At 37.8% G+C, this 144179-nt stretch overlaps 1 protein-coding gene across 1 annotated transcript; it reads right to left on the reverse strand.

The window, feature by feature from the left end:
* Window positions 1-9294: 9294 nt before the first annotated feature.
* ANO5 (anoctamin 5) lies at window positions 9295-109117 on the reverse strand. The gene is made up of 20 exons (XM_062198068.1): window positions 109073-109117; window positions 104846-104887; window positions 101825-101938; window positions 94250-94318; window positions 83650-83934; window positions 63710-63823; window positions 61083-61198; window positions 52284-52418; window positions 51791-51896; window positions 51628-51688; window positions 46601-46752; window positions 43747-43821; window positions 41776-41998; window positions 39208-39377; window positions 38449-38546; window positions 19860-19990; window positions 16805-17010; window positions 13959-14137; window positions 13281-13386; window positions 9295-9516 (listed from the first exon to the last, which is right to left on the reverse strand). The coding sequence occupies exons 1-20, from the start codon at window positions 109115-109117 to the stop codon at window positions 9295-9297; spliced, it is 2649 nt and encodes an 882-aa protein (XP_062054052.1).
* Window positions 109118-144179: the final 35062 nt, after the last annotated feature.

Raw genomic sequence — 144179 nt, forward strand, 5'->3', positions numbered from 1 at the left:
CTCTCTTCTTTCAGCTGACTTTCCAGTGATAACTTCTCTCCAGCCATCTCCTGGAAATGCAGTTCCACCCTTCTGGATTCATTTTGTTCATTTTCCTCCAATATAAGATTTATAAGTCTGATTTTCATCTTTTTTCTAATATATTCAATATGGCTATTATAGATTTGTCTTAAAACAATGATAGTGATTCAGCTGCATACCACAAATTTTCAGTGTTAATATACATTTTCAATGTTACCTAACATACACTTAAAATTTTTCCTTTGATCCATAAGATATTGAGAACTGTGGTGCTTGTCAAATTTTCAAATATGCTGAGAATTTTAAAATTACTTGTTATTGAGTTCCAATTCAATTCACTGTTATAAGAGTATGATTTCAGTCCTTTAGAATTATTATTATTTGTTTAAAGGCCCAAGATGTTTCATTCTGAAAAAATATTTCATAGACATTTAAATATTTCTACTCTATTCAATGTAATATTAGTTGTCAACTTGATTGCATTGTCTAAATACTCTGTATCCCTAATGCATTCTTTCCCATTTGGCTTATCAGTCATAAAGAGCATATTAAGGTTTTCACAAAAAGTTGAGGGTTTGCTATCCTTTTTAGTTCTCTCAACATTTAGTTGGTATTTTTACCCATATGTCAACAGATACATATATTTTTAGAATACTCATTCTTTTTATAAAGAGTTGGTTTTTTTTTTTCTCTCAAAAGGCAGAATAACAAAGAGGAGATCCATAGAAAGAGATCTTCCATTTTCTGGTTCATTCGCACAAACGACCACAACAGTCAGGGCTGGGCCAGGTGGAAGCCAGGACCCAGAAACTCCATTTGGGTCTCCCATATGGTATCAGAATCCAGAGTACTTGGACCATCTACTGCTGTTTCTCAAGAGCATTAGCAGGGATCTGGATCAGAACTGTGCTTGAATACGGGAGGCTAGACTTGTCAGTGGTGGCTTAACACACTGCGCCATGCTACATTGCTGGCCCCAGAATATATATATTTCACATTTTTTTATTAGAAACAGTTAGAGAGAAAGAGAAGGAGGGACAGATATAGAGAGATCTTTCACCTGCTGATTCACTCCCAAACTACACTTCCCTGAAGTGGCTGGGGCTGGGCCAGGACAAAGCCATGAGCCAGGAGCTTCATCCAGGTCTTTCAAATGTGTGACAGGGGCCTAAGTACTTGGATCATGTTCCACTGCTTTTCCCAAGCCATTAACAGGGAGCTGGACTGCAGGAGCAGCTGGGACAAGAACCAGCACCCATATGGGATGCAGGCATTGCAAGAGGTGGCTTTTCCTGCTACCAAAACACTGACCCATTTAGAATATTCTTAAATTAACATTGAGCATTATAAAATTCCTCAATCTCTAGTATTAAATCTTGACTCACAATTGAGTTTGGCATTTGTTAGATTTTTTTAAGATTTTCATAGAATGTTTTTTTTTCCATTCTGCTACTTTCAACCTTTCTGTGTTACATTAAATGTCCCAAGGGCAAGCTCTGGGGTTTTATAAAGGCTTCTTATCCTTATTGGACTCTACATGTAAATAATTCTCCCAATCCAAATTATCACCATAATAGAGGACTTACTTGATTTTTCCCTGCTCTCATAGTTATTGGTTATACAAGAACTCTGGCAATTTTCTAATATTTAATAAATGTTTTAAACATGCTACCCAATTTTTCTGGTTGTTCTCAAGGTTACAATGTATTGAACAAAACCCAGGCTACTACTGCAGAAAGTGTGATCTATTATTTGTTATAGAGAGCATGAGTTTAATACTTTCTCTTTAAGAATAATGTTTACTGTATGCTTTTCACTAATTTCTCCTTTTAAACTGGTTTTTCCTTTCTATTTATATTGCTGTCCTCTAATGTGTTTAGATGCTTAGCATTTTTATTTATTTTTCTTTACTTAATAGCATGATTAAAAGCTATTCATGATGTTTTAAAAATTTTATTTAGGGTATACAAATTTCATATATTTCCCATAATAGATTCAGGAACACAGAGATAGTTCTCACCATACATTCCCTCCCACCTTTCTTCCTCCTCCCTCTTCTGTTCCCATTCTTAATTTTTACAGAGATCTATTTTCAATTAACTTTATACTCATAAGATTAACCCTGGACTAAGAGTTCAACAAATAGTATGAAGAAAAAATAAACTGTTCCTCAACAGTCAAGACATGGGCTGTAAACAATCATTGAATCTCAAAATGTTAATGTCACTCCTATGGATCACCTTTCAGGTACTGTTAGTTACCAGAGATCAGGGAAAACATATGATATTTGTCTTTTTGGGACTGGCTTACTTCACTAAGTATAATGGTTTCCAGTTGCATCCATTTTGTTGTAAATGACAAGATTTGATTTTTTTAACCACTGAGTAATATTCCATAGTGTATACATATATACCACAACTGATTTATCCAGACTTCAGCTGATGGATATCTGAGTTGAAGCTATTGTGGATTGAGCTGCAATGAACATGGGAGTACACATCATTCTTTCATAAGATGATTTCATTTCATTTAGGTGAATTCCCAGGAGTAGGATGGCTGGTCATATAGTTGGTCTATATGTAGATTTCTGAAGTATCTCTATACTGCCTTCCACAGTGGCTGTGCCAGTTTACATTCCCACTAACTGTAGTTAGGGTACCTTTTCCCCCCACATCCTCACCAACATTTATGGTTTGCTGATTTCTATTTGAGAGCCATTCTAATTGGGGTGCAGTGAAAGCACATTTTGGTTTTGATTTGTATTTCCCTGATGGCTGGTGACCCTGAGAATTTTTTCATATGTCTGTTAACCATCTGAATTTCCTCTTTCAAAAAATACTTTTTCAAATATTTTGCTCATTTCTTAACTGGGTTGTTTGTTTTATTGTTGTTGAGTTTCTTGAGCTCTTTTTATTCTGGATGTTAATCCTTTATCCATTGCATAGTTTGCAAACATTTTCTCCGAATCTGTCAGTTGCTTCTTCACTTTTCTGAGTGCTCCTTTTGCAGTGTTTAACCTTCTCAGCTTGATGTAGTGCAATTTTTCAATTTTGGCTTTGTTTGCCAGTGCTTTTGGAGTCTTTCCCAAAAAGTCTTTGCCCATGCCAATAAGTTATAGAGCTTCCCCATTGTTCTCTAGTAACTTGATGATAATGAGTCATAGATTTAGATCCTTGATCCATTTTGAGTGGATTTTTGTGTAAGGTGTAAGGTAGGGGTCTTGTTTCATACTTCTGCACAGAGATTCAGTTCTCCCAGCATCACTTATTGCAGAGACTATCCTTCAACAAGAAGGACAAGAAGCTTGTTTGTCAAAGATAAATTAGTTGTAGATGTATGGATTGATTTCTGGAGTTTCTCTTCTGTTCCAGTTGTCTACACATCTATTTTTTTTTTTTTTGCCAGTACCAGGCTATTCTAAATACAACTGCCTTGTAGTATGTCTTTACATCTAGTATTATGATGCCTCCAGCTTTGTTTTTGTTATATAAGATTGCTTTAGCTAATCATGGTCTTTCACATTGTCATGAATTTAAAAATCATTCACAAGCTGCAGTAAGTGCAACACACAAAATTTGTGTGTGCAGTATTTTTGATACAATATAATGAAAATTATATCCTAATTCCATTTTAATTACTCTTAGGAGGAAAAACTACATTTTATTTATTTCGTGATCATGTCCAAAAATTTTTTCCAAATGTAGCATACTTATAACCATACTTCAAATAAAATTTTTTCCATTATAAAAAGTTTATACAGATTTTATCTGGTCAACTTTTTTTAACTTTGTATTTTATTTTTTAACTTTGAGATTTTTTTTGATACATAAATGACTTCAAAATTGGTTATAAAATCTTCCTAATTATCTTATTACTTTTAATAATTCCATGTTATTGTAAACAGGGAAATTATCTTGGTAATATCAGTTCTTTGAAATTAACTGGGGGTTTTTGTTTACTTGCTTTTTTATGGCCTGGTATTTGATTACATTTTGTAAATGTTTAACATGTACTTCTTCAGGTATTGAGTGCAAAGCTATTTGAAGGTAAGTTGAGCATACTTTGTGGATTGTGTTCTTCAAAAGGTCAATAGCCTTACTTTTTTTGTTTACATGGTAGTTTTTTCTTTGTCAACTTAGTGAAGCTAAGGAGCTACATTTTGCAGAATATGTTCCTTAACCAATGTCATATTAGATTTGTGAAAGAAGCACCAGAAATTTCTTCCTGAAGATTTTGAAGATAGGGGCTAGTGTTGTGGCATAGCAGGTAAAGCTGCCATCTGCAACACTGGCATCCCATATTGGCTCCAGTTCATGTCCCAGCTGCTCCACTTCCAATCCAGCTCCTTGCTAATGGTGTGGGAAAAGCAGCAGAAGATGGTTCAAGTCTAGGGCCCCTGCTACCCATGTGGGAGATCTGGATGAAGTTTCTTGATCCTGGCCTAGTCATGGTTAAGCCCAGGCCATCATGGCCATCTGAACAGCAGATGGAAGATTTCTCTCTCTCTCTCTCTCTCTCTCTCTCTCTCTCTCTCTTTCTGTGATAACTCTTTCAAAATGGAGAAATATTTTTAAAAAATGATTTCTAGGATATATACGGTAAAACACATACAAAAGGTTTCCAATGGATCCTGTTCTTTCCTTATCTGTTCTACTCCATGTCCAGCTAAACTGACTAATAGCTGGCCAAAAGCTCATGAGTGAAGCTTGCTACAGATTCAAAGAAATAGTAACTACATAGAAAGAACATTATTTCAAAGAGTTCTTCATTAGCTTTTATTTCGTCCCACTTCAGCACCAGGATATTCCTGTAACATCCAATCTGTCTAGTTACGGCAGTGTTTCAGAAGAGTTCAATAGTACCCTTTTTCTGACCTCCCAACTATTCCTTTCAGACTATTACTTCTAGTTCCTTTCCCTCTTTCAAAACACCTACTTATGTCATATAACAGACTTCCATCTACATAATTTTCACAGCTATTAAATCCTGTTAAGAATCAATTTCTTCTAATAAATATTTAGAATGTGATGTATTCACATTGTAGCATCTGGCCAGTCTGCACTTTTCTTGCACATGTTGGCAAAACAAAATATATTTACTCTCATCTTTATTCTTTTTTATATCTACAACCTAAAAAGTCTTACTTTTAGAATACAAGGATTCAAATCTACATACCATGGGATTAGCACAATCCTACATATTTGGAAATCTCCACTTTTCGTGACTTGACATACTTCCCTAGGATGGAATGATAAATAAATATTTAAGACACCACAAAAATACTTTCAGCTAGGCAATTTGGTATTTTATCACTCTTATTATTCTTATATCCCCCAAAAATAACCCTGGAAATTCACAGAAACTTCTCTCCCAGAGACTCTGTTTCTAGAGCTCTATGATAGGGCTGGAGGATATGTGCAGCCTGGAGATAATTCTGACAAAGCTGACTGCAGACTTCTCTTTGGGGAAAATTGTAGTAAACAATTGAAACCTATTTCAACATGCTGTTTGTTCTCTTGGTTCTCCTGTTCACCATTATCTTCCAAAGTAGAAGAAATAAAGAGACAAGCAAAAACTACCAACTTCTCCAATTTTCTTGACTATTCTGCCTCTTAATTAAAGGAATTTGCATCTCCAAATGTGTTGAACATAAACTTTGATGAGCTAAATATGTTATACATGTGCAACTTAATGTTTTTAAACAACAAATAATGACCTAAAACATTTCTTAAGAGCATTCAAACTCAGGAAAATTATATCATTTTATTCTAAGAAGAAATCAAGTTTATGTCAAAGAGTAATTTAAAATTAATTATTACTTTATTCACTGAGTGTTTTGAATCCCTTGAGGTTTATGTACAAGCTAATAAGACAACTTTCCCTATATACATGTATAACCCTTTTCCCTTAAAAGTTTTTTGAAGAAATACAGAAAAGAAAAAATGAGCACTTATTTTTTAAGTTAAAACCAGAACACATAATCTCATGCATAGGAGAGACATACCTAGTCAAAACATTCCAGGGAGATGCAAGCAGGAATCTCACAAAAATTAAATTGCACTACTCTTTTTAACATTCTCGTTGATTTTTACATAATGATGGAATAATTGAAATATTCAAATTGTTATACACAATGGCTGAAGAGTAAAAATTTGCATAGAAAAAGAATAACATAGACATAGGTAGTGATTCATTGTAGCAGACTTTTAAGCCTAGCCAATGGTACTTCTTGCAAATCTATGTTATCTAATAGCATTCTTCATTTACTCAATTAACTATTACCAATATAAAACAAATATAGGAAATTCTTTCCAAATTGTTTCTCTTTGTGGAGTCAATCACCAGAGTCCTTATCTACTCACAGCACCTGAGTCTACAAAATATTGTTGGAATAAAAATTTTATTTTTGACACATAATAGAGTATAACCTGAAATTTCTCTAGCTTTTTTCTCACCCTTGTTATGTAGATTGGAGAAGAAATGTGACCCTCACAATCCAGTTGCACTAAAACTCCTCATAGCAGCTCTTTCTCCCAAAGAAACACACAGAGGAATCATAAGGAATGAACTCTTTTCTCTTTCTTTCTCTTTCATTTTTCTTAATGTTCTGCATCTTCTCTTTGCCAACTTGCTTAACACTTTGGTTGAAAGAAGAGTGTTAAAACCAGGAGCAGTCATGCAATGAAGTAAAAATGAGACAGCATTTCATTTCATTAAGACACACTTCCTTCTTGTTGGAGAGTCTTCTAAAATAAATGTTTTGAAGTGAATTCTGCTTCTTAAATGCAAAGAAAATCTGATGAAAGGTGTGATTGAGAGAGAACTCTGAAAAGAGTTATGTAGTTTTTTGCTTTAGTACTTAAAACATTTTATTTCCAGTAAGATCGCAAATATTCTCTAAAACAATTATGGAAAAAATAACTATGAGTTAGACTGGAAAATAAAAATACCTGCTGTGTGGCAAATACCAACTTAAACTTGGTTGTCAAGTGCTCTTAATTCAGCCCTCCCTTAATAACCAATGAGTTTAATTAGATGAGAAAAATTTATTTGAATTGGTTTGGCTTCCAATCTTGGTTAGCGGGCTGTCAGGAAAGTGGTACTTCTATTCTTTTTAAAATCTGTGAAGTAAAGTGAAACTGCTCAGTAGGAAATTGAAAGGTGAATACAAAGCATTTGTCAACATATTAGAAGTAAAATATCCATCACTCATTAAGAATTATTTATCTTCAAAACCATTTCCTCTATTGTTCAGTTTTCTATACATTCTAGAAGGCTAACACGAGTTGGTTTGTTTGTAAAGTGCAGGGTAAAAAAAAACTTAGAGTTAAATTTGTCTTTATTTATCTTTTAATCTAGCACTGTAGATACCTGTAAGCCACAAAAATTAAGGCTTATCTCCAAGAAACCAATTTCTACACTCTTCTTTATTTTTTTAGCACCTAGGAAGTAAGCAACATGAGCTGTACATAATGTACAATATCTTAATAATGCAGAGTCAAAGACACTTTGTGGTTTATTTCATGGCAATGATGACTGGTTTTCTCAAGGAAGAAATAAATCTCCTTCACATATGAAATGATTTTTCTATTTTATGTTCACATCAAATTATTCAAAAGTATTCATAAAATCTACCCAGTGGATGACAAATCAGTACTGCCAATGCTGAGGTAACTGTCTCATAGTTTTATAAAATCCATAATCCTCAGTTCCAAATGTTTAATTCTGATCAGTGCTTAATACCACCGGCCATATATTTAATACTGTAAGGGCCATAAAACTTTATTAGTATTAGATAAATATCACTTTTAAAATAACTAAGCTTTCTATTTTGTGTGTGATTAAAAAACACTATTGTTTTAGAAATGAAGTGTAATTTGAAACCAGATTCAACCACTATAATACACACACACACATACATACATACATACATACATACAATTTTTATGTAAAATAATAAGAACTATTATACCAGCACACAGGCTGAAATTTGAGAGTAATTATTAAATAAACACATTTTTTTTTTCACTTAGCTGTATGTCCTTCACCTAATTCTTACTTAATTCATTCTAGTTTGGAGTTAAACTCTGTGGTTTTTGTTATCAACAAATGCCTTAAAGAAGCTTTCATTTGAGATGTTATATAACATCAAATCAACAGCCAATAATATGACTTCAAGTAAGTTTGGCATAAAAAGAAGGCACTAAGAAACATAAGGTGACACATCAGTAGAAAATATAATGTAAATTCATTAAAAGATCTGGGATTGCTTTAAAGCAAAGTGATCACATTTCATAAACTACTTAAACCTAAGGTATACAAATATGTATTGCTCAGAGAGACTTCATGATGCAAAACAGGCATTCCAGAAGAAAAATGATTTTAAAAAATACTTCAATTTTCTAAATTAAGGTCAACAAATTAATTCCTATACATTGCATTGCATTCTTTAACTACTAAGAAAACATATTTACTTCTCCAGACTATCTTTCATTTACCTGAAGATTTGAAGCAATTTAACACCTCACTAATGTGTTTTCCAGATTAACACAATAAACAGTCTTGAAAATACTGTTACCGAAATACCATCTTTAAGAACTGAGCATTTAGTCTTTTCCTGAAACTCACAAATTTAGTCTCCTGAAAAAATGAATTCTATATTTACCTGGAAGAACTATCTGGAATTTGGATGGAATTTTAACTCATACAGGACAATTTCAGGAACAATTTCCCTGCTATTTATCCCATATTTTTTAAGAGATGAGTTCTCTTAAGTCATCTGATTTTGGTTTTCCATTTGCATATTTTTAAAATGGCAGGATATGAATGGCTCAGTAGGTCTCTTTGCTCCTTTTCTTTTTGTCCCAACATTTTTCTTGATGGGAAACAGATATAAAGCTATCCAATAGAAGACCACAAAAATGTGCAGAGGACTGGAAAGTTGATGGAACAGCCCATGTCCAGTGCTTCATTCTAATCTGCAACACTCCATGATTTTCCAATATTGTGATTCTACATGCACTTTTCAGCAATCATTTATAGGACCTCAGACAGCAATACCCAATCAAGATGCAGACAGTGATACTCTTCAGACATCACCAAGTTGGCCTCTAAAAGTGTGTGTGTGTGTGTGTGTATATATATATATATATATATATATATATATATATATAAACCTTGAGTGAAAAAAGAGGGGCTTCTGGTCTCTAGCTCTAATCCTAGGGAAAAAGAGTGAAGTGAGACAGCCACTCAGTTGCTTGCTCATTAGGTTGATTAGATTGTTCTTTTAGCCTGTTTTGCTTTGTTTGCCTCAATCATCACATGCTTCTGAAGTTCACTAGGCTGGACTCCCAAGTCCTCTCTTAATTTGTTGAGCTCAAATTCATGGAGAATCTTGACAGTCATTAATTTTTCTCGCTTGATTCTATCCACAACGTCTTTTGGAACATCAGGTATCATCCAGGCCAATAAAAATTTAAACAAAAATACAATGTGCTAGAGAGAATGTAAAGGAAAATTAGAGACACAATTAGAATGATCAGTAGAACATCCCTCCTAATCACTTCACTTATTCAATAAACTGTGCTGTGACACAGAAGTTACAAGGGCAAGGAAGAGACTCAGTGGGGGTCCAAAACAGTCAATAACTTGTTGACTAGCAAGGAACTATCCTATGAAGTTTCATAAAAGCAGGAAAGGTGATAGAATCCTCAAAGCTTAATGATTTTTTAAAGATTTATTCATTTATTTGAAAGTCAGAGTTGAGGGAGAGAGAGAGAGAGATATCTTCCATTCACTGGTTCACTCCCCAGATGGCCACAACAGCCAGCACTGGGCTTGGCCAAATCCAGGAGACAGGAGCTTCTTCCTGTTCTCTCCTGAGGGTAGCAGGGGCCCAAACACCTGAGCCATCTTTTGCTGCTTTCCCCAAGCCAACACCAGGGAGCTGGATCAGAGGTGGAGCAGCTGGGTCTTGAACCAGTGCCCATATGGAATGCCAACACCGCGGGCAGTAGCTTTACCTGCTTGGCCACAGTGTCGGCCCCAGCTTACTGATTTTTTAAAAAATATAATAAACAAAGACTGGAGAATCAGAATAGTATAGCATTTTTACAGCAATGCTAGAAACATAAAGAAAAGGAAAAATGCCTTCAAAAATTTCAGAAACACCTAAATAAAGTTGACAGAAACATTTCCAAGAGAAATAAATTTGTCTTGAATTCTATACCAAATAATTAAAAATAAGCAAAAGAAGAAATTTTCAACATTTAAGATCTCAATATTTAGTCATAATTTTTTTTCTCAGAAAATTACTAAAAGATGTGCTTCATTAAAATAAGCTACTTAAACAAACACAGAAATAGCAGGAAATACAGAATTCAACAGAAGGCAAAATTAAGAAGAGTCCCAGGACAATTGTAGGATGGAGGTTGGTATAATTTCAAAAATTGGTATGAATAGTAAATAAATAAAAATGAAAAGAAATCCTAATACAATTTACTGGAGTGAAAGAAGGATGGAAAATGTGAGGATGCACGAAAGATAAATTCATAAATAGCTAAAATAAAGACAGAGAGAAAGGGAAAAGTTACAATAAGGGAAATGTATTTCAAGTATAAAACATGAAAGAGATGTAACTAACACTCAAAGTTAATTTATAAACTCTGAAAATTGCTGCTTACCTAAAATCTCATTCAAAACTCTGATGGACAAAAATATTTCAGAATTGAGAGTGGGTAAATATTGAAATACATAGTTTAGGACATAAATGATATATAAAAATGTCTTTGGCGGCACTATTTGTCAAACAAATACTTAATAATATCACTCTAAAAAAGAATAAAGGCTAAAAATTGCTTTAAATAATCATTCAGATATTATTGCTAAATTAGTTACCAAAGTACTTTGTTTTTTGCAGTTTTGGTTTTCAGAATAAGAAATTACAGACCTATCTAGAAAAAAAAAATAATTAAATTGAGAAGAAGGAGAAGGCTAAAATTTCTGTGTGTATTTGCGTGCCCATAGGGTATAGGGGATATGTCATAGTAGGAGGTCAATAATTAATGTCTAAAAGTAAAAAAGAAATAGCCACATGAGGATTTTTTTTTTGCCCCAAAGATTACCCACAGAAGAATGTGTTGAAATTTTTGCCTTTGCAGATTAGCATTTGAGGGGAGAAGAATTATGCTCTCATTTGCAGCCATGTAGAATTATGGTTTTTAAGGTAACATGTATAATCCAGATAAAAACAAAAACATTAAAGAGAAATCAACTGGAACTGTATGTGCTTGGGTTAGAATTGTCAGATATTGGGTTTTCTGGAGAGATGAACAGGTACCATCTTATTTTATCTCCCTTATTGGTATTCCTATCATGACTTGTGGGTATCCATTTGTAACTTAGTCAAATACCTCTCTGTATTGGTTACTTTTTCAGGCATACCTTTTCTCCATACCGTATTTATACCACATATTATACAAGAGAGGTACCAAAACACAGCCGATAAAAGCCTAACCTTGGCAGTGAGCCACATCTGGATTACAACCCAGCTTTAATATTGGCTGATGAACCTTAACTCAACTGCTGTTTTCACCTGGTCTCAAATTCATTTGTTGGGTCTGGTGCTGTGGCATAGTGGGTTAAGCTGCTGCCTGCAGTGCCAGTATCATATATGCATGCCAGTTTGAGTCGTGGCTGCTCTACTTCCACTATAGCTCCCTTGCTAATGTGTCTGGGAAAGCATTAGAATATGGCCCAGGTTCTTGGGCCCCTGTACCCACTCTCATTCACATGGGAGACCCAGATGAAGCTCCTGGCTCCTTGCTTCAGTCTGGCCCAGCCTTGACCATGCAAGCCATTTGAGGAGTGAACCAGCAAATGGAAGACCTCTCTTTGTCTCTCGCCCTCTCCCTCTGTAACTCTGCATTTCAAATAAATAATTAAATCTTTTAAAAAATGATTTATCAATGGTGAATACCAAATTCTAATTTACAAAGTTGTTGTGACTTAAAACAGCCTCTAGAACTAGCACGCAGTAAGTACTCTGAAAAATCAGTGGATTATCTTCCCTTTTCATGCCATTAAGGGAAGAGGCTGTGGTTTTCACTTCCTTTTCTGACCTGATAGTATATTTAGCAATAGAAGTGACTCATTCTATAAAGAGCAATGACTTGAACAGGTATTTTTCTTTTTTTTGTGTGTGAATTAATTTAATCATACAAATATTCATTTATACAGTAAGGAAAAACCTCCTCATCTTCATCTCATCCGAACAGGTATTTTTCAAAAGAGGAAATTTAAATGGCAAACAGACACATGAAAAAATGCTCAGAATCACTAGACATCAGGGGAATGTAAATAAAAGCCACAATGAGGTTTCACCCCACCCCTTTTACAATGGCTTTCATACAGAAATCAGCAAACAACAAATGCTTGTGAGCATGTGAGAAAAAAGATACTTTAATCCACTGTTGGTGGGAATGTAAATTGGCATAACCACTGTAGAAGACAGTATGCAGATATTCAGAAATCTACCTATCTACTTACCATATGATCCAGTTATCTCACTTCTGGGAATTTACCCAGTGGAAATGAAATCAGCATATGAAAGAGTGATCTGTACCCCCATTTTTATTGCAGCTCAATTCACAATAGCTAAGATATGAAATCAATACAAATGTCTCTCAACTGAAGAATGGATAAATAAATTATGGTATGTGTACACCAGGAACTACTACACTGTGTAAAAAAAAAAATGAAATCCTGTCAGCTGCAACAAAATGGATGGAACTGGAAAACATTACACTTAGTTAAATAGCCAGTCCCAAAAAGACAAATACTATATTTTCTCCCTGATCTGTGGTAACTAATAGAGTACCTAAAAAATAATATATAGAAGTAAGATTGACACTTTGAGATATGATGATTTTGAAGAGTCTTTGTCTCGACTGTAGAGGAATAATATTTTTTTTTCTTTATACTATTTGTTGAACTCTTTATTCTCTTTTCTCATGCATATATGATATGCATGAAGTTTATGTACCTTAAATAAAAGGTTTCTAGGTTAAAAAAAATAGAAGTGATTCATTGGCAACCCAGTGTACTCAAAACATTTATAACTTGCCTTTTATGACAAGAAATATTTCATACAAAACAACTTGTTGAGATAATGCTAACTTTCTAATGAGCAGATACCTTCAGAAATAATTGCGTAATGGAAGAAGAGAGAGTAGCCAGAAAAAATATTAAGAACACCTTACTTCCATAAGTATGATGAAGGTCATCTTGGCAGCCAGGACGTGCCAGAATTGCTTATTATGAAGATATTTATCTATGTGATCAGGGGGATGTCTGTAATCTCTATACCTGAAAAAAATGGAGGTAAAGGCAAAAATTAGCTATAGCATCAACTAGACAGACCTAGCTATACTGAATGTGAGGGTGGGAACAGACTGATGTTTTAAATTTCATTCTCCACACAGAAAAAACCTTTAAATGAGGTGGCCAGTATATTGATCACATTATTGCATTTTTTCTCTTTGTTACTTTCTTTACTGATGATATAAAGCTAAATTCAAGTAAGTTAAATGTACATTTATTATTATTTTCTTTGACCTACAGACCTCAGAACTTTAGAATAAGGGACATTTGTCAGAAAGAAATCTTCAAATGTAGAAACAGATACAATTCAAAATTAATATGATTTTTAATAACACCTTTTAATTTTGGATTGTTTTATCTTTCCCATTATGACATTCATCCTTTCCCTTTCCAAATTAGAATCTTGCACTGCACAAACTCAAGAACTCATGTATTTTATTTACCCAGAATTTTTGTAATCTCAAGTAAATCCTTTACGTTTTAAGACATGTAGGTAATGGATAAATTATAATATACCTTTAAGAGCAAACTCAAAATCTAGACAAAGAAAATTAAACCTGCAAGTGGTGAAGTATGGTTTATCCACAGGTAAAGTGTGATTTGGGAAATCAGCTGTCAGGAATACGGACAAACTGTTATTGACATATCCTTGTAAAGGATGAGTGCTATTTATTGAATAAGCATAGTGGTAGACAACACGGGGAATGATGTCCGACGTAAATGCAACAATGAAAGCCTGAAAAACAAAGCAAGAGGAAACAATGAGCCGCCAATCTAGTTAATGTCTTTTTTGTATCATTCAGTCCCATGAGCCACATGTATGCAGAATTATTATATACTCATATAAGTTATACTGATATGAGTCTTCAGCCTAAAACATGAAATAGTTCATTTATATTGTGTAATTAGTATCTCCAAATTTCATATTTGCAAAGTGACTGAGAATGGAACTAAATCTATCTGTATCCAAGAACCGTGCTTTTTCCACAATGCCTTATTATTTCTTATGGTTTCATTGCATAGTTTCACTGTTCTTAGCCAAATTCATTTATGTGTACCAAATCCATAACCCAGGAGTCTGTGTGCATGGGTGTGTAAGGTAGACAGGGAAAAAAAATGGAGACAGAAGACCATGTGCTGGTAAACTAATCACAGTTCGGTACAATTAATTTCAATATTTGATTCCACAGAAATAGTATTTCCTAAGCTCTGGAATAGTATGAACAACATGTTTCATTTAGGTTACATGAGTTCATTTAAAATCATCAGACTATGACATCTATATCTTAGTAGTAGATTTTTAAAAAAAAATGTTTAATTTCTACTATGGCTTCACATATATTAATGTTTTCTATCACTAATTGAATAAATTTAATGCTATAACTAGTACTCAAACAGTATGTTTCACTTTGTGTTGCTATGTGGGTGCAAACTGTTGAAATCTTTACTTAATATATACTAAGTTGAGCTTCTGTATATAAAGAGAATTGAAAATGAATCTTGATGTGAATGGAAGGAGGAGGGAGCGGGAGAGGGGAGGGTTGCGGGTGGGAGGGAAGTTATGGGAGGGGGAAGCCATTGTAATCCATAAGCTGTACATTGGAAATTTATATTCATTAAATAAAAGTTAAGAAAATGAATAAATTTATATTTGTTTCCAAAAAAAGACTTCAAATAAATTTTAAAATTTATTGCAACAAAAAGGCACATAGTAGTCTCATAATTTTCTCCAAAGTCCTGCTTATTTTGCTTTCTAACAAACTAACTCTTGATTTACTAATTATATGACTTTTTGTTTGTTTCTAATGATTATTTATATCTTTATTATTTTTTATTATTTTCTATTTTTTTTTACATTTTTTTCTTTAGTGTCAGATGTCTGGCCTGTATATTCCAATCTTGTTTTTTTGTTTTAATAAACTCATCGTATGGATTTTTCTATAATTGTAATTTCAGTTAATTAATATAGTCATTTTAATTAAACTACTGAATTTTAATTCTGCTTCCTCTTTTCTATATGAATTTTACTGAGAAGTTTTAATGCTATATAGTTACTTTTTTATTATTTTATTGTCAGCTTTAATATTTAAAGCAAGTTTATAGGAGATTATGCACTTTAAAGTTTGTACTTTGGGGAATTTGGCCTTATAATTTATCTTCATAAAGTTTAAGGAAAAAATAGATTGAGGCCAGTGCTGTGGTGCAGCGGGTTAAAGCCCTGGCCTGAAGTGCTGGCATCCTATCTGGGTGCTGGTTCTAGTCCTGGCTGCTCCTCTTCCAATTCAGCCTCTGCTATGGCCTGGGAAAGCAGTAGAAGATGGTCCAAGTGCTTGGGTCCCTGCACCCACGTGGGAGACCTGGAAGAAGCTTCTGGCTCCTGGCTTCAGATTGGCTCAGCTCCGGCCTTTGCGGACATCTGGGGAGTAAAACAGCGTATGGAAGACCTCTCTCTCTTTCTCTACCTCTCTCTGTAACTGTGTCTTTCAAATGAATAAAATAAACCTTTAAAAAACAGAAAAGAAAAAATAGAATTAAAAGATAAGTTTATTTTAGTGCAAAAAGAATTGAAATCCATGAGTATGTGGGGTCTTCAAAAAGTTCACAGATAATATATATTATCAAAAAACTAGGCCGGCGCCGTGGCTTAACAGGCTAATCCTCCGCCTTGCGGCGCCGGCACACCGGGTTCTAGTCCCGGTTGGGGCGCCGGATTCTATCCTGGTTGCCCCTCTTCCAGGCCAGCTCTCTGCTATGGCCCGGGAAGGCAGTGGAGGATGGCCCAAGTCCTTGGGCCCTGCACCCACATGGGAGACCAGAAGAAGCACCTGGCTCCTGGCTTCGGATCAGCAAGATGCACCGGCCGCAGCGGCCATTGGAGGGTGAACCAACGGCAAAAAGGTAGACCTTTCTCTCTGTCTCTCTCTCTCACTATCCACTCTGCCTGTCAAAAAAAAAACAAAACAAAAACAAAAACAAAAAAATAAACAAACTATGCATACATTGCAAACCCTTTTGGCGTCAAGATAAACTTACTTTTAAATTGTATTTCCACAAAGATTTTGAAATATCTTCATGTATTTTTTATTTGTTATATATAAATTCATGCATAATGAATCAGGCTATATTATTCAAATATTCAAACAGTTATTTCCTGTTTAGCTTGTCACATACTATGAAACTGTTATGAAATTTTAATAAGTGATTTTTTTGTTTCTCAGTTTTCACATGTAGTAATTTTATCTTTATTGCTTAATGCATAAAAAATTTAGGAATGTTTTATCTTCAAGTACTAACACCATGATCAAATCATCATAAATAAAGACTGAGTTAAGTATAATTCACATCTCCCAATTCCCAAGGAAACAAAATAAAATAGTCACTCAACTGAAATAGGTTCACTTACATTAGTTGCAACAGAAAGAACAGCCATTCCAAATAGAATATCTTGCCAAACACCTATGCTATGAGCTTTAGCAGCTACAGGTCTCCTGTACTGAGTAGTAAGTTTCCAGGCATCTACTCGGATTGCTATAATATTATTCATAAGAGCAAGAAGAGGAGCCAAAGTAAAAGAAGCCACAAATAGTGTGACAAATCCAAACTGGATAACTGGAGAGAGAGAAAGAGAGAAAAGCATGAAAAACTCATTATAGTGAAAAAGAAAGAAGGGTACACTCTGCTTAATTAAGGGAGGGACCACACCAGTAAAGCAATCCAAGACCCTTTCCTTTCACCTACTTCTGCCTCCCCATAGGAGGCATGGTGACTTAGCCATTTTCTTGAAATAAAAGGAGAAACTGCGCATGCATAACTCAGTTTCTTCCTTGCTAATCATTTTGAGATCTGCTTGTCTGAAAAAAGAGTCTATTATTCATATGTGCTAAGTTTAGTTTTAAGCTGCTCTGGTCTTTACAATGGTACTGGCATAAATGGAATATCCGAGTTTTCCTATCTTGCTAATTATGCTTTTTTTTTAATATCAGGGATTCATTCATATGTTCCTGGTAGCTAGCATGTTTGTGTGTGTGTAAATTATATATGGGAAAGGAAATATAAATTTTCTAGAACCAGGTACTTGTTAAGGTCCTGATTTTCTATAGTACCTTGACATCTATGTATTTTACTCCCTCTTCTCATTAAGACATAGAGGAGACTATATTTGTATAAGCTGACTTCTCCCTTCTGTTTTGTACTTTTGTTTCTAACAATGCTTGATGAAAAGAACACATGCAACTGACAGTCTAGGCTTCCCACCTGAATGAAGAAAAAAAGAGAGAGAGAGAGAGAGAGAGAGAGAGACAGACAGACATACAGGAATGATTTTTTATTAACTGAGGAAATAAAATACTGTCTACTAGTCCTCTATTTTTAAATTAATTCTGAATGTTTCTGGATTTCAGTTGTTTCTTCTAAATCAGTCTTGTCATCAAAGAACAATTATGTACTAACTATCCTTTCCTGCTCTCTTTACTGCATAAACAGAAAATCAAGAGGAACTTGATTGGAAGCAGAATGAATTTTCTACATTCAGATCTCATATTTCTACCCAAAATCTTTGTGGCCCATGGAAACTTAATTAACCCATCCAATTTTCTGTATGCTCAAAAATAAAATGTCAAATAATGATTGCTCTGAATTGTTTCAATGTTATAAATACTGTATGCAAAATTTCCAGAATTAACTTAGTTGAGTCTCAATGAACAGAATCTTATTAAACCTCAGTTTTTATCATTTTGCTAATAACTTCTGATGAATGCATTGCAAATTCACTTGAAATTTACATTATTTAAAATTTATAGTCTAAAGCAAGGAGTATCTAATTTTGCAAACTATTGTCAAATGTAAACTTCTTTTCTTTAATCCTAAATTTACTAGTTTTGATCCAAGTATCACATGAATGTATTACACTAAATAATTATTAAGCGCTTTGGTTCACCTCATTCATTTCATCACAATTTTATGGGCCTTGAGAGAGCAAGTTAAGAAAACTGTCTTCAATAATTTCACCAGAAAAGTAGAGAGAGTTGCTTAAGAGGAAACACTCTGAGCAAACACATGGTCAGCTCCCAGCATCAACTGTCCTCAAATTTTACCTCAAGGTGTCTTCTCTGTTAAATTCTTAGACTATTTTATGCATTTCTTGTGTTCAGTTTGGGTCTCCTTCAAGAAGTTCATTGGAAATAGTATTTAAATCTAATTTTCTTAAAAAAAATATTGAAATCCATGCATACAATGGGTGTTAAAAAGTACATGGGAAATGTGTATCATAAAAAAATCCTGCATGGATTTTAATTTTTGTACCAATATGTTATTTTTCAATGCCATTTTTCCAGTAACTTTTTAAAATTGGAGAGGTAGATGGGTGGTAGGAGAGAAAAGAGAAAGAGAGTAAGAAAGAGAGATAAACTCTGCTATCCACTGGTTCACTGCCTAAATTACAAGTGGGTGGGAAGAGAGAAGGCAGCAGCCAGGAACTCAGTCTAGATCACTAATGTGAATGGCAGGAACCTAACTATTTTAGCCATCACTGCTGCCCTCCCAAGTCTGTGTTATCAAGGAGCTAAAATTAGGAGCCTGAGCCAAGACTTGAACCAGGGCACTCCAATGTTGGATTTGGGTGTCTTAACCAGTTCTGAACTGTTAGGCCAAACATCTGCTACTTTGTCAACTTTTAAAAGTACCATTGTATTACCACTTTTAGCCTTCTTTTTGGTTGGAAATAAAGGATATACATTTCATGCATGATAGACCCTGAAAATGGTTTTCAGTTTATCCTTTTAGCTTTTACTGAGGCAAGTAAAAAGAAAAAATACCACTCAGATTAGAGGAAGATGTTAAAAAGAGATCTGTATTTGATTTGGTTCAACAACATACAAGTTATAGGAAAAAGCCTCTATTACTGGTACTTTGGGATAAATTTTGTTCTGTATTCTAATTTGTAGAACAGGGAAACTGTGAGCCAATCTTCATATCAACCCATTCATTTTCTAACCCATCATCTAAAGTTATTGTTGAGCTGTTACATACAAGGCAGAAAGAAATATTAAAAGCTAAAAAAATACTTGTTTTATTCAGGCTTACCCAACATTTCAGAACAGTGATTAAAAATTATCTGTTTTTGGGGATAGCACCATGGCATAGTGGATAAAGCCAATGCCTGCAGTGCTGGCATTCCATATGGCACCAGTTCAAATCCTGGATACTCTACTTCTGATCCAGCTCTCTCCCATGGCTTGGGAAAGCAGTAGAAGATGCCCAAGTTCTTGGCTCCTGCACTCTCGTAGGAGACCTGGAGAAGGCTCCTTGGCTCCTGGCTTCGGATTGAATCAGCTCCAGCCGTTGTGGCCAATTGGGGAGTGAACTAGTGGATGGGAAGACCTCTCTCTCTCTCTGCCTCTCCTTCTCTTTCTGTATAACTCTTGACTTTCAAATAAATAAATAAATCTTTAAAAAATTACCTGTTTCTAAGTATTCATAGAATAACCCAAGGTGCCCAAAACTTTCAAGGTCATGATCTTGCTCCCATCGGCTGTATAGTTTTTCTGAGTTGGTGCGAGATTTTCGGCGTCTCCACCAATTCAAAATCAAGCTGTTGGAAGTGACAAAGTAAATATATGAAACAGAGCAAAAAAGAAAGAGGTCAGTGAATCAGTGTGTTAAATTTAGAAACTGGCAGAAATAGATGGTAGATAATTTAAGATCACATAGAGTAAGGAGAAAACATGACTCCAGCTAAAATACAAATCCAAATTTAGTACTTTTTCACACCTGTGGAGGCCAAGAATTCTTTATTAGAGTGATTAAGAAGATAGCCCTGACTTTGTTTATGGAAATATATTTACTCAGAGACAAGACTGGTTCAAGTGCATCAGAAGGAATGGTTGGGGCAATTAACTAATCTTCATATGTGAAAGGAAACTCAAGGAAATGAGACAATGATTATAGTAGAAAATATACAAAGAGAGATACATAGATGCTTATCTAACAATGTGAAAATAACTGTAATAAACCCATACAAAATATTAACCAATTAAATCCCACACTATCCAAAATGATAATACATCATGATAATGTTGGATTACTTTAAGAATTAAAAACTTTAGTTGCCAAATCAATCACTATAGCAGATCATACTGACAGATTTACAGAGAAAAAAATAAAATCATTTCAACTGATGCAAAAGAAATGCATAAAATATATTTCAAGCACTTATTAAAATCTAACCTGTGACAGAAATCAGGTATAGAATGAAATTACCTCAGTCTGATAAAAAATATCTATGCCAAATTCTGGGGAAAATAACCTTCCTAATAGTGGCAAATGAAAGAGTTTTTTCCTTTAGAATAAAAAACAAAGTAAGAATATGTATGCTCACATTGAAGAATCTACTGAAGAGCTTAGCCTGTAAATGAATGCTTTAAAAAATTCATGGAAAATAGAATTAAAAGGTTAAGTTTGGTTTGTTGCAAAAAATGAAATACATAATTTTTCATAATTTGTATGCTCCATGAACTTCCTATATACCCATTAACACACAATGAGAAAACCTAATGTTAAGTTATTATTTATGGTAACAGCTAAAATTAAAGTAGGTAGAAATGAACTTGACAGGAGGAGCTCCAAGATGGCAGAATAGGGAGGGAGTGCACTGATAGTCTGGGAAAAGATATTTTAATAAAAGTGGAGATACTGTAGTCTCAGGGAAGAGTTAGGGAAAAAACCTGCAGAGGAAACTCTTTCAGAACTAGGGGGACACAATGGACCTACATGGAGGGCACAGGCGCCCACCACTCATTACCCTAGCTGCCTACGCACCAGTGCTGGAAAGGGAGTTGAAGCAAAACTGCAGTAGCCCAAGACACTGGCGGAAAAGCAACAGTAAGAGCCTAGAGGGAATGAGGCTTAAAGTCCCGTGGGGGAAAGTTCACCAGCCTAACTAGAGAGAAAAAATAAAATAAAAAGGACCGGTATGGACATAATTCTCTCTCCCCACTCACCTCAAAGGCAGGGGGGAAAAATGCAGCATGTGCCATTTTGGACATGCATAACAGCTGCATCAGCTCAGGGCTGTGCCCACCCTCAGCCAAGCAGAAAAACCTGACTCTGGTGGGGAGAAATAGCAGGAGGTTAAGGCCTAGTGAATGTGTGGAGCTTATGAGCTGGGACTGTAAAAAAAAAAAAAAAAAAAAAAAAAAAAAAAAAAAAGACTGAGGGTGTGTGGGAGAACTCACGCTGTGCCTGAGATGTGAGTACTCTCGGTAGGAGATGCCACAATCTCGGTAACCTTGGCAATCCAGTGGGAGACACTGCAGGGGAATCTGAGCTTACACTGAGGACTGCACAGATCCTTTTTTTGTGATCCTTGGGACAAAGCAGATGAATATTATACCCACTGGGACTAATACTCAGGCACTGATTGCCATCAAGGAGAAGAGCTCAGCTGAGCAGAATTACTTCACTTCTGAATAAAAAAAAGAAAGAAAGAGAGAAGATTTACCACATCAAACCTAGGTGTGTCACATTTGGCACACCCTTAACCTTGAAGAACTGAACAGAGATCTCTGCCCACACCCACCACAAGCCTCTAGAGATTCACCAAAAGCTGATAGTCTACTTAATCTAAAGTCATAGTATAATGAGGAAAGCCACCACAGAAAGGAAAAAAAAAGAAGAAACCAAAGAATAACTCCAGAATGCCAAAAAACAAACGCAGAAACCGAGGAAACAAGAACAAGGAAGACATTATGATGCTCCCTAATGAACATCACACTCCAATACAAGATTATGAATATGATAAGATAGAAGAAATGCAAGACATGGAATTCAAAAAATTTATGATAAGAACATTTAGAAGCTCTCAAAAACTCATGAACTACAGAAATCCATACTGGACAGGACAGAAAATCTCTCTCATGAAAATGAAATCTTAAGGAGGAATTAAAATGAAATGAGGAATTTAGTAAAACATGAAATTGTGATTTGAAGAGAAATCAAAATGAATTCAATAGAACAAATGACAAATGCATTTGAGAGCCTTAAAAACAGAATCAGTGAAGCAGAAGAGAGAATATCGGACTTAGAAGACAGAGCACAGGAAAGTATACAGTCAAACCAAAGAAGAGAAGAGGAATTTAGAAATCTAAAAAATATTGTTGAGAATCTATAGGATATTATGAAAAAACACAACATTCTGGTTCTAGGAGTTCCTGAAGGCATGGAGAGAGAAAAAGGACTAGAAGGCCTTTTTAGTGAGATACTAGCAGAAAACTTCCTAGGTTTGGAGAAGGAGAGAGACATCCAAGTACAGGAAGCACATAGAACCCCTAGTAAACATGACCAAAAGAGATCCTCACCATGACACGTTGTAATTAAACTCACCACAGTGAAACATAAAGAAAAGATTCTCAAATGTGCAAGAGAGAAATGTCAGATCACTCTCAGAGGATCTCCAATTAGATTCACAGCAGACTTCTCATCAGAAACACTACAGGCTAGGAAAGAATGGCGAGATATAGCCCAAGTACTAAGAGAAAAAATTGCAAAGCTCTCATTTGTGAATGAAGGTGAAACAAAGACCTTTCACAGCAAAAAGAAACTGAAAGAATTTGTCACCACTCATCCAACCATGCAAAAAATGCTTAAAGATGTGTTACACACAGAAACACAGAAACACGACCATCAATACGAAAGAAGGTAAAGGAAGAAAACCTCCCCATAAAACATCACAGTAAGTTCAAAGCATATATTAGAAAGATACTTATCAATAGTCACATTGGATGTTAATGGCCTCAACTCTCCAGTTAAAAGGCACAGACTGACTAAATGGATTAAAAACCAAAACCCATCTATTTGCTGCTTACAAGAATCACATCTTTCCAACAAAGATGCATGCAGACTGAAAGTGAAAGGTTGGAAAAAATATTACATGCCAACAGAAACCAAAAAAAAAAAAAGGCTGGTACAGTCATCTTAATATCAGAAAAAATAAACTTTAACACAAAAACTGCTAAGAGAGACAAAGAGGGGCACTATATAATGATTAAGGAATCAATTCAACAGGAAGATATAACTATTATAAATGTATATGCATTTAGGGCATATATATGCAATTAGGGCATATACATATGCCATAATTACAGGGCACCAGTTTATTTAAAAGATATGTTAAGGGACTTAAAGGGAGACTTAGACTCCAATACAATTGTATTGGGGGACTTCAATACTCCACTTTCAGCAATACACAGATAAACCAGACAGAAGATCAACAAGGAAACAGCAGGTTTAATCGACACTATAGACCAAATAGATCTAACAGATATCTACAGAACTTTATATACTACACTTAAAGAATACACATTCTTCTCAGCAGTGCATGGATCCTAATCTAGGATTGACGACATACTAGGCTATAAAGCAAATCAAAGCAAATTCAAAAGAATTAGAATCATACCATGCAGCTTCTCAGACCACAATGGAATAAAGTTGGAAATTAGCAACTCAGGAATCCTTAGAGCAGATGCAAATACATGGAGACTGAACAACATGCTCCTGAATGAACACTGGGTCATAGAAGAAATAAAAAAAAAATAAAAAATTTTCTGGAAGTAAATGAGGATAACAACACAACATATCAAAACTTATGGGATACAGCAAAAGCAGTGTTAAGAGGAAAGTTTATAGCAATAGGTACCTACATCAAGAAATGGAAAGGCACCAAATAAATGAGCTTTTAATGCATCTCAAGGATCTAGAAAAACTGCAACAAACCAGACCCAAAGTTAGTAGAAGAGAAATAATTAAAATCAGAGAAGAAATCAACAAGATTGAATCCAAAAAACATTACAAAAGATCAGTCAAACGAAGAGCTTTTTGAAAAATTAAACAAAATTGACACCCCATTGGCCCAACTAACCAAAAAAAGGAGAGAGAAGACCCAAAATCAGAGATGAAAAAGGGAATGTAACAACAGACACCACAGGAAAAAAAAAGAGTAATCAGAAATTACTACAAAGAGTTGTATGCTGGAAAACAGGGAAATCTATCTGAAATGGATAGATTCCTGGACACATGCAACCTACCTAAATTGAACCAAGAAACATAGAAAACCTAAACAGACACATAACTGAGACAGAATTGAAACAGTAATGAAGGTCCTCACACTAAAGAAAAGCCCCGGAACAGATGGATTCACTGCTGAATTCTACCAGATATTTAAAGAAGAACTAACTCTGATTCTTCTCAAACTATTCAGAACAATTGAAAAAGAGGGAATCCTCCCAAATTCTTTTATGAATCCAGCATCACCTTAATCCCTAAGACTGAAAAAGATGCAGCATTGAAAGAGAATTACAGACCAATATCCCTGATGAACATAGACACAAAATTCCTAACAAAATTCTGGCCAATACACAATGCAACAACACATCAGAAAGATCACCCACCCAGACCAAGTGGGATTTATCCCTGGTATACAGGGATGGTTCAATGTTTAAAAATCAATCAATGTGATACATCACCTTAACAAACTGCAGAAGAAAAACCATATGATTATCTCAATAGATGCAGAGAAAGCATTTGATAAAATACAACACCCTTTCATGATGAAAACTCTAAGCAAATTGGGTATAGAAGGAACATTCTAAAATACAATCAATGCAATTTTATGAAAAACCCATGACCAGGATCCTATTGAATGTGGAAAAGTTGGAAGCATTTGCACTGAGATCTGGTACCAGACAGGAATGCCTACTCTCACCACTGCTATTCAATATAGTTCTGGATGTTTAAGCCAGAGCCATTAGGCAAGAAACAGAAATTAAAGGGATACAAATTAGGAAGGAGGAGTCAAACTGTCCCTCTTTACAGACGATATGATTCTTTATTTAGGGGATCCAAAGAACTCTACTAAGAGACTGTTGGTACTCATAGAAGAGTTTGGCAAAGTAGCAGGATAAAAAATCAGTGCACAACAATCAACAGCCTTTGTATACACAGGCAATGCCATGGAAGAGAAAGAACTGCTAAGATCAATCCCATTCACAATAGCTGCAAAAACAATCAAATACTTTGGAATGAACTAACCCAACAATGTTAAAGAGTTCTACAATGAGAATTACAAAATGTTAAAGAAAGAAATAGAAGAGGATAACAAAAAAATGAAAAATCTTCCATTATCATGAATTGGAAGAATCAATATCATCAAAATGTCCATTCTCCCAAAAGCAATTTATAGATTCAATGCGATACCAATCAAAATACCAAAGACATTCTTCTCAGATCTGGAAAAAATAATGCTGAAATTCATATGGAGGCACAAGAGGCCTTGAATAACTAAAGCAATCTTGTACAACAAAAACAAAGCTGGAGGCTTCACAATACCAGATTTCAGGATATATTACAGGGCAATTATAATGAAAACAGCATGGTACTGGTACAGAAACAGATGGATAGACCAATGGAACAGAATAGAAACACCAGAAATAAATCCAAGCATCTACAGCCAACTTATATTTGATCAAGGATCTAAAACCAATTCCTGGAGCAAGGATAGTCTATTTAACAAATGGTGCTGGGAAAACTGGATTTCCACATGCAGAAGCATGAAGCGAGACCCCTACCTTACACCTTAAACAAAAATACACCCAACATGGATTAAAGGTGTAAATCTATGACCCAACACCATCAAATAATTAGAGAACACTGAGAAACCCTACAAGATATAGGCACAAGCAAAGACTTCTTGGAAAAGACCCTGGAGGCATAGGCAGTCAAAGCCAAAATTAACATTTGGGATTACATCAAATTGAGAAGTTTCTGTACTGCAAAAGAAACAGTCAGGAAAGTGAAGAGGCAACCGACAGAATGGGAAAAAATATCTGCAAACTATGCAACCAATAAAAGAGTAAGAACCAGAATCTACAAAGAGATCAAGAAACTCCACAACAACAAAACAAACAACCCACTTAAGAGATTGGCCAAGGACCTCAATAGACATTTTTCAAAAGAGGAAATCCAAATGGCTAACAGACACATGAAAAATGTTCAGGATCACTAGCAATCAGGGAAATGCAAATCAAAACCACAATGAGGTTTCACCTCACCCCGGTTAGAATGGCTTACATACAGAAATCTACCAAAAATAGATGTAGGGGAAAAAGGGACACTAACCCACTGTTGGTGGGAATGCAAACTGGTAAAGCCACTATGGAAGTCAGTTTGGAGATTCCTCAAAAACCTGAATATAACCCTACCATACAACCCAGCCATCCCACTCCTAGGAATTTACCCAAAGGAAATTAAATTTTCAAGCAAAAAAGCTGTCTTCACCTCAATGTGTATTGCAGCTCAATTCACAATAGGTAAGAGCTAGAATGAACCTAAATGCCCATCAACAGTAGATTGGATAAAGAAATTCTGGGATATGTACTCTTTTTGTTTTAAACTTTTATTTAGTAAATATTAATTTCCAAAGTATAGTTTATGGATTACTATGGCTTCCCCCCCATAACTTCCCTCCCACCCGCAACCTTCCCATCTCCCACTCCCTCTCCCATTCCATTCACATCAAGATTAATTTTTAATTCTCTTTATATACAGAAGATCGATTCAGTATATATTAAGTAAAGATTTAATCAGTTTGCACCCACACAGAAACACAAAGTGTAAAATACTATTTCAGTACTAGTTATAGCATTACTTCACATTGAACAACACCTTAAGGACAGAGATCCCACATGAGGAGTAAGTACACAGTAACTCCTGTTGTTGACTTAACTATTTGACACTCTTGTTTATGGTGTCAGTAATCTCCCTAGGCTCTAATCATGAGTTGCCAAGGCTATGGAAACCTTTTAAGTTTGCCAACTCTGATATTATTTAGACAAGGTCATAGTCAAAGTGGAAGTTCTCTCCTCCCTTCAGAGAAAGGTACCTCCTTCTTTAATGGCCCATTCTTTCTGCTGGGATCTCACTCACAGAGATCTTTCATTTAGGCCTTCTTTTTTTTTTTTTTTTTTTTTTTTTTTTTGGCCAGAGTGTCTTGGCTTTCCATGCCTAAAACACTCTCATGGGCTCTTGAGCCAGATCCAAATGCCTTAAGGGCTGATTCTGAGGCCAGAGTGCTATTTAGGACATCTGCCATTCTATGAGTCTGCTGTGTTTCCTTTTCCCATATTGGATAGTTCTCTCCCTTTTTTATTCTATCAGTTAGTATTAGCAGACACTTGTCTTGTTTGTGTGATCCCTTTGACTCTTAGTCCTATCAGTATGATCAATAGTGAACTGAAATTGATCACTTGGACTAGTGAGATGGCATTGGTACATGCAACCTTGATGGAATTGTATTGGAATCCCCTGGCACATTTCTAACTCCACCATTTGGGGCAAGTCCAATTGAGCATGTCCCAAATTGTACATCTCCTCCCTCTCTTTTTCCCACTCTTATATTTAACAGGAATCACTTTTCAGTTAAATATTAACACCTAAGAATAATTGTGTGTTAATTACAGAGTTCAACCAATAGTATTAACTAGAAGAAAAAAAATACTAAAGAGATCGAGTATTAAATTGTTATGTAATCTATAGAATGCTATACATCAGTTAAAAAAAAATGAAATCCGGGCATTTGCAACATAATGGAGGAATCTGGAAAACATCATGCTGATTGAATTAATCCAATCCGAAAGAGACAAATATCATATGTTCTCTGTTCGGTGATAACTAACTGAGAACCAAAAAGGAAACCTGTTGAAGTGAAATGGACACTATGAGAAACAATGACTTGATTAGCCCTTGTCCTGACTGTAGAGGAACAACTGTTGCAAACTGTTGAAATCTTTACTTAGTATATACCAAGTTGATCTTTTGTATATAAAGATAATTGAAAATGAATCTTGATGTGAATGGGATGGGACAGGGTGTGGGAGATGGGATGGTTGCGGGTGGGAGAGAGGTTATGGGGGGGAAAAGCCACTGTAATCTAAAAGCTGTACTTTGGAAATCTATATTTAGTAAATAAAAATTACAAAAAATAAAAAAAGATAGCACATGATCCACTTTCAAATTGAATAAACTATTTGATAAAGTTAAAAAAGAAATGAACTTGACAAAGACCCATTGATTAGTCTGAGTTACTTATGTTTTTGGATATTAACCCCTTTTTGCAGATATACAGCTTGAAAATATTTTCTCCCGTTCCCAGGATAGGTAGGAAAAGAGGGCAGGGAGTTTGAGGAAAAGTTGATTAGTGAGTACTAGGCTATGTATCTTGAGAGGGGTAAGAATAGTGGTGTTAGAAATGTGCCAGGGGATTCCAATACAATCCCATCAAAGATGGCATGTACGAATGCCATCTCACTAGTCCAAGTGATCAATTTCAGTTCACAACTGATCACACTGATAGGTCTAAGAGTCAAAGGGTTCACACAAGACTAGTGTCTGCTAATACTAACTGACAGAATCAAAAAGGGAGAGAACAATACAACGTGGGAAGCAGGATACACAGCAGACTCATAGAATGGCAGATATCCTAAATAGCACTCTGGCCTCAGAATCAGCCCTTAAGGCATTCGGATCTGCCTGAGGAGCCCATGAGAGTATTGTAGGCATGGAAAGCCAATACACTCTGGCCAAAAAAAAAAAAAGAAGGCCTAAATGAAAGATCTCTGCGAGTGAGATCCCAGCAGAAAGAATGGGGCCATCAAAGAAGGAGGTACCTTTCTCTGAAGGGATGAGAGAACTTCCACTTTGACTATGACCCTGTCGGAATAAGATCGAAGTTGGCGAACCCTAAAGGCTTCCATAGCCTTGGGAACTCATGACTAGAGCCTAGGGAGATTACTGACACCATAAACAAGAGGGCCAAATTGTTAAGTCAACAACAGGAGTCACTGTGTACTTACTTCTCATGTGGGATCTCTGTCCTTAAGGTGTTGTTCAATGTGAAGTAATGCTATAACTAGTACTGAAACAGTATTTTTGCACTTTGTGTTTCTGTGTGGGTGCAAACTGATGAAATCTTTACTTAGTATATACTGAATCGATCTTCTATATATAAAGAGAATTGAAAATGTATCTTGATGTGAATGGAAAGGAAGAGGGAATGGGAAAGGGGAGGGTTGCGGGTGGGAGGGAAGTTATGGGGGGGGAAGCCATTGTAATCCATAAGCTGTACTTTGGAAATTTATATTCATTAAATAAAAGTTAAAAAAAAAGAAGCTCTCTCTCTTAGGTTCCATTTCACAATAGTTTAACTATAGATAATACACTTTACCTCTATAGAAAAAGTGAAAAATATATATGATTTTGTATTTTTCACCTAAAATGTGAAATGTTTGAAGAGTTAGACTAATTACCTTTATTGGACATTGCAGAATGTACACATGTATCGAAACATCACATGTTCCTGATAAATGTCTATTAAATACATATACATTAAACATGTATAAAGTTCTTGTCTATTAAAAATTCAAAAATTTCTCCCGTAAAAGTTAAAAGAGATATATGCAGCTGTTTAAAATCGATCTGAATAAAGTGAAAAATAGATGTCCAGGGATAGTAAAGGAATTTCTCAATATGATAATTTATGTATGTGTATGCATAATAATATACATCATTTACATTTATGCACCTGCACACATATACAAAATTGTATTTGTACTTCACATAAAGAAACTTTTGCATATACATTAAGAATCTGAAAATGGAAAACAATAATGCTAAAGGTATTAAAAATTTTAGAAGTATGTGAGTATCTTTTTAACTATGGCTTAGGGAAGAATTTTTCAGATAAGACTTTAAAGACACTATCCTAGGCCGGCACCGTGGCTTAACAGGCTAATCCTCCACCTTGTGGTGCTGGCACAGTGGGTTCTAGTCCCGGACGGGGCGCTGGATTCTATCCCGGTTGCCCCTCTTCCAGGCCAGCTCTCTGCTATGGCCTGGGAAGGCAGTGGAGGATGGCCCAAGTCCTTGGGCCCTGCACCCGCATGGGAGACCAGGAGAAGCACCCGGATCCTGGCTTCGGATCAGCGTGATGCGCCAGCTGCAGCGGCCATTGGAGGGTGAACCAACAGCAAAATGGAAGACCTTTCTCTCTGTCTCTCTCACTATCCACTCTGCCTGTAAAAAACAAACAAACAAACAAACAAAAAAAAACAACAACAAAACACTATCCTATAAAGAAAGGATCGATAAATTCTACTACTGAGTGTCCCTTCTGCAAAATGTTCAGGCCCAGACATGTCTGGGTTTCAGATTGTTTCAGATTTGGGAAGATCTGCATATACACATGAGGTATCTTGGGAAATTGATCCATGTTTAGTTAGTAACTTTTTATTTCATGTACATCTTATACATAAAGTCTGATGGCAATTTCTATATAATTTTTAATAATTTTCATCATAAAACAGACTGTACATTTGATCATCAGAAAGCCAAAGTGTCATGTCCCAGTCACCCACAATCTGTGGTTGTCTGGCATCACCATAATTCCTGATTATGAATATTTATACCAATAGGAAAACATTTTCTTACATTTATTCAGAAATAAGTCTTAACAGGAAAAATATTACACATCATGAATGCAGTGAAAAAATGTTTTGTTCAGGGTCACTAGGCAGCACAGTAGCAGTATCAGAAGAGCTGTCAAGGACAGCAACAGCAAGGGCAGGCTCACCATTTCCACCTCTGCTACTTTGTCATGATTAAAATGTTACCGTTCACAACATTTCTTTTTTTTTTTTTTTTTTTTTTAGATGAGAAGAAACATCAGAAGCAATTGAGGGATTAGAAAGTAGGGGCTCTACAGAAGAGAAAGCTGTTCTGCTGGACAGCTTTGTAAAACATTTCCTCCAGAGTCATATGCCTCATTATTAACGTTTTGTGTTATCAAAGTCTCTTTGGTTCGATGAACTTGACATGATTTCTTGTTTTGAAATGAATGCACACTGCTATAGTCCTGTAAAAAGCCCATCACACATTCTATAGGCACTGCGTCTGCAGTGTTAACATTATCTTCATCATCATCATTGTCAAGATCACATTGATTCAGAATGATTTGGCTATTTTACCATCTGTCAATGAATGAACAACTGTAGCCACATTATCTATATTAAAAATTTCCTTGATGCCCACTTCTTCCTATTTACTGATGATTCTGAAGTTATATTTTTGCATTACATAAGGAGGTCGCTTTCATTTTTTGTTCCTCACTCGATATGTGAAATGATTCAGAATCACCACCTTGCTAATCATTATCACTGAGCACAGCCTTGTGCCAGAGGTTGTGCCAGGCACACAAAACTATGTCTTCAGTCACTGTGTCAACAGAATATATGGCATCCTTCATGCTAAACTTCTTTAAAAAAATCTTCCATACCCACATATGTCTCAGTTGACTGTCGCTAGCATGCTGTTCAAGTGTTTTTACACTCATACTTCATTTATCCAGGAGTACTTTGGTCACATGGGTAAATTAATGAAGTCACATTTTGGGAAAAACACATGGCATAAGCATTGTTCTGATGATGATTTCAACTAGAGGAACAATAGAACAGTTATCAAGAAATAACAAAATGGAGTCCCCATCTAGTCTAGCTTCCCTACAGTGTGAGCATGAGCTACTGGTACAAAATGCTTTTGGAAGCCATCAGGAAAGATGTCTGGTGATTCATACCTTTCTGTTAGTGTAATAATGAACTGGGAAGAAATTCACTCCTTTAAAATAGAAAGGATTCATACTTTCATGTACCACAACAAATTTCCTCTTCTGCATGTCTGCTTCATTGGCACATCCCCACGGTTATTCTGTACTTGGCTTCCTTAAGTCTTGGAGGGGCTGTCTCATCATCTGTAGTCAGTATCTTTTTCATGCAATAATGCCAAGTGAGGTTTCCTCAACATTATAGACTTCTTCTGGTATCAGATTTCATCAACAATGATGTTTGCGAACTTGCCAATAAACTTGTTTACTATCAGCAGATGCTTTATCATGACAAAATGTGAAAATTTAAGTGCTATGTTTTTCTTAAATTTCTGCAACTAGACTGATGAATGTTCATAGTTTGCTTCAATTTTCAAGTCACTGCGATAAACTTCTGCTTGTGTCATGATCAGAATACCATTAAGTGGTGAGTGTTCAATTACGATGCTGAAGGATCCAAAGTACACAGTCAAGGTTTTCATTTTTAGCTTATGAAGTGCTTTTCTATTTTTTGTTAACTTCTATTCCTCATATTCAGTGCAAAACCTCATCAGTTTATCCTTCTGTTTCTTTGAGTCACATATAGTTGTCATTTTAACATTATACTCTTCTATAAGATATTCCACATTTACATAGCTGTCCAGTTTCTCCAACAGTTTGACTTATTGTGCTATGGACAAATATGAATAATTCCTTTTTCTCTAATTGCTATTACCCATAATGGTAACTGTAAGCTATCTGGATATCTTCAACAATATTTTTACACCACTTAACAAAGAAAAAGGGAAAAAAAAACAGCGAGGTATACACCGAAATTTTTGCCTCATGTGGGCCATTGTGGGAAGTCTGCTATTGGTGTATCTGGCCTGCACATATGTTGTTTTATCACCCTTCTGCACGGGCTTGTGTGGGCAAATCAGTGTGTGGAGGCAAAAGGGGGCTGAGGTATCTCTCCTGATAGATGCTAAATAAACTGTACATTGTGCACTTGCATTTTGATTTTGACCTATCACATCAGGTCAGATGTGCAATTTCCCATTTGTGGCATCATATCAGCTTTCAAAAGTTCATTTTGGCATATTTCAGATTTGGGAGTTTTAGATTAGGGATGCTCAACCTGTGTTAAAATGAAATACTTTTGTCCATGTAAAGCAGAGTTCCTAGCTGGGAGTGATTTTACCCATAAGTGTACATGTACAATGTCTGGGGCCATTTTTGGTTGTCACATCTTGGAAGAGGGTGAGCTGATGCCATCTAGTGGATATTGTCAGAGAATATTCCTAACATCCTATAATGCAAAGGACAGCCCATCATGATAAACAATTATCTGTCCCAAAATGACAATCATGCTAAGCTTGAGAAGCCATGACATAAAGACACTATTTAACAATAAAAAGATAAAATTTTTGCTGGTATAAAACATTTTTAACATGTATAATCCAAAAGGGAACACACACAAATGAAAATTCAATAACCAGAAGTTTTTAACATATTGCAACTAGATAAACAACCAAGTGGGAAAATGTTTAAGCAACATGAATGAGCATTTCATTGAAAAGGGAACACACAGAATCAAAAAAATGCTCATTTACACCTTTAGTCAGAGAAATGCAAAACAAGACCAAACTGAGATATGATCAACATCCTACAAATCAGAATACATTGTTAAAAAAATAATATGAAGAACAGAACAATTATGGAACGATAGAAACATTTATATACTGCTTATCTCCAAACTGAAACAGACAAAAATATCAATGAAAAGGGATTGCAGAATGTTAGATTTTAGAAACAACAGCATATGGAATGTAACTGGGATCACAATGGAAAGGAGACTACCAACCAAGAAAGAGATTTTGCTAGGAATCCCAGAAACCCTTCTGTGTGCTCTGTTCCAGCTATAAACTCCTCAATCTCCACAAAAGTAATAATATTGTAAATTTTAATGATTACTTCTCTTGCTTTCTTAAAAAATAGTTTTATCATCTATCAGCTATTTTGAGTTAATTTTAATGAGGTATAAAGTTTACACAGTTTCATTATTTTGCATATGGATGTTCAATGGTTTGAACACCATTTGCTGAAAAGTAGATTCTTCAATGAATCAATTTTTTTTTTACCTCAGTCAAAATAGAATAGCTGCATTTGTGTATATCACAGATTTTGGTAGTCTTTAACTTCTGTTTCTGCAATCTATTTCATGATATCTACTCTGCTCTGCTAATCTACATAATTATCTCTTCACCAATTCCATACTATCTTGATTACTGAAGTTTTATAGTAAGTCTTAAAATTGAGGGAAGTAATTTCCCCAATTTTATTTGTCTCTACCACACTCATTTGGCTATTTTACCACCTTGGGCCTCCAAATAAATTTTGGAATCCACTTGTTTATACCTGTAAAATTCTCCTTATACTTTGGTTGGAGTAGAAATAAACCTGTAAATCAAATTGGGGACAACTGTGTGTTCTGATCCATGAACACAATCTCTAAAAATATTTATACAGTTTTTTCCTTTATTTTTATCAGGATTTCATAATTTTAAGCAAACAAATTCTGTATAATTTTTAGATTCATTCTAAAGTATTTCAATTTTGGGAGAGCTATTAAATTCTGCCTTCCATACTTCTACTGTGTTTAATTGTGTTCTCTTCTTGCTCCTGTGCCTTTTTTATTCAAAGATTTATTCACTGGAAAGAGTTACAAATAGAAAAGGAGAGACAGACACAGAGAAGCAGAGATCTTCCATCTACTGGTTTACTCCTCAAATGGCTGCAACAACCAGGGTTGGGCCAAGCTGAAGCTAGGAACAAGGAACTCCATCCTGCTCTCCCACGTGAGTGGCAGGGGCCCAAGTACTTGGGCAATACTCTGTTGCTTTCCCAGGCACATTAGTAGGGAGCTGAATAGGAAGTAGAGCAGCTTGAATGGGAAACAGTGTCACAGGCAGCATCTTAACTGACTGTGCCACAATGCCTTTCCCACTCAAATGCATTCTTCAGTTATTCTTCCTATAAAGGTCTATGAATGTAAACTAAGTCTTTTTATGTCTGAGAATGTCTTTATTCTAACTACACATTAAAATACAATTAACCCAGTTCTATAAATCTAAAATGAACACTATTTTCACTCAAAACCTTGAAAATACTGTCTTCATGTATCTAATGCTATTGAGAATTTTGTTACCAGCATGATGGCATTCCTTTGAAAGTAGTTCATTGTTTTCTTCTGGTCTGTGTTAAGATTGTTCATTTTTAATTATCTATAGTTCCACCATAATGAATATGGCTGTAAGTTTAATATCTTTTATCTTCCTTCATATTCAAAACTCATTTTCATTTCAGAAGCTCATATTTTTCTTTATTTTTGGAATATTTTCACAATGCAAAGATACTCTACCATTTATTTTCTCCATCTTTTACTCAGTTTTCTTTTCCTGCAACTATAAATAGATTAACATGGAAGTCTCTTAATCTATCCTACTTTTAATTTAATTTGTTTAAATCTCATCTTGCACTGTACAGTGTACTTTAGATTTGTCACCTATTATACTTTTAAAGCACCATTTTCATTTTTGTATAACTGATTTATTTTTATATTCAGTCTTTCTTGCTTCCTATATATCCATTTTATTTAATTATTTCCTGATCCTTTTTAATGACAGCATAACTTCCTCTTACTAGTAGTTAGTATTGTCAATATAATTTTATTGGCTTTAGTAAGATCTTCTAGTTAAATCATCACCTAGATTAAAATCCTTTTTATAACTAATTTTGTTAACATCCTTCTTTGCATAAAATCTCTTCATACATTTTGGGTTTTGGTTTATAGGAATGCTCTAGTTCTCACCACCCCCTCCCCTTTAACTTTGCTTAAATGATTTTAACCTCTCCCATATCTCTCCCTTTCAATGCAAATTTATCTCCCATCTTGTTTTTGGTGTAGGGGCTGGCTTCATTCCATTCTCTGGGTTCTCAATCTGGAGGAACAAGAGTACTTCAAGAAGTTCACAGAAAATGCATATTATGGAAATACTATGGATGGATTTCAAAAAATTTTGTACCAAAATGAAAGCATCTTGTAATTCTATATTCCATGAAAATTTTGAAATATCTAATATGACTTAAAATAACAGTCTAGAATTCTTTCCTTCAGGGATATGATATCTTCAACTATAAAACTAGAAAAAGGCTTGGCTCAAACCTATTACTATTTTTAAGAATAAGTCCACCAGTTTCCATTGTCAACTCTTAAAACAGAATCCTATGCAGAACCATGAAACTGGGTACCACTCTTGGGAATACCTCCAAAGGAAATGAAAGCAGCATATGAAAGAGTTACCTGACTCCCATGTTTATAGCAGCTCAATTCAGAGCAGCTAAGACAGGGAACCAACCTAGATGTCCACCAACTGATGACTGGATAAAGAAAACATGGTTTATATACACCGTGAGACATTATTCAGCCATAAAAATGAATGAAATCCTGACATTTACAACAAAATGGATGCAACTGGAGATAATTATAAGTGAAATAAGTCAGACCCAAAAAGAAAAATGTCAAGTTTTCTCTTATTTGTGTTACTTAAATATGTAGATACTGCAGTTTTAATGATCTGTGATTATTTTAAAAGTTATTGTACTTCAGGTCCCATGCTGTGGTGTAGCGGGTAAAGCTTCAGCCTGCAGTCCTGGCATCCCCTAAAGGGCGCCGGTTCGAGACCTGGCTGCTCCACTTCTGATCCAGCTCTCTGCTATGGTCTGGGAAAGCAGTAGAAGATGGCCCAAGTCCTTGGGCCTCTGCACCCATGTGGGAGACCCAGAAAAAGCTCCTGGCTCCAGGTTTCAGATCAGCACAGTTCCGGCCGTTGCGGCCAAATGGGGAGTGAACCAGCGGATGGAAGACTTCTCTCTCTCTCTCTGCCACTCCTTCTCTCTCTGTGTAACTCTTTTTAGTAAAAAACAAATAAATCTTTAAAAAAATTTATTGTAGTTGAGTGAACAGACATCTTTTCATTTATAACTCTTGTCTGTGTTCCTACTGAACTATTGTCTTTTTAGTTGTTGAACACAAAGGCTTAGTGTAGCAATAAGCTTTTGACTATAATGTAAATTAAAAATACATTACCCCCAAAATTAAGAGAGTGAGGGAGTTAGGGAGGGAGGAAAGGAGAGAAAAGAAGAGGGAGAGGGAGGAAAGGAGATATTTATTTTTATGATTGTATTCATGAGCCATACTGAATCTGTTCTCTTTGTATTAATATCACATTAACATGAGAGTTGATTTTAAGAAGAACAGCTTTGAGAATTTCATCTAAAATAAAGAAACTAGTATCTTAGGGAAATGGTGAGAAAAGGGAGGGTTTCAATTCTTGTTTCACAAATAAGACCAGGTGGAAGCACCTGGCTCCTGGCTTCGAATTGGCACAGCCCCGGCCATTGCGGCCATTTGGAGAGTGAACCAATGGAAGGAAGATCTTTCTCTCTGTCTCTCTCTCTCTCACTGTCTGTAACTCTACCTGCCAAATAAATAAAGTAAAAAAAAAAAAAAAAGAGAGAGAGAGTATACTCAATCTTTGGTTTCAAGTACAGTTAAACTGACCAGGCCTCTGTTTCAAGTGGCACAATTATAATCCATTTTGTATTGAAGGAGCTAAATTCTGGCACTGTCATTCACTAACCTGTAAGATCACAGGCTTAGGATTTCACGATTCTTTTTCTTTATATTCAGAAAAGAAAGTCTAATACTGGAGATCAAGTTTCATTTTACTTTTCTCCTTTGACAATGGATTGATTTTTGTTGCTTTTGGATCAGAGAACAATCCTTTCATGTACTGACCTGAAGGCTCTTCAGTATTTCATTCACAACCAATTTTTATGCCTAGATGACTTGGCAAAATAGTTTTTAAAAATTTAACTTTTAGTAATTTTGAGAAATCACAAGCAACATGTATTATCATCTATAGTAGATATAACATTTGGATTTCCCAGTGGAATAATCATAGGAGAGAGGAATAATTACTTGTTCCTAAATTTGACTCACTCAACAGAGACATGTATTTTAAAACTTGCATTAAAATCATCAAATTTCACTATATAAATATATATAATTATATGTCAATTAAAATATTTTTAAATTTCTTTAGTTATGGAAGTTAATTAATTAAATAAATCAAAGACAGTATTACCTCAATGCCTCCTTCACTGTGGATTAAATATCAAGTTTTTTTTATTGGCTTAACTGTTTTCCAACAAAGGCACTATGATAATCAAAAAAATTCTATCTTCTTAGAGGAAATTCCCTCATTGTTACTTAAATCAACCCAAAACTTGCAAGTTATACATACGGGAAAATTGCTTCTTTAATGTTTCCACAAATCTGTTTCCCAGTCATTATGATGGTCAACTGAGTTGTCAGTTCTATTAGACAGCCTCCAGGATCACACTATTAGAAAAGAAAAGGGAAAAGGGGAGAAAAAAGAAGATAAAGAAGAAAAAAAATGCGATTTTACAACAACCAAAAGGAATTCTAACCCAAATGACTAGAATCTGAAGATTTTGGTTAGAAGGGATGCTAAGGGGATTACAGAGATATTTACTCCAGAAGTTCCAAGAATGATCATAAACTGGTGCCAGAATAGCTACATTAGATTCATTTGTGTACTGTGGGACAAACACATATTTCTAGCTTTCTTATAAGACTCTTAGTCTTTACATCTGTGTTAGGATTAGGAGTTGGCATATTCTCCATGTGATTTGTAGGTACAGCCACATTTGGAAACCACTGATCCAGTCTGACTCTTTAGCTCACAGTGGAGCCTATTTTCCATAGAGTAATTGTTCACTCTCTACAGGAGTTCCTTTCAGAAATAAAGAAATTACTTATATCACAATATATAGCTTACCACCAAATCATAGGTACAACTTCTTTACCAAAAGTAACTGGAAACTTTACCAGATGGCTACCTTTGTCTGTGGACAGTGAGTGTTTAGACTTTTCTTGCAACTGGATAACAAATCTGAGTTTAGCGCTAACCACCCAGAAAACATTTAGTTAATATTGAGTTATTACTATCACATATCTCACCTCTTAACAGAATTCTTACCTCTTCACTTCTCCAAGTTTTAAACAAATATGTGTATTGTCCAGGATAACCCACAAATTTCCCTTTAAAGAAAGCCACGTAGAAGCAGGATGAGTAATAATTTACAAACTGAAACAGGAACATTTTCAAGGTCAGACTGCTCTCATACTCCTGGTAAGTTCGAGGAATCTCTGTTAAATCAAAAACACCAAGGTTTAATGCAATATCCTGTTTTTCTTAAACTCTAAAAAGATTTCATTTCACTTATTTTTAAAATTTCATTTGTGAGTCAGAGGGACAGAGAAGGCTCTCATCCGCTGGTTCACTCTGCAAATGCCTGCAAATGCAGAGGCTATGCTAGGCTGAACCCAGGAGCTGGGAACTCAATCCAGGACTCCCACATGGGTGGCAGGAACCCAACTATGTGAACCATCACATGTTGCCTTCTGGGGTATGTATTAACAGGAAGCTGGAATCAGGAGCAGAACTAGGACTCAATCTAAGGCACTCCAATATGAGATGTGGGCATCTCAACTAGTGTCTTAACTACTAGGCCAAACACCCATCCCTTGTGTGTTTTGTTAATTTACGCTTTTTTTTTTTTTTTAATTTCTACTTCACAGGACAAAGAAAACATCTAGGCATATTATTCTGAAAATGTGCGGAAATGCTCCTCTGGTCTCAGTAGATCGCTATTAAGTATATAAGGATTTGTGCTTTTTATTAAGACGATTGTAATAATCTAACCACTGGAAGGGCCTAGAAATCAGTCAATATCACATTCAGAGTAGGTAGTATACTTGTCAGGGAGTCACACAGTCAGATGTAGAATTCAAACCTATTTAAGACAGAATCTATTTAAGACATACACAACTTTGTATGTCACTTAAAAAATTAAGTTCATGTCAAGGGCAGCAATGATTTCTGAGTTGTGTTTCCCTCTCATGAATTAAATGTCCATTTCAATTTTCAAAGCAGTGTGATGCTAAATGGTGGCAGAATTATGTCACATTTTCCCTCTCCTCTATTCAAAATGCATGGTCATCATTCATTATTTGATGAATTCTAAAGATAAGAAAATATTGAATTCTCTTCACACCGCACTGAATCATCATAAAGCCCAAAAGAGTAAAGGAACATGTTTTTCCGAGCTTACTATCTCCCAGCAGCATGAGCTGTGCAGCCAAATCATGGCACTTTCAGAAATACCAAACTAGTGACACACATTATTCCAGAGCCACAGAGAATTACTTCATTTCAGGGAACTTCAGTGGCAAGCCTACAGTCTCTAATGTGAACTTAAGTGATTTTCCTCATTGAATAAGACTCTGACTTAGCACTCTGAGGTGCTTTCAAAAGCAGTTTATCTGCTATGACTTTCTTGCTGCTGTCAGCAGAGAAAAGATATAAAACTAATAGAAAAGGCTCCACATTTGAAAAATAGTATAGAACGGAGAGTGGAGTAGGGAACATGCCTTTTTTGCTTACTGTTGGCCATGATGCAAGTGCAGTGTTACAGAAGGAACATGGGCTCCTAGACAGGGCACTTAGAGAAGAGGCTGAGCCTTAAGCTAAAATTTCTCATGCTTTGTCTAACTTGTCTGTGGCGAGACCAGAAGCACTTGTGCTCTGTGCTGTTCTCCCTGGTTGAACCTTTCTTTTTTTTTTTTCTTCTTTTTTTTTGTCTTCTTTTTTTTTTTTTTATTTTTGACAGGCAGAGTGGACAGTGAGAGAGAGACAGAGAGAAAGGTCTTCCTTTTGCCGTTGGTTCACCCTCCAATGGCCGCCGCGGTAGCGTGCTGCGGCCGGCGCACCGCGCTGTTCGATGGCAGGAGCCAGGTGCTTATCCTGGTCTCCCATGGGGTGCAGAGCCCAAGCACTTGGGCCATCCTCCACTGCACTCCCTGGCCACAGCAGAGAGCTGGCCTGGAAGAGGGGCAACCGGGACAGGATCGGTGCCCCGACCGGGACTAGAACCCGGTGTGCCGGCGCCGCAAGGCGGAGGATTAGCCTGTTGAGCCACGGCGCCGGCCTGGTTGAACCTTTCAATTCATCTATGACCCCCTTCACCTTTCCTCATGACTTTAACAGAAATTTTAATACTTTGATGAGAAAATCGCCCAGGTGCTAAGACACAGCAACTGAAAAAATGAAATCACTATATCTTAAATTTAGTTAGGAATAATTCATTGCTCTATTTTTCTCATAATCAAGTTTGAAATTAATTACCTTTCAAGAACTATAAACATGAAGTAAAAATTACCTGCGTCTTGAGAAAACTGAAGGTTATATTCAGGATTCATACCAATTCATCAGTGGAAGATAAGACAAGAATATTCAAAAAGGTCTACAGAGTCGTAATAATTTTTTTTTTTTCTTTTTTGGTTTTTCTTCCTGCTTCCATTATAAGGGGCCCTTGTGTGGCTGTTAAAAGACTCTGAAGTACCAGTGTAGGTCTACCCATAGAGGAAAAACTGCCTTAAAATTTATCTACAGAAAATTAACTCCCTGGGAGATGATCCAAAGTGGAAATATAGCATGAATAGGAACCCTTTTTTCAGGGTCACATTAATGATTTGGCTAGCTTACCCATTTTTGTAATCCAGGCAGATATCTTTTCATAAAAGAAATTCAAGATCAAGATGACAATAAAGTTCAAGCATGATCCTGTGAGTGCTGTGGTTAACTGGGGAGTAAGAAAACTTCTGACAGGCTGTAAGGATGCTTCACTTTGAATAAAACTAGCAAATGTAGCAAAGACTGACAGGCGGTACACAATTACAGCTACCATACAGGCGACGACAAGAGTCATCTGGGGAAGGGAAACAAAGAATTGGTCACCATGGTCTCTGCATCTGTGTGATGTGTGTAATGAAATATATATGAAACACCTATTATTTTCTTCATCTCATTGTATTAACTTTATCAGCCTTCATAGGCAAAGCAAATCAAGTCATTCTCTCTTACCATAGATGGCACAAAATGAACACTGGCAAGATAAAAGGGTTAATAGAACAAGGCATATGGCAGCAGCTGTTTAAGCTTAAAACAGTAAAGTCCTCCAGGCCCAGCCTCTACAAGAGATGGGCAAAACATTGGTCAGAAGGCCAAATCCTATCATGGGCATCCCTGTCCTTATATGGATGGCTTTTAAGTTAAAAACTGTATTTTTTTTTATTTTTAAAAGTTATAAAGAAAAATTTGACAACTATGTGCCAGAAAATATTTATGGTCACAAAGACTAAAATATGCCTGACCCCCTTACAGAAAAGTTTGCTAGTCCATGCTCTAGCTTATAATTAAACAGCTAGAATGAATATTACTTACTTTTCAAAGAAAAATATATTTAAAGATTGTATTTCATTTCTCCTCAGATTGTTGCTGTTAGTCCTCTGATATGCCTGGTAGCTTAAATATTTATATAGATTCTATATTAATTCTGTATACTTCCCATATGACAAAAGCACAAAATGGCTTTATATCAATTATTGGAAGCTTTTATTCTAAAAGTTGAGGAATTGAGATGAATTGAATAAGAACTAGAAATGAAAAAGCAGAATATTCTTTCTGGTACCATATTTCAGAATGTCTTTGAAAAAGTATTCCAAACTGATTATTACTTCTCTTTTTATTCTATCACATCTGTTCAACAGTTGCTAAGTAATCTAAGAAAATACATTTCTACTACATCTACTAAGATTAAAAATTAATTAATTAATTAATTAATAAGAATTTTCAAAGATAAAAATATAGAAAAAATTGTACTGGTGAGGACAAACTACAGTCTACATAATTAATTATTTATACTTCTCCACGCTAATACCTCAGAGAGAAACAACACCCCTCTTTTCCTAAAGTTAAAAGCCAAGTGTTAGGAGTGCACAAAGTTGGAAAAGGTATGTGTGTGAGGGGCAGGTTATAGACTACAGTGAAGGAGAAATCTAATAGCTAAGTGACATAGAGAAAAACTCACTCTCTCAAAAAAGCATATACTAATTAAATTATTCAAGTAGCAAAACAAACACTTTTTGCATAGTTCATTGAGAATGCAATTCAATTTTATGAGTTGATTATTCATTTTGTGCAGACTTTTTAAGTGGAGATAAAAATAAATTAATGATTTTTCTAAGACTAACCAGAGACTGCAATCAAAGTTAGTTTGTTGTTCTGTTTTAATCATGTTATCAATTAATGAAATGTTGGGAGCAATTCTCTCTTCCTCCAGGTCTGTCCTCAAAGTTCAATTATAGAAAGTCTGTGTAAATCACAGTTTATTTTTTATAATAAATTTAATCAAGATGAAAAACCAGGGGGGGTAGGAGAGGAAATAAGAGTTATTGTATGTGTCTTTATGTTATTGCAAAAATTAAAAGAAAAGAACGAGGAAGGAGGGAGGGAAGAATCATTTTATTCTTAGAATTGTACCTATGAACTATATGAAATTTGTTCTTTTTATAGTAATAAAAAATAAAAAATGAGTGCTTGCAGGCCAAACTGTTGAGATACTTCTGTAGAATAGCTTGTTAAGGAGATTATAACAGTGTTCAAAGAAATGCTCACCCATAATGTCACTGTGGCTCCCGATAAAACATACCATGGTATACGATTCCATAGAGGCATATGAGGTTCCATCTCCTGTAAAAGTGAAACAAATCAGAAAAAAAACTTCAACATCTGCCATCAAAGTTGGGGCTCCGAGTAGCAGTCGAAATCATACAGCTCAGCAAATTAGAGCCTACAGTTATGCAATGGTTGCTACAAGTAGGAACCTTCAGGTCTCCTAGATGAGATGTCTTACACATGACAAGAGATATAATGGACAGGCTATTTCTTGAGGGTTGAATTAGAGTGATTTTCTGGGCCACAAAGATAAGAAATAAAGTCGAAACCTGAGGTTTGCTGCTTAAATGGGAATTATCTGATCATGTTACAATATTATTCTAATTGAATTCAAATGAATAGCATTGCTCTGGAATTGTTCTACGTGATGTTAAACTGGATGCTCTCTTTATAAATTTTCATAGATTTATTTATTTATTTATTTATTTGAAAGGCAGAGTGATGGAGTGAGTGGAGGGAGAGAGACAATTGGGCACACATACACACACACACACACACCAAGAAAGAGAGAGAGAGGGAGAGAAAGAGAGTGAAAAAGAGGAAGAGAATTTTCCATTTGCTTGTTCATTCTTCAAATGGCTGCAACAGCCAGGTCTGCGCCAGGCAGAACCAGGATCCTGGAACTTCACCCAAGTATTTGGGCCATCTTCTGCTGCTTTCCCAGGCACACTAGCATGGAGCTAGATCAGAAATGGAGCAGCCAGGCATCCAACTGGCACTCCAACATGCAAAGCCAGCATTGCAAGCAGTGGTTTAACTCATTGCACCACAACACTGGCCCAGCTTTCTTTATATTTATTGCATGAACTGTGTATTTCCACATAGTTTAGGAGCCCAGACTTTCCATCTTCAGGTTTTAGCATCACTAATGGAAAGTACAATTATATAAGCACAGAGTCATAGCTGTATCAAGAGGTAGGTATATTTACCCCAGGGAAGACTGACACACAGTAAATTAGTTATCAGGAAAGATTATATAATTTTATAAAATATAAGATACATCATTTTAGGGATTTTCAGGATGACTGAACACAAAGAGAGCTCTCAAAGGAAAGAACAGGTCATCCAAGGCCTCCACAGAACTTCACAATTGTGTATATGTGTGGATATATGTGATTGTCTATATGTGTTCATGTCTGTGAATTCAATGCATGTGTGTGCTCATGCCAGTGTAGGCTTACTTGTCTATGTGTGTACAGTGTGTGAGTCCATGCATATGTGTTCTCCTAATGCAGAATCAAATTTGAAAGTTCTGGCTATTCTGTTTATATTTAGACACCAAATAATCACTGCATCATTGCAAGTAAAAAGAAAAAAAAAAAAAGAAAAGAAGGCATTTCAAAACTATTTCAGCAAAATGAAGTAGATGATTAATAATGAATCTGTACCTAATAACTTTCAATTAGTTTAACATGTAATCATTCAACACATCTCTATTTTTTGCTGTTAATTTTTGGAAATTGACCTACATTTTTTAAATCTCAATATAAGAATAAAATAGTATTGTTATTCTGTCAATGTCTTTTAATATATTTAGATAATTTCAAATTGCCATCCAAACTGTTGATGTATTTTCTCAAGTTGTTTATTCTTCTTTGCTCATTAAATTTTTTTTGTGATCTTTCAATGCAATTTAATAATGCTCATTAAGTGGTGAGCTTTTGGCACAACAGTTAGAACACCACTTGGGATGCAGGCATCCCATATTGGAAAATCTGGTTCGAGTCCCAACTCTACTTTCAATTCTACCTTCCTAGTAATGTGTAACCTGGGAAGCAGTGGCTGTGATGGCTCAAGTAGCTGGATCACTTGCACCCTTATGGCAAACCTGGGTTGAGTTCTAGGCTCCTGGTTTTGGGTTGGGTCAGCCTCAGCTGCTGTGGGTACTTGGGGAGTGAACCAGTGGATGGAAGATGTTTCTCTGTCTTTCTGCCTTTCAAATAAAATGAAAATAATAAAGAAATAAATTTACAGTGAATGACTAAGTTGTGGAATTGTGAGTGTTATACTAAGATTAGTGTCCTTAACAGAGTAGGGAATTCTACTAAATAGACAGTGTTCGAGACATACTGTATTCTCCTTTTAACAACAGCAGGTAACACAATGATGACAGAATATGGAAAACTTGGAACCGCAAGAATATGTACTCAAGATGCTAGTCTTTAAAGACAAAGTACTTTCCATTTGCATATGGTAAATTGCCGTGCCAAGAGTCACATAACTCAGGCAAAAACATATGGGCAGTTTGTCAGATAAGGATTCTGAAATCCAACTCTACCTGCCACCCCCAGATGCTAATGAAATGACTTACCCATCATAATAAGTTATAAAAGACTACATGAAAAAAATTTGATGTAATAAAACAATCACTTATACACTACCTCAATACAACTATTTTTATTTTTGTATATTAACTCAATATCATTTCCATGTCTATGTATTTACATACAAAGCCCACTGCATACACACCAGTTTCCATTTTCCTTTTTTCTCCTTAGTATTAAAACTGCGTATGCTAGAGTACCTTGGCTTTGTTTCAAAATAGTGTAGTACCCAAAAGAAGGGGGGTTATAAAAGAAACAAGATTGTCCATGAACTAGAAATGATTGAAGCTGGATGACAGTCCATTCAAGGAGTTCATTATACTGTTCTATCCACAACTGAAGATATTTATATGGTTTGTATATTGGGAAATATTTTACAGGAAATTAAAGTATACTTTGTTATTTGAGAGGCAACCTGCAGTAGTGTATCCACTGAAATAAAATGTTCTTTTCCCTGTTCCCAAATGTACCTTGGTCACTGTATTCATTTTTCTGTGTTTACACATAGCTTCAAATTCAGGTCTCAGTTGAAGCTGTTGCTGTTCCTCCTCAAAGTCCACCAGGTCCCACTGGTATTCCAATGTGGCTTGTCGCTGTTTCCAAAACTCCAAAAACAGTGTGACTACAGCAGAGAAATGTATAAAGACAAGCATAATCAAAAGATGCAGAAAGGAAGTTAATAAGAACTTTTTCCACGTCTTTCTTTAACCACTTTGGCTTCGTGAGAGTTCACATTTTTCAGGTGGCTGTTTGTTACCGTTACATTTGATAATAAAGTGATCAACTATGAATATTGGCATGATACTGTACAATGAAACCGAAATAATTCATATAAAAATTCAAGTTCAAATCTCAGTGGCCCAGGGAAGTTTATTTTTTAAGGCATATTACTCTCTGTTCATTGTGATAATTTGAAATGATATTTTAACTCAACTCTTTATTAAACAATGAGATATTTTACATGTATCTCTCACTAAAATCATTCAAGTCATTGTACCACTTTCTCAATTTTATGATGTATATTTAAGGAAAATATAAGAATAATTCCCCAGCCTTTCTCATCCTCTCCTCTCCCCTGCTCTCTGTTCTCTACTTCTTCCCCTTTCTCTCTACATAAAGCTAAAGCATAATAGTATATTGAAGGCATAATAGGATATTTACATGAATTACACAATACAATAAGTATAGAAGTTCAAGAATTTTCACAAAATTAACACACTCATGTAATCAGTATCAATAGCAAAACAGGACATGGATAACACCCCATAAAGCTCCCGTATGATATTTTCTAAGACATCTCTGTCTTTAATGTGCTGTACACTGTTATTTAATGCTATAACTAGTACTCCAACGGTAGTTTTTTCACTTTGTGTTGCTATATGGGGGCAAACTGTTGAAATCTTTACCTAATATATACTAAACTGATCTTCTGTATATAAAGAGAATTGAAAATGAATCTTGATGTGAATGGAAGGGGAGAGGGAGCGGGAAAGGGGAGGGTTGCGGGCGGGAGGGAAGATATAGGAGGGGGGAAGCCATTGTAACCCATAAGCTGTACTTTGGAAATTTATATTCATTAAATAAAAGTTTAATAAATGAAAAAAAAAAACCTAGAACTCTAGCTTCTAATATCATAGGATAGACTTGTCTATCTGAACTTACAACTAATATCTTTTTGTGTCAAGCTTTTCTTTTTCTTCTTAGATTTTGTTTTCAGGTGTAGCAAAAGTTCATTTATTTTCATTGTTGTAGAGTATCCCATTGTTTGATTAAACCAAGATTTTATTTTTCTGTTCTTGGGTTGTTCTTGGGTTAGTTGTTTCCATATTTTTACTACGACAAATAGTACTGCTGTGAACACTTTTGTGCGTATCTTTGCATGAGTATATGCATGCCTTTCAATTGAGTATATTATCTAGGAATAGAACACTAATACAGTATTACCTGTAATTTTATCATCTATGAAAGGTTCACATTTGTTTATAATCTGTGCATTTGGAGTCTTATTAATGAAATAATGGCCTAGACCTGTGTCGTGAAACTTTTGCCCTTTTTGATGCTTTCAAACTTGTTCTTTTTCAAAGTTTGGCTACTTTTGCTATTTCTGCTAGAGACTGTACTGATGAGATTGTACTGATGGACATTTTAACAATATTAAATCCTTTAATCCATAAACATGGAACAGTTCATTTTAAAAATTCCTTCAAATATTTAGAAATACATGCATCCCTCCCTTTCTTTTTTTTTAAAAAATATACTTTATTTGTTATATGTTTAACGTATTTCCTTTATATCATTTTAGAATGGTTCCAATATGCATGGATTTCACTTTCCATGTTAAATAACACCAGTCCCTCAACAACGTGACTTAAATTTATTACTATGGAATTGCATAAAAGTACAAATTTGGCTGTTAGTTCTTCAGCCCACAAGTTTCTATTAAGTAACATATGCATCATGATGTGTTCAATCACATCATTTCTTTAAAGGTCTGTTTGTGATTGATCACCACAAACTCTGCTATTAACTTCATGCACAGACCAGAAAGTGTGTATTTGTGGGGTCTCCTTATCTCCCTATGATAAATCCATGTAAGATTTTATAAAAATGGATAATCAAAATATGTAACTGGACAACAAAAATGAAAATACAATAAAGAAATTAAAAACTGATAATGCTGGGGATGGACATTGTGGTGTAACTGATTGAAGTGCCACTTGGAATGCCTGTATCCGCTATCAGAGTGTTGGTTCTCTCCAAGCTCCTCCTAATGCACCTGAGAAGGCAGAAGATAATGATCCAAATACTTGGTTCCCCGTCACTCATGTGGAGACCTGGATGGAGTTCCTGGCTGCTTGCTTTAGCTTGACTGAGCCCTGGATTGCATTCTCAGCATTCTGCTTTGTCTTGCCCTAGCCTCAATCGTTGCAGGTATTTGGAGAGTCAACCAACAGATGGGAGCTCGCTCTCTTCTGTCTGCCTCTCTATTTCTGCCTCTCTAATAAACAAATGAATATATTTTTAAAATCATGAAAAATGTGTGTTATGAAAAAAGCTCTACATGAATTTAAAAAATGTTTTTACCAAAATACTTATTTATAAATTCTATTTATTCATTAATATTTTGGAATTCCCTGCAAAATACAGTGTTGGTGCACATTTTTTTCAAACTCTTGTATTTGTTGTAATCTGTGACTGTAATGTTTATTTTTCTTTTCAAGTAATATAGAAGTAGGATTTGGCAGCCTTATGATGAAGAGATGCCCATTCACCAACTTGTCACAGCTGGGGTTACTGATATAGTATTAGTAACATTTCTCCATTCTCTGGTCTATCTTTGAATCTAAGTTGTTCTTCAGATCCTAACAGCCAAGCATAAATGACAGAAACATCTCTCTAATTTGGTATATTTTTACATTGATAAAACAATCCTTGCCTAGTTTTGAAATGCACATATTTGTGTTTATTACATATGCTTTTTTCCATTTTATTTGAAAGAGAGACTGACAGAAATAAAGAGGTCTTCCTTTTGCTGATTCACTCTCTAAACACCTATAACTTCTGGAGCTGGACTAGTTTGAAGTCAGGAGCCAGGAACTGAATCTGAGTTTCTCGTGTAAGTAGCAGGGACACAAACACTTGAATCTTCACCTGCTATCTTTCAGGTTGTGCTTAACAGAAAGCTGCTTGGAAGCAAAGTCAGGGCTTGAACCAGGTATTCCAATATGCGATGGGTTGTCCTAAGTAATGTCTTAACTGCAATGCCAAACACTGACTCCTAGATATGCTTTTTGTAATTGGAAAGGGAAAAGCCTGTTTTCTCCTGAGTTCCCAAGTGTGTGTAAGACCTCTATTGATGAACTATCCTTAGAGAAACTTTTCTCCTCCCTGACAAAACTAACAACTGTATGGCACTCAATTTTCCACTGGAAATGAAAAAAATGAAGTATTGGGTTCAGCATTTCTAAAATTAAGGTGAACTCTATGCACGAGATTTAAACAAATAGAGCAGGAATTTGGATCTTGAAACAGTACTATATATGGGAAATCTAAAAAATTGTTTAGTACTCCTCAACAATTTTTGTTTTTTTTTTATATTAAAAAGATTTTTCAATTTGAAAGGCAGAGTTACAGGAGACTAGGAGGTGGGGGCAGAAGTGATGTGTGGTGGGGGGATCATCTTGCATCCACTGGGTCATCTCCCAAATGGCTGAAAAGGTCCAGGCTGGTCTGGGTCAAAGTCAGGAGCCAGGAACTCTATCTGGGTCTCCCTTGTGCATACAAGGGCGCAAATACTTGTGACATCCTCCACTGCTTACCCAGGTGCATTAGCAGGAGCCGGATCAGAGGCAGAGCAGCCGGGATTCAAACTGTTGCTCCATATCATGGACAGAGGCCTAGCTCACTGCACCACAATGCCAGCCCTAATTTTTGATCATTATTTCAGCTTATAAATCAATGACTCATTATCCTCAATTTACCACATGTTTATATTTGGTTTATCCTGATTTCAGTACTTTCAGAGACTCTTTTTACTGTGCCACTGGGAGACAGTGTGAGTGTAAAACATTTGATGTTGCAAGTGTTATACTATCTCTTACAGAAAGGAGCAGATATCTCGGATACACTTGTGGACCAAGAACCAAAGATCGGTCATGTGGACTCTATCAGTGCACTGAATAGAAAAGACCCTGACTGCTGGTAGGGCAGATACACATCTGTCCAAGTTACATGGCAGAGATGCATCACACATAATATGGAGAAAGCTGTTTTTAATAGACTATGTAGACCGGCGTCGTGGCTTAACAGGCTAATCCTCTGCCTTGCGGCGCCGGCACACCGGGTTCTAGTCCCGGTTGGGGTGCCGGATTCTATCCTGGTTGCCCCTCTTCCAGGCCAGCTTTCTGCTATGGCCCGGGAAGGCAGTGGAGGATGGCCCAAGTCCTTGGGTCCTGCACCTGCATGGGAGACCAGGAGAAGCACCTGGCTCCTGGCTTTGGATCAGCGAGATGCGCCGGCCGCAGCGGCCATTGGAGGGTGAACCAACGGCAAAAAGGAAGACCTTTCTCTCTGTCTCTCTCTCTCTCTCTCTCTCTCACTATCCACTCTGCCTGTTAAAAAAAAAAAAATAGACTATGGGCCGAAGCCACGGCTCACTAGGCTAATCCTCCGCCTTGCAGCGCCGGCACACTGGGTTCTAGTCCTGGTCGGGGCACCAATCCTATCCCGGTTGCCCCTCTTCCAGGCCAGCTCTCTGCTGTGGCCAGGGAGTGCAGTGGAGGATGGCCCAAGTGCTTGGGCCCTGCACCCCATAGGAGACCAGGAGAAGCACCTGGCTCCTGCCATCGGATCAGCGCGGTGCGCCGGCCGCAGCGTGCCTACCGCGGCAGCCAATGGAGGGTGAACCAACAGCAAAAGGAAGACCTTTCTCTCTGTCTCTCTCTCACTGTCCACTCTGCCTGTCAAAAAAAAAAAAAAAAAAAGACTATGTACTCACCCCAAATTCCCATGAATACTGCAAAGAACACTGTTGACTCGTTATCAAATAGATGGGAAAACTGCAAAAATAATAATAGTGTCACAAAGACCACTTAATATCAAATACAATACAAAGAGAAGGAAATCCTATGTTTTTCCAATATAGCCCAAGTTGTACGTACCTTTGATGCCAAGCATGTAGAATTTAGTCTCCAAAAATCACACAGTGTGTCACAGAGAGGACACATGATCAGCTTACCTCCAATCTCTGGGTCACAGATTTCAATGCTATTGTGGAAACAGTAAAGATACTTTAAAAATACCTTTGTTTGGCAGAACATCTAACCTGTTATCAAAGTTACAGTTTATACAGTCTCTGATATATGACAGAACAAGCAAGGAAGTAGCAGTTTCAGTAGAGGGCCATATTTTGAGTAGTTTTGAATATTTGAATATTTTGAATATTTTGAATCTGTAGGGCCCATAATTAAAGACATTTTCAATAAAGCACCGGGGAGGAGCAGGTGCTAAATTTGGGTCTTTTTCAGAAGTATCAATTAGTTGCTGCCCTAAGCACACGTTCTGAGACAAATGTCAAGGAAATAATAGTAGTAGTTTCATTTAAAACAAAAGACACATTTTTTTTTCTCTTTGGACAAACTCAGTGGTACTTACCTACTTAAGTTTTCTTGCATTGATATTAAGCCATAAAAGAAACAAGCTAAGCCAACTACAGCTGCAATGAATAGCATTTCTGTGTAAAATCCAAGAAAGGCAAAATAGATACCAATTTTTTCTCCAAAATAATTCCTGGAAAAGAGAATAAATAGGATCACAGGTTAGAAGAATGTTATAGTCCAGGGAGCCTTGGTTTCTTTCTTATACAGGCTAGACTTCTAAGTTTGGCTCCATTGCTTTCTAGCCATGTAATTTTGGTAAAGTTTCTAAAACCTCTTAAACTTCAGTTTCCACATCATGGAACACATGATAAACCTTATATGTTTATTCCTAGTGTAAGGATTAGGGTAAGGATTAAAAGGAATAGCACATAGAAATAAGAAGCTGCATTAAAGCAAATAAACAGAAAACAAAACCTTAATGTATATGAGTGAAATTAACATGTGACTTGTTTACAGTCCTTTACTATATATCTGCAGAAGAGTGGTCTTTCTACTTTTTACTTGAACTCTTTATTTAGTGGGGCATTAAGCCTATGAATACAAAGTTAATTGAAAGTATGTCATTCTGTATGTTAAAAAAAAAAAACTAATAAGAAATGAAGGAGGAGAAGGGAAGTTAGCAAGTATCATTATATTCTTAGAATTTTATCTATGAAATACATGAAATCTGTTTTCTTTATAGTAATAAAAATTTAAAAAGAAAAAAATAAAAACTAGAAAGGTGCTTTAAGGGAATTTAAATTTTAAATAAGACAAATGCAGTAACTTGAATTTTAAAAACAGCTTAAATGTTTTTAAGTAAACTACAGACTTTTCTGTAATGTAATCTCTAGCAATTAACAAATCAAAGTGTAATTCATATACTTTGCATGTACTTTCTTTTGTATTCTGACCATATTGTATCCACAAATTTCCATCTTCCTCCAAGTTAAGATCTGCGATGGATGTATATAGAATTGCCACAGAGGGGAGCACAACAAGGATTTAAAAGTGACTAATTCCCATAAAATATGTAGCCCCACTCCTGATATACAGAGTTGGAAGGTAGAGAAATTACTTGGCCTAAGACTCAGCAACCTGAAAATATCTGCCTCAGAAAACCAGCTTTTGCTGTTGCTGTATTTTAACCAGGCTATTCCTTCTTGTTATTTGTACAGACTTCACCTCACCAAACCTGTAAGTCTTGCTAAGATTTCTGAGGCAGACAGAATCCTGCTAGGTTCCAACAGCATGTTATATAATTCCAAGAATGTGTTTAATATTAAATGAAAATTTCCTACATGCTTAAAAATAATGCAAATCTGGTACAAGTTTAAAAATATTATAAACATTTCCCAATAAGTGGATTTTTATGTATATTTTTCATATTCAACATTAGTTTTCTTGATTCATTCTTCAGTTTTCAAGTCTTTACTAATTAAATGAGCATCTTTCTGCTTATACCATCATCTTCCATTCTTTTCAGTGACAATAAGAGCTTTTACATTGTTTTCTCTTATTTGATTTCCACATAAGTATAAACTTAAAATTAAATTATAATGCTATTATATTCCCTTGTTAATTTGCCATCAGAATTTCTTTAGGTATTCTTAGGGTAAATGAACTTGTATGCTACCTCAAAAACATTCCCCAAAAGAGAAATTGCTGAGTATTTGTTAGCCAAAATTATAAGAATGTTTATTATATGTAAAAGTGTAGAAATCATCTTACTAAGTTTAGAAATTATTTTACTTTAGACTTTGGGAATTTAATAGAAAACAGATTAACAAATAAACCACCTTTAAGAGGGCAGAAGCAAGAAATATATCTTAGATTTGTTATTGTGATAAAAATACAAAGAGTATTGAAATAACATTTAGGATACGTTTACTTAAACTATATTAGTGTTCATAATAGGATCAGAGGAATTTAATAATATGAGATGCCATACAAAGACTCAAGGAGAATCCTTTCTTTTGAGTATGTGCCATACATTTTTATATCCATGATTTTTCTTTCTTTTTTTTTTTATTTTTGACAGGCAGAGTGGACAGTGAGAGAGATTGACAGAGTGGACAGTGAGAGAGAGAGACAGAGAGAAAGGTCTTCCTTTGCCGTTGGTTCACCCCACAATGGCTGCTGCGGCAGGCGCACCGTGCTGATCCAAAGCCAGAAGCCAGGTGCTTTTCCTGGTCTCCCATGCGGGTGCAGGGCCCAAGCACTTGGGCCATCCTCCTGGGCCACAGCAGAGAGCTGGCCTGGAAGAGGGGCAACTGGGACAGAATCCAGAACCCCGACCAGGACTAGAACCTGGTGTGCCGGTGCTGCAAGGCAGAGGATTAGCCTATTGAGCTGCGGCGCTGGCTCATGGTTTTTCTTAATCTGTTAATTTTACTTACTAGATGCTAAAGTCATTTGTTGCCCTACAAATCTATCTACCACAGTGTCTGATAGATGAAAGGGATTCTGTAAAACTGCTTGTGACATGTGAAAGGAATAGCCTAAATTTTTTATTTCCAGGTTGTAGTACTTAGTCTGAGAAATAGTCAATAATCAAAAGAACAATGATTGAATTGAGTACAGTCTTAAGAAATAACAAATGCAATTGTTTCTTCTAAAAGGATTCACTTTTGTAGTGAATTTATTGGTATCTGAGAAAGTTAACTATATTATCTTGGCACCATTACATCTCCATTCGATTCACTGTAAATACACTTACTTGAAGCTTTTTAGTAGGTAGCAGCAGTATATCAATTTTATTTCTAAGCATGGAGATAAATAAAATGAGTGACATTAAATGGTGCTATTAAATTAGAACAGAAAAAAGGGATGATAAAGCATATATGAAATTGAAAACTGATATGCCAGTGATAACAACCCTGATATGCCCATTAAAAAAATTATCTAACACAGCAACATGATCAGTGAAAAAGAGTAGGAAAAATACAAGTATTTGGATATGGAACAGAAGATCAGTAAAGTGATAATATGAATTGTGTGAAATCCAGGAATTCAAATTCCTATATCTCTTCCTAAGCACCAAAAGTCATTCTCTTTTCCTTTTCTTATTCTCCATATCCAATCATCCATTAGGTCTCATATACTCTGTCCTAACCTTTTTGTAATCCATAGTTTCCTCTTCCTGTTACCAGTGCCTTGAGGGAATGTCTTCAGTAGTTTTCGTTGGGCAATGTTAATAGCATCCTTACTAACATGACTTCAGTCTTGCATCATTCCAATTTACCTTCTTTGTTTCTAATAAGAGTGAGGATTCTAAAGCAAAATTGAGTAGTGTTCTTTTCCTTCTACCTTAGCATTGTTCTTCATGATTCTTTTTCGTGGCAAATATTCTCATCTCTCTTGCTACCACTATGACATAAAGGACTAAATGCATAGCAAGCAACTTTTCTGGCCTAGTGATATTTGCTTGTTCTTTTTGCATGATATATTCTTAACTAACTTCTTTCCTAGTGTCCTGCAACTTATTTTTCAAGACAGCTCAAGAACGAGTACTATGTAGATTTCCCTGAGGTTTTCTTAAAGACAGGTGCTTTATGTATGTGTGTTGTTAATGTTTATGAGTATCACTGTGTTGTAACTATCACACATTTATGAGTGTGCCTACAAATAATTTGCTGCTAGGAAATTATGTTCTGATTTTCTCTGTAGCCTCAGCACCTTACCTGAAAACTAGCTAGGCTTAACAAATTCTCAGCTAAAGCAATGTGTGAACTGTAATTAAGCATTTATGAACAAAGTCTTTTCCTTTATAAAGATTAATTAATTAAATTAAAACTTAATTAAGCTTCCTGATAAAACCTTCCCTAAAAACCATAAAATCAACAAGAAAAATAAAATTACACAAACTTGATATAAGCCCTCATATCATGACAGAGCATACAAGGATCTTCAAATTACCTTTAATAAACAAACCCAGTTCCAACAATTGTACTACAAACCTGAGATGCTAGAGTAGTATAAAGATGATTAAGAAATTCTGGAGGAAAAATGTAAAGTATGGTGAACATAGACAAGCACAAATAAAATAACCCACAGAAGAAACTAACTGAATGCCAGAATAATGAACACATGTTGGGACTTGGTCATTCATAGCACTGGTTGTAAGGCAGGATATGAAAATAAACTTACAAACTAAATTGCTACTCTTAAAAGACACTTGCAGATGTAAGTAAGAAAACACCAGAAATATAAAAAGGAAGAAAACAGGAAACAAAGTTTAGCAGGAGAGGGGAGCCAGTGAAGTGAGCAAAGCTACAAGTTACAACAGATTTGTGAACTCAGCCGAGCACAATGATGGCTAGGTCTAGCTTCTACAAAGGAGACATGTTTAGACAATACTCTATGCAAAAATACTAGACAACCTTATAAATTGTATAACAGGTTATTTTATTTTCTGTTCTGTGGAAAGTGCAAAGCATCCCAAAAAAGGGTTCTAATGTAGTTTTTTTTCTTTTCTTTTTTGGCATACATGCCATTGATTGCTAAATGGAATAGTCTGATCATGATGTTAAATAAATGTCTTTTTAAAAAATAATTAGATAAGAAATATATCAAAAGAAGAAAAATTTGATATAGAATTAAAAAATTACAGAGAAACTGTTTGAAATGAATACAGACTAAAATGATTAAACATGGATGTTATTAAACTACAAAAAATAATTACAATACTAGAAATGAGCACATTTAAGAGTACAATCTAAGAAAAATCTTCAGACATAAAACTTAAGCATACACAAACAGAAGCTACACATTCAAAGGATAGAACAATCAATTCCAAGACATGAATCTGTTAAAACAATCAGTTTAAAAGAAAGAAACAAGTACAAAAATATACAAGAGAAATTTCTTACTTAGTGAAGACACACTGGAGACATTTCTATCAAAATAAGGAATAAGACAAGGTTACCCATTATCTCCACTGCTATGTTTTAGAGATATTAGTCAACATAGTTAACCAAGAGAAAATAATTTGATATATGAGAATTGTTAAAGAAAAAATAAAACATTTTTGTTTAAAGAGGGCATGAAAGTATACCCCAATAGCCTTAGAGAATCAATGACAAACTAATCCAATAAAGAATTCATCAGTGAACTAGAAGATACAATTGATGTTGCAAAAATGAGTAGCAGTCAAAAGTGACATCAGCAGATAGAGGAAGAAGAGGTCACCCAGTAACACTGCAGACAATAGCAATATTCTGCTCTATTCACAAACAAAAGACTCTTTGTGAGAGTCTTTGGATTCAGGTAAGAGGCAAGAAGTCTTTTTTCAGAGTGAAGTTCTGTACCTGGGCTTCAGACCTGTGAATCATGCTACCAGGATCTAAACTGGAAACAGTTCCTTCTCTGAAGTTCTTCACAATAACCTCATTAGATCTTCAGCCTGCAAAGAGATCCTGGAAGAGTCATGTACGTAACGTGCAGTAGCAGGCAGGTTCTTCTGCTGACAACATTAACACCAGCCTTGGACCCAAAAGTTACCATGTAACTCAACTCCAGCTGCACTTAGCTCTGGGTCCAGCATGGTACAACTCACAAGGATTAGAGTCACTCTTGAGCAAGAAGGGCAGATATTCTAGCCTCTGAAACAGCAGATCCTGTAGGAACCCTGTCTTGGCCCCAGCCCCTCTTTTTTATAGTCCTACAGTTATGTTGGCTGTATAAGGAATTCTTGGGAGATGCACCCAGATGGGCTTGATGACCTTTGTCCCACAGACACAGGACCTTGACTGTCAGCTCCAGGATCTCTCAGTTATAGTTTGAGAGAAGTTTGCAGTACACAAGTACCTTACCTACATAGGAAACTACAGGGAGTCTTCCTCACTAGCACTAGAAGGTTGGAAAGGCAAACACTGATTGTATTGGAGATTCTGAATTAGACCTGAAGCTCCATCTGTCCTTCCAGCTGTGGCTTCGGAGCAATTCTACACACCAAGGACCTGCTGGGAAACATTCCCATTCTTAGACTCATCTTTGTGACAAGATTGTCAATATCTGTTCCTCAAATGTCCCAGATCTTGGCCATAGTCTCTCTGATCTGCAGACTGATAGCAGTTCAGCCCGCCTAAAGAATCAAGGAGAAACACATCCAGTAGTGACTCTGCAGGCTTACTCTCTAATCTCAAACACATACTAGATCTTTAAATGGCTCTAGGAATTGGTGACAGTTTTTTTCAACCACAAACCAACATCAGGCTTGATCAACCAAGAATTCATTGGGAGACACAGCTATGTGTGACCCAGAGACAAGACTAAGGATCTTGGTCTTGGCCGTGGACTTGTTACAATGGTGAGCCTCAGTCCCAGCTCATTGCAGTCAGGGACTCAATCAGTACAAACATCTCAAATATCCATCTAATGATCCAACATGATCCCTCCCAGAGATCTGGAGGATGACACATCTGTCAGTACACAGGTAACAACCCCACTATCTGAGGACCCTGAAGCAGATCATCATCACATGCCAGCTCCTCCCAGAACAAGAGACTATATTGGCCACAATGGGTCTAGGTTTAGGGTGCCTTCTACCATTGTAATAGATAACAACAGTGGCCTCAGGCTTAGGGAACACAAAAATCATTCTTAGAATTCTTGGATAACACTACTGTAGAAGGACAATCCCAGACAAAGCCAGATTATGATGACAGAAATAAACACCTACACTGTCAATGGAAACACATCAATACATGGACTCCAGGATTAAGAACAACCAAGGATACATGACATCATCAAATGGACAAAATCAAGAGCCAGAGGATGAACCTAAAGAGATGGCGGTATATGACCTGCATGATGAAGAATTTAGCATCAACTGTTTTAAGAAGATTCAATTAACTTCAAGAAAATTAACAAATTTTATAGACAAACTTAACAGACAAATGAAAATAAAAAATTGAATAGAAATCTTAGTGCTGAAAAACACAGTGAAGGAAATTAAAAATGAAAAATGCAATAGAGGGTGTCAAGAGCAGACTAGGTAGAGGAAAAATCAGTGAGATTAAAATATTCAATCAATGTAAAATATTCTGACAACTTTGATTTTTTTGAAAATACTCTATGAAAATATATTCCGGCCGGCGCCGTGGCTTAACAGGCTAATCCTCCGCCTTGCGGCGCTGGCACACCGGGTTCTAGTCCCGGTTGGGGTGCCGGATTCTGTCCCGGTTGCCCCTCTTCCAGGCCAGCTCTCTGCTATGGCCTGGGAAGGCAGTGGAGGATGGCCCAAGTCCTTGGCCCCTGCACCCGCATGGGAGACCAGGAGGAAGCACCTGGCTCCTGGCTTCGGATCAGCATGATGCGCCAGCCACGGAGGCCATTGGAGGGTGAACCAACAGCAAAAAGGAAGACCTTTCTCTCTGTCTCTCTCTCTCACTGTCCACTCTGCCTGTCAAAAAAAAAAAAAAGAAAGAAAATATATTCCAAGAGTATGTAAAATGTCTGCAACCATTCTTGTTATCAACAGTGAAAAATTTAGTACAGCTTAATATTTTTCAATAGAAAAGTGAATAAATTATGAAAAATTCTTAATAAGGGATTTCTATATTCTCTGAAAAAATATGAGATTGATCTTTGTGAATTAGTAGAAAATAATATATCAATTAGGGAAAAATCTCAGTCCAAAAAAGGGAATAAAGAAGTGAATCTTCCAGGGAAAACCTGGAGTTGTGTATGCTTTCTTAAGCATCCACACAAAAATGTGACCAAATGGATAACACCAATCAAAAGTAGTTACTTCTGTGGAGATCAATGGAGATGAAATTTCATTTAAAACTTTGCCTATTTCTTTATTATTTGAACTTATTTTGATAAATGTGCTTTTTTTTAACTTAACAGGCTAAACTATAATTATTCAAAACAAGAAAATAGCTGTCTAAAAAAGAACATGAATGATGATTTTAAAAAAGCACCAGTTAGGTTAGATGCCTTAAACAGGTTAGGTGCCTTAAATGTATTTTTTAAAATTTCTCCTTTCATTTGCCTTAACTGTTGAGATAACATTTCAGTGATTTGATGGATTCATCAAAATCAGTTTCACAAAATGGTTGCTAGGGTTCTGTGCAAGACTAGAAGAGAAAGCATAAATCAAGTAAAAAGAACTGGCTACAGTAGCAAGGGATCTGCAATTTGATTGCAGATCTCCCAAAATCATAGCAAGAATCTCCCAACAGCCTGTGTAAACATGGTATTGTTATGTTTAAAACAAGACTGCAACCATAATCTTCTCACTTAGTTAACAACACTGTCCTAAGAATTGAGGTCATAGAACAAATGTATTTTACAGCTCTCTGAGACCAACACACTTGAACAAACCTCCATACACAACCATCCTCCTATCTTCTAAATTTCTACAGCCTAGGACAAAAATGAATCTAGTATGCATTGAGTGCTGACTGCTAGGTCCTATGCTAAAACATATAGTTATCCCGTTTAATGATCAAATAACCCCAAAAGCAGTGTTGTTATTCCCACGTTACAAATGTTCCTTATAGGGAATAAGTAACTTTACCAAGTTTATATAGCTTTTAAGAGGCAGAACTTAGATTAGAATTCAGATTATTAAATGCTTAAGCATACCCTCCATACCACCATGCTATTTATCTTTCATAGATTTGGGCAACAATATTCTGTTCCCAGGTGAATTACCAATGAACAGTGTAGGTGGGAAACCAAGAAGTTGTAAAAATGTACTAGGTGAAAAATAGCAGCTAACACACACACACACACACACATATAATGTGATGCCGTTGTGAATAAAACATCATCAAGTTGATCTAATCCTGTGTAAGAAACTTACCTTATCAAATCTAAAGGTTGTTCTTTGTAAAAAAAGGAAAAACGTGCCCAGTTCTGGTGAAGTATATACCTTTCATTGATAGGACTGGGAGGTTCTGATGGCTTCCAATATTGGCCCTAAATATTCCAGGAGAGGGTTCATAAAGGACAAAGCAAAAAACAACAATGAAGTTAATGTGAGAAATTTAGTGAACAAGACAAATTTTCGGTTTCATTTTTATATTTAGATTGTAGGTTCCATGCATGTAAAGGATTTTCTATATTATGATAAAAGATTTACTAAGTTCTCACTGAGTTATCTAAAAATACAAGTTAAAGTTTCAGACTTTGGCTTTATTGAAGTTGTTCCTTTGACCCGGAATGCCCCTTTTCTACTCAAATCTGAATATGATATTCACATCTCAGAGATTTGTATCATTATATAACTTGCTGGGTCATTACAAATAGACTAGGACTTATTTTGAGATGGAAAAATTAAATCCCATACAAAATTACAACATCAACCCAAAGTCACACTGTTATTGCAAGAGTCTCCTGTACTGTCCTCACTGGCCATCACTCATATCAATTTCCCAACAAACTTCAAATACTACAACAAACCTTAGTACTTAAGAGCTTCAGAATTGTTTTATACATGAGTTCTTTCTCCATTGTTTATTTTTATTAATGTCCCTTAAAAGTAGAACAAGCAAAGCACTATGTATACAGGAGTCTTTTAACACATTCTTTCACCACTATTCCTGTAAACAAGTGAACTGCTGAAGGTAATGTTGAATGAATATTGTTTAAAATTTAGCATATGTAAAAATCTCTAGATAGTAAGTCATAAGATTTTGTATCATCCAAGTTCTAACTTTTTTCTTCTTCGGCAGCTGATTCTGCTGAATTATGAGAAACACAACAACAACAACAAAAAGCAGTCTACTTAGGTATGTTATAAAAGTGATTTTGTAAAGCACATAAAGGAAAGTACCACACCTAAACTTGCATTTAGAAGAAGAGAATAAAGAAAAGTAAAATTAACATTCAGTTATAGCTTTCTCAAATGACAGTTCAGTAACATTAAATTTCCAGTCTAATGAAAGGTTAGGTGTAGAGATTAAAATTATTGGTGACTGAGCACATTACTTTGGCTTAGGAGAAGAGCCATAGTAAGGAGACATGCACAGTAAGAAGAGAATCATTGCACTAAAAACAAATAAACATAAAATATTCAAAATCTTCAAAGAAGAATGAGATGAGCCTTTTTGTGAAGAAAGATTGACAAAGATGTATTGTAAAGTGTTTATTAAACTACTTTAGATATCTCTGCTTTAACCCAATGGAATTATTTATAATCATAATCCCCCAAGAGTTCTTTCGATCCAGGGGAGAAAATGTGTGTATTTTTGGGGGTGGCATTAGAGGAAGGAGGAGGATATTTGATTTCACTAACACTTAAGTTACATGTACCTGAATTTACACTCCATTGAAAACAGTCACTTATTTTGAAAAATTCTACTCCACCTTTATGGGAAACATATCAAAAGTAATAAGACAATCATCCTAGAGTCAATTAAATATTATTGATTAACAGACAAAAGCTGCAATATAATTTGAGTCTTAGGAAAGACTTTGGCTTTGAAGTCTTGGAAACTATTATAACATTGCCAAAAAATTTGGCAATGATTTGGCTGTTATTTGTTTCAATGGAAATATTTTGTTTCTTCTGTATTTCTGAGGAAGACCTGTCTGAAGAGATTGCAGCATCAAAAAGCCTTGTATAGGTACTGGAACAAAAGAAAGAAAAGATCCAAATGATGATTTGGAAGTGGATCAGCCACATGATTTCTACTGCCAAGAGTTGGTGAAATTTAAATACTGATTATCCAAATGGAAAGATTTCCCTCAGACACCAGGCAGAGTCTTGGATGCCATGTAGCATTTTCAGGCTTGGTTTAATGGGTGTATGATGTGAAATGTCACTTCTTTGTTGAATTTATAAGCTCAATATTTTATAAAATGGTTTTTTTCATTCCCCCCCAAAAAATTCTTCTGAGTCATGGTGACTAGTCAGAATTGTTCTTATTGTCTGAAGTCTCTAGCTTGTATTTCAGTTGTATACATGCTTTTTTTCCAGAAAATTTGAAGTCTGTAAATTCAGATTCATAGTTGTAGTCCAACAATACCTAACAGAATGTTTTACATATAATTGAAACCAATTAGGTATCCAATGAATGACTACATGAATGGCTATAATTTAAATTCTTTACAGCTTCAAAATTTTATTAGGAAATATCTGATGAGTTCAGATAGAAATTTCCAAATATTATGTTCTAAAATGTTCTTTTGATGTGATTTCAATTTTCAAAATGGTTTCTTAAGAAAATTCATGTGCAAATGTAATGGTTTTGTATGAATTTCCATTTGAAATTTCAATGTCCAAAGGCATCCACTGAGTGTTTCAGTATAGCTGGTAAAGTTCTCAGTTCAGAACCATGGAGGCTTCAGGAATTTTCACAACATGAAAGATAATTAAGCATTTTGAAATAAAAAGGGAAGCAAAGGGATGATCCTCTTGATAAAGCAAGCAGTGAATGTGGGAAAAAGAAAATGGGTTCAGTGTTAAAAAATTGAATCCATACTTACATCATGGAGGGGGTAGGCAGCTAAGTAAGTGCTAGAATTTAGCAGTCTTTCAATCCCAAACCTTTTCTTCCCATCTTCTATGCCAAAAGGACACCGTGAAAGAATATAGTAAACCTACAAGATAAGTGCAAAGAAACTGTCATATTTCAGAACATTACATGTCCCACATTGATTCAATCACAATTTAACAATGTCCACTTTATAGATAAAGGTTCTGTATTTGGGGAGAAGCTGTGGAGTGCAGGGTAAGATGGAGTTTGTAGCTATTTTAGCTCTTGGTTCTGGGAGCTCCTCATTCCTTTGGTGAGGGCAGGGGGAGATGGATCATATTTCATTTTGCTTCTCTTTTCTCAAGTTCCTCTGAAAATTTTTGGTGTCAGAATTCCTACCATAGTCTTAGCTTCATGTCTAATATCTCTACTAACAGTATAGTTGGGAGAGTATAGAGTGGCATTGGTATTTAGGCTGTGTTGAATAATTCTAAAATTAATAAAACTGATGATTTATATAGTCCTTATTTGCTCTCTCGGGTTGAATTTATTAATTCTAGATGAACATATTGCTACAGCACTTTAGAACCTTTTCCATATCTGTTTTAGGATTTATTTATTTCATAGGCAGCTTTTCAGATAGAGAAGGAGAGACAGAAAGAGAGAGAGAGAGAGAGAGAGAGAGAGAGAGAAATTTTTCCATTCGCTAGTTCACTCCCCAAATGGCTGCAATGGCCAGGGCTGGGCCAGGTTGAAACCAGGAGCTTCATCTTTGGGTTTCCCACATTGATGGCAGGGGTCCAAGTACTTGGGCCATCTTCCACTGCTTCCCCAACCACATTAGCATGGAATTAGATTGGAAGTGGGGCAACTGGGATTTGAACTGGCACTCATATGGAATGCCAGCAATACAGTATGTGGCTTAACCTGCTGACCCACAACACCAGCAACCACTTACATCTTTATATCACTTTTCTTTTGCATATTATTTGAACTTTGGTATCCTCTACTCTTATCTTTTTGTAAGTTTAGTTTCATCTATATTTTGTCTTCCAGCAACTTTTCAGAATTTCTACATTTTTGATTACTCAATCTAGTCCTTTTTTTAAAGATTTAATTTTTTTTTGGAAGGTCAGAGTTACACAAAGAGAGAAGGTGAGGCAGAGAGAGAGATGTCTTCCATCTGCTGGTTCACTCCCCAATTGGCTGCAATGGCCAGAGCTGCATCGATCCAAAGCCAGGAGCTAGGAGCTTCTTCCAGGTCTCCCATGCGGGTGCAGGGGCCCAAGCTTCTGCTGCTTTCTCAGGCATAGCAGAGAGCTGGATCAGAAGTGGAGCATCCGGGACTCCAACCGGCACCCATATGGAAGTGCCTGCAGAGCAGGCAGTGGCTTTATCCACTATGCCATACCACCGGCTCGAATCTAGTCTTTTTAGCATTTATTTCTCTCTCTTCTTTTACATTTTATCATTTAAGGCCTGTTGAGTGGTATGGTGGTTGTCCTTGAATCATCATCTGGTCATTTGTTTTAAGGGAAACTTAATATTCTACCTTTTTAAATCAATCGCAATTTATGCATTTCAGTTTTGATAGATAATGTGATAAATACGAATTATTTTACTTACTTTGAATAATTTCCTTGGGAAAAGTTCACCAAAATAAAAACTCTGCATTGACAAACTGGAAAAATTCACTCAACCAGATATTAACATGTATTTTAAAGCCATGATAGCAAGTAAGGTATGGTATTGTTAAACGAAAACAAAACTGGACTTACCAAAGATAGAAATTATTCAAAAGGAAACTGCAACAAGGGGCAGCAGACTATTGTAATAAGAAAAATGTTCTGATCAGATGCAAACATTTGAGGGGTCAGGCGGAAACAGGCTTCCTTCCTTCCTCCCTTCTTTCCTTTTTCAAAGATTTGTTTATTAGAAAGGCACAGCAACAGAGAAAAGGACAGACAGAGATCTTCTTTCTTCAGGTTCACTTCCTAAATGGCTGTGACAGCCACTGGATTGGACCAGGACAAAGAGAAGAGCTAGCAACTCCATCCTGGTCTCCTCACAGGAGTGGCAGGGGCCTAAGTACTTGGACCAGCATCTGCTACCTTCCCAGGCACATTAACAGGAACCAGGATCAGGAGAGGAGCAGCTGGGACTCCAACTAGTACCCAGATATGAGATGCCAGGTATTTGAAGTGGTAGCTTAACTCACTATACCACAGTGCCAGATCAATAGCCCTTCTTTTATAGGAAAAAGAAAACAAGCTTCAGGGACTATCTTTCTTTGGAGTACTATTTATTTAATAGGCAAAGTAAGGAAAGCTAAGGAGCAGCTATTCTGCACGCCACTTTGGGCTGTGGCTGAAGGTTCAAAGTTCAGGTTCTAATGGGAGGAGACTTAATTAAATTAATTTAATTAAATTGATCAAGTCAGTTAATAAATACTTGCTTTTGATGGTCCAATTCAGATAAATATTTCAGCTAAACACTTCTGTAACAAAAATGGAAATTTGGAGGGAGTGTGTCTGAAATAACAAAAAGGTGAGATTGTAAGGGTAAGTGTGGGAAAGATATTTCCCCTATCTCACTTTTCCTGAAGCATTTCCATTAGAGAAATTGTAGTGACAAACTCTTTTCTATCCTTTTCAGATTCATACAAATGTGTGTACGTGTAATACATGTACCTATATAAAATCCTATTTAAAAAGTAAATAGGATTCTCGCCTGCTTTAAAAATCAAAGTTTTTCCTTAAGTTCTCTTAGAGCCATCTCATTGGAAGTTAAGCAATGAAGAAAGCATCCCAATCTCCCAGGCTCTGCAGAAGTTTTGCCTGGGTACCTGGCTCTTAGCACAGAGATATAAGAAGTCTTGTTTTTTATAAAGGTATTTAAATAACAAAGATGGACACTTCAATTAGCAGGTGCATTTAGGATGAATATGTGGCAACTTAGTGCTCTCAAGTCAAACTGGCAAGGTGAGTATTATCCAAGTCATCTGGGGAAGAATTGTTCTTTGCAATAAACTGTTTCCGAGAAAGAGAAGCATGCAGGATTCCTCTGTCCCTGTGTTTCTGGGCTATAGAGCTAAGGTAAAGTTCAATATTGTCAGAAGTGACACAAAATTAGACAAAGAAATCAAAGTATCAGGGTTGAGTCTAGAAGTAAAAATACATATATATACATAATTAAGTTGTGACAAGGGTGCCACTGTAAGAAAATATTAACAGGGGCCAGCACTGTGGGGCAGCGAGTTAAAGTCCCAGCTTGCAGTGCCGGCATCTCATATGGGCATTGTTCAAGTCTTGACTACTCCATTTCTGATCCAACTTCCTGCTAATACACCTGAGAAAGCAGTGGAAGATAGCCCAAGTCTGTGGGCCCCTGCACCCTTGTGGGAGACCTGGAGGAAGCTCCTGGCTCCTGGCTTCAGTTCGGCTCTCTGCTGTGGCTTGGGAAGGCAGTGGAGGATGGCCCAAGTGCTTGGGCCCTGCACCGGCATGGGAGACCAGGAGGAAGCACCTGGCTCCCGGCTTCAGATTGGCACAGTGCGCCAGCGGTAGCGGCCGTTTGGTGGGTGAACCAATGGAAGGAAGACCTTTCTCTCTCTCTCTCTCTCTCTCTCTCACTGTCTAACTCTGCCTGTCAATAAAAAAAAAAAAAAAAAACACTTGATCTTCCACATACTTTTCTTCTATCTGAAAAGTAAAATAGTGCAAAGTCTGGAAGATAACAGGAAATAAACTGCAGGACCTTGGTGGCAGGTAAAGATCAAGAATAATACTCATAAAACAAAGACTTATTAACATGAATTCCATTAAAATTAGAAACAGCTGTACCAAAGGAAATGATCAGGGCCAGTACTGTAGCATAGCAGGTTAAGCCACAACTGGTGGTGCCAGTATCCCAAGTGGGCTCTGGTTCAAGTCCTAGCTGCTTCACTTCCATTCCACTCCCCTGCTAACGCACCAGGGACAGTAGTGGAAGATGGCCCAAACTCCCGGGGAACCTGTTCCCCATGTGGGAGACCTGGAACGAAGCTCCTGGCTCCGGACTTCAGCCTGGTCCAATCCCAGACACTGACACCATTTGGGGAGTAAATCAGTGGATAGAAGAACTCTCTGTCTCTCCTCTCTTTGTAATTCTACATTTCAAATAAATAGATAAATCTTTTTTTAAAGAAATGATTAAAAGACATTAGAAAGGTAAAATGTAAGAAAAGATGAGTAAAATACATGATGAATAAAGGGCTCCTAAGTAAAATATGTCAACAACTTCTATAAATCAACAAGTAAAGGAAATACCTATGTGGTTAACAACAGTCTTTAGCAGGTACTTCACAAAATTCCATGTCCATATGAGGAGATCAATCTCACTAATCAGGGAATTGCAATTAAAAACATAGGGATCATATAAAAAATTTCCATATAAAATAATTAAAATGAACAAAAGTTCATTTAAAAGCCAAATTATCACCCAAATAAACATTGAAGCAAATAAGTGAGATTTATACACTGTGTGGTTTCATTATTACAAATTTTAGAAAAAGACCAATCTGATCTCTGCTGCTACAAGTTAGTCCTTGTATGCTGAGGAAGAAAGGAACAGAAATGCACAGGAGGCACCAGAGGTGCTGGCAGCTAGGAATTCTTTCTCTTTGGGTACAGATGATGGCTGCATTGTAATGTTCCCTTTGTGAAAATTATGACTTGTGGACCTGTCTATAACTTGTGCTTGTGTCATCTTAAAAACAAAAAAGGTAGATTGATAATTACTACCATTGGGAAAAGTATGTGGAAGATCAAGTTTTTTGTTTTTTTTTTCCTTTCTTTTTTTTTTTTTTATTGACAGGCAGAGTTAGACAGTGAGAGAGAGAGACAGAGAGAAAGGTCTTCCTTCCGTTGGTTCACCCCTCAAATGGTCGCTACCGCTGGCGCGCTGTGCCGATCTGAAGCCAGGAGCCAGGTGCTTCCTCCTGGTCTCTCATGCGGGTGCAGGGAACAAGCACTTGGGCCATCCTCCACTGCCTTCCCGGGGCCACAGCAGAGAGCTGGACTGGAAGAGGAGCAACCAGAACAGAATCTGGCGCCCCGACTGGGACTAGAACCCAGGGTGCCAGCGCTGCAGGCGGAGGATTAGCCTAGTGAGCCGTGGTGCTGGCGACCAAGTGATTTAATATGTTGCTATAGAACTCTAAATTAGCACATCCTTTGTAAAAGGCAATAGTGTAATACATATACAAATGTAAAATGTGCATGCTCTTAGATCCAGAAATTTTTCATGTGATATCTATTTTTTTAGATTTACTTTATTTATATGAAAGGCAGACTGAGAGAGAGAGATCTTCAATTTGCTGGCTCACTCCCCAAATGGCCACGCTGGCCAGGGCTGGGCCAGGCTGAAGCCAGGAGCCAGGAGCTTCTTTCAGGTCTTCTACATGGGTACAGGGGCCCAAGCACTTTTCCATTCTCCACCTCTTTCCCAGGTGCATTAGCAGGGGGCTGGATTGGAAGTGAACCAGCTGGGCCTTGAACCAGCAACCATATGGGATGCCAGTGTTGCAGGCAGTGACTTTACCCGCTATACCACAATGGTAGCCCCATGACATCTTTTACAGAAAACCTTAATTTGTGCTGGAATACACAAATTCCATCTTGTAAACTGTAGAACTGCTTGTGATATCAGAAGTTCGAAGCAACATTGATAGCTATCAAAAGTAGAAATGTTTAATAAAATCCTGCTACATCTATACCATGAACTATTAAAATGAGTAGTTAGATTAATATGTACTATTACAGAAGCAAGTAGAAGAAGATACAGTAAACAACTAAGGTGTTTCCCACTGATAAAATAGGTAAAACAGGTATTAATATGAGGTATTTTTTCACTTTAAGTTAAATGTATTTAAGACTTGGTATGTTTATAATGAAGATGAAATTTAGGGAGGGAATTTGATAATCTTCTTAGAATTGTACCACGAAATACATGAAATCTGTTTTCTTTACATTAATAAAATTTGCAAAAGAAATTGTGTCAACTTGTAAAATTTTTAAAAATTAAACAAGGAATATTGTGAGCAGGATTCTAAGGTGGCAGAACATGGAGGAAGCTTACTGGTCTAGTCTAGGGGAAGATAGTTAAAAAAAATGGAGGGAGTGTAATCTCAGGGAAGATTAGGGAGAAACTGCAGTGGAAATTTCACACAAGTTAGTGACATTGTGGACCTATGTGGAGGGTGTGAATGCACAGCACAAACACAGATACAACATAGGACCCCAGCAGCCAAGGGCCTCAGCACAAGATCTGGAGTCTGGAGAGTGAGGTAAGACAAGACTGCAGCAGCCTAAGCCACTGGTGAGAAAGCTGCAGGGAGAGCTTTGTGTGAGTCTGGCTTAGTGTCCTGTAGGGGACAGTGACCCTGCCAACCTAGAGGAAAAAAAGGGGGCACATCTCTCTACCCCACCACTCAACATTGGTGTCCTGTAACGAGCCCAGAGAGGGCAGGTGTCATTTTGGACATACAAAACAGCTGCACCAGCTTGTGTCTGCATGCCCAGCAGCCAGGTGAGAGGAAATGTCTGAGTCTGGCTGGGAGAACTGATGGCAGGTGGTGTTCCACGTAGAACAAAGCTGAAAGCATCACAATACCAGATTTCAGGAGATACTACAGGGCAGTTGTTATCAAAACAGAATGGTACTGGTATATAAACAGGTGGATAGACCAATGGAACAGAATAGAAACACCAGAAATCAATCCAAACATCTACAGCCAACTTATATTTGATCAAGGATCTAAAACCAATCCCTGGAGTAAGGACAGTCTATTCAATAAATGGTGTTGGGAAAATTGGATTTCCACGTGTAGAACCATGAAGCAAGACCCCTACCTTTCACCTTACACAAAAATTCACTCAACAAGGATTAAAGACTTAAATCTATGACCGAACACCATCAAATTATTAGAGGGCATTGGAGAAACCCTGCAAGATATAGGTACTGACAAAGACTTCTTGGAAAAGACCCCAGAAGCGCAGGCAGTCAAAACAAAAATTAACATTTGGGATTGCATCAAATTGAGAAGTTTCTGTTTTTCAAAAGAAACAGTCAGGAAAGTGAAGAGACAACCAACAGAATGGGAAAAAATATTTGCAAACTATGCAACCAATAAAGGAGTAAGAACCAGAATCTACAAAGAAATCAAGAAACTCCACAACATCAAAACAAACAAACCACTTAAGAGATTGGCCAAGGACCTCAATAGACATTTTTCAAAAGAGGAAATCCAAATGGCCAACAGACACGTGAAAAAATGTTCAAGATCACTAGCCATCAGGGAAATGCAAATCAAAACCACAATGATGTTTCACCTCACCCCAGTTAGAATGGCTCACATTCACAAATCTACCAACAATAGATGCTGGAGAGGATGTGGGGAAAAAGGGACACTAACCCACTGTTGGTGGGAATGCAAACTGGTAAAGCCACCATGGAAGTCAGTCTGGAGATTCCTCAGAAACCTGAATATAACCCTACCATACAACCCAGCCATACCACTTCTTGGAAATTACCCAAAGGAAATTAATTTGGCAAACAAAAAAGCTGTCTGCACAATAATGTTTATTGCAGCTCAATTCACAATAGCTAAGACCTGGAACCAACCCAAATGCCCATCAACAGTAGACTGGATAAAGAAATTATGGGACATGTACTCTATAGAATACTATACAGCAGTCAAAAACAATGAAACCCGGTCATATGCAACAAGATGGAGGAATCTGGAAAACATTATGCTGAGTGCAATAAGCCAGTCCCAAAGGGACACATATCATATGTTCTCTCTGATCAGCGACAACTAACTGAGCACCAAAGGGGAAACCTGTTGAAGTGAATTGGACACTATGAGAAACAATGACTTGATCAGCCCTTGTCCTGACTGTTGATGTACAATGTAATACTTTATCCATTATAGTATTTTTTTTTTTGTTCTAGTACTGGTGGTTGAACTCTGTAATTAACACACAATTATTCTTAGGTGTTTAAATTTAACTGAAAAGTGATCCCTGTTAAATATAAGAGTGGGAAAAAGAGAGGGAGGAGATGTATAATTTGGGACATGCTCAATTGGACTTGCCCCAAATGGCGCAGGTAGAAATGTGCCAGGGGATTCCAATACAATCCCATCAAGGTGGCATGTACCAATGCCATCTCACTAGTCCATGTGATCAATTTCAGTTCACAATTGATCACACTGATAGGACTAAGAGTCAAAGGGATCACACAAACAAGACTAGTGTCTGCTAATATTAACTGACAGAATCAAAAAAAAAAAAAAAAGGGAGAGAATGATCCAACATGGGAAGCGGGAGACACAGCAGACTCATAGAATGGCAGATGTCCTAAATAGCACTCTGGCCTCAGAATCAGCCCTTAAAGCATTCGGATCTGGCTGAAGAGCCCATGAGAGTATTGTAGGCATGGAAAGCCAAGACACTCTGGCCAAAAAAAAAAAAAAAAAGAAGACCTAAATGAAAGATCTCTGCAAGTGAGATCCCAGTGGAAAGAACGGGGCCATCAAAGAAGGAGGTACCTTTCTCTGAAGGGAGGAGAGAACTTCCACTTTGACTATAACCCTGTCGGACTAAGATCGAAGTTGGCGAACCTTAAAGGCTTCCATAGCCTTGGCAACTCATGACTAGAACCCAGGGAGATTACTGACGCCATAAACAAGAGTGTCAAATTGTGAAGTCAACAACAGGAGTCACTGTGTGCTTACGTCTCATGTGGGATCTATCCTTAATGTGTTGTCCAATGTGAAGTAATACTATAACTAGTACTGAAACAGTATTTCTACACTTTGTGTTTCTGTGTGGGTGCAAACTGATGAAATCTTTACTTAGTATATACTGAATTGGTCTTCGGTATATAAAGATAATCGAAGATGAAAAAAAAAACTTGGTTTTAAATTGGACATTGCATAGAATGTTAATTAATTTTTAAAAAATATCATGTAGGATCTCTGTCCTTAATGTGCTGTACATTGTGATTTAATGCTATAACTAGTATTCCAACAGTATTTTTCACTGTGTGTTGCTATGTGTGTGTAAACTGTTGAAATCTTTACTTAATATATACTAAACTGACCTTCTGTATATAAAGAGAATTGAAAATGAATCTTGATGTGAATGGAAGGGGAGAGGGAGTGGGAAAGGGGAGGGCTGCGGGTGGGAGGGAAGTTATGGGGGGAAAGCCATTGTAATCCATAAGCTGTACTTTGGAAATTTATATTCATTAAATAAAAGTTTGAAAAAGAAAGAAAGAAAGAAAGAAAGAAAGAAAGAAAGAAAGAAAGAAAGAAAGAAAGAAAGAAAGAAAGAAGGAAGGAAGGAAGGAAGGAAGGAAGGAAGGAAGGAAGGAAGGAAGGAAGGAAGGAAAGAAAGAATTTGTTGGGGTTGGCACCGTGGCATAGTGGACAAAACCGCCACCCACAGTGTCGGCATTGAACATGGGTGCCAGTACAGGACGCTCTACTTCCTATCCAGCTCTCTTTTATGGCCCGGATAAGCAATACAAAATGGCTCAAGTTTTTGGGCCCCTGCACCCACGTGGGAGACCAGGAAGAAAATCCTGGCTCCTCGCTTCGGATTATTGCAGCTCCGGTTGTTGCGGCCAATTGGGAAGAGAACCAGCGGTTTGGAAGACCTCTGTCTCTGTCACTCCTTCTCTCTCTGTGTTCCTCTGACTTTCAAATAAGTAAATAAATCTTAAAAAAAAAAAGAATTTGTCACCATTCTTCCAGCCTTACAAAAGATGCTTAAGGATGTGCTATATGCAAACACAGAAATATGATCATCAATATTAAAGAATATGAAGGCAGAAAATCTCCAAGTAAAGGTACAAAGGAAATCCAAAGTAAACAATAGGAATATTAATGCACAAATGGCAGGGACAAATTGTTAATTATCAATAGTCACCTTGATCGGGTCTGGAGCTGTGGCGTAGCAGGTAAAGCTGCCACCTGCAGTGCCAGCATCCCATATGAGCGCCGGTTTAAATCCCGGCAGCTCAACTTTCAATCCAGCTCTCTGCTGTGGCCTGGGAAAGCAGTAGAAGATGGCAAAGTCCTTGGGCCCCTGTACCTGCATGGGAGACCTGGAAGAAGCTCCTAGCTCCTGGCTTTAGATCATTGCAGCTCTGGCCAAGGCGGCCAACTGGGGAGTGAAACAGTGGATGGAAGACTCTCTCTCTCTACCTCTCCTTCTCTCTCTGTGTAACTCTGCCTTTCAAATAAATAAATAAATCTTTAAAAAAATAGTCATCTTTAATGTAAATGGCCTCAGCTTTCCAGTAAATGATACAGACTGGCTGAAAGGATGAATAAACAAGATCTATTTATTTGCTGCCTACAAGAAACACATCTCACCAACAAAGATACACACAGACTGAAAGTTGAAGGATGGAAATAGATATTCCATGCTAACAGAAACTAAAAAAGACTTGGTTTAGCCATCCTAATATAATGCAAAATAGACTTTAACACAAAAACTGTTCAAAGAGACTAAGAAGGGTACTATGTAATGATTAATTGCCAATTTAATAGGAAAATGTGACTATAATAAATTTTATGCACCTAATTACAGTGCACCTGGCTATAAAAAAGAAATGTTAAGGTATTTAAAGGGATATATAGACTCCAATATAACAGTATTGGGGGATTTGAATATCCCACTTTCAGCAGTGACAAATCAATCAGACAAATTTTCAGCAAGGAAACAACAGAGTTAATTGATACTATAGTCCAAATGGACCTAATAGATACCTACAGAACTTTGCACCCTACAGCTGCAGAATACACATTCTTTTCACCAGTGCATGAAAGTTTCTCTACCATTTATCACATTCTAGGCCATAAAGCAAGTCTCAGCAAATTCAAAAAATTCAAAATCATATCATGCATCTTCTCTGACCATAATGGAATGAAGATGGAGATCAACAACCCAAGAATCTGTGGAACATGGATACTGAACAACATACTCCTGAATGAACAGTGGGTCATAGAGGAAATAAAAAGAGAATTAAAAAAATTTTGGAAACATATCAAAACTTATGGGATACAGCAAAAGTAGTCTTAAGAGGAAAGTTTATTCCAGTTGGTACCTACATCAAGAAATTGGAAAGGCATCAAATAAATGAGCTATCAATGCATCTCAAGTATCTAGAAAAACAACAGAAAATCAAACCCAACATTAGTAGGAGATAAGAAATGATTAAAATTAGAGAAAAAAATAAAAAAAAAACAAAAAATACAAAAGATCAGCAAAACAAAGACCTGTTTTTTTTTTTTAATATAAACAAGATGGATAAACCATTTGCCCAAATAACCAAAAAAAGAGGGAGAAGATCCAAATCAATAAAAGCAGAGATAAGAAAGGAAATGTAACAACAGGTACCACAGAAATAAAAAGAATCATCAGGAATTACTACATAGAGCTGAATGCCAACAAATTAGGAAAATTAGGAGAAAAACAATGGGCAGATAAATGCTACCAAAATTGAGTCATGAGAAACATAAGACATAAAGAGCCCAATAACCAAGATGGAAAATGAATCAGTGATAAAGGCACTCCCAACAAAGAGAAGTTAAGAACTGGATGGATTCACTGCTGAATTCTAACAGATATTTAAAAAAAGAACTAATTTCAATTCTTCTCAAGTCATTCAAAACATCTGAAGGGGGGACCTCTCAAACTCCTTCTATGAAGCCAGCATCACCTTAATTTCTAAACCTGAAAAAGATACAACAGAAAAAGAGAACTATAGACGAATTTCCCTAATGAACATAGATGCAAAAATCCTCAACAAAATATTAGCCAATAGAATCCAACAGCACATCAGAAATGTCACTCACTGGATCAAGTGAGATTTATCTCTGGTACTCAGGGATGGTTCAATATTCACAAATCAATCAATGTGATATATCACCTTAACAAACTGAAGAACAAAAACCATACGATTATCTCAACAGATGCAGAGAAACATCTGAAAAATACAACATCCTTTCATGATGAAAACCATAAGCAAATTGGGGATAGAATGATCATTCCTCAACGCAATCATGGCAATTTATGGCAAACCTATGGCCAGCATCTAACTGAGTGGGAAAATGTTGGAAGCATATCAACTAAGATCTGGAACCAGACAAGGATGCCCACTCTCACCACTGCTATTCGATATAGTCCTGGAAGTTTTAGCCAGAGCCGTTAGACAAGAAAAAGAAAGCAAAGGGAAATAAATTGGGAATGAAGAAGTCAAACGATCGTTATTTACAGATGACATGATTCCATATATATGGGATCCAAAAGAGACAACTAAGAGACTATTGGAACTCATAAGAGTTTGGTAAAGTGGCAGGATATAAAATTAACACACAAAAATCAATAGATTTTCTATACACAGACAATGCCATAGCTGAGAAAGGACTTCTAAAATAATCTCAGTCACAATAGCTACAAAAAATTAAAAACCTTAGAATAAATTTAACCAAGGGCATCAAAGCTCTCTATGATGAAAATTATAATGCATTAAAGAAAGAAATAAAAGACACTAAAAAATGGAAAAATCTTCCATGTTCAAGGGCTGGAAGAATCAATATCATTAAAATATACATACTACTGGGGTTGTCTGAGGAGAGAACTGGTGGATGGAGGACCCCTCTCCCCCTCCCCCCTCTGCCTCTGTCTCTCTGTAACTCTGCCTTTCAAATAAAAGGAAAAAAAATTTTTTTTCAAAAGAATTCCATACTACTGAAAGCAATTTACAGATTCAATGTGATCTCAATCAAAATACCAAGGACATTCTTTTCAGATCTAGAAAAAACAATACTGAAATTCATATGGAAACATAGGAGACCTTGAATAACTAAAGCAATCTTATACAACAAAAACAAAGCTGAGGCATCACAATACCAGATTTCAAGACATACTAACAGGGCAGTTATAATAAAAATAGTCTGTTACTGGCAAAAAAATAGACATGTAGACCAGTGGAACAGAATAGAAACTCCAGAAATCAATCCATGCATCTACTACCAACTTACCTTTGAGAAAGAGCTAAAATCAATCCCTGGAACAAGGACAGTCTCTAACAAATGATGCTGGGAAAAGTGGATCTCCAAATCCAGAAGTATGAAACAAGACCCCTACGTTACACCTTATACAAAAATCCACTCAAAACGGCTCAAAGGCCTAAATTTATGACCCAATACCATCAAATTATTAGAGAGCATTGGGGAAACTATACAAGACACTGGCATAGGCAAAGACTTCTTGGAAAAGGCCCCAGGAGCACAGGCATCAACGCCAAAATTGACAAATGGGATTACATCAAGTTGAAAATTTTCTGGACTGTAAAACACACACTCAGCAAAGCAAAGAGGCAACCAACAGAATGGAAGAAAATATTTGAAAACTAGGCTACTGATATCTAATTAATGCACAGAATTTATATAAAGAGCCCAAGAAACTCAAGAACAACAAAACAAATAATCCAATTTAAAAATGGGCAGACAATTTTATCAGGCATTTTTCAGAAGAGGCAATTCAAATGGCCAACTAGCACTTGAAAAAATTCTCAGGATCACTAACCATCAGGGAAATGCAAATCAAAAGCACAATGAGGTTTCACCTCACCCCAGTTAGAATGGATTTCATACAGAAATCAACAAACAATGAACAATGGTGAAGATGTGGGGGAAAAGATACTCTAATCCACTGTCAGTGGGAATGTAAGCTGGTACATCCACTGTGGAAGACAGTATGGAGATACCTCAGAAATCTGAATGTATTGGGGCTGGCACTGTGGCAAGGTAGGTTAATCCTCTGTCTGCAGTGCCAACATCCCACATGGGCACCGGTTCTAGTCCCAGCTGCTCCTCTTCCCATCCAGCTCTCTGCTATGGCCTGGGAAAGCAGCAGAAGATGGCTCAAGGGCTTGGGTCCCTGCAACCACATGGGAGATGTGGAAGAAGCTCCTGACTTCTGATGGGCCTAGCTCCAGGTGTTGCGGCCTTTGGGGAGTGAATCAGCAGATGGAAGACCTTTCTCTCTGTCTCTCCCTCTCACTGTCTATAACTCTATCTCTCAAATAAATGAATAATCTTTTAAAAAAATCTGAATATAGACCTACCATGACACAGCCATCCCATTCCTGGGAATTTACCATAAGGAAATAAAATCAGCATATGCATACAAATTATATACATATGTATATTGTAATTTCTCTGAAGGAAATCATGTAGTTCTCAGACACATTAAAAACACTGATCTGTGGCCGGCGCCATGGCTCAACAGGCTAATCCTCCGCCTTGTGGCGCCGGCACACCGGGTTCTATTCCCAGTTGGGGCACCGGATTCTGTCCCGATTGCCCCTCTTCCAGGCCAGCTCTCTGCTATGGCCCGGGAGTGCAGTGGAGGTTGGCTCAAGTGCTTGGGCCCTGCACCCGCGTGGGAGACCAGGAGAAGCACCTGACGCCTGCCTTTGGGTCAGCGCGGTGTGCTGGCCGCGGTGTGCTGGCCGCAGCGCGCCGGCCACGGCGGCCATTGGAGGGTGAACCAACGGCAAAAAGGAATACCTTTCTCTCTGTCTCTCTCTCTCACTGTCCACTCTGCCTGTCAAAAAATAAAAATAAAAAACAAAAACAAAACAAACAAACAAAAAAAACCCACTGATCTGTACTGTAAAAGAAGTATTGATGCTGGGGCCAGTGTTGTAGCACAGCAAGTTAGGCCACTGGTTAACAATGTCAGCTTCTCCTAAGAGCATGGGTTTGACTCCTGGCTTATTCCACTTCCAGTCCAGCTCCTTGCCAATGGGAAAGCAGTGGAATATGGTCCAACTTCTTGGGTCCTTGTACCCAGGTAGGAAACATGGATGGAGTTCCTTTTCTCCTGAATTTAACATGGCCCAATCCCAGGTATTGTAGCATCTGAGGAGTAAACCAGTGGACAGAAGATCTCTCTTCTTTTCTCTCTTCACTTTCTTTGAAAATATACCTTTCAAATAGATAAATCTTACAAAAGAAATAAAGAAGAAGATTTCCTCTTTCGAAAAATTTTTTTCGAAAAATCTTTTTCGAAAGAGGAAATCCAAATGGCCAACAGACACATGAAAAAATGTTCAAGATCACTAGCAATCAGAGAAATGCAAATCAAAACCACAATGAGGTTCCATCTCACCCCGGTGAGAATGGCTCACATGCAGAAATCTACCAACAACAGATGCTGGAGAGGATGTGGGGAAAAAGGGACACTAACCCACTGTTGGTGGGAATGCAAACTGGTTAAGCCACTATGGAAGTCTGTCTGGAGATTCCTCAGAAACCTGAACATAACCCTACCATACAACCCAGCCATCCCACTCCTTGGAATTTACCCAAAGGAAATTAATTTGGCAAACAAAAAAGCTGTCTGCACAATAATGTTTATTGCAGCTCAATTCACAATAGCTAAGACCTGGAACCAACCCAAATGCCCATCAACAGTAGACTGGATAAAGAAATTATGGGACATGTACTCCATAGAATACTATACAGCAGTAAGAAACAACGAAACCCAGTCATTTGCAACAAGATGGAGCAATCTGGAAAACATCATGCTGAGTGAATTAAGCCAGTCCCAAAGAGAAAAATATCATTTGTTTTCCCTGATCGGTGACAACTGAGCGCCAAAGGGGAAACCTGTTAAGTGAAATGGACACTATAAGCAACAATGAACTGATCAGCTCCTGTCCTGACTTTAGATGTACAATGTAATACTTTATCCTTTTTAGTATTTGTTGTTGTTGTTGTTGTTCTAGTACTATTGGTTGAACTCAGTAATTAACACACAATTATTCTTAGGTGTTTAAATTTTAACTGAAAAGTGATCCCTGTTAAATCTAAGAGTGGAAAAAGAGAGGGAGGAGATGAACAATTTGGAACATGCTCAATCGGACTGGCCGCAAATGGTGGAGTTAGAAATGTGCCAGGGGATTCCAACACAATTCCATCAAGATGGCATGTACCAATGCCATCGCACTAGTCCAAGTGATCAATTTCAGCTCACAATTGATAGCTCTGATAGGTCTAAGAGTCAAAGAGATCACACAAACAAGACAAGTATCTGCTAATACTAACTGATAGAATCAAAAAGGGAGAGAAAGATCCAACATGGGAAGTGGGATACACAGCAGACTCATAGGATGGCAGATGTCCTAAACAACACTCTGGCCTCAGAATCAGCCCTCAAGGCATTCAGATCTGGCTGAAGAGCCCATGAGAGTATAGCAGGCATGGAAAGCCAAGATATCATGGAAAAAAAAAAAAAAAAGACCTAAATGAATGATCTCTGTGAGTGAGATCCCAGTGGAAAGAATGGGGCCATCAAAGAAGGAGGTACCCTTCTCCGAAGGGAGGAGAGAACCTCCACTTTGACTATGACCCTATCGGAATAAGATCAAAGTCAGCAAACTCTAAAGGCTTCCATAGCCCTGGCAACTCATGACTAGAGCCTAGGGAGATTACTGACGCCATGAACAGGAGTGTCAAATTGTTAAGTCAGCAACAGGAGTCACTGTGTACTTACACCCCATGTGGGATCAGTCCCTAATGTGTCATCTAAAGCCAAGTGATGCTATGACTGGTACTGAAACAGTATTTTTATACTTTGCGTTTCTGTGTGGGCACAGACTGATGAGGTCTTTTCTAATTATATACTGAAGTGATCTTCTGTATATAAAGAGAATTGGAAATGAAAAAATAAAAAAAACAACCTGGTGTTAAAATGGAAATGGCATAGAAAATTAATTAATTTGAAAAAAAAAATTATGTAGGATCTCTGTCTTTAATGTGCTGTACATTGCTATTTAATGCTATAATTAGTAATCCAATGGTAGTTTTTTCACTTGATGTTGCTATATGGGCAAAATGTTGAAATCTTTACCTAATATATACTAAACTGATCTTCTGTATACAAAGAGAATTGAAAATGAATCTTTACATGAATGGAAGGGGAGAGGGAGCGGGAGGAGGGAGGGTTGCGGGCGGGAGGGAAGCTATGGGAGGGGGGAAGCCATTGTAACCCATGAGCTATACTTTGGAAATTTATATTCATTAAATAAAAGTTTAATAAAAAAAAGAAATAAAATTATGCAAAAATACTAAAAAAAAAGAAATAAAGAAGAAGAGAGAGAAAGAGAGATGGAAGGAAAGAAGGGAGGGAGGGAAGAAGGAAGGGAGAGAGAAAAAGGAAGGAAAAAGGAAAGAAAAGAAAAAAAGGAAAGGAAAAAGCAAAGCAAAGAAGAGGTTTGAAGATTTTGCATATGTCATTCGCATATATTAGAGGTAGTAAAAAATAGGTATGGCGACTAATCAAAAAAACATTGTGGTAGATCTCTAATGATGGCTATAAGTTTTTGGAAAATTTGCTAATAGTGGAGATGGAACTGAAAGAATACAGATTCAAGAGATATTTAGGATTTAGATATTTACATTGATAGAAGTTACTGATGGATTGAACATGGCTGAGACAAATCGGTAGTATAAAGAAATTTTAGATTTCTTTCTGATGCTTGAATGAAGAGAGACAGAGACAGAGATAAAGACAGAGACACATATACAGATCCAGACACAGGCACAGACGCAGATTGAAAGAGGGTGGGAGAGAGGGAAAAAGAGAGAGATGGCTTTGTCTATTTTTTGATGGTGAAAGTCAAGAGAGAAGAGCTAAAAAGTTTGGCTTTAGGCAGTGCAAATACAGTGCTTGTCATAAGAACATATAAGATGATTTGTAGATATTGGGATGTACGAAATTAGAAGCATCTGAATATGTTAAAAGCCCCAAATTGAAAATAATTTAAAAAAAAAACTATCAAAAAGCATCTATATTGGAAGGAGTGCACTCATAAAATGTGAAACCCAACTGTGAAATACTATTTAGACTGAAAAGATAATGACATGAATACATGTAAGGCATTATTAGTGCAATGGAAAATAGTTCATTATAGGTGGACTGAAACTTCAGCTTCAGTGTGAACTAAGAACCAGTTCTCTGTCCAGAGTCTTGTTATTCAAGTGATCAGATGTGTTTTACTGTTCCTCTTTTATATACAAATTTCTTGGCCATATGTTAAATTTTAGTCTCCTACTGAAAGCATGAGCTTTCTCCCTCTTTACAGCTGGATAAATCTATAGCTTGGTTCATATTTGAAAGTCTGGCCTTTGTGCACAACAAAAGATATGACACAAAAATATCTTTCATATATGCATCTATATGTTCGATATACAGACATACATGCTCACATATGTATAAGTAAAATATATAGTATATACTGTGAGCTTCCAGTGTCATGATGGCTCTGAAGATGCTCTGAAAAGTATGAAATTCTATCCTGATATGAGATGTTCTTGTAATACTATTTGATTTGTATATACATAGACTACAGTGTTTGGGAGGAGGGTAGGAAAGAAGGGGCTTTTAATATGTAAATCTCTAAAATAACTTCCTCAACAGAGCAAGATTTTTATCACTCCATCATGAAGGAGGAGAAATTATTGTGCTTTGCTGCTAATTACCCTAAGGTATTTGACTGTTTACAAAGAGTAAGTAAAAGTAAACAAATACTGACATTTCTAATACTGAGCAAATTCCTAATTTCTTGCTACCAGGTTCTTGCTACCAGCAAATTCCTAATTTCTTGCCTTGTATTAGCAACTTTTTAATGTACCAAGTATCTCCAAAATACCTTAAAATTTGCAGAGTGCTTCACATACATGCTTTCATTTGCATTTCATAGTAATACCCACATTATTTTCTTTATTTCAAGAGAAATTATCTTATTTAGAAAGTAGCAGGATTATGAATCAAAACAACTTCTCTGGTTCCCTGTCATGTGCTCTTTATTTCCTAAAGGTTTCCTTGTAGGTTTTTTTCTTTTGCTTTTTAATCCTAGAAAGCAATGGGACAGTATTTTTCATTTGTGCATTTATATTTTAATAAAATCCTATGTTCTAGGAATTATATTTTTAGTACTCCTGCCAGTGAAACATTTATTTTAGATGTGGGAAAAAATATAATTTTGCCTCTTAACTTGCTCAGGAAGAGAGAGGGGTCTATGACCGCTGACCCATAGTGGCTATATTAATAAGCAGCAGATAGAAAGTGAAAAGCAATACAGAATCTAAAGTTTTCATCTAAAGTCAGAGCAATTAGAATGATAATATCTCACACTTACTGAACACTTATTATATGCCTGGCACAATTTAACTCCTTCAATTTTTTGACTTATTTAATTATCAGGGTAATCAATGAAATAGATATTATTCCTGTCTAAACACAAAACACAAAGAAATGGCCACACAGAAACCATGATTCTTTAGGAGGCAAGTTTTTAATGGGAAAGTTAAACATTCTAGAACTACAAATGTAGAGGAAATAATGGTTCAAAGACTGAAAATGGTTTTAAAAGAGGGGAAAAGACTTCTCAGGTTTCACAAACTCTATCCACATATAAAAATTTAGTTATTCCCCTTTTATTGGGAATGATTGAAACTGTCCTTACTGTATACTGAATTTCACAAGTAACCTCTATGATTATAGAACTATTTCATTAAAAATGTACAAAATAAATGTCTTCTGCTTCTCAAAATTAGGTGCTTTTCTGAGTATTGCATGAACCCTGTATCTTTACTATATCCACACTGTCAACCACTCATTTTTAAAAAACAGTTTGAGAGGTAGGGATGATAATGGGTTTTAGGGTCCAAACAAACTTTCAAACTCACCCAACACCATGAAGTGCTCATAATCTACAAAGGAACACCTTGCAGACATTGTATCATACACACACATGTACACAAGGACACAAAGACACACACACAATATTTGAAGGAATGTGCCCGAAGGTTTCTCTACCTACAATTCTGTTTCTTGCCGAGGATGGAAAGAAAGTTGATGGATCATCAATGAGGAAGAGCTCTTGACGATGTCTGCTGAACTGGGCAGTGAAATATTCTGGATGAGGATACTTCACACTTGCTGGAAGTTTCACAGCCGAAAGCATATAGGTCAATGGAGTGTCCTCATTTCGGGGAACATCACTCTCCTTAATAGGCATTTTGATTCCCAATACTTCAGCATAAGTAACTAATACCTCCCAAGGAGCATGGATCTTGACAAAGTAAGTCCTTCCATCTTCAGAGTCCTGCATTGTAAAAAGAGGAAAAAAGAACACAAAGCTTGCTGAAATATTTGTTATTGAGATGATTAAGGAAAAGAAATAAAATTTTACAAAATCTCAAACATGTGCAAGTATTTTCAGTTAATTGAAATTTTTTCAGCAAAACTTTTAGGAAACCAAATTCTTAAAACTTATGCTTACATAAACAAGGGCATAGGTACATATAATATATATGTATATGCGTGCATGTGTGTGTGTATGTATATGAAGGAGAAACAGAAAGAGACAGAGATAGAAAGAGAAATTTATGAGACTCCAAGATGGCAGAAGGGAACAATGTGCTGTGCTAGGATAGGGATAAACAGCAAAACAAACAAACAAAAAATAGCGTAGGAAGTGCGCTGTAATGGGAGAATCAGAGAAAACAAAAATGGAGTTTCTACAGAGGGAAGAGGAATGCCATGGGCCTATGTGGAAGGTCCAGCCACACAGCATGAAATCAGACACAACAAACTAAGCAGCCAAGAGTCAGAGTGGGGCAGCAGCTTGGAGATGGAGGTGAGACCAAACTGCGATAGCCTGTATTGATATAGCCAGAAAAGCATGGTGTGAGTCTGGCCTGGACACCTAAGGTACTTGCAGACCCAGCAGAAGTAAAAGGGGCACATTTATCTTACCCCATCCTCTCTACAAAAGTGGCCAGCACCCAACTGGAAAAGGGAGGTGACATTTTGGGCTCCAGCAGAAGCCATGGAAGCCTTTGTGTGTATGTATACCAACTGGCTGTGATAGGATACCACTCAAAATTTACCAAAGAACTAAATCTACAACTCAATACAATCAATTCATTAATGAACATTGGAGAAACTCTTCAAGACATCGGGATATGCAAGGCTTCTTGGAAAAGACCTCACAGCACAGCCAATCAAAGCCAAAACTGACAAATGGGATTCCATCAAGAAGCTTATACAATGCAAAAGAAACACTCAGCAAAGTGAAGAGGCAACCAACAGAATGGGAGAAAATATTTGCAAACTACACAACTAATAAAGGGTTAATACTCAGAATGTATAAAGAGCTCAAGAAATTTAAAACAAAATAAAACATACAACCCATTTAAGAAATGGGCCAAAGACTTCAATAGGCATTTTTCAATAGAGAAAATTCACATGGCCAATAGACACTTGAGAAAATGCTCAGGATCACTAGCAATTGAGGAAATGCAAATCAAAACAATAAGGTTTAGCCTCACTCCAGTTAGAATGGCCATGAAACAGAAATTAACAAATGGTAGAAGCTGGTGAGGATTTGGGGAAAGAGACACCTTGGTCCACCATTGGTGGGAATGTAAACTGGTGTAACCACTGTGAAAGACAGCATGGAGATACCTCAGAAATCTGGAGACTAAGACCTAGTGAATGAGTGGAGCTCATGAACTGGGACTATGAAAAAAGGAAAAAAAATACTGCGAGTGTGTGAGAGAACTCACAGTGTGGCTGAGATATGAGTACTCTCAGTGGGAGATGCCACAAACTCGAGCGGCCTTGGCTACTCAGTGAGAGACATTGCAGGAGGATCTGAGCTTACACTGAGGACTGCAGAGATCCTTTGTGTAGGCCTTGGTACAGAGCAGACAAATATTATTCCCACTGGGGCTAGTGCTCGGGCACTGATTGCCATCGAGAAGAAGAGCTCAGCTGAGTGGAATTACTTCCGTTCTGATTAAAAAGAGAGAGAGAGAGAGAGAGACTTACCACACCCAACCTGGGTGTGTCACCTTAAGCACACCCTTAACCCTGAAGAACTGAACAGAGCTCTCTGGCCAAACCCACCACAAGTCTCTAGAGAGTCACTGAAAGCGGACAGTCCCCTTATGTTAAGAGTCATAATACAACAAAAAAAGAAGCCACAGTGGGAAAAAAAAAGAAAATAACGAGTATCTCCACAAATGCCAAACAACAAATGCAACAACTGAGGGAACAAGAACAAGGAAGACAACATGACACTCCCAAAATAACATGACAATTCAATACAAGATTATGAAGACAACAAGATAGAAGAAATGAAAGAAATAGAACTCAAAAAATTTATGATAATAATACATAGAAGTAATCAAAAACAAATGCATGAGGGCCTGCACTGTGGCTCACTTGGTTAATACTCTGCCTGTGGTGCCAGCATCACATAAGGGCGCTGGCTTCTAGTCTCTGTAACTCCCCTTCCACTCCAACTCTCTGCTGTGGCCCAGGAAGGCAGTGGAGGATGGCACAAGTGCTTGGGTGCCTGCACCTGTGTCAGAGACCAGGAAGAAGTACCTGGCTCCTGGCTTCAGATCCGCATAGCTCTGGTAATGGCAGCCATTTGGGGGGTGAACCAATGGAAAGAAGACCTTTCTCTCTGTATCTCTCTCTCACTGTCTCACTCTATCTGTCAAATAAATAAATAAATAAAAAGAATCATTAAAAAAAACCCAAATGCATGAAATACTAAAATCCATGCAGGACATGAAAGAAAATCTCTCTCATGAAAATGAAATCTTAAGGAGGAATCAAAATGAAATGAGGAATTCAATAGAACAAATAAAAAACACAGTTGAAAACCTTAAAAATATAATCAGTGAGGCAGAAGAGAGAATATTGGACTTAGAAAACAGAGCACAGGAAAGCATACAGTCAAACCAAAGAAAAGAAGAGGAAATTAGAAATCTAAAAAATATGGTTGGGAATCTACAGGATACTATTAAAAAACCAAACATTCAGGTTCTAGACGTTCCTGAAGGCATTGAGAGAGAAAAAGGATTAGAAGGCCTTTCTAGAGAGATACAAGCAGAAAAATTCCCATCTTTGGAGAAACAAAAAGACATCCAAGTACAGGAAGCACACAGAACTCCCATTAAACATGACCAGAAGAGATCCTCACCACAATGAAACATAAAGAAAAGATTCTAAAATGTACAAGAGAGAAATTACTCTCAGAGGATCTCCAATGAGACTCACAGCATACTTCTCATCAAACCCTACAGGATAGGAGGGAATGGCGAGATACAGCCCAAGTGCTAAGAGAAAAAAACTGCCATCCCAGAATATTATATCCTGCAAAGCTTTCATTTGTGAATGAAGGTGAAATAAAGACCTTTCATAGCAAACAGAAATTGAAAGAATTTGTCACCACTCATCCAGCCCTGCAAAAGATGCTTAAAGATGTGTTACACACAGAAACATGGTCATCATATGAAAGAAGGTAAAGGAAGAAAATCTCGCAGTAAAAGATCACAGGAAGTTCAAAGCATATATTATAAATATCTTTGGAAAAATGTCAGGGAAAAGTCACTACTTATCAATAGTCATGTTGGATATAAATGGCCTCAACTCTCCAGTTAAAAGACACAGACTGGATGAATGGATTAAGGAACAAAACCCATCTATTTGCTGCCTACAAGAAACACATCTTCCCTACAAAGGTGCATGCAGACTGAAAGTGAAAGGTTGGAAAAAAGATATTCCACGCTAACAGAAACCAAAAAAGAGCTGGCATGGCCATCTTAATATCAGAAAAAATAAACTATAACACTAAAACTGTTGAGACAAGGAAGGGCACTATGTAATGATTAAAGGATCAATTCAACAGGAAGATGTAACTATAATAAACCTGTATGGACATAATAATAGGGCACTGGGTTATTTAAAAGATATGCTAAAGACCTTAAAGGGAGACTTAGACTCCAATACAATATCATTGGTGGACTTCAATACTCCACTTTCAGCAAAGGACAGATCAACTAGACAGAAAATCAGCAACGAAACAGCAGATTTAATTGACACTATAGACCAAATGGATCTGACAAATATCTACACTTGAAGAATACACGTTCTTCTCAGCAGTGCATGGATCCTACTCTAGGACTGACTAGGCCATAAAGCAAGTCTCAGCTAAGTCCAAAGAATCGAAATCATACCATGCAGTTTCTAAGATGACAATGGAATGAAGCTGGAAATTAGCAACTCAGGAATCCCTAGAGCACGTGCAAACACATGGAGATGGAACAACATGCTCCTGAATGAACACTGGGTCACAGAAGAAACCAAAAGAGAAATCAAAAACTTTCTGGAAGCAAAGGAAGATAACAACACAACATATCAAAACATATGGAATACAGCAAAAGCAGTGTTAAAGGGAAAGTTTATAGCAATAGGTGCCTACATCAAGAAACTGGAAAGGCACCAAATAAATGAGCTACCAATGCATCTCAAGGATCTAGAAAAGCTGCAGCAAACCAGATGCAAAACTAGTAGGAGGAGAGAAATAATTATAATTAGAGAAGAAATCAACAGAATTGAATATGAAAAAAAAAACATTACAAAAGATCAGCCAAACAAAGAGCGAGTTTTTTGAAAAAATAAACAAAGTTGACACTCCATGGGCACAACTAACTAAAAAAAGGAGAGGGAAGTACTAAATGAATAAAATGAGAGATGAAAAAGGGAATGTAACAACAAATACCACAGAAATAAAGAGTCATCAGAAATTACTACAAAGAGTTGTATGCCAGCAAACAGGGAAATCTATCAGATATGTATAGATTACTGGACAAATACAATATACCTAAAGTTAACTATGAAGACAAAGACCTAAACAGACCCATAATTGAGACATAAATTGAATCAGTAATAAAGGCCATCCTGGCCAGCGCAGTGGCTCATTTGGCTAGTCCTCCACCTGCAGCGCCTGCACCCCAGGTTATAGTCCAGGTTCGGGCGCCGGATTCTGTCCCAGCTGCTTCTCTTCCAGTACAGCTCTCTATTGACCCTGGAAGGCAGTGGATCACGGCTCAAGTGCATGGGCCCTGCACCCATATGGGAGATGAAGAGGAAGCACCTGGCTCCTGTCTTCCATCGGTGCAGTGAGCCGGCCGCAGCGCGCCAGCTGTAGTGGCCATTTGGGAGGGTGAACCAATGGAAGGAAGACCTTTCTCTCTCTCTCTCTCTCTCTCTCTCTCTCTCTCTCTCACTGTGTAACTCTGCATGCAAAAAAAATAAATAAATAATGTTAAAGGCCCTCTCAACAAAGAAAAGCCCAGGATCAGGGGCTTCAATGCTGAATTCTGCCAGACATTTAAAGGAGAACTAATTCCAATTCTTCTCTAACTATTCAGAACAATTTAAAGAGAGGGAATCCTCCAAAATGCTTTCTATGAAGCATCACCTTAACCTAAACTTGAAAAGGATGCAGCAGAGAAAGATAATTACAGACAAATTTCCCTGATGAACATAGACACAAAATCCTCAATAAAATTCTGGCCAATAGAATGCAACAACACATCAGAAAGATCATCCACCCAGACCAAGTGGGATTTATCCCTGGTATGCAGGGATGATTCAATGTTTGCAAATCAATCAATGTGATACACCACATTAACAGACTGCAGAAGAAAAACCATATGATTATCTCAATAGATGCAGAGAAAGAATTTGATAAAACACAACACCCTTTCATGATGAAAACTCTAAGCAAATTGAGTATAGAAGGAACATTCTACAACACAATCAATGCAATTTATGAAAAACCCATGGCCAGCATCCTATTGAATGTGGAAAAGTTGGAAGCATTTCCACTGAGATCTGGTACCAGACAGGGATGCCCACTCTCACCACTGCTAATCAATATAGTTCTGGATTTTTAAGCCAGAGCCATTAGCAAGAAAAAAAGATATTAAAGGGATACAAATTGGAAAGGAAGAAGTCAAACTATCCCTCTTTACAGATGATATGATCCTTTAGGGGATCTAAAGTACACTATAAGAGACTATTGGAACTCATAGAAGAGTTTGGAAAAGTAGTAGGGTATAAAATCAATACATAAAAATCAACAGCCTTTGTATACACAGACAATCCCTCAGCTGAGAAAGAACTAAGATCAATCCCATTCACATAGCTACAAAAACAATCAAATACTTTGGAATAAACTTACCCAACGATGTTAAAGAGTTCTACAGTGAGAATTACAAAACATTAAAGAAAGAAATAGAAGAGGATACCAAAAAATGGAAAAATCTTCCATTATCATGGATTGGAAGAATCAATATCATCAAAATGTCCATTCTCCCAAAAGCAATTTATAGATTGAATGTGATAACAATCAAAATACCAAAGACATTCTTCTCAGATCTGGAAAAAATAATGCGGAAATTCATATGGAGGCACAGGAGACCTTGAATACCTAAAGCAATTTTGTACAACAAACACAAAGCTGGAGGCATCACAATACCAGATTTCAGGACATACTACAGGACAGTTGCAATCAAAACAGCATGGTACTGGTACAGAAACAGATGGATAGAACAGTGGAACAGAACAGAAACACCAGAAATCAATCCAAACATCTACAGCCGACTTATATTTCATCAAGGATCTAAAACCAATTCCTGGAGCAAGGAGAGTCTATTCAACAAATGGTGCTAGAAAAACTAGATTCCCATGTGCAGAAGCATGAAGCAAGACCCCTATCTTACACCTTACACAAAAATACACTCAACATGGATTAAAGATCTAAATCTATGACCCGATACCATCAAATTATTAGAGAACATTGGAAAACCCTTCAAGATAAAGGCACAGGCAAAGACTTCTTGGAAAAGACCCCAGAGGCACAGGCTGTCAAAGCCAGAATTAACAACTGGGATTATATCAAATTGAGAAGTTTCTTCACTGCAAAAGAAATAATCAGCAATGTGAAGAGGCAATGGACAGAGTGGGGAAAAATATGTGCAAATTATGCAACAGATAAAGGATTAATAACAGAATCTAAAAAGAGATCAAGAAACTCCACAACAACAAAACAAACAATCCACTTAAGAGATGGGCCATGGACCTAAATAGACATTTCTTTTTTTAAAAAAAGATTTATTTATTTTTTACTTGAGAGTCAGAGTTACACAGAGAGAGGAGAGGCAGAGAGAGAGAGAGGACTTCCTTAAGGCATTCGGATCTGGCTGAAGAGCCCATGAGAGTATTTTAGGCATGGAAAGACAAGACACTCTGGAAAAAAAAAAAAAGACCTATATGAAAGATCTGCGATTGAGATCCCAGTGGAAAGAATGAGGCCATTAAAGAAGGAGGTACCTTTCTCTGAAGGGAGGAGAGAACTTCCACTTTGACTATGACCCTGTCGGAATAAGATCGAAGTTGGCGAACCCTAAAGGCTTCCATAACCTTGGCAACTCATGACTAGAGCCTAGGGAGATTACTGATGCCATGAATAGGAGTGTCAAATTGTTATGTCAACAACAGGAGTCACTGTGTACTTACATCCCATGTGGGATCTATCCTTAATCTGTTATCCAATGTGAAGTAATGCTATAACTAGTACTGAAACAGTATTTCTACACTTTGTGTTTCTGTGTGGGTACAAACTGATGAAATCTTTACTTAGTATATACTGAATCGATCTTCGGTATATAAAGATAATCGAAAATGAAAAAAAAAACACTTGGTTTTAAATTGGAAATTGCATAGAAAATTAATCAATTTTTAAAAAATATCATGTAGGATCTCTGTCCTTAATGTGCTGTACATTGTGATTTAATGCTATAACTAGTACTCCAACAGTATTTTTCACTTTGTGTTGCTATGTGAGGGCAAACTGTTGAAATCTTTACTTAATATATACTAAACTGACCTTCTGTATATAAAGAGAATTGAAAATGAATCTTAATGTGAATGGAAGGGGAGAGGGAGTGGGAAAGGGGAGGGTTGTGGGTGGGAGGGAAGTTATGGGGCGGAAGCCATTGTAATCCATAAGCTGTACTTTGGAAATTTATATTCATTAAATAAAAGTTAAAAAAAAAGAGAGAGAAAGGACTTCCTCCCGATGGTTTACTCCCCAGTTGGCTGGAACTGGCAACAGCTGGAACTGCCCTAGACATTTTTCAAAAGAGGAAATCCATATGGCCAACAGACACATGAAAAAATGTTCAAGATCCCTAGCAATCAGGGAAATGAAAATCAAAACCACAAGTTTCACCTCACCGGGTTAGAATGGCTTATATATAGAAATCAACAAACAGCAGGTGCTAGTGAGGATGTGGGGAAAAGGTGACACTAATACACTGTTGGTGGGAATACAAACTGGTAAAGCCACCATGGAAGAAATTTTTAGATTCCTCAGAAACCTGAATATAGTCCTTCCACATGACCCAGCCATCCCACTCCTTGGAATTTACCCAAAGGAAATTAAATTGGCAAATAAAAGAGCTCTCTTCACCTCAATGTTTATTGCAGCTCAATTCACAATAGCTAAGACATGGAATCAACTCAAATGCCCATCAACAGAAGACTGGATAAAGAAATTATGGGATATGTGCTCTATAGAATACTATACAGCACTAAAAAAAAGAAATCCGGTCATTTGCAACAAGGTGGAAGAATTTGGAAAACATCATGCTGAGTGAATTAAGCCAGTCCCAAAGGGACAAATATCATAGGTTCTCTCTGATCTGTGACAACTAACTGAGCACCTAAAAGGAAACCTGTAGAAGGGAAATGGACACTATGAGAAACAATGACTTGATCTGCCCTTGTCCTAACTGTCAAGGAACAACTTAAAACTCTATCCCTTTTAGAATTTTTTCCTACTTAATATTATTGGTTGAACTCTTTAATTAACACATAATTATTCTTAGGTGTTTAAATTTAACTGAAAAATGGACCCTATTAAATATAAGAGTGGGACTAAGAGAGGGACGACCAGTACAGATCGGCACTTGCTCACTCAGACTTACTCCTAATGGTAGAGCTAGAAACATGCCAGGGGATTCCAAATCAATCCCATCAAGCTGGCATGTACCAATGCCATCTCACTAGTCAAAGTAATCAGTTTAAGTTCATAATTGATCATAATGATAGGATTAAGTGTCAAAGGATCACATAAACAAGACCAGTGTCTGCTAATACTAACTGATAGAATTAAAAAAGAGAGAATGATCCAACATGGGAAGCAGGATACACAGTAGACTCATAGAATGGAAGATGTCCTAAACAGCATTCTGGCCTCAGAATCAGCCCTTAAGGCATTTGGATCTGGCTGAGAAACCCATGAGAGTTTCTCAGGCATGGAAAGCCAAGACACTCTGGTAAAAAAAAAAAAAAAAAAAGACCTAAATGAAAGATCTCTGTAAGTGAGGTCCCAATGGAAAGAACAGGCCATCAAAATAGGAGGTAACTTTCTCTGAAGGAAGGAGTGAACTTCCACTTTGACTATGGCCTTGTTTTAATATGATTGGAGTTTGTGAACTCAAGAGGCTTCCATAGCCTTGGTAGCTCAACACAAGAACCTCGGGTGATTACTGACACCATAAAGAAGAGTGTCAATTGTTAAATCAACAGGAATCACTGTGCACTTACTCCCCATGTAGGATCTCTATCCTTAATATGTTGTAGTATGTGAATTAATGGTAAAACTAGTACTCAAACAGTATTTTATACTTTGTGTGGCTGCAAACTGTTGAAATCTTTACTTAGTATATACTAAGTTGATCTTCTGTATATAAAGATAATTGAAAATGAATAATGATGTGAATGGGATGGGAGATGGAATGGTTGTGGGTGGAAGGGAGCTTATGGGGGAAAAAGCTGCTATAATCCAAAAGTTGTACTTTTGAAAATTATAGTTATTAAATAAAAGTTTTTTTTTTAAAAAAAAAGAGAATTGGTGATTGCTTATTGCATTGGTGTTACAGCCTTGACTCCTCTGTTGAGGAATGGTGTTTTTTTTTTTTTCTCTCTCTCTATTCGTACTATTTGTTGAACTCTTTTACTTAGGGTAGGGCTAATTATACAATCATGAAGTATATTGAAAATTGTTCATTGTAAAAATTAAGAGTGGGAATTTTGGGCAGGGGAGGGTTGGGTGGGAGGGAGGATGGGGGGGGTGAGTGCCACTGTTCCTAAATCTATATATATGAGATAGTTGAAACTTGTATAACAAATAAAATTTTAAAAAAATATGATTCTTCCAAATGTAAATTTGGCACAGTAATTAAGAGGTCTCTTGGGATGTATCCATTCCACATTGGAGTATTGGATCTATTCTGACTTTCTGCTAATGTGCACATGAAAAGGCAGCAGAGAATGGCTCAAGTTCTTGGGTCCTTGCCACTTATGTGGAAGACTTGGACTGTGTTGATATAGCCAGAGGAAGAGCAGGGTGTGAGTCTGGCCTGGATTGTGGCCTAGATTATCTGGCTTCATTGTGGATAAGAGTGCTCTATCTATCTCAAACAATATTTAAATAAATAAAAATTTTACAAAATAAGATTCAGGTATAAATATATATTGAAACTTACCCTTTTGTCTTCAATTTCCAATTCAAGACCCGATTTTCGGAGATTTTGCTCAAATTCTTTTCTTCTTTCCTTTAGCAAAACAAACAGAATTATGCAGAATACTTTTATTCTATTTGCTCAATGATAGACTTGGTATATGATGGCCAAACTTCTAAGTGTTCTGTGCCCCACCCGTTATTTTAAAAAGGCCTCTGTGTATTATGTCAAACTTAATGTCATGTACTGTTTTCCATCTGTACAATAATTCCCAATAATCATAAAAATCCAGTGTATCCTATAATCTCTGGGAAATATGCAGCAGAGCCTTTAATGGAAGACATATAAAAACTTTACTGAATAAAATACTGTTTTTTAAATAAAAGTTTTACAATAAGACAAATATATCATGCTGTTATTTGGGATGACTCAGTATTACAAAGTTCAATACTCTGCAAATAAATTATATATTTAATTCAACTTTAAGCCAAAATGTCAATACGACTTTTTAATCTTGAAGGACAGAATGGCTTCACACAGAGAAAAATCAAATTAAATTAAACTATAGGTCATTAGTTCACATAATCAAATTATGTAGACTTAAAAACAATTCACTGATCATCAATATTTTTGCTTTAACTGTGAGTAAAGTATAACAAAATACACACTAAAATTTTAAAATACTTAATTACAGTATCTTCAAACACTAATCTTCAAATAGGCATGTCTTTAGTATGTATAATATATTTTTTAAAAAGCTAGAAGAGAGGATTCTGAATGTTTTCACCAAAATGAGGGTAGTAGATATTGAACACTGTACAATATAGGCCTGTATCAGGGCCGGTGCTGTGGCACAGAGGGTTAAAGCCCTGGCCTGAAGCAATGGCATCCCATATGGGTGCCGGTTCTAGTCCCAGGTGCTCCTCTTCTTATCCAGCTCTCTGCTATGGCCTGGGAAAGAAATAGAAGCTGCCCAAGTCCAAATAACATAAAGAGAAGATTCTAAAATGTGCATGAGAGAAATGCCAGATTACTTTCAGAGGATCTCCAATTTGACTCACAGCGGACTTCTCATCAGAAACTCTACAGGCTAGGAGAGAATGGTAAGATACAGTCCAAGATTAACAGAAAAAAAAAAAAAAAACCTGTCATCCCAGAATATTATACCCTGCAAAGCTCTCATTTATGAATGAATATGAAATAAAGACTTTCCATAACAAATAGAAATTGAGGGGCCAGCACTGTGGTGTAGCAGTTTAAGCTGCTGCCTGCAGTGCTGGCATCCCGGACATTGGTTCGAGATCCAGTTGCTCCACTTCTGATCCAGCTCACTGCTATGCCTGGGAAAGCAATAGAAGATGGTTTAAGTCCTTGGGCCCCTGCCACCGCATGGGAGACCTGGAAGAAGCTCCTGGCTCCTGGCTTCGGATCAGCACAGTTCCAGCTGTTGTGGCCAATTGGGAATGAACAAGCTGATGCTAGACTTCTCTCTCTCTCTGTCTCTCCTGTCTCTGTGTTACTCTGATTTTCAAATAAATCAATAAATATTTTAAAACAAAAAACGAAATTAAAGAATTTGTCATCACCCATCTATCCCTACAAAAGATGCTTATGGATGTGCTGCACACAGAAACATGGTCATCACTACAAAAGAAGGTAAAGGAATAAAATCTCTCAGTAAAAGATCAAAGGAAATCCAAAGTAAAAATTAGGAATATTTTTGGAAAAATAGCAGGGAAAGTCATTACTTATCAATACTCACCTTGATTGTAAACGGCCTCAACTCCATAGTCAAAAGACCAGACTTGCCAGCACCACAGCTCACTAGGCTAATCCTCCAACTGCGGTGCTGGCATGCCAGGTTCTAGTCCCAGTCAGGATGCCAGATTTGTCCTGGTTGCTCCTCTTCCAGTCCACCTCTCTGCTGTGGCCTGGGAGTGGAGGATGGCCCAAGTTCTTGGGCCCCTGCACCCACATGGGAGACCGGGAGGAAGCACCTGGCTTCTGGCTTCGAATCGGCACAACTTGCAGCCGTAGTGGCCATTTGGGGGGTGAACCAACGGAAAAGGAAGACCTTTCTCTCTGTCACTCTCTCTCACTGTCTAACTCTGCCTGTCAAAATAATAATAATAATAATAATAATAAAATTTAAAAAAAATAAAAAAGTCCAGACTGGCTGACTGGATTAAAAAATAAAACCCATGTATTTTCTGCCTATAAGAAACATATCTCACCCACAAAGATATATGCAGACTGAAGTGAAAGGATGAAAGAAGATATTCCATGCCAAAAGAAACCAAAAAAGAGCTGGTATAGCCATCTTAATATCAGAAAAATATTAACTTTAACACAAAAACTGCTAAAAGAGTCAAAGAAGGGTACTATATAATGTTTAAGGGATCAAATCAACAGGAAGATGTAACTATTATAAATGTATAGGCACCTAATTAAAGGGAACCTGGCCAATTAAAAGAAATATTAAGAGATTTAAAAGGAGACTTATACTCAAATACAATAGTATTGGGGGACTGCAAAGCTCCAGTTTCAGCAATGGACAGATCAAACAGATGGAAAATAAACAAGAATACAGCAGAATTAATCTAACTATAGACCAAATGGACCTAACAGATAAGTACAGAACTTTTCACCCTACAATTCCAGAATACACATTCTTCTCAGCAGTGCTTGAAACTTTCTCTAGGATTGACCACATCCTTAGGCCATAAGCAAGTTTCAGCAAATTAAAAAAAACTGAATCATACCATGAATCTTATTGGACCACAATGCAATGAGGTTGGAAATCAGCAACTCGGGAATTTCTAGAGCATATGCAAATGCATGGAGACTGAACAACATGCTCCTGAATGAGAAGTAGGTCATAGAAGAAATAAAAAATAAATAAATAAAAAAAATTTTGGAAACAAATGCAGATGACAACAAAACATATCAAAACTTTTATGATACAGCAAAAGCAGTGAAAAGAAGAATGTTTTTAGCAATAGGTGTCAACAGCAAGAAATTGGAGGTCAGTGCTGTTGCTCAGTGGGTTAAAGTCCTGGCCTGAAGCGCCGAAATGCCATATGGATGCCAGTTCGAGACCCGGCTGCTCATCTTCTGATCCAACTCTCTGCTATGGCCTGGAAAAGTAATGGAGGATGGCCCAAATACTTGGGCCCCTGTACCCAAGTGGGAGACCCGGAAGAAGCTCCTGGCTCCTGGTTTTGGATCAGTGCAGCTCTGGCAGTTGCTGCCATCTGGGAATTGAACCAGTGGATAGAAGACATCTCTCTGTCTCTACCTCTCTCTGAAACTCTGTCTTTCAATTAAATAAAATAAACCTTTAAAAAAAATTGGAAAAGCACCAAATAAATGAGCTATCGATGCATCTCAAGGATCTAGAAAAACAAGAGTAAACCAAGCCCAAAATTAGTAGGAGAAAAGAAATAATTAAAATTAGAGAAGAAATCAACAAAATTGAATAAAAAAAATAACAAAAGATCAGCAAAAAGAAGAGCTGGTTTTTTGAAAAATAAACAAAAGTGACACACCAGTGGCTCAATTAACCAAAAAGATGACAGAGAAGACCAAAATCAATAAAATTAGAGATTAAAAAGGAAATGTGACAATAGACATCAAAGAAATAAAAAGAATCATCAAAAATTATTACCAAGAGCTATATGCCAACAAACTGGGAAATCTAGAAGAAATAGATTCCTGGACACATACAATCTAACTAAATTGAGCCATAAAGACATAGAAAACCTAAACAGACCCATAACACAGGCAAACAAAGAAAAGCCCAGGACTGGATGGCTTCAATGGTGAATTCTACCAGACATTTAAGAAGAACAAATTCCAATTCCTCTCAAGTTATTCAAAACAACTGAAAGAGAGGGAATCCTTCCAAATTCTTTCTACAAAGCCAACATCACCTTAATTCCTAAACCTGAAAAAGATGCAACCGAGAAAGAGAATTACAAACCAATTTCCCTGATAAATATAGACACAAACATCCTCAACAAAATTCTAGCCAATCAAATCCAACAACACATGAGATCATCCACCCAGAACAAATGGGATTTATCCCTGGCATGCAGGGATGATTCAATGTTCACAAATCAATCAATGTGATACACCACATTAACAAACTGCTGAAAAAAAAAAACCCACATGATTATCTAAATAGATGCAGAGTAAGCATTTGACAAAAATACAATATCCTTTCATGATGAAAACTCTAAGAAAACTGGGTATAGAAGGAAGAACATTCCTCAGTACAATCAAAGCAATTTATGAAAAACCCACAGCCACCATTCTATTAAATGGGGAAAAGTTGGAAACATTCCCACTGAGATCCGGTACCAGACAGGGATGGCAACTCTCACTACTGCTATTCAATATAGTACTAGAAGTTTTTGCCAGATCCATTAGGCAAGAAAATGAAATCAAAGGGATGCAAATTGGGAGGAAGGAAGTCAAACTATCCCTCTTTGCATAAGACATGATTCTTTATATAGAGGATACAAAAACTCCACTAAGAGGCTATTGGGACTCATAGAAGAGTTTGGTAAAGTAGCAGGATATAAAATCAGTATACAAAAATCAACAGCCTTTGTATATACAGACAATGCCACAGCTGAGAATGAACTTCAAGATTTATCGCATTCACAATAGCTACAAAAACAATCAAATACTTTGGAATAAACTTGCCCAGCGATGTTAAAGATCTCTACAATGAGAATTACAAAACCTTAAAGAAATAGAAGAAGACACAAAAAGAAAAATGGAAAATTCTTCCATGTTCATGGATTGGAGGAATGAATATCATCAAAATGTCCAATCTCCCAAAAGCAATGTACAGATTCAATGCAATACCAATCAAAACACCGAAGACATTCTTCTCAGATTTAGAAAAAAAATGGTGCTGAAATTAATATGGAGACACAGGAGACCTCGAATAGCTAAAGCATTTTTACACAACAAATCAAAGCTGGAGGCATCACAATACCAGATTTTAAGACATACTACAGCGCAGTTATAATCAAAACAGCCTGGGACTTGTACAAAAACAGATGGATAAACCAATGGAACAAAGCAGAAATCAATCCAAACATCTACAGCCAACTTATATTTGATCAAGTAGCTAAAACCAATCCCTGGAGCAAGGACAGTCTATTCAACAAACGGTGCTGGGAAAACTAGATTTCCACATGCAGACGAATGAACAAGACCCCTACCTTACACCTTACACAAATATTCATTCAACACGGATTAAAGATCTAAGCCTACATCCAAACACCATCAAATTATTAGAGAACATTGGAGAATTCCTACAAGATATTGGCACAAAGATTTCTTGGAAAAGACCCCAGAGGCACAGGCAGCCAAAGCCAAAATTAACAACTAGGATTACATCAAATTGAGAAGTTTCTGAAAGGCAAAAGAAACAGTCAGGAAAGTGAAGAGGCAAACTACAGAATGGGAGAAATTATTAGCAAACTATGCAACTGATAAAGGATTAATATCCAGAATCTAAAAAGAGATCAAAAACTCCACAACAACAAAACAAATAACCCACTTAAGAGAAGGGCCAAGGACTTAAACAGACATTTTTCTTTTTTTTTTAAGATTTATTTATTTATTCGAAAGTCAGAGATACACAGAGAGAAGAGAGGCAGAGAGTCAGACAGAGAGTGATCTTCCATCCAATGGTTTACTCTCCAGATGGCCGCAATGCCCAGAGTGGCACCGATCTGAAGCCAGGAGCCAGCAGCTTCTTTTGGGTCTCCCACATGGGTGCAGGGGCCCAAGGACTTGGGCCATCTTTTACTGCTATCCCAGGCCACCGCAGAGGGCTGCATTGGAAGAGGAGCAGCCAGGACTAGAACCAGCGCCTTATGGGATGCCAGCACTTCAGGCCAGGGTGTTTACCTGCTCTGCCACAGCACCAGCCCCATTAAACATACATTTTTCAAAGAGGAAATCCAAATGGCCAACAGACACATGCAAAAATGTTCAGGATCACTAACCATCAGGGAAATGCAAATCACAACCACAATGAGGTTTCACCTCACCCCAGTTAGAATGGCTTTCACACAGAAATCAACAAACAACAAATGCTGGTGAGGATGTAGGGAAAAAGGTACCCTAATCCACTGTTGGTGGGAATGAAAACTGGTAAAGCTAGCATGGAAGACAATTTGGAGGTATGTCAGAAATCTGAATATAGTCCTACCATAGGACCTAGCCATCCCACCCTTTGTAATTTTCCCAAAGGAAATAAAATCAGCAAATAAAAGAGCTATCTGCACCTCCATGTTTATTGCAGCTCAATTCACAATAGCTAAAACATGGAATCAACCTAAATGCCAGTCAACAGAAGACTGGATAAAGAAATTATGGGATATGTACTAATGGAATACTACATAGTGGTAAAAAAAAAATGAAATCCGGTCATTGGCAACAAAATTGATGAATCTGAAAAAAATCATACTTAGTGAAATAAACCAGTCCCAAACAGAAAATATCATATGTTCCTCCTGATCTGTGACAACTAATATAGCACCTAAAAGGAAACATGTAGGAGTGAAATTTATACTATGAGAAACAAATATTTGAATAGCCCTTGTCTTGACTTTAGAGGATCAGTTTATTATTTTATTTTGTTGCTCTTTTCTTAATATCATTGGTTGAACAATTTACTTAACACAGAATTACTCATAGGTCTTTAAATCCAATTGAAAATTGATCCCAGTAAAAAATAAGAGCCCAAATAAGAGAGGGAGGAGATGTACAGTTCGGCAGACGTTCCCTCGGACTTACCCCGAAGGGTAAAGCTTTGCCATGGGACTCCAAATCCCATTAAAGTGGGTGCTAATGCCATCTTACTAGTTAAAGTGATCATTTTAAGAGTGTAACTTATATATATAGGAATAAGTGTCCAAAAAATCACATAAATAAGACCAAGTGTCTGCTAATAACAATAGATAGAATTAAAAAGGAGAGAATGATCCAACATGGGAAGCAGCAGCAGACTCAGAGAATGACAAACACCCTAAACAGCACTCTGGCCTCAGAATCAGCCCTTAAGGCATTCAGATCTGGCTAAAAAGCCCATGAAAGCATTTCAGGCATGGAAAGCCATACACTCTGGCAAAGAATGATCTACATGAAGGATCTCTGTAAGTGAGATCCCAGTGGAAAGAAGGGTCCATCAAAGAAGGAGGTACCTTTCTCCAAAGGGAGGACAGAACTTCCATTTGATTATGGCCCTGTCTAAATACTGATGGAGTTTGTGGACTCAAGAGGCTCCTGCAAATTGGTGGCCACACTTAATATCTAATGTGAGCCGTCTAAAGTACCTCAGCTTCTTGGAGGAGAAGTAAAAGGACTTTGTCTCTAAAACATCCAGTAAATTTAATTGGCATCACACATTCATTACTCAGCTGCCTATTTTGTAGTCTTTTCACTCAGTTTCAGCTTTCAATAATACTTCAGAAGTCTCTGACTTTTTACAATGTAATTCAATGTGAATATCCACATCAAAATATAGAATGTACTTCTTTTTGTTATTCCTGTGTTTCTCACATAGGCACTTACCGCTTTTATTTCTGCATCTTTCCTTAAGTCATCAACATAGGAAAGTACAAAATCAATTTGCCTAATCCCATCTCGGAAGAAGATAGAATCTTTGCTTTGTTCATTTTTTTGAAACTGTAGGAGACATAAATGGCACAATTTTAAATTCTATTTTTATTCTCAAGTGGCAAAAAACATGGAAATGATTACCTAATATTTGTTTTCTTAAAGATTTATTTCATTTATTTAAAAAGCAGACTGACAGAGTGAGCAAGAGGGAGGGAGACACAAAGAGAAAAATATCTTCTCTCTACTGCTTTACTCCCTAAATGGTTGCAACAGCCCAGGCTGGGTCAGGTCAAATTCAAGAGCCTGGAACTCCATTTAGATTTTCCACGTGGGTGGTAGAGATCCAAGTATTTGGACCACCTTATTGCTGCCTTTCCAGGATCTTTAGCAAGAATCTGGATCAGAAGTGAAACAGCCAGGATTCAAACCATTGCTCCAATAGGGAATTACAGCATTGTGAACAGTTATTTAAACTGCTATTCCACAATGCAGACTCAATTATCTAAAATTTGGTCACCATTTAATGTTATATTTGATTCTTGAAATGACAGATCAGGGCACACTATTGGAGTTTCCATCAACATGCTTATGTAATGAAGTCAAATTCCATATAGGGCTTTCAATAAAAAAGACCCAGGAGGAGGATCAGCAAATTGACTACTTGTGCATACAACAAAAATACTACAATTATACCAAAATATAAAATAAGTATATGTATACACTGATTCCAAAATGCATATTCAGAGAACTTTGTAATCTTCATTAAACAACACACCTATTAGTCCACTTAATAATTCATAGTTACATACTACTTTGGAGGTTTAATTAATTGCTGACTGATTAGTGGAATGTCACTCTCAGAAACTTATGACTAATGCTCATAGTTCAGAAATATTCCACTTTCTAATTCTACTTTTGAAATATTAAAACAAAACTAACATGCAGTTAAAGATTAGAAAGCTGGGAGCCTGCTAGTTGGTCTTACAGCAAGTAAAAACTCATGCAAATTTCCCTTTAACATCGATTTCTCATGTGAAACAAAATCAATCATTTGTTTAAATCTATACAAATTTGCTTGGTTTAATAACTAAACTTAAAACTTTAAATTTCATATGCTGTGTTGCCTGTTAACTATTTCTCTTTCAAAATAGCAAAAACACTAGAGAACTCCTAAAAGAATTTCATGTGTGACTGATTTGGCTTTTCACAGTCAATATAAAATATGTAATACTTAATATTATTAATAGCCTAAGTGTGGCACATAGAATTACAGAAATAGATGATTTATTGGATGTCAATGAGGCACCTTTCCAATTGCTTTAGCTAACCCATGAATAGGAAGTTCAATGATTTTAATCTTCACAACTGGCATTTCCTTTTTTTTTTTTTTTTTTTTTTTTTTTTTTTGACAGGCAGAGTGGACAGTGAGAGAGAGAGACAGAGAGAAAGGTCTTCCTTCTCCATTGGTTCACTCAATGGCCACTGCGGCTGGTGCGCTGCGGCTGACACACCACGCTGATCCGAAGCCAGGAGCCAGGTGCCTCTCCTGGTCTCCCATGTGGGTGCAGGGCCCAAGCACTTAGGCCATCCTCTAACACACTTCCAGGCCACAGCAGAGAGCTGGACTGGAAGAGGAGCAACCGGGCACAACTGGTATTTCTAATAGTTTATGTCTGTAAGTATTGTTTTATAGTATTCTATACCATTTTTCACCTAAATCAGGCCAGATGGATCTCCCATAAAAGACAGTGGATGTAAGTCAGTCAGGTATGAATAAGTTAGGAAGCTCATGTTCAATTTGTGGTCATGTTCAATTTGTGGTATTTTATATCTATGTAACAGCTATTATATTATCATGTAAGTTTGATTGAAAATCACTTTGGAAAAGGAAACAAAGCAAAACCAACAAAACCATTCATTCTTGTAAGTCATCATAGTATTAGCTTATCTTATGAAATTCATCAATTTGTGGAAGCCAATTAGAATAAATAGTTCTAATTTGACTATATTTAATCAAAATACAAAATCAGAAGGAAAAAGCAATAGTTTTCTTGTCCTATGTCTGTAGCAGCCATATTTGTATGCATGTATGTAAGAATTTTGATATCTACCATATTTATGAGTGATCGTATTATACAGACAAGCTCAACCGTGATCCGGAAGGGTGGTACTACTGATTGAAGATGTGCAAACAAAGGGGACAAAATTTATACTCCATTTTTGACAAAGACTCAACAAAATACTTAAGAGAATAGGGATTCCAATTCTTTTCCTGAGTGTACAATAACAATGAGTACATTTATTTTGTTCCTTAGAACCAAGATGACTTAGGATGACCCAAACTTCTATCATTATGTGGCGTTTTAAGTTTAAGCTGTGAATTTTTTTCTTAATATAAAGAAAAAAAAATCATCAGTAACCTTGTAAATCACCATGAGGTACACGTCTTAGGACAGTTAAAAACCAGTTAACTGGGGCAGAAAGATCTGATAATTCTGTTATATATAACTGAATGTTATTAAAATACATTGTGCTTTTTTTGGGCTCCAAACATGCCATTTATATCTTTAGATCATATTTTATAGTATGAGTATTTGTGCTCATATTTGACTTGTGCTTAGAAATGCCTATTTATAATGAAACAAATATCTGAGTAGCTTCTCTGAATGATGTAATTATTCTTAGATACATTAATCTGTATTCCTAGTGGCTTGATAAACCTCTGAAGCTATGTAGATTGTGCATGTGTGTGTGTGTGTGTGTATGTATGTGTACATTTTTAGAAAGAGGGTACAGATTCCATTAGATATAAAAAAGATTAAGAATCATTATTCTGAAACTTCAATTCCCTGGGAAATGGGTATCAGTGAGAAAGTCCCAGCAAATCAACAGTACTCCTTGGGAGAAAAATGACCCATGCTATTGCTGCAGCCATCCAGAGCAAAAGCAGCATCATTCAGCGCTGGTTTTTACCATAAGACGCCGCCGCAGGAACAAATTGTACCGTTTTGCAGGCTGTGAAGCAACCGATAGAGAGTTAGCATTTCCTACCCAGAATTAAAGATTCCAAGAAACATATACAGAAACTTTAGTATGATCACTCTATAATTGTTTATCTGAGTGTGTGATATTCAATCCTGGAGGGGAGAGAGGTAGCAAGGAGGAAAGTGGGGGAAAAAATAGAAGGAAACCAATAGCCAATGGGCAAGAGACTTCAAATTCCCAGAACTCCTTTTTGAACGTTTTATTTATTTTAACTTTATTTAAAAGGGAGGGAAAGGGAGAGAGAGAGGGAGAGAATATGAATCTTCCATCTGCTAGTTCACTCCCCATATGCTTGCAACAGCCAGGGATGGGCCAGACAAAAGCTATAAGCCTGGAACTCAATCAAGGTCTCCCACATGAGTAGCAGGGACCCAAGTACTTGAGTCATCATCTGCTGCCTCCTAGGTTGCACATTACCAGGAAGCTAGAGGAGCTGTGACTTGAACCATGCACTCCAACATAAGATGCGGGCAACCCAAACAGCATCCTAACTGCTGTGTCATATGCCCTCTCCTCCCTAAATCCTTTAGAGGATAGCTTTAAACAATAAATATTTGTGGGACTTAATTAAGAAGGAAAGAGAAAAAATGATAATGAAGAAAAACATTGAAATAATAAAAATACAGAGTAAAACAGGCTGTTAAAAATACCTAGATAGTTGATTGATTAGGCAAGGAAAACAGAATTACTATAATTATACTGAGATGATGCAGATATTACATAGGCAAAAGTTTATGTATATATGTATAGAAAGCTTGCACAGAGTTTATTTTTAAAATATCTTATAACTTCCTAATATACTAAAAGAGAAAATGTTATTTAATTTTTTAAATCATGAATTGTCTCCAATCTTCAATTACCGTAATCATTATTTAAAATACCAAGGCAATTACCGAAAAATATCTTGGATAATCAATGATATATATTTGGGAGGCATGCATTTGTTGTGGAAGTTAAGATGCTGTTTGGACACCTGGACACCAGCATCTCATTTTTGAAGAGTCTAGATTCAGGTCCTGGCCCTGCTTTCATTCTGGCTTCCTTCTAATGTGCACTCCAGGAGGTAGATGGTTATGGCTCAAGTACCTGGGTGCCTTCAACCCATATGAAAAACCTAGATTGAGTTCTAGGCCCCAAATAAGGGACATTCTTCAAAATACCTGAATGGTGCTTCTCAAAAACAAGAAATGTATGTGAAACTGTGTCAACCAGGGGATCCTTAAGAGACCTGACTACTCAATGCAATGCAGTATCATTGATGGGATATTGAAATAGAAACAAGACATTAGGAAAAACCTAAGGAAATGTGAATAAATTAACTTTATTGTGAGAAATAAACCATACTAATGTAAGATGCTAATAGAAGAAGATAACAGAAGACATGGGGTATAAGGAATGTGTAGTATATTTGTAATAAATCTGTAAATCTAAAACTATATGAAAGTGAAGTTTTCAAAAAAATTTACTCATAAATTTTAAACATATACTGTGTAACCAAAGATAATGTCAGCATAGATAATGAAATATCATAGGTCATTTCAAAGCTTTTTTGGAATTTAAAATTTCAATTATTAGAATAACATAATTGGGCAAAGTATTTGCAACTTTTAACATAGGTAAAAAGATAATGTTAAAGATATACATAGTCCCCCCACCCAAAAAAAATCAAGAGAAAAAATGAAAACCTAACTACCTGACAGGCAAATGAAGAAGATATATGAACAGACTGATGTAACAAATTAATTAAAATGACCATTCAGTATAGAAAAAAATGCATATTTCACTCATCTTAAGAAAAATGCACATTTAAACTATACTAAGATGCTGAGCTAACTGAAAGAGCTTCTAATAGTTACTCGGTGTCTCAATATCAGAAAGAAAAAAATCTAAAAGCAGGAAACTGGCACTCTCATATATTTGTCAAACATGTTAAATGAAGAGGAATTTGGAGATAAATGACAAAGCTATATATGCCTTGGTTCTTTGATAGAGAACTCCAAGGCAGAAGGATACACTAACCAAAATACTTTAAGATGAATTCCAAAGGGTATTCATATCAGGGATATTTGCAATATCACTGAAAAAAAAAAAAACTTAAAAATGAAAATGTTTTCCACAGAAGAATGGAGAGGAAAAAAGAAGAAACACTTACCTGAAAATGTTTTGTTCTATAATTCCAGTTTATGTATTTACCTTCAAGCGTTTAAAGGACGAAGACATAATTTTCAACCCACACCAACATTTGTACTACTGTACTCAATACAACAGTGCCGGTGATGCAAGGGAAGCCTTTAAATTTCTTTTTTTATATAAAGTTTTTTTTTAATATTTATTTATTTGAAAAGCAAAGTTATAGAAAGAGGGAGGGAGACAAAGAGAGAGATCTTCCATCTGCTGGCTCATTCCCCAAAAGGCCACAGCGGCTGGAGCTGGGCCAATCACAATCCAGGAGCCAGGAGCTTCTTCCAGGTCTACCACCTGGGTACAGGGGCCCACATACTTGGGCCATCTTCCTCTGCTTTCCCAGGTGCATTAGCAGGGAGCTGGATCAGAAGTAGAGCAACTAGGACTCCAAATAGTACCCATATTTGGGATACCAGTGCCATAGATGGGCAGTTTTACCCACTACTCCACAGTGCTGGATCCAAGCATTAAATTTCAATTAACAGGGGCCATTACTGTGGCATAATAGGTAAAAGTGCCACCTGTGATGCCAGCATCCCATATGGATGCCGGTTCATGTCCTGACTGCTGATCCAGCTCCTTGCTAACGGCCTGGGAAAAGCCATGGAAGATTGTCCAAGTGTTTAGGCCTTTGCCAACCATTTGGGAGACCTGGAAGAAGCTCCTAGATCCTGTCTGAGGCCTGGTCCAATGTTGGCCATTGCAGCCATCTGGAGAGTGAGTCAGCACATGGAATATCTCTTTCTCTCTCTCTGTCTCTCCCTCTCTCTGTAACTCTGACTTTCAAATATAAAATAAAATCTTAAAAAGTAAATAAATTTCAATAATGAAAATGTAAGGTATTCTATTAAAAAATACTAAAAGATGAATATCACCCATGATATTAAATTGAGACTGTAACCACTCAGAAGAATCATGGGAGACTCTGGGTCTCTAGTAAATATGTCCTCCAAATCCCATTGCATTTGTATGTAATGCTATCTACTGTGGGCCTGCCAAGGATTTAGAAAGGAATCTAGTCAAGTAATCTGACAGGAAAATTTGTTGTAAAATTTTTAAAGTAAAATATTTTCCTTAAAAAATGACAATAAAATTGTGTGAGGTTTAGGTTCCACCAAATCTTATTCAATGAATAGTTTGCAAGAGGGAAATCACATTAATGTTTATACAATAATAATACAATAAAATTATATAATAAATATATTATTACATTATATAATATATAAAATACTATATTATATTATTTAATAATATTATTAATATTTAATAATAATTATTATATTATTATTATATAATATATAAAATAATACAATAAAATTATACAATAAAAATAAAGAAAATAAATCAACAAAATTTCAGTTTAATTTGACCAATCCTCATGAGAACAGTGTATATTGGTAGCCTACTGAAAAGCAAACCATCACCTATTGTGAAAATTGTCAATATAGAAACATTTCTACTGTGAAACTGTCTACATCTTCCTGAACAGATCTTTCATTTACTGCGCAACTAAAAAAAAAGGTAAGTCCTTTACTAACATCATAAATGATATTTTATTTTTTAAAAAAATCACATTTCTTCATGATTATTCTTAGGCATGTACTTCAAAGAAGAGTGCTGTGACACAGAAAGGATTTTGAAGTAGGCTTCAGAAACTTGAGTTCTAGTCCATTAAAAATAGAGATAATTTTGATCAAGCCAACTTCTTAAATCATTCATTTTCTCAATTGCAAAACTGAGAAACATTAAAATGAATGAAAAGTGCTATCCTAACGTGTCATTCAAATTAATATATTTGATATAATTTTTCCCTTAAGAAACTGACTTTTTTATTCTAAAGTAATAGGTTTTTAACCACCACCCAAAAGGGCCTGAATAAAAGAACTGGGAAAGAGAATAACGCCATTGTAGACTGCAAAACATGTTCCATCCATGTCCACCCAAGAAAGCATAGTGTCGTTTGTTGCTTACCGTTGATTCTTCATTGATGAGTAAATTGGTCTCTCTGCTGCTCATGCTCTATTAATAGAACCAAGGGGAAGACAGTCCTGTTAATAATAGTACAGATAGGGCTAGGAGAACATTTAAGTTTCAACAATAATGATAATATAATAATAAAAAAAAAAAACCTCCAGGTTCTCTGTAAGTTTTCTATGCAGAAATGCTAAAGCTGGGTCCCAAGAGAGCTATGAAGCACCTGAATGGTATTCAACACTGTGTATGTGTATACACATGTGCGTGTGTGTTTGTGTGCATGTGGGTATACTTATCTGTTTGTCTCTGAGTGTATCTCTGTGGGTGAAGACAGGGAGCTTGAGCAGGAATTAGAATTTGGGAGGCAGCATATCAAACAATGAAAAGAAAAAATCAGTGATTTAAGAAATTCTTAAGTACTATATTACAGAGAAATAACAAGGAGTCTATTCTTTTAATTATACTGAATCTTGAACAGAATCAAAACAAAGGGCAGAATTAATTGGTTGTTTTATGCCTTTCAACATTTGCTTGAAAACAAATATTTACCTTGGAAAATGTACCATTAGAATTCTTTGGAATTCATACTTACAACCTAGGGAGAAAACACTACACAAATACAAACTGATTGTAATTAAAGCCATATGATGCATCACTCATATGATGGCTCACATACCACAGAACATGCTCCTACAAGAGCACCCAGACAATTCTCAGCTTTCTAGAAATACAATTAGTTGAATGCTATGGCTAGGCAGCAACTACAAGAAATGTCCTGAAATTTGTATCTAGACTGGAGATTCATTTAATATTGTCGTTGGAAAAATACAACCAGTATCTCCTTATACACAGGTAATGCTGGGAAAGCCAATTTTGAAAAGAATACATAGGAAGTGCTATGGACATGGGGCCGGTGCTGTGGCATGGTGGGTTGAGCCTCCATCCATCGCAATGACATCCCGTATGGAAGCCTATACCAGTGCCCAGCTGCTTCTCTTCCGATCCAGCTCTCTGCCATGGCCTGGGAAAGCAGCAGAAGATGACCCAAGTCTTAGGCCCCTGCACCTGCATAGGACACCTGGAAGAAGCTCCTGGCCTATGACTTCAAATAGGCACAGCTCAGGCCATCTTGGCCATTTAGGGAGTGAACCAGTAGATGGAAGGCTTTTCTATCTGTCTCTTCCTCTCTCTGTCTGTAATTCTAGCTCTCAAATAAATAAATCTTAAAGAAAAAGAAAGTACTGTGAACACATTTTAAAAACATACAAAGATGCCAGCGCCGTGGCTCAGTAGGTTAATCCTCCGCCTTGCAGCGCCGGCAAACCGGGTTCTAGTCCCGGTCGGGGCACCGATTCTGTCCCGGTTGCCCCTCTTCCAGGCCAGCTCTCTGCTGTGGCCAGGGAGTGCAGTGGAGGATGGCCCAAGTTCTTGGGCCCTGCACCCCATGGGAGACCAGGAGAAGCACCTGGCTCCTGCCATCGGATCAGCGCGGTACGCCGGCCGCAGCACGCCTACCGCGGCGGCCATTGGAGGGTGAACCAACGGCAAAAAGGAAGACCTTTCTCTCTGTCTCTCTCTCTCACTGTCCACTCTGTCTGTCAAAAAAAAAAAAAAAAAAAAAAAACACAAAGACCATCTTGGAAAATACACTTAATTCTACAAAATTTAAGTTACAGATGGAGTCACAGAGAAGTAGTAATTGTTTTGTGTTCTTTTGTTTAACTTTTATTTAACAAATATAATTTTCTGAAGTACAGCTTATGGATTAGAGTGGATTTCCAACCCCCCCATAACCTCCCTCCCACCCGCAACCCTCCCATCTCCCGCTACCTCTCTCATTCCATTCACATCAAGATTCATTTTCAATTATCTTTATATACAGAAGATCAATTTAGTATACATTAAGTAAAGATTTCATCAGTTTGCACCCACACAGAGACACAAAGTGTAAAGTACTGCTTAAGTACTAGTTACGGCATTAATTTACATTGAACAACACATTAAGGACAGAGATACTACATGAGGAGTAAGTGCACAGTGACTCCTGTTGTTGACTTAACAAATTGACATTCTTGTTTATGGCATCAGTAATCACCCTAGGCTCTTGTCATGAGTTGCCAAGGCTATGGAAGCCTTTAGGGTTCGCCGACTTCGATCTTATTCTGACAGGGTAATAGTCAAAGTGGAAGTTCTCTCCTCCCTTCAGAGAAAGGTACCTCCTTCTTTGATGGCCTGTTCTTTCCACTGGGATCTCACTCGCACAGATCTTTCATTGAGGTCTACTTTTTTTTTTTTTTTTTTTTTTTTTTTTTTTTTTTTTTTGCCAGTGTCATGGCTTTCCATGCCTAAAATTCTCTCATGGGCTCTTCAGCCAGATCTGAATGCCTTAAGGACTGATTCTGAGGCCAGAGTGCGGTTTAGGACATCTGCCATTCTATGAGTCTGCTGTGTCTCCCGCTTCCCATGTTGGATCGTTCTCTCCTTTTAATTCTACCAGTTAGTATTAGCAGACATTAGTCTTGTTTATGTGATCTCTTTGACTCTTAGACCTATCATTATGATCAATAGTGAACTGAAATGGATCGCTTGGACTAGTGAGATGGCATTGGTACATGCAACCTTGATGGGATTGTATTGGAATCCCCTGGCACGTTTCTAACTCTACCATTTGGGGCAAGTCAGATTGAGCATGTCCCAAATTGTACATCTCCTCCCTCTCTTATTCCCACTCTTATATTTAACAGGGATCACTTTTCAGTTAAATTTAAACACCTAAGAATAACTGTGTTAATTAAAAAGTTCAATCAATAGTATTAAGTAGAACAAAAAAATACTAAAATGGATAAAGTATTAAGCTGTTCATCAACATTCAGGACAAGGGCTGATCAAGCACTGTTTTCGTAGTGTCCATTTCATTTCAACAGGTTTCCTTTTTGGTGCTCAGTTAGTTGTCACCAATCAGGGAGAACATATGATATTTGTCCCTTTAGGACTGGCTTATTTCACTCAGCATGATGTGTTCCAGATTCCTCCATTTTTTCGTAAATGACCGGATTTCCTTGGTTTTTACTGCTGTGTAGTATTCTAGAGTACATGTCCCATAATTTCAGTTAGGAAAGTGAAGAGGCAACCAACAGAAAGGGAAAAAATATTTGAAAACTATGCAACAGATAAAGGATTAAGAACCAGAATCTACAAAGAGATCAAGAAACTCTACAACAACAAAACAAACAACCCACTTAAGAGATGGGCCAAGGACCTCAATAGACATTTTTCCAAAGAGGAAATCCAAATGGCCAACAGACACATGAAAAAATGTTCATCAGTAGCCATCAGGAAATGCAAATCAAAACCACAATGAGGTTTCACCTCACCCTAGTTAGAATGGCTTACATACAGAAATCTACCAACAAAAGATGCTGGAGAGGATGTGGGGAAAAAGGGACACTAACCCACTGTTGGTGGGAATGCAAACTGGTAAAGCCACTATGGAAGAAAGTTTGGAGATTCCTCAGAAACCTGAATATAACCCTACCATACAACCCAGCCATTCCATTCCTTGGAATTTATCCAAAGGAAATTAAATTGGCAAACAAAAAAGCTGTCTGCACCTAAATGTTTATTGCAGCTTAATTCACAATAGCTAAGACCTAGAATCAACCTAAATGCCCATCAACAGTAGACTGGATAAAGAAATTATTGCTTTGTGTTCTTAAAAAGGATGAAGACATAATTTTGAACACATGCCAGTTTTTGTACTGCTGTATTCAATAGAGCAGGTGAAGCTCTACTATGGGGAGCATTCAAATTTCAAAAACAAAAACTTGCCAGCACCCTGGCTCACTAGGCTAATCCTCCACCTGCAGCGCCGGCACCCTGGATTCTAGTCCCGGTTCGGGTGCTGGATTCTGTCCCGGTTGCTTCTCTTCCAGTCCAGCTCTCTGCTGTGGCCCGGGAAGGCAGTGGAGGATGGCCCAAGTGCTTGAGCCCTGCACCTGCATGGGAGACCAGGAGGAAGGACTTGGCTCCTGGCTTCGGATCAGCACAGCACGTCGGCCATAGTGGCCACTTGGGGGGTGAACCAACGGAAAAAGGAAGACCTTTCTCTCTGTCTCTCTCTCTCTCACTGTCTAACTCTGCCTATCAAAAAAAAAAAAAAAAAGTAAAACAAAATCTTTAGGTTCTTTATGAAGAAATACAAAAAGATGAATAACTTCTATGGTATTAAATTGATCCCAAAACTTTTGGTTAGAATCATGGGAAACTGCAGTCTGTAAGTAAATACATGCTCCAATCCCATTTCATATGTATGTGATGCTGTCTACTGTGGCCTCCTGAATGAACTCCACTAGCTCACCTAAATACATCAGCAAACAAATGAAGTTAATAAATATCTTGCTCACTCAGTTCTGAAGTAGAGACCTCTAAAAATTTACCATACTGCTACACTCACCAATAAGAAAACAAATGAATTCAGTACAGTTTTACTAAACATTGACTCAAAATATGTCTTCAATTATCCTAGAAAAGTTCAGTTGGTTTGTTCACTGATGGGTACAAGAAAGCCACACATTAAATATATCAAAAGTAGGCCGGCGCCGCGGCTCACTAGGCTAATCCTCCGCCTTGCGGCGCCGGCACACCGGGTTCTAGTCCCGGTCGGGGCACCGATCCTGTCCCGGTTGCCCCTCTTCCAGGCCAGCTCTCTGCTGTGGCCAGGGAGTGCAGTGGAGGATGGCCCAAGTGCTTGGGCCCTGCACCCCATGGGAGACCAGGATAAGCACCTGGCTCCTGCCATCGGAACAGCGCGGTGCGCCGTCCGCAACGCGCCTACCGCGGCGGCCATTGGAGGGTGAACCAACGGCAAAAGGAAGACCTTTCTCTCTGTCTCTCTCTCACTGTCCACTCCGCCTGTCAAAAATTAAAATATATATATATACGTATATATATATCAAAAGTAATAAGAGAGAGGGAGAGACAGAGAGAAAAAAAATATTCCATCTCCTGGTTCATTCCCCAAAGGTCTGTAATAGCTGGGACTGGGCCAAGACAAAGCCAGAAGCCTGGAATTCCGTTTGGTTCTCCCAAGTGGATTGCAGGCGCCCATGCACTTGAGTCGTTTTCAGCTGCCCTCACAGGCACATTAGCAGGCAGCTGAACAGAAAGTGGAACAGAATGAGCTTACACCAGGACTGGGATATGTATAATATGCTGACATCGCAGGTGGTAACTTTACCCTCTGTGCCACCACACAGGCCTCCACACACACACAAAATTTAACAAATTCAAAAAGATCAAAATCATATCGCATGTTGTATTTTTACCACAACATTATCAAACTAGAAGTCAATAACAAAAGGAATTTTGAGAAATTCACTAATAACTAGAAGTTAAACAAGATACTCCTGATTAATCAATGGGTCAAAAAATAAAATGGTAATTTAAAAAACAAAATGTCTTGAATAAATGACAATGTAAAGACAACATATCAAAACTCATGGGATACAGCCAATGTAGGTCCATGAAGGAAATTCATAACAATAAATGCCTACATTAAAAAGGAAAAAAAAGATCCTCAATTAATAGTCTAACACATGCTTCAAGAAGCAAAAACATCCAAAATTAACCAAAAATTAGCAAAAGGATAGAAAAATATAGATCAGAAAAAAAAATAAATGAAATTGAGAACAGAAAAAACACACAAAGTAAATAAAATCAAGAGTTACTGCTCTGAAAAAATAAACCCAACATAGCCCTTAATAGATTAAGAAAAAGAGAGAAGAATCAAATAAAATCAGAATTGAAAGTAAAAACATTAAAACAGGTGCCTTAGAAATAAAAATCATAAGAGGCTATTATGAACAAGTATAAGCCAACAAATTGGATAGCCTAGCAGGAGTGGTAAACATCCAGCCCATGGGCCCAATGAGAGACGTAAAATCATCTGGTGTGGCCCTGCCAAGGCAGCCTCAGGTGGAACTCAAAATTCAAGAAATCTACAGGTGCCTAATTTTTAAGTTGAAAATTTTGTATGGTCTGTGAATGACATCATATATATCCAAATGGCCCTTGGCAGGGAAAAGGTTTCCTATGCCTGGTAGAGGAAAAGGATTAAGTTCTTATATAATCTAATAAAATTGAATCATGAAATAGAAAGCTCTAACAGATCATTAACAAAGAGATTGAAGAAGAAATAATTTAAAACTTCGAAAAAAAGAAAAGTCCAGGACTAGATGGCTTCATAACTGAATCTTACATAAGGTTCTTAAAATAGTACTTTTTTTTTTTTTTTAAGTCAGAGAGAGAGAGGAGGAGACACAAAGAGAGAGATCTTCTATCCATTGATTCACTCTCTGAATGGCTGCAATGACCAGGGCTGGGCCACTTTCATCCCGGTCTCCCACACAGGTAGCACCTGAGCCTTCTTCCACTGCTTTTTCAAGGACATTAGCAGAGAGCTGGATCAAAAGTGAAACAGGCTTTATACTACGCCACAACATCAGACCCTAAAATAGTATACTTAAAAAAGTAATATTGTAGAGTGATTAAAGAGTAAGCTTTATAATTAGACTATCTGTATTCAGAATTGCAATGCCAAAGTCTAGTAGGCAGAATAATAAGCCAGTTTATAAACTTCTACTTTATAAAATTCTCATAAACTTTTTATTCAACTATATAAAACTAATTGATATATATATATATAATTCTTTCAAAGGATCTTCTGTGATTTCATGAATGCTAAAAAGGGCCAAATTCCAGAGTGGTAGCCTCTGATTTACAATTAGTGTAAGTCATCATTGAACACTGTTAAAGTCTTTTGTGGAAATCTAGAAAATACATGTGAATCAAAAATATATGACACGGGGGTAGTGGGCCACTGTGGCACAGCAGGTAAGGCCACCGCCTACAGTGCCAGCATCCCATTTGTGCCCTGGGTCAAGTTTTGGCTGCTCCACTTCCAATCTAGCTCTCTGCTAAGGCCTGGGAAGACAGTGGAAGATGGCCCAAGTCCTTGGGTCCCTGCACCTGCGTGGAAGAACTGGAAGAAGCTCCTGGCTCCTAGCGTCAGATCCACGCAGCTCCGGCTGTTGCAGCCAACTAGGGAATAAACAGGTGGATGGAAGACCTCTTTCTCTCTGCCTCCCCTTCTCTCTCTGTGTAACACTGACTTTCAAATAAATAAATAAATCTTTAATATATATATGACACAATAAATTTAGTAAATTTATGGTAATGATCATTAGAAAATAAGCAAGAATTAATTTTTAAAAGATTTATTTATCTATTTGAGAGCCAGAGTTAAAACAGAAAGGGACAGAGATGTCTTTCATCTGCTGGCTCACTCCCCAAATGGCCACAATGGCAAGGGCTGGGCCAGGCTAAAGCCAGAAGCCAGGAGCTTCCCCCAGGTCTCCCTCATGGGTGCAGGAGTCAAGCACTTGGGCCATCTTCCACTGATTTCCCAGGTACATTAGCAGGGAGCTGGATTGGAAGTGGACCAGTCAGGACTTGAAGGATCATCCATATGGTATGCCAACACTGCAGGTGGAGGCTCAACCTGAAGTGGGCAGGCATATATCGATTAGGTTTGTGAACTGGAAGACCACGCCCTTGTATGACCTCATGCCCCTACCTGGCCACACCAGGGTGCCCACCAGCCAATCAGGTTAATTAACCACTCCCCTTTGGAGTGGGTTAAAAGCCGGGCCACAGCGAGGCCTGGCCGGCTCTTTTTCCCTGGCCTCTTGCTAGGAAGGGGCTTGCTGTAGCCCTGCACCTCCAGGGCGCATGGCCTTCGGGCCATGTGCTCTAGGCTTCTAGGCTTCACGTGGCTGGTTCCTGGTGCTCAGTATGAACCCCCATTCGCTTCTCTCTCCTAAATAAAGCTCTCACTCTCCTATGCAACTTTCTTACTAAATAAAAGCTTAAAATGTACCATGCTGCCTTGTTTATCTGTGCCGGTATTTAGAATTCTTCTCTAAATATTAGGCAAGAACCCTCTCGGGCTTATTAATATCGGGGATGTAGTAATAAGCCCGTGTTGAAATAGTAAGGCACCCCAAATTGCGGTAGCGCATGTGGCACCCCAGATAGCATTTCTAGGGAACTTTAAGGGGCCACATTTCAGTGTGAATTTTAGGGGGTCTTGTCCAATTTCAAACCTACTATAACACAGTGTCAGCCCTCAAAACTAATTTTATAAAGCCAACACAGTTGAGAATTTGAGAATTTCTTATTGAGAATTTCTTAGGCATTGTTTAATCTTATTGCATGAAAGCTGTAGTATACAGAAGTTAACTTGCACAAGTTTGTATTTAACTAGTACTACAAAGGCACACAAAGCCTTATATAAAATTTAGCCATGAAGCTATTGCATCCTTCATTACTTCCTCACCTTTATCCCCAAAGATATCGATTAGTATTTGAGCCTAGGCCCAAGTGTCCGCATTTTTAAGAAAGTCTTCATATAATTATTATTCTCTATACTACATTGTAAAATTCACTATGTCATGAGCCAACGCTATGGCACAGAGGGTAAGACAGCCACCTAAGGCTCTGGCATCCCATATGGGTGCTAGTTCAAGTCAGGACTGCTCCACTTCCAATCCATCTCCCTGCTGGTGTGCCTGGGAAAGCAGCAGAAGATGCTCAAATGCTTAGGCCCCTGCACCAATGTGGGGGGCCCAGATGAAGCCCCAGGCTCCTGGTTTTGGCCTGGCCAGCCCTGGCTGTTGCAGCCATATGCAGGATGAACTAGCAGACAGAAGATCTCTCTCTCTCTACAATTCTACCATACAAATAAAATGAATATATCTTTTTTAAAAAGTTACTACACCATATGATCTTCATCTTCTGATTCTTATATTCTACTTTTCTCAATATTCTGGTCACTATACATTTAAAGGTATCCTAGAACTTGTAGGAATCTTATGTCAACTAGTTTATGGAGCCAGCTTATCCAGCCAACTAGCACAGTGCCAACCTGGGGCACTGTTTATATCAAATTGGACACCCTCAACTCAACACAAGGACTTTTACATCTGTAACAGCCGCTTGCATAATTTTGGACCTATTTAGAGTATAGACGATGCTGCCTGAGTGTGTCTCTCAGGGCAGAAAACAGCCAGGAAATTAGAGGAAAAGCTGCAGTTTCTGATCTCCATCAAAATAGGCAATGGGGGGGCACACCCTGCCCCTAAAGAAATGTGGCAGCAGAGACAGCAGGGGGCTAATGGATGTTAATTGCAGGAGCATTTGAATGGACCTGTATTTGAAGATTTACACCACAGTTCTGTTCCCAGTCATGGATCACCAGACTGGATTCCTTTCCCACCTAAAGTTGTACATCAACTGTGCCTATGTGCCAGCTAGCTTGTAGACTTGCTGATACCCTCTAATAGAAAGTGCTGGTCAAAGCAATCCAGGGTGCACTCTTCAGGTGAACATGTCCATGATCTGTCTCATTCATTTATGAAACCCCACACTAGAGCCTTCTAGAAAAAATAATTTTATTTAAATATCATTAGAGGAGAGGGGCCGGCACTGCGGTGCAGTGGGTTAAAGCCCTAGCCTGCAAAGCAGGCATCCTGCATGGGTGCCCATTCGAGTCTTGCTTGGCTGCTCCACTTCTGATCCAGCTCTGTGCTATGGCCTGGGAAAGCAGTAGAAGATGGCCCACGTCCTTGGGTCCCTGTACCCTTGTGGGAGACCCGGAAGAAGCTCCTGGCTACTGGCTTTGGATCAACTCAGCTCTGGCCGTTGGGGCCATTTGGGGAGTGAACCATCAGAAGAAAGACCTCTCTCTCTCTCTCTGGCTCTATCTCTATTTGTAACTCTGTCTTTCAAATAAATAAAGATAAATCTTTTTAAAAAAAGAAATATCATTAGAAAGGTTATGCTCTGTATAAAAGCAATTTAACTTGTAGTATATTTTTAAAAGTTCATATAAATTAAACAAAGCCTTTGGTTAAAGTATTCTATATTTTTACAAGTTATAATGTTACCATTCGTTATCTGTGGGGATTGGTTCCACAACCAGGCAAGGATACCCAAACATATGGATATCCTTATATAAAATGATGCTATTTTTGCATATTACTTACATCTTCTCATGTATTTTAGATCATCTCTAGAATACTTATAATATCTAATACAATATAAATAGTCATTATACTGCATTATATAGAAAATAATATCAAGAAAAACATCTACATGTTTAGTACAGCTGTAATTTTTTTAAAGATTTATTTATTTATTTGAAAATGAGAGAGAGAGAAAAGGACAGACAGAGAAAGAGAAATCTACCCATTGGTTCACTCCCCAAATGGCTCCAACTACTAGGGGTGGGCCATACTGAAGCCAGGAGTGCAGGAGTTTCTTCTGGGTCTCCCATTTGGGTGGCAGGGGCCCAAGGACTAGGGTTATCTTCAGCTGCTTTCCCAGGTACATAAGCAGAGAGTTGGATAGGAAGTAGAGCAGCCAGGACTTGAACCGGTGCACATATGGGATGCTAGAACTGCAGGTGGCAGCTTAACCTACTGTGCTACAGCACTGGCTTCACCTCTGTAATTTTTAAAAACTACTTTTGACCCTCATTTTATTCTATCTACAGATACACAACGTGCACATACAAAGCACTACCTGTACTTAATGTAATGATTTATTGCTTTATTTAATGTAACTACATTAATTCAATTTGAATTACTTGAACCCCAGCATAGTCACCAATAAGCACTATCACTGAGTAATACTGTAATATAAAAAACTGTATATAAAAGCCCAATACTATTAGCTTGTATATCAAGGCCCTGCATCTGGGTTTATTTCACAGGAAGTCTCAAAACAAATTCAAACATATGTTTTTTCCTTTACAACATCTAGAAAGATACTACATTAAATATGCATTAAATAAAGAATTTGCTTTCCTTACTAAAAATGTTACAGATCAAAAAAGAAATAAGTAATGTGAATAAATATTTGAAGTATAAAGATTTAATTATTCATATGAATTACACTTCTAACCATGTCTTAATTGTTTATTCTCATTTATAGAGAATTAATACACATATATTTAACTTACCTCTGTTGTTTGTAGACTGGGGTCTATTTCTCTAGTAACTACTCTCCCTAGAAGAAATAAGAAAGAGAAAAACATGTTACACTGGTCAACTGATCTGAATATGTTCAATGCATGCAGAGGGGCTGGTGCTGTGGCATAGTGGGTAAAGCCACCACCTGCAGTGCTAGCATCTCATGTGGGCACCAGTTCGAGTTCTGGCTGCTCCACTTCTGATCCAGCTCTCTGCTATGGCCTGGGAAAGCAGTAAAAGATGGCACAAGCCTTTAGGCCCCTGTGCCCACATGGGAGACCTGGAAGAAGCTCCTGGCTCCTGGCTTCGGATTGGCACATTTCTGGCTGTTGTGGGCCATTTGGAGATTGAACCAGTTGATAGAAAACTTTCTCTCTTTCTCTCTCTGACTCTGCATCTCTGTAACTCTGCCTTTCAAATAAATAAATAAATCTTAAAAAAAAAGTTGGCCAAAGGTGAAAACAAAAATTGAGCAACGATAAAAAAAAAGCTCAAAGGAAAATACTGGAAGAAAATGTAGATTTTCCTGGAACTAAACTGTTCCAAACAGCCTCCAACAGAAGTCTCACTAAAAACTGTCTAGAGGAATAATAAGATAATGATGTGTAGGGAAAATATCACCCAGTAAGAAATAAACTCAACTCTCATCAGTACAGTTCTCAATCCATACCTACCAAACTGCTGAGACAAAGACATCCAACAGGGCTGTTCAATGATATCTTTTAGTTATCACTATATGAGTTTTAATATTTTCTTGACTTGTTTTCCTGGAATCGAACCAGACTGGTTGCAAGTAAAAGAGTACCAGAACACGACCACTTTCTAAATAGGCCAAATTACTACTCACCCCCCAGATATAGTCACAACGATTAGGTGAACCATTTGGACTGAAATGCACACTGAAATAAGTTTCTGACTGTAAAAAAGGTAATAGAGAATTTAAATTCTTATTCCCGAGTAATTCCAACTTGGAAAAATACTGAGAAATATTTGTCAATATTTCCATAAAATGCTTTTGAAGAAAATATCACAAGGGAAATCAAATAAAATATTACTACCACTTAAAAATCATTCCAAAGTAACTATAATTCTGTAAGAGTTGGGATATATTCTGAAAACACAGAAAATATAAGTCAGTCATTTGTACATCTTTTTCATAATCCAAGAAACACAATTCATTCCACAAAACAATATTTAATATATGTTAAATGAAATTAATTGTACCTAGTTCACAATAGTACAATTCTTTTTCACAGATGATGCTACTCACTCAGCTATTCTTCCTAATCATTAAGTCTAACACATAAATGAAACTATTATAAGCTCCAAAGCTTCCTACCAAGCAGCATAGTTATTAACTACTCATTTGTTAAAATAAGCCTATGTTAAAATAGTTATTGATTTGTAAGAAACAGCTATTTCACATAAATTGTATTTTACTTTTAAAAGTAGATGCAGGGGCCAGCACCGTGCCTCACTTGGTTAATCTTCCGCCTGTGGCGCCAGCATCCCACATGGGCGCCGGTTCTAGTCCCGGTGCTCCTCTTCCACTCCAGCTCTCTGCTATGGCCCCGGGAAGGCAGTGGAGGATGGCCCAAGTGTTTGGGCCCCTGCACCCACATGGAAGACTAGGAAGAAGCAAGCACCTGGCTCCTGGCTTCAATCAGCGCTGGCTGTAGCGGCCATTTGGGAAGTTAACCAATGGAAGGAAGACTTTTCTCTCTGTTTCTCTCTCTCACTATCTAACACTGCCTGTCCAAAAAAAAAAAAAAAAGTGTATGCATGGTCCATATCTTTGATAACAAAAGACAGGGATCATTCATGATGTAAAATCTTTGTCTTTGGCAGACTATGTTAACTCTTTAAAATTAATTAAAACCAGCCTACCTTTCCAGCTTCACTCTCTTGCCCTCTTAAATCCAGCCCACCAGTCTTCTTTAATCCCTTATGCTCTCCTTCAGATTCCTCTCTGAAGTGCCTTGGCTCTTAATTATTCCTCTGCAAGGAATGTATGCCTTATTCCCTGCCACCACCACCACCCCCCAAATCTACCCTGGGTTAATTCTTCACCACATCCTTCAGCTATAAGCTTGAAAGTCACATTCTCATCAGAAAAGCCTTCTCTCACCTATCTTTTTCAAATCACCTAATATATGTCTACTCAATGGCATTTCTCACAGTTTCAATTTCAAATGATTTTGTGTACTTTTTTATTTAAATTTTTTTACCACTCCAAAGAGTGTAAGTTCCTGAAAGGTGGGTATAATATCTGATTTTGTTCTCTATAGCACAGTAATTGGCAAATGAATGTTGCCTGATAAATGTTCATAGAAAAAAAGGAATGAGCAGGCCAGTAAGAGAGGCGAGTTTCTTCTGTTACCTTTGCTGCAAACGATGAGACAAAACATGTTGAGAACTAAACATGTGCCAGGCATTGTGGTCAGTTTCTTACAGAATTTGTTATGTACATGTAATGAAAGGTACATTGGCAAATAACAATCTTTTTCAGGAGTATTTCAATATGTACAGCAATGAAATTAAACTAGAACAGATGTCTCAAATTTAAATGTCCACAGCGGACTAGAAGACTACTCAAGTGAACTGCACACATTTAGTGAACGTTAAGAACAGAGTGAAGACATGACAGCTCTAGATGATAACCACAATGCAACAGGGCCCCAGACTCTACAGAGCTCAAGATTTTTCAAGATAACTTTCTGCTTGGTTTTTAATGTAATCCAATCTTTAAATATGTAATGTAATTTAATGTAATCCAATCTTTAAATATGAGAATGTTTTTGAAAATATTTATGTACCCCAAAATAAATTCATCTCTATTAGACTCAGATGTCAGGAAACTCCAATGAAATCTGAATACAAAGTCTCATAAAGTGTGATAGTTGATTTTATAGCATCAACTTGATTGGATTAAGGAATACTCAGTTCAGAAAAAGGGAGCATCTTATTTTGAATGTGTCTATGAGGCTGTATACAAATGAGATGAGCATGTGAGTCTGAGCGGACTAGGTGGGCATATTTGGCTTTGGGGAAAGCAAGCACCAACAACTGGCTAGGGATCTGGAGGAACCAGGTACAGAAGATGCACTGTCACCTTTTCTGAGAGCTGTGACTTGCCTGACTCCTGCCTTAGACATCAGTTTCTGATCCTTGTACTCCAGGACCTTACACTAGCAGTCCCCTTGCTGGCACTCAGGTTTTGGGCCTCAAACTGAGAGAACTACACCCACTGCTTTGGGAGTTGAACTGAGCCACGCTACTGACATTCCAGGATCTCCAGCCTGCAGTTAAGATGCCCTGGGACTTCTCTGTTGCCATAATCAGGTGAGCCAATTATCCTCATAAATCCCCCTTTATATATCTCTATTCATATCTTATCAATTCTGTGTTTCCTTGAGGACCTTGACTAATACATAAAGTTTCAACCAGCTCTGACTCTATGAGATTTATTCCTTAAAAGAGTTTGCTATTCTGCATTTCGTGTGGGAATTCTGATAGCACAATTTCTCTAAAAGGCTCAAGCCAAAGGCAGCTTCTGATGTGACTTCTTTTGAGTCTCCTGATATAATACTAATGATTTGATTCAAGCGCATTTGAGTTCTTACAAAAGCTACTTGAAGGTGTACCCTCTATTTTACATAGGACAAAACTGCTCATGCCCTCCCTAATGAAAACAAAAACCAGTTCTTGGTTAAGGTAAGTTGAATTAGCCTAATTGGGTCCCCAAAAAAGACATTTTTTTCTTCTTACTACGAGCTACTAAAATAAACACATGCAGATTTTTTGATACTTCTGTCACTGATTTCATGGCCAAGCTATATAAGCTCATTAAAGCTCTAAGTGATGGCTGTAAATTTCCCTAGAGAAAGGGAGAGGAAGTCATAATGATAATGATATGCAGAACTGCATGAAATAAGGCAACAAGCAGCAAGATGAATATTTTCCAGTTAGTATAACACCTCCGGGTTGATTGTCTTTAATTAGCAAGCACTGCAACATTATATATTTACTAGAGAAAAATACACTGACTGATAGCCCTTTTTGTGTTTGTCTTTGATAGAATACCCTTAACTAACATCATCATTCCATTACTCTGGATGCCAAGAACACCACCACATCAACATAAAGCTAAGATTCAGGTACTGTTTCGTAAAACTTCCATATTAAGCAATGCTCTTTAAAAACTTTCTCCTTTACTCCCAGTATCACATTAAGTTGGGACTTCCTGTGGTTTTGGCGTAGTTGTCACCTAGGATTCTACTGCAATTGGAGGTTTGATCCCTAGGATAGTGGTGGTGGAAACTGAGGAAAGCTATGAGAGGTGAGGTCTAGCGGGAGGTCCTTAGGTTACTGAGGATGTGAGGCAATTTTTTGGTGGCCCCTTGGTAAAACGCTTCAGTTCTAATTGAGAGGGTTGTTAAAATTTAAAATAGAAAGGACCAAGATGACTCTCCCCTCTCTAAATTTCTGGTTCCCCCATGCAAGTTTCCATCACAGTCATGTACCACCAGAATTAATGTACACCAGAACTAAGCCCAAAGAGGCACCAAACAATGCCCTTGAACCTTCAAAACTGGAAGCTAAGTTCTTCTTTTTCTTTGCAAGTAGCTTATTTGACATTTCATTAATTTTCATTATGACAAAAAAGCTGATTTTATAGTCATTGAAATGGGATAGAGATGGACATCTCCATTTTCATTAATAAATTTGAAGGCAATGCCTCATTGTCTTTTCTCTTCAAATGTGACTTTTCAAAAGTCCAAAATGTATTTAACTATATCATCTCTAAGAGTTATAAACAAAGTTCAACTCAAACCATTAGATTTGGTGATCATAAAAATTTGTAAAATTATGATGTAAATAAAGAAAACAAAGGATTACAATAAACATATAGTATTGCTGTTAGAAAGGTAATACAGTTATCTGTGGAGATGCATTATGTGCTTAGGGAATGAAGAGTGAACATGATGTCACATGGGTAACTGAAGTCATTGTTGAAGACACTGACATTTTAAAAATTTCAAACACATTTCTTCTTTGATTAGAAATAGGTGTGCCAGGGGCCAGTGCTGTGGCACAGCAGGTAAAGTTGCCACCTGCAGTGCCAGCATCCCATATGGGCGCTGGTTCGAGGAGACCCAGAAGAAGCTTCTGGTTCCTGGCTTCGGGTCGGCCCAGCTCTGGCTGTTGCAGCCATTTGAGGGGTGAAGCAGTGGATGGAAGACCTCCCTCTCTCTCTACCTCTGTCTCTGTACCTCTGCCTTTCAAATAAATAGATAAATCTTAAAAAAAAAAAAAAAAAGAAAATAGGTGTGCTCTTATCAAAGTAATCTCTGGCATATCCAATCCCATATTCTCTCAATTTTTTCTTTCACATTCTATGCATTGAATTGTATATACACATTATATATGTTATAAATGAGAAATGTGACAAAAATCATCAATTTTTCTTAAATCACAATGTATACTTTTAGTCAAATATCATCACAGTGAATGAAATTCAACTCTGGAAAATGGTATGGAAGAGGGAGTGGTAGGTGCCAGTTTGAGTCCTGGCTGCTCCACTTCACATCCAACTCCCTGCTAATGTGCCTGGGAAAGCAGAGGAAGATAGCCCAAATCCTTGGGCCCCTGCACTCATATGGGAGACCTAGAAGAAGCTGCTGCCTCCTGGCTTTGATCTGGTCCAGCCCTGGCCATTATGGCCATTTGGGGAGGGAACCAGTAGATGGAAGATCTCTCTTTGTCTCTCCCCTCTCTCTACCTCTGCCTTTCAAGTAAATAAAATAAATCTTTACAAAAAGGGTATAGAAGAAATAATAGGTTCATGATTACAAAATATAATATGGTTAGGGAATAAATGTTTGCTAAATTATCTATTGGCTTAACTTAATCTAAGTCAAATGGCAAGAAGTTTTCAAGAAAAAGTGTGAGAAAACAATTCTAAAATGTTAAGGAAATACAAGCAGTTGAGAATAGCCTTTGTATTTGTAATAATTAATAATAATATTAGAGGAACATAGACCGCAAAACAGATACATTATGTGATGGCAGTGGTACCAACTGAAACAAGTCACTATATTCATCATCATGCATCCTCAGTGAAAGAAGAGCTAAAAGTCCAGTGTATCTTAAAACCATCCTTGAGGAAACAATAAAAATGCTTAATTTTCAGGGGCTGGAGCAGTAGGTTAATCCTCTGCCTGCAGCACCGGCATCTCATACGGCCACGGATTCTAGTCCTGGATGTTCCTCTTCTGATCCTGCTCTCTACTATCATCTGGGAAGCAGTGGAAGATGGTCCAAGTGCTTGGGCTCCTGCATGCACATGGGAGACTTAGAGGAAGCTCCTGGCTCCTGGCTTTGAGTCAGCCCAGTTCTAGACATTGCAGCCATTTGAGGAGAGAACCAGCTGGTGGAAGACCTTTCTGTCTCTCCCTCTCACTGTCTGTAACTCAAATAAATAAATAAAAATCTTAAAAGAAAAAGCAGATGATTTATTTAAAAACTGCTTAATTTCCTAAACTTTCACCTTGAATATGCATCTTCTTAACAATCTGTAAAGAAATAGGAAGTATGCTTGAAGTACTCCTGCTGCATTCCTAACTGCCGTTACCTGAAAAAAAAAGTACTTTGTGGGGGTTGGCCTTATGGCACAGTGGGTTAAGTCAGCAGCTATGACACAAGCATCTAATATGATTGCTGGGGCACCTGGCCGTGAGTGAATGGAATATTTCTCTCTGTTTCTTCCTCTCTGTTGCTCTGCCTTTCAAATAAACCTTTATTTATTTATTTATTTATTTATTTATTTATTTATTTATTTTAATAAAAGCCATGAAACTATGAAGCTTGAAGGAAGACAGAGAAAAAGAAGTTAGAGAAAACCTTAAGGATTGCACCATGGGGCACTCCAATATCTAGAAAGAGGTGAGGAGGAGGAAAAACAAAACCAAGGAAGGAAGAAAGGGAAGGAAAGAAAAGTGTTTTGTGTTGTAAAGTGAAATATCAGAGTTCATGTCACACAATTTTAACTCAAAGTATGAATAAACAAATTCAATATTTATAAAAAGAGAAAAAGAAAATACCAGCAGTCATATATTATTATATAATCTTGGTTATTTGGGAGTTATTTTCTCAAAAATTAACAGCATGATTCTTTTTTTTTTATTTTATTTTTGACAGGCAGAGTGGATAGTGAGAGAGAGAGAGACAGAGAGAAAGGTCTTCCTTTGCCATTGGTTCACCCTCCAATGGCCACTGCGGCCGGCACACTGCGGTCAGCGCACAGCGCTGAGCCGAAGGCAGGAGCCAGGTACTTATCCTGGTCTCCCATGTGGGTGCAGGGCCCAAGCACTTGGGCCATTCTCCACTGCACTCCCGGGCCATAGCAGAGAGCTGGCCTGGAAGAGGGGCAACCGGGACAGAATCCGGTGCCCCGACCGGGACTAGAACCCGGTGTGCCGGCGCTGCTAGGCAGAGGATTAGCTTGTTGAGCCATGGCGCTGGCAACAGCATGATTCTTTATAGAAAACAGCAAATACTATTTATTGTCAGTGATAAAATTTGAATTTTAAATGAAAGCTCTAAATTTAAAAAACTTCATCTGTCACCATGAAATTTTCCCAAAACTTTCCAGATGACAGCAATGATGTAATGTGGCTTTTTGATATTTTATAATGAAATATGTCAACATTTGGCAGATCTATTTAAGTTAGTAAACTAACATTTTCCAAGTAATTAGCATATGATGTTAAAAAATCATACACCAGTAAAAAATGCACTTAAAGTAAGAGACCAGTGGATTTTAATGTAGCAGAAAATGAAAAGTTCATTTAGATGGCTTCAAATTCCTCATTACATCTGTCTTTTAAGAACCTATTATTAGTTTGAGTTTTGGTGCAATATCAAAGAAGAATATATAATTATTTGAAAGCTTTTAAAATTATTCTTCCTTTTTCAATTATGTATCTGTAAATAGGCAGATTTTCTTTAACTAGTTGGACCAAAACAACATATCACAACAGACAATATAAAGGAAGATATGAGAATCTACCCTTCCATTAGGCCAGAGATTATAGATTTTCAAAGAAGTGAACAATGTCAATATTATATTTGTTTCATTTTTGAGAATATAACTATTACCTTAGAAATTATTTATGTTAACATGGAATTATTTTTTTTTTTAATTTTTGACAGGCAGAGTGGACAGTGAGAGAGAGAGACAGAGAGAAAGGTCTTACTTTTTGCAGTTGGTTCACCCTCCAATGGCCACCGCAGCCGGTGCGCTGCGGCCAGCGCACCGCGCTGATCCAAAGGCAGGAGCCAGGTGCTTATCCTGGTCTCCCATGTGGGTGCAGGGCCCAAGCACTTGGGCCATCCTCCACTGCATTCCCGGGCCATAGCAGAGAGCTGGCCTGGAAGAGGGGCAACTGGGACAGAATCCGGTGCCCCGACCGGGACTAGAACCCGGTGTGCCAGCACCACAAGGCGGAGGATTAGCCTGTTGAGTCATTTCTTAATAAATTTTAAATGTGCCTATTTTAATTTTAAATAAACAAAAGCTTTTGAACTTCTTTGACACCACAAAGTTCAAAAGTGCTGTCTTAGTGAAAACTCAACAGAAACAGCGTGTATCAGAACACTATAGAAAAGCATAAAAATGTTCATAATAGCATTGTTAGGAATATTTGTAATACCAAAATTCTCTCAAAAATGCAGCAGTAGAAGAATGGATAAATACACTGTGGTGCAATCATATCATATGTTTCACAAAAATATTGAATAAGTTATAATTATATTCAAAAACATGGGTAAATCTCCAAGGAATACAATATTAAAATTAACTGTCCAAAACCAAAGTAAATTACAGCTAATTATTTAAGGGTAGATATTGTTAGGAGACAATTCTTGGGTTTCTCACAGTTGAGTACATCTTTGTGCTGGAATATCTAGACTACAATTTCAAGGATTTTGGAGAGTGCACAGCCTTTGAAGACAGAGAAGGTAGACTATTCTTGAGCAAAGGGCTCACGTGCTTACAGTCTGGAAACACTGGGGTAGTATCTCCCAATAAAGCAAATTACTGACCAAAATCACTAAAAGCTCAGAGTTGCTCTCTTTGTTGCAAGCTGTTGCCTGTGCAGGTATTATCTTACTCATTGAGTATTGATGATCTACAATCACATGGGTACAGGAATACTGCTAATCTGGCTACAGTCAATGCTGTAGTAAACTGTGCTTTGTTTCTTATGTAGGTGTCTCATGTCTCTACCAGTATCGATGAGCAACTTTGTTAACTTTCAAGTACAGTAAATTTTCAGACCTTTCACAGGTCGGACATTCAGTCATCAACAAAACAATATATTTGATGGTGATGATAACTGCTTACATCTGTTGATTCTATAATATCAAGAAATTGACAAATCTATACAGGAGACACCCCAAAAATTATGATAAATGTTATAAAGAGAAAAACTGTTCAGAAAGCTTCAAGGTGCAAGTGATGGGAGCCGGAGATTTAGAATAATGGGTAAAGCCACCACTTGCAGTGCAGGCATCCCATATGGGTGCTGGTTCAAATCCTGGATGCTCCATTTCTAATCCAGCTCCCTGCTAATGTGCCTGGGAAAGCAGAGGAAGATGGCCCAAGTGCTTGGGCCCCTGTACCTATGTGGGAGACCTAGAGGAAGCTCCTGGAGGCTTCAGCCTGACCCATCCCTGGCCATTGCAGCCATTTGGGGAGTGAATCTGCAGATGGAAAATCTGTCTCTCCTTCTCTGCCTCTGCCTCGCCTTCTCTGTAACTCTGACATTCAAATAAATAAATAAATCTTAAAAAAAAAAAAGTTTAAGAGATGAAGAAAGACAAAAAAAAAGGAATGTGTTTATGGATGAGAATCTCTCTGAAGAAGAAATTTTTTTTAAGATTTATTTATTTATATGAAAGTCAGAGTTACACAGAGAGAGAATAGAGGCAGAGAGAGAGAGAGAAAGAGAGAGCGAGAGGTCTTCCATCCACTGGTTCGTTCCCCAATTGGCCACAATGGCCGGAACTGCACCAATCCAAAGCCAGGAGCCTGGAGCTTCTTCTGGGTCTCCCACACGGGTGCAGGGGCCCTTGGGGTGCAGTACAGTAAAACTGTACTGCTTTCCCAGGCCATAGCAGAGAACTCGATCAGAAGTGGAGCAGACGGGACTCGAACCTGCACCCACATGGGATGCCAGCACTGCAGACAGCGGTTTTTCCTGCTACGCCACAGCGCCAGCCCCAAGAAGAAAATTTACACTAAGACCTGAATGTTGAAAGAAGCAAATCATGTGAATACAAATAAAGGCTCAAATCACAACAATTTGAACAATCTTCAAAGAAATGAAGATAGTCAGGGGGCAGTGAGAAGATGCCAGAGAAGTTGTGAGTAGATACTTTGTAGATAGCCTTGAGTGCCTTGTAAATGAGTCTAAATTTTTTGCTGAGTGAAATAACAAACCAAAAAACAGGTTTTAAACTCTATTACATTTATCCTTCATGAAAAGTATTAGCTGCTGAATAGTGAATGGGTTAAGAGGAAACAAGAATGGAGGAAGAAGACAAACTAGGAGACTACAGAAGTGAACTACAAGAGAGATGACAGTGAACTAGACTGGAGCTGAGGCAGTGCAGTGACGGATACATAAATGGACTGGGAATATTTGGATAAAAGTTTCCAATAAATTATCATCAAATTTCAGATGTAGAAGCTGAGGAACAAAAAAGACTGAATACTCACAGGCTTGATTCATTTAAGAAGATGGCATTTGATAAAATGGAGAGGGTCCTTAATGGTGGGTGATTAAGACAGCGGAGGCTTCCAGCTGCCCACAAATATCCTATCTCCTATATTAACAAGACCCTTATCATCCATGGTTCAGGATTATGCCCAAACAAAACAAAATGAAACATTACCTAGCTTACTGTGGCCAAGAATATGAGGACAATTCAAAGCTTGATTATTATATCAATGGTATAATGTCCATCTCACAAAGGTGTGCATGAGTATCAAATAAGATAACACATTCATTTGAGGCTGGTGTTATGGAATCTCATATGGGCGCCGGTTTGAGTCCCAGCTGCTCTACTTCTGATCCAGCTCCCTGCTAATGTGCCTGGGAAGGCAAAAGAGGATGGCCCAAGTCCTTTGGCCCCTGTTCCTACATGGGAAACCAGGAAGACGCTCCTGGCTCCTTGCTTCAGCTAGGTCCAGGCCAGCTCTGGCTGTTGCAGCCATTTGGGGAGTGAAACAGTAGATGGATGATTAATCTCTCTGTCTCTCTCTCTCTCTCTCTCTCTCTCTCTCTCTCACTATGCTTTTCAAACAAACAAAAAATAAAAAAGCATAAAACATCACATACAGCTTTCATGAAAGCATTTTCTCCATTAATACTTTCTGGATGTGCCACTCAAAATTCCAGTGTCCTGGTTCTCTCTCATTGGATTTATGAATGAAAAGGAAACCAATTTAACACACCCTTATAAAGAACAGTTAAAGAACAGCATTCTAAAGAATGAATGCTTTGTCACTAAAGGTATAACCTGAGCATTAACTTATGGATCTTTTATTGCTTTGAGGACAAAAAGGATCACTCTTATGTGGAAGAACAATACACCAAACAAAATAAAGTTCAAGCACACGACCATCAAACAACTACTACTAGGTCAACAGAGTGTTTTACAATTTTATTTTTGCAAAGAGAAAGAAGAAAAAATGTAAGCATTGACTCTCTCTATCTTTGCTTCACTTAACATAAAACTAAGTGAAAAAATATTTTCAAATTGCTCTCAGAATCTGATGCAATGTGATTACTTAAGAATGTGGAGGGGCCGGCACCATGGCTCACTTGGTTAATCCTCCGCCTGCAACGCCGGCATCCCATATAGGTGCTGAGTTCTAGTCCCAGATGCTCCTCTTCCAGTCCAGCTCTCTGCTGTGGTCCGGGAGGTCAGTGGAGGATGGCCCAAGTGCTTGGGCCCCTGCATCCGCATGGGAGACCAGGAAGAAGAACCTGGCTCCTGGCTTCGGATTGGCACAGTGCCAGCCGTAGCGGCCACTGGGGAGTGAACCAACAGAAGGAAGACCTTTCTCTCTCTCACTGTCTATAACTCTACCTGTCAAATAAATTTAAAAAAAAAAATGTGGAAAGCAGACAACATATATCCTTCCAAGTATTTTCATCACTACTTCTCCTCTCACACTTTAAACTGAATCCTTTCCCTAACATGAACAAGTGCTTTCTTCCCATACTAACCCTTGCTTATTTTTTACATATCAGTTTAGATATCCTCCTTTCAGACCTTGCCTGAAACCTCATCTTTCTGGTTTACCCTGGTACCAGCTCCCAAACCACTTTGACTATAGCCCTCTCTGGGCACCTGGCCCAGTTACATCTCTGTCTACCACAAACCTGGAGAGCCACCAATAGCTAACTTTGTAAATTGTATCCTTTTCTGAAAAGCAGAAAGATTCAGGAAAACAGATTTATTTCCTTACATACTACGCTCACTCTCACACATGCATATGCTTCATTAGCTCACTCTTACAGACACAGCCACACACATAAGCAATTAGTGCCACATTCCATAGGCTGAGGTACACTTTCACACTCATTCAGAGTATAAAAATGCAATAATTGTTTATAATTACCAAACCTCTGTCAAAACCTCTGAAGAGGCCGGATTTGAAGCCAACAACTCTAAATCAACGTCTTGTGATTCCTCCAGCTTCCTTTAACATGAATGGAAATAACTACATTCTTCCTGTAAGCTGGAAACCAGAGATATGAAGGGTTTGGTACCAATCCACTGTGAGAATCATCAAATATTTGCTAAAATGAAAGCCAACCGAACAACTCAGAGAGCAGATTACTAAGAATACACACTCAAGCAAACCCAGAACCCAAAAATAGCCCTTGTATTTACCAGATGGTCTTCTCAGCTTACAACTTCTACCAGCAGCATAAAATTAAATTTGAGTACAGTCATATGACATATAATGATATTTCAGTCAATGAGAGACCACATATATGATGCTGGTCCCCTAAGATCATAATGTATTGTAGGTGTGTAGAAGGCTATACCACTTGGTTTTTTAAGGACACTCTTATGTTAGCATGACAAAAACACCTAGCAATGTGTTTCTCAGGTCTCTGTCACTACAGGGCCTGTGATTTTATATGAAAATAAACATTCACATTTCTAAAAAGCAGGTGAATTTTTGTCAAATACAGTGCTTAATGTAGTTGTAAAGATGCAGGCAACTTAAACATTCAACATTTAAACTGCCTTTTCCAAAGCTAAACTCCTAGACTTTCTTTTCCAATGGTGACTGTATCATAAATCAGCTAAAGAATGAATATTTCAAATCTGAATTTCCTTAAATGTTAACCAGTCAATAGTTCAATTTCAGCAAAACTATTTTAGTAATGTTTGTTTTTATAGCTTTTAAGTGTTCTATTACATTTTACCCTTAAAATTTCAATTTTAAAATTAGTAGATAGAAAATAAACAATTGACTCTCTCACTGTCCACTCTACCTGTCAAAAAAAAAAAAAAGAAAAGAAAAGAAACAATTGAGGTCATGTATTGCTTATGTGTTCAATTGTGAAGAAAACAGACTTAAAAACAATGTAATAAAACCTAGAAACCGTTCATTAATTTGTCTACAAGATATCTATGAAAAGAAATCTTATTACAGGTGAATCAACTGTTTAACTCTGTCATATTTAATCTTCAAATGTGACTTTGATAACACAAGAGGGTACTCCAAAGTTCATGAAAGCGTTCATTAAAAGATGTTTATTTTGGTGTAGAAAAATGCTTGAAATCCATGCAGAGAACATTATTTAGTATACATTTTCATTTCTACTCTTCCTTCAATGAAAAATATGTATCTATACCTTTCATAGTTTTACCTCAGAAGTAATGATAAGGAATTACTGAGTGCTTTAAATAAAAAATATACAAATTTAGATTTTCAGGTTATTGAAATTAAAAAAAAAAGTAGTCATCAGGAAAGGAAGAAGAAGAAGAAAAAAAGAACCATTAAATGAGTACCTAAAGGGTATTCAGGGGCCAGCATTGTGCCACAGGGGTTAGGCTGCTATTGGCAAGGACAGCATCCTGCAGCAGGCATCCCTTATCAGAATACTGATTTTGACTTCCAGCTGTTCCATTTGGTATCTGGCTTCCTGCTAATGTGCCTGGGAAAGCACCAGCAGCACTAGTACTAGCACTAGTACTTGGGTCCCTGCAGTCTACATAAGAGGCCCAGATCTAGCTATTGCAGGCATTTCGGGAATACACCAGGGGATGAAAGCTTTCTCTCTCTCTCCCTCTCTCTCTGTCTCTCTCTCTGCATGCGTGTGTGTGTGTGTGCCACTCTGCCTTTCAAATAAATGTTTTTTAAAAGATTTACTTATTTGAGAGGCAGAGTTACAGAAAGAGAGAAGGAGAGACAGAAAAAGAGGTCTTTCATCCATTGGTCCACTCCCTAAATGGCCATAACAGCTGGAGCTGGGCTGATTGGAAGCCAGGAGCCAGGGGCTTCCTTTATGTCTCTCATGTGAGTGCAGGGGCCCAAGCACCTGGGCCATCCTCCATCACCTTCTCAGGCCATTGGCAGGGAGGGGGTCCAGAAGTAGAGCAGCTGGGACTTGAATCTGTACCCATATGAGATGCTGGCACTGCAGGCGGAGGCTTAACTCACTACACTACAGCACCAACCCCTCAAACAAATATTTTTAAAAAGAAAGGGAACTCTGATATTATACTTCTGAAAGTCATTTGCATTTTTTGCATGATTGAACACCAACCCTATCTTCCATTAACTGCTTTGCTCCCCAGTTGGCCGCTCCCTAGTTGGCCTCAGCAGCTGGGCCTGGTCCAGATTGATGTCAGGAGCCTGGAGTGTTATTCAAGTCTCTAATGTGGATGGCAGGGGCCAACTACTTTGGCCCACTTCCACTGTTTTCCTCAGGCATATTAGCAGGAAGCTAGATCAGAAGTGGATTAGCCAGGATTCAAACTAGCACTCCGATTTGAGATGCCAACATTCCAGGTGGCAGCTTAGCTGCTATGCCACAATGCTGTCCCCTGAATGTCTAAATTAAACTGTAGCATGGGTATGAATGTATAGGAAAAAACATAGTGTATATGAGGTTCGGTATTATCCACGGCTTCAGGAACCCACTAGACAGCTTGGAATGCATATCTGGTGAATATAGAGGCATTAGTGCACATTTACTACATCATTCAGCAGTCATTAGTCAAAGTTATTTCCATCTATCTTCAATTTTTTTTTTATTTCAAAAGGGGGAATGTGCATAGAGTCATGCCATGAAGAACAAGGGAAGAAAACCCACAGAAAAGGTAAAAATATATGTGAACTATATGTCTACAGTGGTCAGAATATGGAACATAGAGCTATTATAAATCAATAGTAGAAAAATTAAAACAAAGGACTTGAATAGACATTTCTCCAAAGTGGGTATATAAACGCCCAATAATATATGAAAATACTTGACAAATTAGTCACCAAGGAAATGCAAATCAAAGTCACTTAGAGAAAGTCACCCTTTCACAACTACTAGGATGGCTATACTAAAAAAAAAGGCAGACAAAACTGTTAGTGAGGATGTAGAGAAATGGGAACTCTTTTCCATTATTGGTGGAAATGTAAATACAGACACTTGGAAAGCAGGTTGGCACTTTCACAAAATGTGCAATACAGGGCTACCACACAATCTACCAATTTCGTTCTTAAGTATAACCTAAGCAAAATGAAAACATATGTTGATGGGGCCGGCGCTGTGGTGCAGCAGTAAAGCCACAGCCAGCAGTGCCAGCATCCCATATGGGCACTGGTTCTAGGTCCCGGCTGCTCCATTTCTGATCCTGCTCTCTGCTTTGGCCTGGGAAAGCAGAAGATGGCTCAAGTCCTTGGGCCCCTGCACCCACGTGGGAGACCTGGAGAAAACTCCTGGCTCCTGACTTTGGATCAGTGCAGCTCCGGACGTTGAGGTCAACTAACCAACAGATAGAAGGCCTCCCTCTCTCTGCCTCTCTGTCTCTCTCTATGTAACTCTGACTTTCAAATAAATCAATCAATCTTAAAAAAGAAAACATAAGTTGACACAAAAATTTGATATGACTGTTCACAGCAGCATTACTCATAGTTAACAAAAATGTGGAAATAGCCTAAATGTCAGCAACTGATGAATGGATAAGCTGTGGTATATGTCTACAGCGGGAGAGTTACTTGGCAATTGAAAGACACTATTACAAACTCCAGTGAATGAACTTCAAAAATCTGCAGGCTAAGAGAAAAAAGCAGTTACTACAAACCACATGTTGCATGGTTCAATTTATTTGAAGTGTCTAGAATAGGCAAATCTACAGAACCAGTAACAGATTAGGGCGTGCCTGGAGCTAAGGGTGGAGAGGATGGGGAGTGGCTGGCTTAAGAGTCTTCTATTTGGGGTGACAAAATTTTCTAAAATTACTTCATGGTGATGGTTGCAAAACTGCAAATATACTGAAACAGGACACTATACAATTTAAAGGTGGATTTTATGATGTGAAGATTTTGTCTCAGTGAAGCTGCTTAAAAAGAGGAAAAGCATGCAATAACACAACTATTGGTGTCACTGAAGACTGAATAGTAAGAGCATGCTCAGACTGTTTATCCCTTTAACAAATCGTTTCTGGACTTCAAACTAATACTAAAGCCATGAAAATAGTCATTGAAGCAACTGAGTTCCAACAGAAGACCACTGAAAAACGTGCATTTTTAGGAAAATGTGTCTACGAAACGAGATACGACAGAACACAGACCTGAGCAGTCTTCAGCAAGCAACAGACAAATGTCTCTCAACGCCACCACAGGTCCAGTTAAAGCTGACCTGTAAAAGCAGCACCGTTTCCAAGTGCATAAGCATCTTAAACTGATAGACCTTAAAGTCAGCCTTCGCATGGTTAACAAGCATCTGAAAGCACTAAAGGAGTGAGGGCCAGTTCCGTGGCACGTGGGATCGCGGTCCTGATCTTTACCGCGCGGCTCCCTTTGGGAGACCCTTCCTGCTTCGGGGTGGTCTTCAGGGGCCGAGCACCACAGCACACGTGCCCAGCGCGCTGGCCTGGTCTCTCCAAAGTACTCAGCTGTCCTGCAGCACACAAGGCAGCAAGGAGGGCGTCCCCGACTCGAGGGAGTCACAGAACGCAGGTGCTAGGCGCTCGGGAGCGGCAAAGCAAATCGTGGGAGCTAAACCCACCCCACGCACACTCAAGTCAGAGGCGGTCTACGCTGCGGTTCCCCGTCTCGCGCAGGGACGCCACGCCGCGAACGTCCCCGGCGCTGGCCGCAGGTCCACCAACGTCCCCCGGGGCTCAGCGCTGGGGACCGCGGAGTCCACGCGCGCAGCCCCGCCCTCCCGCCGGCGGGCTCCTTACCTTCCTCCTGCACCATCTCCAGGAGGTTCGGGTCACCCATCTTCGCTAGCTCGTTCATGACACTGAGGCCGGAGAGGCAGCTCGCAACCGGCCGCTGCGACAGGCGACGAGAAGGTGTGGGGCAGATACTGAATCTGATTGCCGGCTGCCGGAACTGCGCGTCCGACACCCGGACCTTGAAGATGTCGGGCCTCTCCCTGCAGGGCGAGGACCTGTCCTCCTCCACAGACTCCACGAATCCCGTGCTCTGCAGCCAGTTGGACTTCCTCTCCAGCTGGTACTTCCACTCGACCTTGCCCCCCTGCACCTGCCCCGCGCCCTTGGGCCTGCGCTTCGATTTCTTCTGCCGGTAGCGCTCACTGCCCCTTTCCCAGTAGGCCTCCCAGTACCTGTCCCGGAGCTTGCCCTGCTTCTCCCCCTGGCTGCGCCGGTCCGGGCTCTTTCCACTACCGACCTCCCATTGCGGGCCTTCCCCGAGCGCTCCTTCCCTCTCTCTCCGCCCCTCCGCCCGCCTCCAGTCCTCCTGGGCCGCCGGCGCCCCACCCTCGCGGACCGCCATCTCCCCGCCCCTCGGCGACCCGGGCTCTACGCCCGCCGCCTCCTCTCCGCTGGGGCCGTCGGAGCTCGCCGACCCCGGCTCGGCCGCCTCCGGAGCCACCCCGAGGCCCGCCCCGCTTGGCTCCTCTGGGGCGCCCCCCGCGGGACCCGCCGCCTCCCGGCTGCCCTGACCGGCCACCTCAGTTCTCAACAGGCTCCGCCACTCCCATTCCTCCAGGTCGACCCTGGGCCAGGACTCGGTGCTCACTGGGGCTTCCGCCCCCCTACCCTCTGAACCCTCCTCCTCCTCCTCCTCCTCCGAAATCCGGCTGGCTGGGTCCTTATCCATCGCTAGGCTCTCGGCTCCCCGCGAGTGCCTCTCGCAGAGAACCCCTCCCACTTCGGGAGTTACTTTTTGTCGGGAGAGGAAAAAGTTCCCCGCCCTTAAAGAGCCCCTCCCCCTTTAAGGCCGGCTCGTGGCCGCCGGGGTCTCCGAGGTTCCGGCAACCCCTCCCCGCGCTCAGGGCCCTGGGCGCTACCGGCTTCCTTGACGAAGGACAAGCTCTCCTCTGCAGGTCACACCTGTGGCCCGATTTCGAAGTCAGCCTCTGCCGGCTTTAACGCTGGAGCGTGTTGGGCAAGTTCCTATCCGCTGCAGTGTCCAGGTCGTCCAGTGACTACAGCACGCCCCTCCTGGAGGAGGGTGTGAGGAGCACGCTGCAAAGGCTTGGCATACGGAGTGTTAACGCTTTCCGCCGCTCCTAAAAGGAACCCGCGCTGCTTCGGGTCTCCACAACTCCAACCTGGAGCAGGGTGCGCGGTCCTGAAGTAGGGGAGGTAGCGGTCTGAGCCCACAGCCTCGAGAGTGCTGAGCGGGGAGTGGCTGAAGTGAGGTGCCCAGAGACCACCACCTTTCCTCATCGCCCTGCTCCTACTTGTTTCTTTTCTATTCTATTTACTTTGTATACTGAATCAGCTTCTATAGATGAGGAAACAGGCTTAGCGCGAAGTGCCTTGTATGGTCATGGTTAACTGAGGAACTGGAAATCACTTTTTTTTCTCTATACGGTGATATCTCTAACTTAAATATCAGGAATATATCAATTCTTGCCAAGAGGTTGGAGACTATAAGCAGTTTCTTACTCGATGTAGTTTGGAATTGTTTTTGACAGGTGTGACCATATAGAAGCTAATGCACAATAGAGTCCATATAATTACTGTAAGTGGCTTCAGGGCTGGTTCCTCAATCCATCACACAAAAATCATTTTTAAAAAAAATTCTCATTTTCTTCAACCCTTCTTACACACAAAAGCTAGTGTCTACCTAGCTACCTCAAAAGGAAGACATTACGTGTTGATTTTGTTCAAAATTAAATGGAATATTTTGAGGCTGAGGGGTTTATATTTTATCTGCTTCTTCTACACTTTAACATAAAGTGGAAAACCAGTTGTGTTCTTTGGATAAAAGTCTGTATCTTTTCTACCACTTTTTGCTTCAAGAGGAATATTTTCTGTGTTTATATCACTGAAGTAGTTCATGCCACTTTCTGTTCATAATTTTAGGATCTGTCCATTTCCCTCATTGTTACTCCCTGCCTCTTTGCACAGATTCGTCAACCATACATGTCCAGAATTGTGTTCTGAATAACGAAATACTGTCGTTTCATGAAATTGAACAAAGAGTCCAATACTATTTTGGGGCCCCAAAGTCATCTTTTTTATTTTTAGCCTTCCGAACTATTTAGCCTTCATTTGAATTATTACAAGCACCTGATAGCACTTTCTTTTTTAAAGATTTATTTTATTTATTTGAAAGAGAGTTACAGAGAGAGGTAGAGACAGAGACAGAGGTCCTCCATCCGCTGGTTCACTCCGCAGATGGCCACAACGACTGGAGCTGCGCCGATCCGAAGCCAGGAGCCAGGAGCTTCTTCTGAGTCTCCCACGTGGGTGCAGGGGCCCAAGGACTTGGGCCATCTTCTACTGCTTTCCCAGGCCATAGCAGAGAGCTGGATCAGAAATGGAGCAGCCAAGACTAGAACTGGTGCCCATGTGGGATGCCAGCACTTCAGGCCATGACGTTAACCTGCTGCGCCACGATACAGGCCTCTGATAGCACTTTTTTGACTTATCTTTGTGTCTTATACTAAGCAAAGTGTGCAAAAATACTTCAATGATTACACACACACGGTCATAAAGATAAAGATGGCAATATTTTAGAAACTAAACTGTGAACTGGTAGCTTGACATACTTGCTTGCTGACTCTCTATGTAAGGATATGAATTTGTTATAGGAAAGACCACTTAGGGCTGTCACAATATAACATGTGGGGAAAAAGTCTGAGCTGTATGGTAGTGAAATATATGCACTGAACAACATCTGCATGTGTTTTTTTTTTTTTTTAATTCTAGCAGCCTGATGTAATCAGTATACTTAACTCACTGTGAAGAGCTTTAGTTTATGAGCTAAATTCTGGAAGCCAGAAAAGACATCTTTCTAGCTAGTACTTTCTCTCCTAGTATTTAAAAAATATGGCACCTCCTGTCTGTGGTCTGGATCAGTTTCCTTTCTCAGTTTCTCTCCATATCAAAGCTTTAACCCCTAGGATAAGATTCTTTCTTTGTAACTACTTGTCATTTTCATTCATCTGTTTTACCTGTAAACTTGTCACTTATCCCAGATATTTTCAACATCACTGTAGCCCACATTCTTAAACAGTATATGCTAATGTATGGGCTTTGTACTAGGAGTCAGAAGACCTGCATTCTATCCTTGTGTCTGTTGCCTAATAAGGTAGGCAGCATAATAACCATAGATAGGTAACTTGGCTTCTTTGAACCCCAGATCCCTTCTCTGTGAATATTACATATCTAACCTGTTCCAGCCATCTCCTCAAGTTGTTGTAAAATTCAAATAAGTATGTGCATTGGGGACCAGCATCATGGCACAGTGGGTTAAGGCATCACCTGCAACCCTGGCATCCCATATGAACGCTAATCAAATTCTGGCTGCTCCACTTCCAATCCAACTCCCTGTTAATGTGCCTGAGAAAGCATCAGAAGATAGCCTGAGAAATTGGGTCCCTGTCATCCATGTGGAAGACTCAGAGGGAGTTCCAGGCCCCAAGCTTCGGCCTGCCTTAGCCATGGCCATTGAAGCCATTTGTGGAGGGAATCAGCAGATGGAAGATCTCTCTCTGTCTCTCTCTCTCTCTCTCTCTCTCTCTCTCTCTGTAACTCTCAAATACATCTTTTAAATGAAATTTAAATTTATTTATTTGAAAGGCAGAGTTACAGAGAAGCAAAAGCAGAGGCAGAGAGAGAGAGAGGTCCTCCATCTGCTGCCGAGTGGCAGCAACAGCCGGAGCTGGGCCGATCCAAAGCCAGGAGCCAGGCACTTCTTCCGGGTCTCCCACTTGGGTGCAAGGGCCCAAACCTTTGGGCCATCCTCCCCTGCCTTCCCAAGCACATTTGCAGGGAGCTAGATCAGAAGTAGAGCAGCCCATATGGGATGCCAGCACTATAGACAGCAGCTTAACCATCTGCAACACAGTTCTGACCCTGATAGACCATAGTTCACACCATAGCTCTCTCACATTTTAACTGTGTGATATTTGCTGAGTCTATGAACTTCTCTCAGTCTCAGTTTCCGTATATGTATAATAGAGGATATAATTCCTACCTCGAGTTTTTGGTGGATTAAATGTAGTGACATGTTTTTATTTGTCCAAATATTAAACCACAGGATGCTGTTTTCATTGCATTTATTGTTGTTGAATCTTGCTATAGTTAAAGTAGTAGAGTTTTAGAGAAAATGGAGCTCTTTATTGTTAAATGTATATTCGTTCCTGTAATTTTCGTGAAAGGATTTATTTTTATTAGCCTTTAATGCTTCTAGTAATTTATGGGGCAGACCCAAAGATTTCTGAACTTTAAAAGCAACTACCTGATGAATAAATATGTCTATACAGGGACTGGCATTGTGGCAGAGTGGGCTAAGCCACCTCCTGCAATTTTAGCATCCCATATGAGCACCAGTTCAAGTCCTGACTGTTCCACTTCCCACCCAACTCCCTGCTGATGCACCTGGAAAATCAGTAGAAGACGGCCCAAATCCTTGGGGCCCTTCTACCAATGTGGGAAATCTAGATGAAGCTCCTGTCTCTTGGCTTTAGCCTGGCCCTGCCCTGGCCATTGCAGGCATTTGGGGAGTGAATCAGCAGATGCAATCTCTCTCTTTCTCTCTCTCTCTCTCTCTCTCTCTCTCTCTCTCTCTAAGTAGCTCTGCCTTTCAAATAAATAAAGATTTTTTTTTTAAAACCAACACAAATATTGATTGAGCAATGGGAACAGCTTTTAAGACCAAATGGACTCACATATTAGTTAACATTCTCCATGAAGCTATATTCAGGTGACTTTCAGTGCTGTAACAATGAAATAAAAGCTTCTAAGTAATGATAGGCTGCAATTACAAGATAATTCAATGCTTGGGTTCAAATATGCAGTTGGACAATTCATATTTCCTTAAAACATAAAAGTTTTCTAAAATTCCATGAAAGTCCTTAGAACTTGGGTTAAATAGAAAACCAACCTAATTGAAACAACATAGCTTTAAGTTAGTGCAAGCATAAAATGTAAGTACACAAAAATTTGTCAGACCTTTTATAAAATATGTTTAAGAATATAGTCTATTTTCAAAGTGCCTAATTTTTATGTAATTTCAATTTGCAGTACAAAGAGTGAAATTATTGCCTCCATGGTTATATCTCTGGTTTGATCCTTCTAATTACATCTTCTTTTGGGAGTTCCACACAGGGGCTACATGGTTTTCACCAAAGATATAAAGCATCCAGACCACATTTGACTCCCCTGTTTGTAAATGAACCAGATGTGGTTTGTAATCTGATATTTTAAGGAGGAGCTTGTTAATCACATCTTTTTTTTAGTTCCCTTACTCCCTTATGCTAGGTATTTGTTTATAAGCAAGCACAACAAAAAGAAAAGAAGAAGAAAATAAAAAGACACACACAGATTAGTCATGACCTTAATCACTTGCATTAATTAATGGAATGTTTACTTCTCTGACAAATAACAGTCAGAATCTCAGTGACTTATTATTGAATAGAAGCAAATTCTATGGTTTGAATATGGTTTGTTCTCCTAGAGGCTTGGTCCTCAGTGTGATGATGTTGAGGTGGTAGAACCTTTCAAGATGGGGCCTAGTGGGAGGTGATTAGATCACTGGGGTGTTTCCTTCAGAAGGGATTAATGTAGTTATCTCAATTAGCTCCCTTAAGAGTGAGTTATAAGAGAGCTTGACCTACTCTTCACTCTCTGGCTTTGATCCCACTCATCCATGTTCTCACCACGATGCCATTACAATGAAGCCCTCACTAGAAGTTAAGCAAATGGAGCAACCCAATCTTGATGTTCAGTCTCCAAACCTAGAAGTCAGGAGCCAGGAGCTTCTTCCAGGTCTCCCACAGGAGTGCAAGGGCCCAAGGACTTGAGCCATCTTCTACTGCTTTCCCAGGCCATAGCAGAGAGCTTAATGGAAGTGGAGCAGCCGGGACTCAAACCGGCACCCATAAGGGATGCTGGTACTGCAGGTGGCAGCTTTGCCCACTACACCACGGCGCCAGCCCCAAGAGAGAAAAGTCTTTCATCCTCTGGTTCACTTCCAAAATGGCTGCAATGCAGGAGCCAGGAGCTTCTTACCGGTCTCCCATGTGGGTGCAGGGGCCCAAGCACTTGGATCATGGATCATCTTCCACTGCTTTCCAAGGCTATAGCAGAGAGCTGGATGGGAATTTGAGCAGTTAGGTCTGTGCACCCATATGGTATGTTGGCACCACAGGTGGTGGCTTTACCCTATATGCCACAGCACTGGCCCCCATGCTGTGGTTCTAATGACTCCATTCTCCAGCATCTCTCACACAGCCCAAGGAGATTGTGGGCAGTAAACAAAATTACATTGCATC

This window comes from Lepus europaeus, chromosome 7 (genome assembly GCF_033115175.1).
Source record: "Lepus europaeus isolate LE1 chromosome 7, mLepTim1.pri, whole genome shotgun sequence".
In the NCBI taxonomy this organism is placed as follows: Eukaryota; Metazoa; Chordata; class Mammalia; order Lagomorpha; family Leporidae; genus Lepus; species Lepus europaeus.

What these genes read in the sequence shown, in the direction of transcription:
- ANO5 (XM_062198068.1), bottom strand. Translation starts at nt 109,117, where the DNA reads ATGAGCAGCAGAGAGACCAATTTACTCATCAATGAAGAATCAACG. An exon ending in CTACATGCTTGGCATCAAAG is followed by an intron (nt 51,689 to 51,790) that starts GTACGTACAACT and finishes TTATTTTTGCAG; the next exon opens with TTTTCCCATCTATTTGATAA. An exon ending in CTATGAATACTTAGAAACAG is followed by an intron (nt 17,011 to 19,859) that starts GTAATTTTTTAA and finishes CTCTCTCTCCAG; the next exon opens with TTATCCAGTTTGGATTTGTC.